The sequence below is a fragment of the Kogia breviceps genome, chromosome 19 (assembly GCF_026419965.1).
Source record: "Kogia breviceps isolate mKogBre1 chromosome 19, mKogBre1 haplotype 1, whole genome shotgun sequence".
NCBI classification, from domain to species: domain Eukaryota; kingdom Metazoa; phylum Chordata; class Mammalia; order Artiodactyla; family Physeteridae; genus Kogia; species Kogia breviceps.
This window is the reverse complement of record NC_081328.1, coordinates 23,518,928-23,629,091: the sequence shown is the minus strand read 5'-3', so window position 1 is coordinate 23,629,091 and position 110,164 is coordinate 23,518,928. Positions and strand designations below refer to the sequence as shown.

The window sequence follows — 110,164 nt, the reverse complement described above, 5'->3', positions numbered from 1 at the left end:
GCGGTCCAGTGGTTAAGACTCTGCCCTTCCTTTGCCGGGGGCACGGGTTCAATCCCTGGCTGGGGAACTAAGATCCTGCATGTCGTGAGACGTGGCAAAAAAAAAAAAAAGTAACTGAATCTGGAAGGCTACATAAATTGACCTGGAGGAGGATACCCCAAGCTGGGGGAAAGGATGATAACACTGTAGAAAGTATCTGGTGTTTGGTATGCCTGAAGTACAAACTGTTAATCATTAGAAGAGTTGAGGCTGTAAAGGGCTGTTAGAGCTAAATTGTGAAAAGCTTTGAAAGGTATGCTAAGGAATTTGGTTTATCCAGTGGGTGATAAGGATCCTTCAAATGCTTTTAAACAGGGAATATCAGGGTCATATTTTTGCTTTAAAAGACTAACTCCAGATGCAACTAGAGATTATCATACTAAGTGAAGTAAGTCAGAAAGAGAAAGACAAATACCATATGATATTACTTATATGTGGAATCTAAAATATGGCACAAATGAACCTATCTACAAAACAGAAACAAGACTCAAAGACGTAGAGAACAGAGTTGTGGTTGCCAAGGGCGGTGGAGTGGGGGTGAGGGGGTGGTGGTGATGGACTGGGAGTTTGGGCTTGGGAGATGCAAACTATTACATTTAGAATGGATAAGCAACAAGATCCTAATGTATAGCACATGGAACTATATTCAATATCCTGTGATAAACCATAATGAAAAAGAATATTTTAAAAAGAATGTATATATGTGTATAACTGAATCACTGTGCTGTATAGCAGAGATTGACATAACATTGTAAATAACTATACATCAATTTAAAAAATAATAATAATTTTTAAAAAAAGACTAACTCCAGAACAGTATAGAAAATAAACTGGCAAGGAGAAGGACTGAAGGTAGGAAGATCACTGGAGGAACACTCAAACCCAAACTGAGGAACATTTTCCAAAACAACTAGCTGGAATTCTTCAAGAATATAAATATGAAGAAAGGCAAATACTTATATAAAAAGGCTGATGGGCTTCCCTGGTGGCGCAGTGGTTGAGAGTCTGCCTGCCGATGCAGGGGACCACGGGTTCGTACCCCGGTCCGGGAAGATCCCACATGCTGTGGAGCGGCTGGGCCCATGAGCCATGGCCGCTGAGCCTGCGCGTCCAGAGCCTGTGCTCCGCAACGGGAGAGGCCACAACAGTGAGAGGCCTGCATACCGGGGAAAAAAAAAAGGCTGAGGAACTGTTATAAATTAAAGGAGACTGAAGAGATACTACAGTTAAATGCAATGTGGAGAGGGACTTCCCTGGTGGAGTGGTAGATGAGAATCCACCTGCCACTGCGGGGGACATGGGTTTGATTCCTGGTCCAGGAAGATCCCACATGCTGCAGAGCAACTAAGCCCCTGTGCCACAGTTACTGATCCTGTGCTCTAGAGCACATGAGCCACAGCTACTGAAGCCCGCATGCCTAGAGCCAGTGCACCGCAACAAGAGACACCACCACAAGGAGAAGTCCACACAGTGCAACAAAGAGTAGCCCCCTGCTCACCACAATTAGAGAAAGCCCACGTGCAGCAACAAAGACCCAATGCAGCCAAAAATAAATAAAATTAAATCTTGAAAAACAAATAAATAAATAAATGCAATGTAGAGAGGGAAAGGAAGCAGCTGTAAAGGATATTGTTCAGACTATTGAATAGTAATTGAACATGGACTATATTCAAAAGTAAAATTTCCTGATTGTGGTTTTGTAGAATAATGTCCATGTTCCTATAAGGAAACTGAAGCTGAAGTATCTCGGAGTGAAGTATGATGTCTGCAACTAACTCTGCTCAGTCAAAAACTAAAAACTTTTATGCATGTCTAAGTATTTTTTATATTTATGTACGTTTATTATATATTATATTTTTTACTTTGAAAAGTTTCAAACCTTGAGAAAATTTGCAGGAAAAGTATAATAAATAGTCATATATCATGCACCTAGATTCACCAACTGTTATCTTTCTGTATAAGGGTGTGTCTGTGTAATATGATATGTAAAAGTATACAAATTACATAAATACATGGTTATATATTTTATACATTATCATGTATAATATATATTATACATTGCACACACACATATATATATATATACCCCTATGAAGAGAGATAATTAACAGATAACAATTGTTGAATCTAGGTGAATGATATATGAGTGTTAATTATACTCTTCTTATAAATTTTCTCAAGGTTTGAAATTTTTCAAAATTAAAAGAGTAGGGGAAAATAGACTATATCAAAAGACAGGGCTTCCCTGGTGGCGCACTGGTTAAGAATCCGCCTGCTGATGCAAGGGACACAGGTTCGATCCCTGGTCCAGATCCCACATGCGGCAGAGCAACTAAGCCCGTGTGCCACAACTACTGAGCCTGCGCTCTAGAGCCCTCAAGTCACAACTACTGAGCCCACATGCCACAACTACTGAAGCCTGCATGCTTAGAGCCCGTGTTCTGCAACAAGAGAAGCCACTGCAATGAGAAGCCCGTGCACCGCAAGGAAGAATAGCCCCCGCTCTCTGCAACTAGAGAAAGCCCATGCACAGCAATGAAGACCCAATGCAGCCAAAAATTTAAAAATTTTAAAAAGATGGAAAACAAGGGAGAGCCCAGGGAAAGATGGTGAAGGCAACTGAAGATACAGGACAGAAAGGGGAGGGATGGTAAGGAGAAGGGACAGGATGAATTAATCAGAGAAATATTTCTGATTCATGTTTATGAATGATATATAATTTTAATATAGTCTGTTCTATAATGGAGTATTCTAATTTCCTCACTTTTTCTTTTTTTTAATGTGTGGCACAGGTTTTTTTTAATTGGCCTTAGATTCTTTTCAAAACAAGGCAAGTTAAAAGAAAAGAAGTATATTTTTCAATTTAAAAAAATAGAAAAAATGCTCTGAGTAATCATGAAAGAATGAGCTTCTCTCTAGTGTTAGCAATTGGAGTCCCACCTAATCTAGCAAAAAGAATCTGTATGTCTCATTACTCTTTTGGAAAGGGGACTTTACATGTCTCATCTAGATAAAGATTGCTATATACTCTTTTTTAATTGGACAGTTATCCTCTGCAGAGTATCTAAAGCTTTTAGTAAAGCAGTGATAATAAAACAAACCTTAGCTTGCTGTGTCCTCTGTCCTGTTTGAGGTAGGAATTCATTATCTTTCACTTTTGGAAGAGCTATGATTATTTTTTAATATAACGTTAATCTAGGAATTATCTCAGACTGTGTCTTTCTATCCTGACAGATTTGACATATTCTCTTAATTCTCTGCATGTGTCAATTACTGTATTTAATTAGAAGGTCATTAAATAGTAATAATGACCCAGGGCCCAGGACACCCCCCACACACACAGAAGAGAGAGGAGAAAATATGATTTAGTTCCTAGATTTTTTTTTCACTTAAGAAATAATTTCTGGACTTCCCTAGTGGTCCAATGGTTAAGAATCCACCTGCCAGTGCAGGGAACATGGGTTCGATCCCTGGTCCAGGAAATCCCACATGCCACGGGGCATCTAAGCCTGTGCGCCACAACTACTGAGCCCGTGCTCTAGAGCCCATGAGCTGCAACTACTGAGCCCACACGCCACAAATACTGAAGCCCACGTGCCTAGAGCCCAAGTTCCAAAACAAGAGAAAAACCACCTCAGTGAGAAGCCCATGCACTGCAATGAAGAGTAGCCCCCGCTCGTCACAACTAGAGAAAGCCCGCATGCAGCAACGAAGACCCAACACAACCAAAAGATTAAAAAATTATAAATAAATTTATTTTTAAAAGAAAAAAAAAAGAAAAAGCCTGCACGGAGCAATGAAGACCCAGGGCAGCCAAAAAAATAATGATGATAATAATCATAATAATTTCCAAAATGACATACATTGACTTATGTAGAACTCTTTAGAAATTTGAAGGCATGCGTGCTGGAACAACCACCAGGAAAGGGCTAGAAAAGGATGGCCTAGTTTCAGAATGGTGGTACTCTTATTTTTCCAGCTAATAGTACATACCAAAGGTTAACTGTCCAATACTACCGGAAGGCTTATTATACTTAGAAAGAAACAAACAAGAAACGATAGTCCTCTGAATCCTCTCTCTATAATCCTGACTCCCACTTGCCAAAGGCAACCCTATCCACTTTTGTAACTGTTTCTGGTGTTTACCTCCATGTTTCTAAGTAACATGTTTATAATACTCTTCCTTTTTTCTTCCCCCCAATGGGTTAAACATTATATAAATTTAGACAACTTCTGATTTACACTTTCTTTCCTTCTGTCTTCCCAATATATCATAATTTTTAGTTAAATAAACATTTGGTGTTTATACTGTTAAATATTGTGTAACAGCTGAACATATAGTGTTACTATGATTTCACTTCTTTTCTCGTAGAACTTTTTTCCGAGACTTTTTTTTTTTTTTTTTTTGCCACTCCCTGCAGCTTGTGGGCTCTTAGTTCCCCAGCCAGAGATCAAACCCAGGCTATGGCAGTGAAAGCACCAGGTCCTAACCACTGGACCTCCAGGCAGTTCCCCCTCCTAGACTTTTTTTTTTTTTTAATACTTTATTTATTTAATTATTTTTAAACAGAAAATTTTTAAAATATTTATTTGTCTGCATCGGGTCTCAGTTGTGGCACACAGAATCTTTCATTGCAGCACACAGGCTTCTCTCTAGTTGTGGCATGGACTCAGTAGTTGCGACAGGCAGGCTCTCTAGTGGTGCGTAGGCTTAGTTGCCCCGCGGCATGTAGGATCTTAGTTCCCTGACCAGGGATCGAACCCTCATCCCCTGCATTGGAAGGCGGATTCTTCACCACTGGACCACCAGGGAAGTCCCACCCACTCCTAGACATTTTTAATATGCTTATTTTTTCAAGCTCTTATCAGTAACTTGGCCCTAACTTTACAGAAAAACAGTAAATTCTGCTCAGAATGATCAAACACACTAGGTAATTTATCCATTTCTTTTTTTTTTTTCCCCTACTGAAGCCCTCTGTTACACTTGCTCACTTTGCTGGCTGTGCACTGAGTGAGGGGTCAGGAAATTACTGTTTTTATAGGTCTCATGAGCTAAGAATGGTTTTTACAATTTGTAATAGCTGGAAAAAATCAAAAGAATAATATTTTGTGACACATGAAAATTCTGTGAAATTCAAATTTGGATGGCCATAAATAAAAGTTATTGGAATACAGCCACAATCATTTAAGTATTATCTGTGGCTGTTTTAGTGCTGTAGTGGTAGAGCTGAGTGGTTGTAACAGAGACCAGATGGCTTGCAAAGCCTAAAATATTTATTATCTGGTCCTTCACAGAGAAAGGTTTGCTGACCCTTCCTCTAGGCCTGCCGCAAAGTTGTCTTCCGAGGACTTGTGATCACCATTATCCTGGAAATTCCCATTGTTTCTCTTCTGTTCTCACACTTGACTGAAATTTTGGCCAGGTATAGGACTATGGAATCCCCTCAGAACTGCAGAGTAGCTGTTGAAATCCGGTGTCATTCTCTTCTCAGTCCTCTATATCTAGACTGTATTTTCTCTCTGGAAACTTTTAGAATCTCCTGTTTATTTTTGGTGTTCTAAATGATGGCATGCCTCAATGTGAATCTTTTATTCATTACATTGAATGGACCGTTTTTTTGTTGTTGTTTTTGTGTGTGTGTGTGTGTGTGTGTGTGTGATACGCGGGCCTCTCACTGTTGTGGCCTCTCCCATTGCGGAGCACAGGCTCCGGACGCGCAGGCTCAGCGGCCATGGCTCACGGGCCCAGCCGCTCCACAGCATGTGGGATCTTCCCGGACCGGGGCACGAACCTGCGTCCCCTGCATCAGCAGGCGGACTCTCAACCACTGCGCCACCAGGGAAGCCCTGAATGGACCATTTTAATCTGGAAATTCAAGTCCTTCAGTTCTGGGGAGTATTTTTGTACTGTTTATTTGATAAAATTCTCTCCATTTTCTCTGTTCTCATCTAAAACTTTAATCTTCCAACTGTTCTATTATAGTTTTAAAATTTCTCCTATTTTAAATTTAAAAATTATTTCTTACCCTATTTCATGAATGCAGTATCTCATTTTCTGAAGATATTTTCTTTTCTTTTTTAAATTTTTCTTCTGCTTCCTACATTCTTTCCCTTTCCTTTGATTTGGATTATTTTTTTTCTCTCTCCCTGTTTACTTTGGTCTCTGCTCTTCATGGTAAAGACTTTTCCTAAAATGACTGATGATCTTTGGCTGTTATTTGTCAAAGGAATACACAAAAAAGATAATTGATTGGCAGCTCAAAGTAGTGGAAGTAGATATTGTCAACCTGTGGGCACCACAGTGGGTAATTGATCATCAAGGACTTGGCCATTTTGGGTAGAACCCCAAATGTCAGTATCTGTAGGTCTTTTTTCTTGGGCCAATTTCCCTGGAGAATCTTCTAGTCTCCTCCAGGAGGCATAAGAGATGTGGGGGTTTGAGGCTGGGAATTAAGCTTGGTGGCCTATAGGACTTACCTGGTGGCGCAGTGGTTAAGAATCCACCTGCCAATGCAGGGGACACGGGTTCAAACCCTGGTCTGGTAGGATACCACATGCCACGGAGCAACTAAGCCCCTGCGCCACAACTACTGAGCCTGCACCCTAGAGCCCGTGAGCCACAACTACTGAAGCCTGCATGGCTAGAGCCTATGCTCCGCAACAAAGAGAAGCCACTAATAAGAAGTCCGCGCACCACAACAAAGTATAGCCCCCGCTCACCACAACTAGAGAAAGCCTGCGTGCAGCAACGAAGACCCAATGCAGCCAAAAAATAAATAAATAAATAAAAACGTGGTGGCCTGTATTTTGGGAGTGGAGCTGAGGAAGGGGATTGAAAGTCCCACTTTTTGGTTAGGATCATCCCCCATCTTCTGTATAGTGACAGAGACATGACATATGCTTGGTGACCCAAATTCAGCACCTCTAGGTTCAACTTCTCCAGAGAATAAACCTGTCCATAAAATGAAAGCCAGGACACTGCCTGGCCGTAAGGATGGGAGGACAGAAGTCAAAGGCCTATCCAATTCTTATAAAGACTTTTAATCAATCCAATTTAAGCCCTACCCCAAACCTTCAAAGGAACTAGGTGCTTTCAAGTCCCGAATCTTCTCAGAGTTCTGGGAATGGTCTTGCTTCCTGTTGGCTTCCCTACCAGGCAGGCAAGCCTCAGCTTTCCTCTGCTCTGCCAAATCAGTTACTACTACTTTTAGATGATTTAGTTCACATCTATCATCTATTATAGGGTCTACTCCCATTCTTCGTCCTGTGGGTTTATGCCTTTTTTATTCCTTTACTGCCTTTTTCATGATGCTCCACCAGTAGTGTGCTAATAAATATTTATAAATATATATACATAATTTTACTATAAATTTACTGATATTATATACTGTTATGGTATATAACATAATTATTATAAGCAATGATGAAATATATAATACTCTTTCTTATAAATTTCATAGCCAATTGATTCTCACAAAATACTATTATTGATTTTTATAGACTTCTTTTATTTGTAACCAACCTGTGGTTGCAATTTATGAACAAGCTTAGTCCTGATATGAATGTTGGTTGATATTTTCATTTACTCTGTGAAGTAAGACAAAAGCAAAACACAAAGATTTATTTTGGAGCTTCACTTCAGTAAGCAACCTCTGATGAATCAGATAATCGTTTTCTTTTTTTTTTTGCGCTACGCGGGCCTCTCACTGTTGTGGCCTCTCCCTTCGCGGAGCACAGGCTCCGGACGCACAGGCCCAGCGGCCACGGCTCACGTGCCCAGCTGCTCCGCGGCATGTGGGATCTTCCCGGACCGGCGCACGAACCCGCATCCCCTGCATCGGCAGTCGGACTCGCAACCACTGCACCACCAGGGAAACCCTCATTTTCAAATACTGGAATAATACTCCTCAATTTTTTTGTGCTATTCACAATGTAACCACAGACAAGATACACTTTTAAGTTTAATCTGCACTATTAACATTCTTTTCATCACTTTCTTAGCAATCAACAAAATAATAAACCAAGCCTTAATTTGTAGTGTTTTATAGTAGTGTAAATTCTCCCATCATGGGCAATTTCAAGTTTCCAATGTGAAGTCATTGAAGGTGCAGAGGGGAAAAAATGAGCAATAATACACCATTCTAAAGCATTTTCACTGTATATATACAATCAGGTAAACACAAAAAACAAAAACCTCAAGAGCATACATAATAGTAAAGTCATTAGGGAGTGGTGAATTTTGTGTATTGATTATCTTTTAAAATATAAATTACCTAATTGTAAGTTTATGTAACTTAATTTAAATGGTAGATTTGTTTAACAACTGGCTCACAGACTTCCTAAAAATGTAAAAGTCAGGGCTAATCCCAACACACCACTGGAGTGGAAGTTAAGGTATAGAGTCAACCCACTGAGTTTAACCAGAACATCCAGCTCCTTTCTAAAGTCTGTTTTCATAACTGAGGGATTGATTGGTGAATATAGGAAAAAGGGAGGCCGGAGGCCAGTTCTCCATGTCAGTTTGCTCTCTAACAAAAGACGTCAAGGCAGGTGAGAGAGGGAACAGGAACAGGATGGGGGAGGGTTGTGAAGGGGCAGAGGGAAGACAGTAAGGGGAGGTTACTGGGGAAATCTCAGATTCTGGGGATCCCAACCAGTGAACTCTGGGCCTTGGATAGAGGTTTCCGGGGACATTTCTTCACAGATAGTCTTGGCCATGGATTTGATAAGGTTTAACTTCTTTCCAGGCAACCGTAAGTTTTTTGTTGCTTCCTGAGGCTTTCCTAAATATCTTCATTCAGAATATTTTTGTTTTGTGGGGTTTATTTTTAATCCTGTAGATATTCCTTGTGTTTAATAATCCCCGCTTAGCCTTTATTCATTATTTTAGTAGAAAGGAAAAGTGATACAATAAAGGTGAAATCAGGTATCTTGGGCTATGTCTCCCAAGCCTGTAAGAACAGTTAAGAAATACGCTGTTAATTTGAGGTCTGGCAATTTGTTAAATAAGATGCTATCAAGAAACTTTACTCCTAGACCAGTTGTTGATATATGTTCTGTCACCCATTGCCGTGGAGGGTGCCCTCTGTGAGTCCAATGCTCTTGGAACTAAAACATTTCTTAGTTTTTACTACCCACATTGGAGCTGGGGGAGGTTCTTCAGCCCTTGGAATCTGAGAGCTGAGCAAGCATAGAGCTGCATACCAAGTGCTGGAGGGTTACAGGGTGAACAAAAGTGGAATGAATGTATTTTAAAGACCAATTGTTCCTATTCAAATGTAAGTTTGAAGAGAAGGAGGCCCAGCCCTTGAGACCATTTTTAGTTCTGCTACTTGAATAAGGACATCTTTGTTCCTCAGGTAGCAAAAACTGAAACTGGCAAAGCACTTCTTCACATCAAACCAGCTCTGACTTAATTTTCTTCAGAAAAGGATTCTGGGTTAAAATCTAAATATACTAGTTAGTGTTTAAAAGTGCTTTAAAATAAACGTTTTGAAACACCCATGTCTTAGATTTGGGTTAATTGTTATTATGTTGTATATCACCTATTCTACTATTGCATCACTGTGTATTAGGAAGAATGTGGTCTTTGAAGACTTACGAATCTGGACTTAATGCTTTATTGCATTACACTGGATAAATCATCATCCTTCTAAGCCTCAATTTATTCTTATGTAAAAATGGGAATAAAAATCCTCTTCCTCAGGAAACATACCTTGCATGGTAATGAAGATTCACTGAAAAAATGTATGTGAAGTTGTCTAAAAGTAAATGGGCATTATATAAATGGTTAGTTTTGTTTTTCTTTCACTACCAACTCAACCTTGTATATTGGAATCTCAGTAAATGTTACCAGCAAAGAAATTTACTTCCTTTTAATAACTGACATAACCCAACTGTAGCCATCTTCTCCGTTATTGTTACCAAACCAAACTCAGGTCCACTTGCCCAACTCAGAGCAAAGCTGATCAACTGACACCAGGTTATGGTGAAGGAAAGTACAGTGTTTATTGCAGGGCACCAAACAAGGAGAAAGGGCAGCTAGTGCTCAAAAGCACCAAACTCCTCGATGGCTTTCAGGCAAGGATTTTTTTGGGGGGAGGGCGGGGGTGCTCCGCACAGCATGCGGCAGTTCCCAGAACAGGGATCGAACCCACACCCCCTGCAGTGGAAGCATGGACTCTTAACCACTGAGCCACCAGGGAAGCCCAGGCAAGGATTTTTAAATGCAGCTTTAGGGATGGGGGTAATAGGATACCTGATCAGCTGGTGGACTTTCAACTTTTTGGTTGGTGGTAAAGTAACAGGGTGATGTCTAGGGAATCTTAATCATCAACATTTATGGTTCTAACCAGTCTGGGGTCTAAGTGCTGGTGGTCAGCATGTAGTCACCATCTTTCACTTGGGGGGTGTGGTCTTAGATCCTGCAGGACAACACAAAGATAGGCGAGGAAGAGCTAGGAGTCCTGTGACTCTGTTTTATCTCTGAACTATTGTTTAACCTATCATTGTTTCTGCATTCCCTCACTTCTCTAATTAGTAACTGCTTGAGTCTGCTCTTTGGAACTTGAGGAAGGCTTAGGAGACTGAAGTCTTTTTTCTACAAACAAGAGAAAGGGAACAAAAACGGCTTTTGTACTGGGAAGGCCCTGAAAGGTCCTGCTTGATTTCATTATAAAGAAAGGGAAATTCACCTAACTTAATGAAGAAAAGCAAAACAAGCAAAACAAAGCAAAATTAGAGAGTAATATAATGCCAAAGCCAAGGTATCTCTAGAGATAGTTTAAATCTGGGTTTAAATTTTCCTCCAGTTCAGGGTGATCTTGGGTGGCTATGAGGTGGCTGCAGCCTGTGGTGGCTTGAAGTGGGACCTCATTTCCCTGAGCAGGGATTGAACGCGGGCTGCAGCGCTGCCCTGGTGCTTGTCTGCTTTGAAGAAAGAATTTGGCAAAGAGACAAAAAGTAGTGAGGCAAGTAACATGCTTATTAGGAGAGAAGATATGTGCAGAGAAAGCACGGTCGGACTCAGAGAGTGAGAGAGAGAGAGAGCAGCACACACTTTTGGGGTGGATTATGTTACTTGTATGGGGCAGTTCTGGGTTACCTCTGGCCAATCATCTTGCTTTGTCTGACTTTGAGTCCATATTTGGTCTGGCACAGGGCCCTCCCCTGTGTGCATGCACATCTTTTAGCCAAGATGGATTCCAGAGCAAGGGTCTCTGAGGAGTTAGTAGAACATATTATGATCTGGCTCCCCCTCCCCAAGGATCCTTTTTGCACATGTGTCGCTTGGAGGTCTCCTTGACCTCAAGAATGAGAAATATGTGGTCTCTGTAGCTTTTTCTCCAAACAGGACTCAGCTCCTTGCTCCTGCCATTATCTTCATCTTGAAATATCTGTCTACAGGGGACAGATTCCAGCTGCTCAGCCTGGGGCCCATCTATCTCCTGCCTCAAGGGGACTCTGGGTTGCTGGTATGACCTATTTCCTAACCAAGGTGGCAGTTACAAGGATGTGTTCACTTTGTGATAATTCATTGAACTGTAGTTAAAATTTGTGTATTTTCTATGATATGTATTATTCCTCAATAAAAAAATGTAAAAACAAATCTTCTCTACAGAAACCATGCCCAAGTTCAAGCAACGAAGAAGAAAGCTAAAAGCCAAAGCAAAAAGATTTTTCAAAAGAAAAGAAGCCTCTCACTTTCAGTCTAAGCTAGTTACACCTCCCCCTCCACCACCCTCACCAGAAAGGTAAGGCGTAATATGGAACAGAGAAAATATTAAAAATCTGATCATTTTAGGAACAAGTTACCAGATTTAGCAAATAAAGATACAGAACACCCAGTTAAATTTGAATTTCAGATGAACAATGAATGATTTTTTGTATTGTCCCATGCAACATTTCTAATATACTTATACTAAAAAATTATTCACCCTTTATCTGAAATTAAATTTTAACTGAGCATCCTGATTTTATGTGGCAGCCATAGCTTAAGAGTTCAAATGAAGTAAAAATCACAAGGAATTGTGTTTGAGGTGCACAGTAACTATTTTCTACTTTCCTAGTCAATTTAATTGTATAAACTTGGTAACTAAGTGATGAAAGAGAGGTATATGACTAGAACTTAAATCTTTATTTTGGTAAAATTTGATCATTTATTCTCTGGGACTCAGGGCTTAAATGTGTTATTAAAAGAGACTCTAAAATCTAAGAACTCTAAGGCAGTAGGTTTCATAATAACATATTTATACATTTTTTGTTAAAGCTCTCTTTACAAAAAAATTTTAAAACAAACAGACCCTCAAAAAGCAGTAACCATGATACCATCCTTGACTCCTTTCTCTCCCGAATGTTGCAGAAGCCTTCTAACTGGTCTTCCTGCTCTGCCCTTGCTGCCTCTGTAGTGTATTTCAACACAACAGCCAGAGTGAGCCTGTTAAAATCATTTCATATTGCTCCTCTGCTTAAATTCTCCAAGGTCTTCCTCAGAGTAAAAATGAAAATCCTTTGTATGACCAACAAGACCTTTATGGTCTGACTCACATTATCTGTTAATCCTCTTCCTTCAGTCTTTCCACCCTAGTCATCTGGCCTCCTTGCTATCCCTCAAACACCTCAGACAAACTCCTGTCTCAGGGCCTTTGCACTTACTATTGCTCTTGCCAGGAACGCTCTTCTCCCAAATATTTGCTTTCCTAGTTTCTTCACTTCCTTGACATTTGTTCTCAAAAGTTACCTTCTCAGTGAGACATTCCCTGGCTACCCTATCTAAATTTTCACCTCCACACAATGTTTCACATTCCCTCTCTTGCTTTATCTTTTTCTCCTTAGCATTTGTTCACTACCTAACAACCCACATATATTATTCACTTAGTTATTTTTACCTTTCTTCCATGAAACTGTAAATTCTATGAGGGCAGGATTTTTATCTATTTTGTTCATTACTAAATCTCTGATACCTATTTGTTTACTATGTTATTTTATTTATTACTATTTATTTACTCAATAAATATTTGTTGCATAAGTTAATCTGGGAATTCTAGAAGTAAATGAAGAATTTGGCTTTAGATAGTCTCTGCTCCTGAGTCATACTATAAAACTAGCTTGTTGGGCTTCCCTGGTGGCGCAGTGGTTGGGAGTCCACCTGCCGATGCAGGGGACGCGGGTTCGTGCCCCGGTCTGGGAGGATCCCACATGCCGCAGAGCGGCTGGGCCCATGAGCCATGGCCGCTGGGCCTGTGCGTCCGGAGCCTGTGCTCCGCAACAGGAGAGGCCACAACAGTGAGGCCCGCATACCACACACACAAAAAAAAAGCAACTAGCTTGTTATTTAATTAGAGGCTGTTAATTCCAACTTAGAAGTTTTTGCTTTGTTTGGTTTTGTTTTTCCTACAGAGTGGTTATTGCTTCAACAGATACACCCCTTAGCAGAAGCTGGCTAAGACCGTCCTGGATCTTCAAATTTCCCAATTTTAAAGATGCAATAAAGCTTTGGACAAATAGAGTATGGTCTATATACAACTGGTTTCAGAACTGCATGGCCTGGGTATGGGTTTGACATACATGTTTTCAGCATTATGGGTTTTTTACATACTTGGTGTGTGTGTTCATGTGTGTGTGTGCTCAGGTCAGCAGACCCTCAAGCTAAACTCAGATGAGATGAAATTGTGTGGTCATGTCTGCCCTCAATTTTTTTTTTCAATAAAAATAATTTTTTTTTAATTGAAATATAGTTGATTTACAATGTGTTATTTTCAGGTGTACTGCAAAGTGATTCAGTTACACACACATACACACATATTCTTTTTCATATTATTTTCCATTATAGATTATTATAAGATATTGAACATAGTTTCCTGTGCTATACAGTAGGTCCTTGTTATTGCCTTCACTTCTATAAAACATACATCAAGCCACTTTCTTGTCCTTATCATATTGCTCATTGGATTCAGGCTTGATTATTTTTTAATTTCAGAGTTTGGAAGTATTGAAAGACACCATCTTTCCATCCCGTTTCTGCCACCAAGAACTTCATAGTCTAAAACAACGGTTTCGCATTTTGGAAAGTGAATTATGCAAGCTCCGGGAAGAATTGAAGGTTAGTATTATCAAACGAAAAACAAATCCAGAATTAGGTAAGGAGGGAAGGGGTTGTCCCCCATTGGAACCCCAGTGTGCTTTTACTAGAAGGAGGAGTGGCTACAGGCTAGTGCTAGTTCTGGGCAGATCTGCTCTCAGGTCTAGTGTTAAACTTCAGAGGCTCTGCTCTGTATTGGAGGGGGGCTGACCCCTGCAGGCTACATTTCCCAAGCTCCATGTCATCTGGCTCCTGGTGTGCTGGACTAATGGGAGACACTGATGAGAGATTAGAAGGAGAGAGAGGATGGGGTCTTTTTCCCCTTTGTTCTCTGTGTTGGGCAATTTCTCCAGCAATGGTTGTTGTTGCCTCCCTAACTCCAGCTCCCACTAGGTAAGTCAACCATGTTTCTAGATTCTCTGGGTTAACCCAGCTCCAGAGATCTGGTTATACTGTCCTTCTCTTTGGCCATGCAGTGTCAGGGTGTTCATGGCTTTTTGCTGTTGCTAATCTCTGGGATGCCTCACTGTCCCCTGCGTGCTTCTCAGCTCTTCCATCAGCAGTATAACCAACTCACTATATTACATGTCCCCTCTTCTAAATACTCAAGGTGGTTTCTATTTTCTTGTCTGATATAGGCAGGAAAAAACTATAAATATCCACTCTCTCCGAACTCCCCTAAGCAGGACCCCTATTCTCAGTGTCTACAACCTCAAGAATAAACATTGTGCTCATTGGTTTGGAGAGACGCTTCTGGGATTACACCCCTACTCCCAGAATTTGTGCCTTAAGATGAGCTAACCAGAGGAGCAAAGGCAAATCACCTCATGACCTGGACTTCACAACCTGGACCTCAGTTTCTTCATCTATAAAGTGGGGAAGATACCATCTGTAGTGAGCTGAATGATGGGCCCCCAAAAGACATGTCCAAGTCCTAATCCCTGGAACCTGTAAATATTACCTTTTTTGGGAACAGGGTCTTTGCAGATATATAATTGAGTTAAGGATTTTGAGATGAGGAGATCATACTTTATTATCTGGGTGGACCCTCAATCCAGTGACAAGTTCCTTATAAAAGACACGCAGAGTAGAATAAACAGAGAAGAGGAGAAACAATGGGACCACAGAGGCAGAGACTGGAGTCATGGGGCCTCAAACCAAAGGATGCCAGTAGATTCCAGAAGCTGGAAGAGACAAGAAACAGATTCTTCCCTGGAGCCTTGATAGGGAGTGCAGTCCTACTGACATCTTGATTTCAGTCTTCTGACCTCCAGGGCTGTGAGAGAATGAATTTTGTTTTAAGCCACCAAGTTTGTGATACTTTGTTACAGCAGCCTGTAGTATGCCCCCTTACTTCATAGGGTCGTTGTATTCATTTGCTAGGGCTGCCATGACAAAGTAACACAGACGGGGTGACTTATACAACAAAAATTTATTTTCTCACAATTCTGGAGGCCAGAAGTATAGGCTCAAGGTGTTGGTAAGGTTGGGTACTTCTAATGCCTCTCCCCTCAACTTGCCTTCTATGTCCTCAGATTGTCTTCTCTCTGTGCATGTGCATCCCCGGTGTCTCCTGTTTGTTCAAGTTTCGTCTTTATATAAGGACACCAGTCACATTGGATTAGAGCCCACCCTAATGGCTCCTTTGAATTTAATCACTTCTTTAAAGGCCCTATCTCCAAATACAATCACATTCTGAGGTACTGGGGGTTGAGGGTTCAATATATGAGTTGCAATGGGGGAGGGGACAATTCAGCCCATAACAGTCATGTTCCAGGCTCTTGACCTTTTTTATCAGTTCCTTGAATATACTATATTCTGGGTTGCATTAAGTGTTTTTCCCTCTGCCAGGAACTCTTCCCCCAGTTTTTATCTCCCTTCTTCACCTGGTAAGGCTAAACTCATCTTTGAGATCATGGCTAATAAATATCACTCCCCAGACCTCTGACTATTCATGCTCACAGCACACTTCATGGCTCTTATTGAAGTATTATTTTGGTTTGTTTTGAATGTGTTTTGTGTATGTTTAATGTCTTGTCTTCCTCACCAGACTGTCAGCTCAATGAGGTGACAGACAGGGCTCATATTGTACCCACAGTTCCTGGCATATAGCACACACAAAACAAATATATGAATGAATGAATGAGCTTGTGATAAATGAGAATATATTACGGAGCATATGGTATACTGAGAAAGCATTCGGTACGTGGTAGGTATGGTTTTGATGACTCTCAGCCATAAGAACCAAATAAATCTGTTCTTCAGTTGCCAACTGTAACGTTTTCTTCCAGGCCGTCTCAGAAAATTCTTCCTGTCCAAGCTGTGGTCAGATGTGTCACATGCATGGTAAACTTACGAACGTGCCTGCATGTGCTCTAACCACCCCTGGAGACTCCGAGGCTGTACTTCCCTCCGCGCTGCCACAGCCAGCCAGTCGTCTTCCTCCGCCCCCACCTCCGCCTCCGCCCCCTCCGCCTCCGCCCCCGCCCCCTCCGCCTCCACCACTGACAGCACCTTTGCTGTTCAGAAAATCTGATCTCACTAAAGCACATCAGGTAAAAAACAATCCAGTAAAGGTGTGTTTTGGTCAGTGTGTAATGAAGGAGTACAGCCAGGTGTCCTTTTAAGGCTGGGCTAAGGGCTTTGACAGGAAGGGCTGCATTTTGTTCTGTTTCCATATCTTATTATGTCAATTATTGTTTTTAAAGACACAGTCCTCTGGGAGATCACGAAAGTGGGATTTAGAAATGAAAGTGATTTTTTTTCAAGGATAAATGAATGAAACCCAGCAAGGTGGGACATTCCTGTAGGGTTCTTTACAAAAAGGGAAATCTCTCTGGGAAACCAAATTAAAAACAAAGATAGCTTAGTGAGTGAAGTCAGAATAAAAAGAATTTGTGGATCCTAAAGTATAATGCCATTAGGCTGGAGAACCAGTCTCCATTAGAGTTACTTATCTTCCAAGGGAACCAGAGTATTTGTGAATCACTAAGACAGGCATGGCCCTATTAAAAAATCTGCTGAATTTTCACTACAGATATATTTGGTTTAAAATGGCTGAATTAAATGTAGAGCCTACTGTTATATTTGCCCTAATATATACCTTTTTGAGTATACGTCCTTGCTGTATGGGAACTGAGTCATCTTTTTAGGTAGTTCAGGCAAAACTGCACTTTGTTTTTAACTTGCTCTTTAAAAAATTTTTTTTTAATTAATTAACTTATTTTTATTTTTGGCTGCGTTGGGTCTTCGTTGCTGTGCGTGGGCTCTCTCTAGTTGTGGCGAGCAGGGACTACTCTTCGTTGCGGTGCACGGGCTTCTCATTGCAGTGGCTTCTCTTGTTGTGCAGCACGGGCTCTAGGCGCACAGGCTTCAGTAGTTGTGGCGCGCGGGCTTCAGTAGTTGGGGCACACGGGTTTAGTAGTTGTGGCGAGCGGACTCTAGAGCGCAGGCTCAGTAGTTGTGGCGCGTGGGTTTCATTGCTCCATGGAATATGAGATCTTCCCGGACCAGGGCTCAAACCCATGTCCCCTGCATTGGCAGGTGGATTCTTAACCACTGAGCCACCAGGGAAGTCCCCAAAACTTCACTTTGATTTGAGGAACTCCTTCATCTCCGGTCCTATTACAGTGACTCCTAAGGAAGATGCATAGTTGCAAGGAACTAGCCCATCTCTTACTATCAAAGCCTTACATTTTGGTGAATACTTTTCAATAGCCTTAGCATCCATGGATACTGAAAACAGAATTGTTCTTGGTTGAATGGAAAGAATTTGATAGGCTCCTAGGGGAAATAAGAGTTAATTTTTAAGTTAATTTCTAAAGAGTCTTTAAAAATTAGATTTGGATTTGCATCTGACTAGATGTCCTGGTTCCAATTTGAATTCTATCCTCTCCATGTATTTTAAGGCTGGACCAGTAAAAAAAAGTGGACCCATGCATATAACAGTTAAAGATCTACTGACTGTGAAATTAAAGAAGACACAGAGTTTTGATGAAAGGAGAAAGGTAAGAGATGTCATTGACCAAACACGTGGTCTTTCGACTTATAATGTGGTTGTCCCTTAATGGAACATAAGCATAAGTCTTAAATATAGAAACCATTCTGAGGTAAGTATTTGATTTTTTTTTTTTGAGTAATTTTGGATCTCCTCAACAAAATATGTTAATCCCCAAATTATTTAATTAGTCAGTTTTATTTACCAACCATTATTTTGAAGAGGTAGAGATATACTTTGAAGCTTTGGAATAAAAATTGAATAGATATATCTTACACATATTCAGCACTCAAATATTTATTGTTTTAGTATGTTTACATTTTGAATGCTATTTTTAAATGTGTTTTTAATAGTGTCTCATTTTGTGATTAAAGCTTGTACCATCACCAAAGGCACAGAATCCACTAGTCACTGTCTCTGACCTGCGGTGCGTTTCCCTGAAACCGAAGTCCAAAGTGTTATCAACTCGAGTTACAAATGTCTTAATGTAAGGAAATCCACAGTACTACACTCTACTGCTACTTAAAATAATGATTTTTTGCTTATTTCTAACTTTAAAAGTTACATATGATCACTGAAAATTGAAATCTACAGAAACGTTTCAAGAAGAAAACAAAAATCATGCAAATAATCCTATCATTGGAGATAGCCACATACTGTTAACATACTGTTGTTTATCATTCTAGTCTTTCTCTGGACATATACTCTATTATTTCCATTTCATTATGCTGTTTATTACAAAATACACCATTGATTTAATAACAGATTTGGGGGGGAAATATTATCAGGAATTTTCAAAGCAGCACAATTTCAGAAGTAATAAAATAAGAAAACTAGTTTTCTTGGAATTAATGAAATATGTTTATGTTTTGGAATCAATGAAATATGATATGTTTACGTGTGTACCTATGTATAATCATATTATACATACAGATATGGATTTTCCCATTAATATGTCATGAACTTTCCCATGTCTCATTAAAAATTAGTTTAAACCATCATTTTGACTTCTTCAATAGATGCAGTTTTTTAATATGTGAATTTCATAGATAAAATCCTGTTTTGAGACATTTAGGTTGTTTGTGATTTTTTTTTTCTATAACTCTTCCATAAACATCCTTATCCATCATCTGTATGCATAGCTGAGTTTTGCCCTAAGATGGATTCTTACATGTGTAATTACTGAGTCAAAAACTATTACTTAGTAGAATCACTGTATCACTTTATGCTCCTATCAGCATCTACTGCTATTTTTTTTTTTGTGATACGCGGGCCTCTCACTGTTGTGGCCTCTCCCGTTGCGGAGCACAGGCTCCGGACGCGCAGGCGCAGCGGCCATGGCTCACGGGCCCAGCCGCTCCGCGGCATGTGGGATCTTCCCGGACCGGGGCACGAACCCGTGCCCCCTGCATCGGCAGGCGGATTCTCAACCACTGCGCCACCAGGGAAGCCCTCTACTGCTATTTTTAAATGTAATAAATAGTAACAAATGTAACAAACTACTTTCTAGGATATTGCCTATAGAAATGACTGCTTTGCTTTGGAAAAATTATAAAATCTGGCAAGCTCTAACTTCTGTATCTTTATTTTATCAGTACTCCTGGTAAGAGCCAGTTAGATCTGCGGAAACTACTCAGAAAAGTTGATGTAGAGAGGTAATCCACTCTCCTATCTTTATGCTTTCTAAATTCATTTGAAAATTCGGTATAAAACACAGCTCCTAATATTTTCAATACCTTTGCAGGAGCCCAGGTGGAACCCCACTTACCAATAAAGAAAATATGGAAACAGGAACTGGGCTGACCCCAGTAATGACCCAGGCCTTGAAAAGAAAGTTTCAGGTAAGCCTTTAAAAAAAAAAAAAAAAAAGACTTTGGATCCTTTTCTTCGATCCTTTTCTTCAAATGTATTTATTTAGAATCATAATCTAAAGCATCTTTCTTAATAATAGTAATTTTAAAACAGTTCCTTATGCTTTATAAAGCACTTTCATATTTAGGCTTCAAGAAATTCTATGAGATAGCTAGGATTATCATCTCCACTTTAGCAATGAATGTCTGGTTTTATTAATTTCATTAATAAGTATTTATTAAGCACTTCCTATATGCCAGGTACTGTGCTGGAGTACCAGGGGTATAGTGGTAAGCAAAAACAGATACAGATCTGCTGTCTTGGATCTTTCGGTCTAGTGGGGAAAGTAGATATTAATCATATAATCACAATTTGTATAATTTTGCACTGAAGTAACTTCTGTGAAGGAAAGGAACAAGATTCTGTAGGGGGAACTTGATTTAGCCTGGATGATCTGGGAAAGATTCCCTTAGGAAGTGATGAGGTAAGACTTGAAAGATGAATAGGCATTAACTGGAGAGGGTACCTGTGGAGTGAGCCCACCTTGGATGTCAGGGAGGAGAGCTCCAGGGAAAAAGAACAGCAGGTTCAAGGGTCTCATGGTGGGAGGGATCACAGTCTATCTGAGGAATTGAAAAGTGGCCAGTGTGACTGTAACAGAAAGATAGGAATAGATGGGGACAGGAGTCAGATCATGCAGAGCTGATAAGAAAAGGTCTTGGCAGCTTTCTTCTTTGTCACCTACATGTATGACCCATACACCAAAATCCTGTGCATCAGCTGGCCCTTGTGTGATTTCTTCCAAACCCTATTTGTCTCATCTCCCTGATCACCTCTATCAGCAGATCTGTGAGAAGGAGCCATCCTTCCACCACCCCTGCTAGAGTGCTGGGGCATAGGGCTGCTGGCCTCTTTGGCTATGAAGCTTATATTTCCATCTCCCTCTGGGCCAAGAGACACACCACAAACTCCACTGCAGACACTCTTCCCACCCCAGCACTGTCCTCCCTTCCTTCATTCCCTTGTTAAGAATCAGTGCCTTTTGCAAAAGAAATAAAAGCAAAAATAAACTAATGATAACTAATCAAACTTATAAGCTTATACACAGCAAAGGAAACCGAAACAAAACAAAAAGACAGCCTACAGGGACTTCCCTGGCAGTACAGTGGTTAATACTTCACCTACCAATGCAGGGGGTGTGGGTTCTATTCCTGGTCGGGGAGCTAAGATCCCACATGCCTCTAGGCCAAAAAACCGAAACATAAAACAGAAGCAATAATGTAACAAATTCAATAAAGACTTTAAAAATGGTCCACATCAAAAAAATCTTAAAAAAACAAAAAAGACAGCAGAATACAACCTGAATTTTTAAAAAGGATGGGGGGGGGCAACATACAGACTGGGAGAAAATATTTGCAAACAATGTGACTGAGAAGGGCTTAATTTCCAAAATATACAGACAGTTCATGCAACTCAATAACAAGAAAAACAAACAACCCAATCCAAACAAATGGGCAGAAGACCTAAATGGACATTTCTCCAAAGAAGACATACAGACGGGCAACAAGAACATGAAAAGATGCTCCACATTGCTAATTATTGGAGAAATGCACTGGTCAGAATGGCCATCATCAAAAAGTCTACAAATAATAAATGCTAGAGAGGGTGTGGGTAAAAGGGAACACTCCTACACTGTTGGTGGAAATGTAAATTGGTGTAGCCACTATGGAAAACAGGATGGAGATTACTTCAAAAACTAAAAATAGAGTTACCATATGATCCAGCAATCCCACTACTGGGCGCATATCCAGAAAAGACAAAAACTCTCATTTGAAGGGATGCATGCACACCACTGTTCATAGCAGGACTATTTATAATAGCCGAGACATGGAAGCAACCTAAATGTCCATCAACAGATGAAGGGATAAAGAAGATGTGGTACACACACACACACACACGCACACGCACACGCACACGCACACACACAATGGAATAGTACTCAGTCATAAGAAAGAATGAAATACTGCCATTTGCAGCAACACAGATGGACCTAGAGATTATCATACTAAGTGAAGTTAGGAAGAGAAAGACAAATATTATATATCACTTACATGGAATCTAAAAAAAAATACAAATGAACTTATTTACAAAACTGAAATAGACTCACAGACATAGAAAATAAACTTACAGTTACCAAAGGGGTGGGTTGGGGGGAGGGATAAATTGGGAGCATGGGATTAACAGATACTACTATAGATAAAATAGATAAACAACAAGGATGTACTGTATAGTGCAGGGAACTGTATTCACTATCTTGTAATAACCTATAGTGGAAAAGAAAAAAAGAAAAAAAATCTGAAGCTGTACACCTGAAACTAACACAACATTGTAAATCAACTACCGTTTTAAAAAGAGAGAATCAGGGCTTCCCTGGTGGTGCAGTGGTTAAGAATCCGCCTGCCAATGCAGGGGACACAGGTTCAAGCCCTGGTCCGGGAAGATCCCACATGCCACGGAGCAACTAAGCCCGTAGGCCACAACTACCGAGCCTGTGCTCTAGAGCTCGTGTGCCATAACTACTGAAGCCCGCACGCCACAACTACTGAAGCCGGCGCGCCTAGAGCCTGTGCTCCGCAAGAAGAGAAGCCACCACAATGAGAAGCCCGCGCACCGCAACTTAGAGTAGCCCCCACTCGCCGCAACTAGAGAAAGCCCATGTGCAGCAACGGAGACCCAAGGCAGCCAAAAATAAAATAAAAATAAATTTTTAAAAAAATCGTTTAAGGGCTTCCCTGGTGGCGCGGTGGTTGAGAGCCCGCCTGCCGATGCAGGGGACACGGGTTCGTGCCCCGGTCCAGGAAGATCCCACGTGCCGCGGAGCGGCTGGGCCCGTGAGCCATGGCCGCTGAGCCTGCACGTCCAGAGCCTGTGCTCCGCAACGGGAGAGGCCACAACAGTGAGAGGCCCGCGTACCACAAAAAAAAAAAAAAAAAAATCGTTTAAAAAAGAGAGAATCAGTGCCTTTTGCAGGACAGCTTTGTTTCCCTCTTGCGGATCAACTTGGTCCTCCTGGGCACTATATGGCCTTCTTTGGAGGTGTGACTGGATTCCTCTTTCCTCCTCTTGGAGCATCCAATAGGAGTCCACCCCCAGATCCTTGGTAATACCATAAATTGTGATATGCGCAGAGGGAAGAACCCTCCCTTCCTTTCTTTGTTTAGCTCTAGGATCCTTTTTTGTCCCTGCCCTACCCCATAACTACTATAGTGGGTTGGGTAATGTGGAAACAATTAAAAATATAGGGCTTCCCTGGTGGCACAGTGGTTGAGAGTCCGCCTGCCGATGCAGGGGGCACGGGTTCATGCCCCAGTCCGGGAAGATCCCACATTTTATATATATATATATATATATATATATATATATATATATATAATGAACAATAAACTCAAATATTGAGCAATGCCATCAAAAATCACACATAAGACCTATGCCATATGTTGTGCTCCTCAAAATCCACTTACTAGAGGATGTTTAGTAAAAACTGTTGTTGGACATGGAATGACTTTTCCCACTCCTTAGACTTCCTTTTTCATTTAATTCTGAAGCAACTATATTAGTTAGGCTTTGCGTTTGGCTACTCGTAACAGAAATCTGACTATAGTGACTTAACCAAATAAGGCCTTATTTTTCTTCTCTGCATATTGCCTTGGGAAATAGGCAGTGCATAACGGGTACAGCAGCTTGACCATGTAATCACCTCTTTTCCATCCTTAATATGTGGCTTTTATCCTTATGGTGCAGAATATCAACACTTCCTAAAGCCTCATGTCCACGTAGGCAAGATAAGAAGGGCAAAGGGCAAAAGGTGTGCTAGCTAAGCTGCCCTTCATCTCTTTAAACAGGGGATATCCAGGAACTTCTGATAATATCAGGGACGCTGGGAAAAAGTGGTTTTTAGAAACCGGATGCATTGCTGCCTTGCATAAAATCTGGGTTTTGTTAGTGAGGAAGAAGAAGAGCTGTGCTTGCCACAAGGACATAATTCATATTATACTTGGGACCTTTGTTTTTTTTCATAGCTGGCTCACCCTAGAAGCCCAACTCAAACTCTGCCACTTTCTACAAGCAGCTTTGATGAACAAAACTGATGCCACCTCTGCCTGACTCCATATGATGATCCATAAAATATACAGATAATATTATCCCACTCCTTTTTTTAATGTAGTATGTATAAATAATTATATTAATATATAATTCATTCAAAGAATTAGAATACGTATGGAGCCCATACATACTGTAGCGTAAAGCGAGTATTAGGCTATTTTCTAGTTTACATGATCAATAATAGAACAGATGGGACAATGCAATCCCCAAAGTGATGTTTATCCTGGAATTACCGAATTTAGGTTGGGGAGGTTATTCAAGTTTAACTAGATAACGCTAACTTTTACTCTATACGTGCAGTTATGACATTAAGAAAATAACCTGGTGCCCATTCATCTTGAGTAGTCTCAGGTAATTGAAAAGCAAAGTATTTCAGCCTATAAAGCTCATGCACTCATTAAGTGCTACAAACTTAACCATAAAAAACAGACCCTCTAGATTTTATTTCTGTTCCCTATAAGCAATTAAGAAGTAAAACCATGCCCCATTCAAACCTAACTGTTCCAAAAGAATTTGAAACCAAAACTCCAATGTGACCTTAAAAATTAAAATATCATGGGACTTCCCTGGTGGTGCAGTGGATGGGACTCCACTCTCCCAATGCAGGGGGCCCAGGTTCTATCCCTAGTCAGGGAACTAGATCCTACATTCATGCTGCAACTAAGAGTTCACATACCGCAACGAAGGAGCCCACATGCTGTAACTAAGGAGCTGGCAAGCTGTAACTAAGGAGCTCTGGAGCCACAGCTAAGGAGCCTGCCTGCTGCAACTAAGACCCGGCGTAACCAAAACAATAAATAAATGTTTTTTTTTTTAATTAGAATATCATTTCTAGCATCTTAGGTATGTAGTTATATCTGGCTTACTGAAGTCTGAGATATTCCTCACTTTGATATCTGCTATCCACATTCATGACGCTAAATATAAATTTCACGAAGACCTCAACAGCAACCTTGTGTTTTCCACAGTGCCCACCAAGGATTCTCTGAAGTCCATAGTAGGTTCACTGTGAGATTTGATTCCCTGTCCTCAACCACCTGTTGATGCAATAACAGTAATCATGCACACCTCACTGGATTTTGCTTTTTCCTGACAGTACAGGGTTGACAGATTTAGCAAATACAAACACATGACACCCCATCAAAGTCTAATTTCAGATAAACAACAAATAACTTTTAAGTATAAATATGTCCCATTAAACAATGAATAATTTTTTGAAGTTTAAATGTCTCCAATATTGCATGGGACACATTTATACTAAAAAATTATTCGTTGTTTATCTGAGATTCAAATTTAACTGAACATCCTATTTTTTATTTGGCAACCCTATCAGTCAGTCTTCTACAAAGTTGCCAATTTCTGGGAGCCCCCAGTTTGTCAGACATGTCTACTTAGCAGTAGACACTACTCTAGCTTCAGCCAGGACCCCTAATCACTAATGTGATGAATATCATGGAGTAGGAGGAACTCTCATCAGGGTAAGTGTGACTCTGAAGGCACAGGATTAGCTTTGATGCTGATAACTTCCGCTGCAGTTCTAAGAATAAGGATAGCAGCTCCTCATGGAGGGGAAAAAAGGAGTGGCAGTTTTTCACTGAACTTTCTAGCCCGACAGGAAACAGCTACATAAGATGATATCCCTGAAATATCCCCTGGTTATCTCAGGCTACAAAGATATTTTAGCAATATCCCCAAAATGCCTATATATCCTCAGATAAATATAGCTTTGAGATGCCAAATACAGTGTTGTGGAAAGTCACCAAACTGGAAGGCAGACGTGGGGACAGTTCTTTTTTTCATGAGACCCACATTTATATTTACATTTATGGATGCAAATTAAACAGATAATGGAAGTTAAGAAATATATCTGTTTCTGGGATTCCCTGGTGGCTCAGTGGTTAAGAATCCGCTTGCCAATGCAAGGGTCACCGGTTCGAGCCCTGGTCGGGGAAGATCCCACATGCCACGGAGCAACTAAGCCCATGTGCCACAACTACTGAAGCCCGCGTGCCTAGAGCCCGTGCTCCACAGCGAGAAGCCACGCAGCACAATGAAGAGTAGTCCCCGCTCGCCACAACTAGAGAAAGCCTGTGCACAGCAACGAAGATCCAATGCAGCCAAAAAAAATAATAAATTTATATATATATAAAAGAAATGTATGGGGCTTCCCTGGTGGCGCAGTGATTTAGAATCTGCCTGCTAATGCAGGGGACACGGATTCGAGCCCTGGTCCGGGAAGGATCCCACATGCCAGGGAGCAACTAGGCCCATGAGCCACAACTACTGAGCCTGTGCGTCTGGAGCCTGTGCTCCGCAACAGGAGAGGCCAGGATAGTGAGAGGCCCGCGCACCGCGATGAAGAGTGGCCCCCGCTTGCCACAACTAGACAAAGCCCACGCACAGAAATGAAGACCCAACACAGCAAAAATAAATAAATTAATAAACTCCTACCCCCAACATCTAAAAAATTTTTTTTAACCTGCTACTATGTTTATATTAAGTGAAATTAAAGGGAATAATCACTGAGAATAAAGCCAGTGAGTATTTGTAAATATTTTCTGGGACATTTATAATGTTTATAATATTAATAAACCACTGTGTACTGCATCAATTTATTTTAAATGATTTGATCATCTTGTGAGATAAAGGTTCATTTTTTTAAAAAAGCTATAGAAATCCTATAGATAAACATTTGTAAAGCTGCTATTAGCGTTGTACCAGCATTGAAGTGTGTGTTTCTGTCTTACATCTCTTACTAATTTTATGACAGGTTTTATACTGTACCCATTTGAGAATCCTGTAACTGCTATGGCCTCATTAAATTGTTGCTGATCATATGCTTCCAGTGTTTATTTTGAGACTGAGCCTTTGGTCTTTCTCTTCTTTTACATTACTTTACTAGAAATATTACACATCCAGAAAAGTGCATAAAATATAAATATATAAATTAAATAATAAAACACTCATGTAAACACCAAAAAAGGGACATTTAAGTGCCTAGAAATCCTGCCTGTGTCCCTCCCTTATCTTAATACCTTGCCTTAAGAAGTAACTGTGAAGGACTTCCCTGGTGGCGCAGTGGTTAAGAATCCACCTGCCAACTCAGGGGACATGGGTTCAAGCCCTGGCCCGGAAAGATCCCACATGCTGTGGAGCAACTAAGCTTGTGTGCCACAACTACTGAGCCTGTGCTCTAGAGCCTGCGAGCCACAACTACTGAGCTCACAACTACTGAAGCCCGCACGCCTAGAGCCCACCGCAATGAGAAGCCTGCGCACAGCAAGGAAAAGTAGCCCCCGCTCGCCGCAACTAGAGAAAGCCCGTAAGCAGCAATGAAGACCCAAAGCAGCCAAAAATTAAATAATTAATTAATTTTTTAAAAAAACCAGTAACTACTGATCTGCTTGCTTTTTTTTTTTGCTCTGTCCTCTAAATATGCACCCCTAAATGCTATGGTTTATTTTGCTCACTTTTGAACTCTGTATAAAATAGAATCATACATTATATATTCTTTTGTTTTTGGCTTCTTTCGATCTACATTTAAGATTCAACCATATTATTGTGCAATGCTGTAGATAATTTATTTTTGATGTATGAATATAGTTATTAATTGATTCTGTTGTCAATGGACATTAAGGTGGTTTCTAGATTTTGGCTATCATGAGCTATGCATGCCATTTTGAACATTCTTGAACATGTACATTTATGCAAGAGTTACTTTAGTGTGTATTTCTAGGAGTGGAACTGCTAGGTTATAAAGCGTGCCTGTTTCCTAGATACTGTCAAACTGGTTTTCCAAGTGGTTGTACCAATCAATCTATGGTCCCTTCAGCAAAGTATGAGAGTTGTTACTCTTGTTTTCTTCTAGAGAGTCTTTTTTTTTTTTTTTCCTTTTACATCTATTGGAGACACAAACGTACTAGAGAATGGACTTGAGGATACGGGGAAAGCTGGGACGAAGTGAGAGAGTAGCATTGACATATGTACACTACCAAATGTAAAATAGATAGCTAGTGGGAAGCAGCTGCATAGAGAGTCTTTTCAATTTGGGTTTTCAACATTTTGTTTACTTGGGAAATCTATACAAATGGATGTGGTTAATATACACTATTTTTCCTGGATTTGTAAGTCAAAGAATTGTTAAAATTATAGCAGCAAAGTCACATACTAAACATAGCAAATAATCTACATGGTGAGGATCACAATATAATTTATGTGGATAAACATGTACAATTTCTTATCTTAGTTGGCTTTTAGAAGAGAGATAGAATCTGGACATATAGAAGTAGAGAAGCGAACGAGTAAAAATCAAATAGACAAACAAAATTTTTAAAAATACATTTGAGGGCTTCCCTGGTGGTACAGTGGTTGAGAGTCCACCTGCCAATGCAGGGGACACGGGTTCGTGCCCCGGTCCGGGAAGATCTCACACGCCGCGGAGCGGCTGGGCCCGTGAGCCATGGCCGCTGAGCCTGCGCGTCCGGAGCCTGTGCTCCGCAACGGGAGAGGCCACAACAGTGAGAGGCCTGCGTACCGCAAAAAAAAAAAAAAACATTTGAAAGCCCACCTCTACTCCTTTCTAAATTCTTGTTAGTAAATAAGTGTTGATTGAGAAGAATTTATGGAAGCCCAACACAGCTTAATATATTAAAAACACCATTACCAGGACTTAGGGCCCCTCCCTTCCTTTGAGAATTAAATGATAATTCTTCCCCCTAACCACTTTTCTTGCGATATAATTGACATATAACGTTGTATTTGTTTAAGGTATACAACATAATGATTTGATATATGTATCTATTGCAAACTGATTTCCACAATAAATTTAGTTAACATCGGTCACCTTATATAGTTATAATTTTTTTCCTGTGGTGAGAAATTTTAAGATGTATCTTAGCAACTTTCAAATATACAATATTGTTAACTGTGTAGAGTCACGAAGTACATTACATCCCCAGCACTTATTTACCTTATAACTGGAAGTATGTACTTTTTGACCACCTTCATCCATTACCCTCCTACCCATCATACACTCCACTACCGCACCCACCTCCTCGTCTGACAACCACCAATTTGTTCTCTGTTTCTATTTTGGTGTTTTGGGGGGTTTTATTTTAGATTCCACAGATAAGTGAGATCATGCATAAATGAGATAATTCTTGGTAAGGACTTAGCACAGAGCCATACACAGAGTAACTTACCTGTTTGATTTTTGTTATGATCATTTTTTGACATCCAAGTAAGAGCTCATTAAACACAAATTAATCTCATCTCTACTTTAAAGACAGTATTTTTTTAAAGTAATAAATCTTAACTATTTGAACTTCCAGCCAGCTAAATCAAACATTGAATTAAGGCTTTCCACATTTCTTCAAGGAAGAATTTTTTTAATACTACAAATTGAAGAAAGTGTTCATTGTAGAAAAATTAGAAAAAATAGATAAAAATAAGAGTATGTCCACCCAAAAACCTGCCTACAGACGTTTATAGGAGCCTTATTCAAAATTTCCAAAACTTGGAAGCAATTAAGATGTCTTTCAGTAGGTGAACGGGTAAATAAACTGTGGTACATCCAGATAAAGGAATATTATTCAACACAAAAAAGAAATGAGCTAACAAATCAAAAGATACACGGAAGAAACTTAAATGCATATTACTAAGTGAAGGGAGCCAATCTGAAAAGGCTATGCACTGTATGTATGATTCCAACTATATGACATTCTGGTAAAGACAAAACTGTGGAGACAGTAAAAAGATCAGTTGTAGCCAGGGGTTTGGAGGAAGGGAGAAATGAATAGGTAGAACGCATAGAATTTTTAGCACAGTGAAACTATTCTATATGACACATTAATGGTGGATACATATCCAAACCCAGAATGCACAACACCAAGAATAAACCCTTATGTAAACTATGAATATGGGAGTGACAATGATTTGTCAAAGTAGGTTCAGAGATTGTAACAAATGTACCATTTTGGAGCCCAGTGTTGATAGTAAAAGGGAGCTATGACTGTGTAGGGGCAAAGGGTATATGGGAACTCTGTACTTTGTGCTCAATCTTGCTATGACCCTAAAACTGCTCTAAAAAATATCCATTTTTTTAAAAAGCAGGGAAAAAAGGAGTAAAGGAAAAAAATTAAACAAATCCTAACACGTTTTAAACATCTTGGTATATATTCTTCTGAGTTTGATAATTTTTTATTGTTGTTGTAGTTCATAAACCTTTCAAAATCTCTGCCTTTTTTTCCATTGATACGAGTCAAGAAAGAAATTTGTTCACCTTGCTTTGAAAGATTTTTTTTAGGTGCTTCTCAAACTATAAAGTGTGTACAAATCATTAGGATTTATTGAAATTCATGTTCTGATTAGTAGGTCTGGGGTGGGGACTAAGATTCTGCATTTCTAACAAGCTCCTTCTTTGGGCTGCAGACTACACCTTGTACAACAAGGTTCTGGAGCTTAAAGTGAAAGAGTTTCCTACTTTTAGAAGAGTCAGTTGACACTTTTTTGTGGATTTTTTTTATTTCTTGAACTGCAAACTAACTGCTTGCAAGATGCTCGACATTGCTAATTATTAGAGAAATGCAAACCAAAACTACAATGAGGTTATCACCTCTCACCGGTCAGAATGGCCATCATCAAAAAGTCTACAAATAATAAATGCTAGAGAGGATGTGGGGAAAAGGAAACACTCCTACACTGTTGGTAGAAATGTAAATTGGTGCAGCCATTATGGAAAACAGTATGGAGGTTCCTTAAAAAAAACTAAAAATAGAGTTACCATATGATCCAGCAATCCCACTCCTGGGCACATACCCGGAAAAGATGAAAACTCTTATTCGAAAAGATAGAAAAAAATACAAATGAACTTATTTACAAAACAGAAATAGACTCACAGACATAGAAAACAAACTTATGGTTACCAAAGGGGAAAAAGCGGAGGGTCGGGGCAAATTAGGAGTATGGGATTAACAGATACACACCACTATATATAAGATAGATAACAAGGATTTACTGTATAGCACAGAGAACTATACTCAATATCTTGTAATAACCTATTATGGAAAAGCATCAGAAAAAAATATGTGTAACTGAATCACTGATGTACACCTGAAACTAATGCAACATTGTAAATCAACTATACTTCAATAAAAATAAAATAAATCACTACTGGTAGTGAAAAAAAAGTTGGAGGTGAGATGAGTGGGTGGGTGAGTAGTTGTATGTCAGAAAGAAAATACGATGTAGAAAGGATTAAGAGGTTAAATGTGGTGAGGACAATAAACCTGTTGTAGATGCTCTATAAATATTTGACAAGAATTAAATCTAGCATAGTGTGAATATAATTCCTTTTCCAAACCACTTCTGCCTTTATCTTGCATGTAATTATTGTCATTTTAGAATTGTCACAAACACAGCTCTCCTTTTCACTGAAATGATTTTGTAACTTTTAACATTTATTAAATGTTTTGTCTATCAAGGAGAACAAACAAACAAAAAACCCTAACTGCTTCTAAATGTCTTTCTGATATTTCAATTCCTACAGTCTCCGGTTAAGGAAAATCTTAAATCAGCTGTGCTGTAGGACTACATAAAACCTTGGTGAAAAACTATGACAGGAGAAGCGAGAGGCGGAACCTAAAGCGAGAGGAAAGCAGGAACTGAAGAAGCGGAGGAGGGATTTCAAACTTGGACGAGAGCCGGTTCTGTTTACCGGAGGGACCGGAAGAACGCTAGAGTAGTCTCCGCACCATGGCGGGTCCTGTCAGCTTGAGAGAGCTTCTGATGGGCGCTTCAGCCTGGACAGGCTCTGAAAGTCCCGAGGGGTCCCCTACAGAGGGTGGTGGGAGCGCGGCTGGCGGACCGGAGCCTCCTTGGCGGGAGGATGAGATCTGCGTGGTGGGAATCTTCGGCAAGACGGCTCTGCGCCTTAATTCCGAGAAGTTTTCACTTGTGAACACGGTGTGCGACCGACAGGTTTTTCCCCTCTTTCGCCACCAAGATCCTGGAGACTCGGGGCCTGGAATCAGAACCGAGGCTGGGGTCGTCGGGGAGGCTGGTGGAGCCGGGGACCCTGGCGCCGGGTCCGGAGATCCAGTTCGGGGAGGTGTAGCTGTCGCGGAAGGGAACCGAACTGAGCCAGGTTCCCAGGACTACAGCCTTCTGCAAGCCTATTACAACCAGGAAAACAAAGTTCTGTATCTTCTTCTCACTTCCATATGTGACAATTCCCAACTTCTCCGGGCTTGTCGGGCCCTTCAGAGCGGGGAAGCTGGAGGTGGCCTCCCTTTACCTCATGCAGAAGCGCACGAGTTCTGGAAGCATCAAGAGAAACTGCAGTGCCTCAGTCTCCTTTACCTTTTCTCCGTCTGTCACATCTTGCTTCTGGTCCATCCCACTTGTTCCTTTGACATCACTTATGATCGAGTATTCAGAGCCCTGGATGGACTGAGACAGAAAGTACTGCCCCTCCTCAAAACAGCCATTAAGGATTGTCCAGTTGGCAAAGACTGGAAGCTAAACTGCAGACCTTGCCCACCTAGACTCCTTTTCCTCTTTCAACTCAATGGAGCACTCAAGGTGGAACCCCCTCGGAACCAAGACCCAGCTCATCCAGAGAAGCCCAAGAAGCATTCTCCCAAAAGGAGACTGCAGCATGCCCTGGAAGACCAGATTTATAGAATCTTCCGGAAGAGTCGTGTCTTGACTAATCAGAGTATCAACTGCCTCTTTACTGTGCCTGCCAATCAGGCGTTTGTGTACATAGTTCCTGGAAGCCAGGAGGAGGACCCAGTAGGCATGTTGCTGGACCAACTTAGGAGTCATTGTACTGTGAAAGACCCCGAATCTTTGCTGGTCCCTGCACCCCTTTCTGGGTCCAGGCGATACCAGGTGATGAGGCAGCACAGCCGACAACAGCTTTCTTTCCACACTGACACTAGCTGTTCCAGTTCTTCCGGGCAGCTAGTGGATTTCACTCTTCGGGAATTCCTATGGCAGCATGTAGAGCTAGTACTAAGCAAGAAAGGTTTTGATGACAGTGTGGGCAGGAACCCACAACCTTCCCATTTTGAACTTCCTACTTATCAGAAGTGGATCTCAGCAGCTTCAAAACTGTATGAAGTAGCTATCGATGGGAAAGAGGAGGACCCGGGCTCTCCCACTGGGGAGCTAACATCTAAGATTTTAAGCAGTATTAAAGTCTTGGAAGGGTTTTTGGATATTGACACAAAATTCTCAGAGAACCGGTGCCAAAAAGCTTTACCCATGGCCCATAGTGCTTACCAGTCAAATTTGCCTCATAATTACACAATGACTGTCCATAAGAATCAGCTTGCCCAGGCTCTTCGAGTGTACAGTCAACATGCTAGGGGTCCAGCCTTTCACAAATATGCCATGCAGTTACATGAGGACTGCTACAAGTTTTGGAGCAATGGCCATCAGCTCTGTGAGGAGAGGAGTTTAACTGATCAACACTGTGTACATAAATTTCACTCCTTACCTAAATCAGGTGGCTAAAATTTTCTCAGTATTTTGAAGTCAAAACTTTGAGCTGTGTTTTTATTCTTGTTTTAAGAGAGTTTGTTCATTATGTATTGACATTTTAAAAAGAGGGCCCTGCAGATATTTAGGTACTTCAGACTTAAGTTTTTTCTCCTGCTGTAAAAAGAAAAATCAGCTATGACTACTAATTATGTTCTTGTATTTAAAGAATGAACCCTAGGGGATTAGTAAATGAGAACTATTAAATAATACAAAATTTTAGGAATTTCATAGTAACATTTTTACCTTTTGTTTAACTGAAATGAATATATTGAAATGTATGGGCACTATGATGATGATAAAATTTACTTAGAGACCCTAAAAGTTTAGATTAAAAATATGTATTATGTCATGTATTTTCACTTGCTTCTTCTGTTAGGTGTATTTAGTCAAGTTTTTGTGTTTTGGGTGGTTTTTTCCCTTCTCATTTCCAAAGAACTGGTTGGAGAAATTTGGGGGTTAAGGTGCAGTTGAATGCAAAATAAATCTGGGTCTGCATTGTGTGTAAAATTAATAGTGACTTATATTTTCCAGGAGAAAAACCAGAGCCTGATAGAAATCCTCCTGTGCTGTATCACAATAGCCGAGCTCGATCCACTGGTGCCTGTAACTGTGGAAGGAAACAGGCACCTCGAGATGATCCCTTTGATATCAAGGCAGCTAACTATGACTTTTATCAGGTAGACTCTACATTTTTTCTTCCTCTTCTTTCTCTCTCCTTTTTTTTTTTTTTTTTTTTTTTGCTAACGACCATCTGAGTAAAAATATATTTTTTCAGAAGCAAAATATCTAGATTAATAAATGTGACTTGCAGTGTGATGTGTAACAAGGGAAATTTCTTTATATATACTTATTTGCTTACCCATTAACTGTTGATCTTGCTTTTTAATGTGAAGCATGTGTTGTTTTCAGTGAAAGGTTCACGGGATTAGTTTGTTTGTTTTTTTCCTTCCTCCATAGCTTCTGGAAGAAAAATGCTGTGGAAAATTGGATCACATCAATTTCCCAGTATTTGAACCAAGTACTCCAGATCCTGCTCCTGCCAAAAATGAATCATCTCCTGCCCCTCCAGATGCAGATGCTGATAAACTTAAAGAAAAAGAACCTCAAACCCAAGGAGAGAGCACAAGCCTGAGTTTAGCTTTGAGTTTAGGCCAATCCACGGATAGTTTAGGTACCTATCCAGCTGATCCACAAGCAGGAGGAGATAATCCAGAAGTTCATGGTCAAGGAGAAGTAAAAACTGAGAAGAGACCAAACTTGGTTGATCGGCAGGCATCCACAGTTGAATATCTCCCAGGCATGCTACATTCAAATTGCCCCAAAGGTCTGCTACCCAAATTCTCCAGCTGGTCTTTGATTAAACTAGGCCCTGCTAAGTCTTACAACTTTCATACTGGTTTGGACCAGCAGGGCTTCATTCCAGGAACAAACTATCTTATGCCGTGGGACATTGTCATCAGGACTAGGGCTGAAGATGAAGGAGACTTAGACACAAATTCTTGGCCTGCTCCAAATAAAGCTATTCCTGGAAAGAGAAGTGCAGTTGTAATGGGAAGAGGAAGACGGCGAGATGACATAGCGCGAGCATTTGTGGGCTTTGAATATGAAGACTCTCGAGGACGAAGATTTATGTGCTCAGGACCTGACAAAGTAATGAAAGTAATGGGAAGTGGGCCCAAGGAATCAGCTTTAAAAGCTCTGAATAGTGATATGCCCTTATATATTCTGTCATCATCTCAGGGTAGAGGGCTAAAACCACATTATGCTCAACTTATGAGGCTTTTTGTTGTGGTTCCTGATGCTCCTTTGCAGATAATACTGATGCCTCAGGTAAGAAATATAACCCTTTTTGTCCTCAGACAAACAAAAAATGCCGATGCTTGTTTTGATTGTATGAAAAAAGTACAGGGTATCAAACTAATTAAACAGGTCTTAATTTTAAATACCTCTTATACCTAATATTCTGTTTCTTGAAAAATAGATTGTAGGTGTGTTAATCAGTTCACACCATCAATTCACGTCATCTGGTTAGAGGCAGAACTTGAAGTTAAAAATCGGTAGAAAAGCAGGATAATGTTTGAGATTATTTAATGTAGTATCAGATATGATTGGAGTTAAGAATGTACACATTACCTGCTTAATCTTATATGCTCTGTGAACTTATCCTTTGTTTAGGCACTTATCTTTCAGATGTTTCTTATTGAAATATGTTAAAGTAATCATATAACCTGTGTTTTTCAGGTTCAGCCAGGCCCACCACCATGTCCAGTATTCTACCCAGAAAAACAAGAAATCACTCTCCCACCTGATGGCCTCTGGGTTTTGAGATTTCCATATGCCTATGTGACTGAGAGAGGACCTTGTTTCCCTACGAAGGAAAATGTGCAGTTGATGAGTTACAAGGTGCTCCGTGGGGTTCTTAAAGCAGTAACACAATAAGTGTTTTCCAGCCTGTACAGTCCTAAACGGGAGCTGATTTTTTGTTTTGGTGTGTATGGGGTGTTTTTTGGTGTGTGATACTGTGTTTTCTTGAACACAAAATGTGTTTTGGTTACAGGAGTTCAGTATTTGGACAGTAATTGTTCCACTGTTTCATGATATTGTTGATAGTTATTGTAAAGGGGGTACAACTTCCTAATAAACATTGTTTATTCTAGAAAAGGACATGAAATACATGGTTGATACCTCTATTTTCTCTTTGTTTCTGTTTCACTGTCCATAATAAAACATATTTCTATTATAACTGAATGTTGCATTATCATGTTGAGCCAAAGCTTTGTTATTGCTAAAATGTTTTAGCTGGGATTTTCCTTAAAATGCTGCTCCTGCAATTATCTTCAAAACAAGATGATCCAGGGCTTCCCTGGTGGCACAGTGGTTAAGAATCCGCCTGCCAATGCAGGGGACACAGGTTTGAGCCCTGGTCCGGAAAGATCCCACATGCTGCAGAGCAACTAAGCCCGTGCGCCACAACTACTGAGCCTGAGCTCTAGAGCTCGCAAGCCACAACTACTGAAACCCGCGTGCCTAGAGCCCGTGCTCTGCAACAAAAGAAGCCACCGCAATGAGAAGCCCATGCACCACAATGAAGAGTAACCCCCGCTCACCGCAACTAGAGAAAGCCCGCGCACAGCAACGAAGACCCAATGCAGCCAAAAAACAAATAAATTTTTAAAAAAAGAAAAGGGAGAGAGAGAGAGAGAGGCAGAAACCACAGTATCTTTAAAAAAAAAAAGATGATGCAGTAGGTTATCTGGTAATTGTATGAGGACTTAATTGCAAAAAAATGTCCTACTGTTTGGCTCACAGTTCTGGTACCTGAGTTACATTGTTTTGTTCTCACCATTTTATTCTTGGACTGATGAGATACCATATTTTAAATGAATGCTCTCTGAACTAAAACTTATTTATCCAGGATATTAGTACACACTTTATTCTTTGAAAATTGCTGTACTATGAAACAATTTGCTAAGTGATACAAATTTTATCAATTCATATCGATGTTAACGTTCACCAGCATCAACATGGTGACACTGATATATCACTAATTAGCTAAGTGTGCAAAATAAGTTAATATGCCAGAATTCTAGTGTAACTGATTATATTTTCCTGGACACATTGATTTTGAAATGCTGAGCAAATAGAATTGGAGATTTTAGTTGCAATATATATGAAATGTAGTATTTTATTTATTTATGGCTGCATTGGGTCTTTGTTGCTACACGCAGGCTTTCTCTAGTTGCAGCGAGCAGGGGCTACTCTTCATTGTGGTGTGCGGACCTCTCATTGCAATGGCTTCTCTTGTTCGGAGCACAGGCTTTAGGCACGTGGGCTCAGTAGTTGTGGCGCACGGGCTTAGTTGCTCTGCGGCACGTGGGATCTTCCCGGACCAGGGCTCGAACCTGTGTCCCCTGCATTGGCAGGTGGATTCTTAACCACTGCGCCAACAGGGAAGTCCCATGAAATGTATTTGTTTAACACATCTTGCTACCAGCTTAAAATAGTTACTTAGGGGCTTCCCTGGTGGCGCAGTGGTTGAGAATCCGCCTGCCGACGCAGGGGACACGGGTTCGTGCCCCGGTCTGGGAAGATCCCACGTGCCGCAGAGCGGCTGGGCCCGTGAGCCATGGCCGCTGAGCCTGCGCGTCCGGAGCCTGTGCTCCGCAACGGGAGAGGCCACAACAGTGAGAGGCCTGTGTACCAGAAAAAAAAAAAAAAAAAAAAAAAAAAAAAAAGTTACATAGGTTTTGATTTTTAAATCTATATAGAGAAACACATAACTGGCAGCCAATTTAAAACTAATTTAATTAGGTGTATTTTATGCCTATTTTACTGTAGTTTAATTAGGAAGAGAATCTGACCCAATATGAAAATTAGTCTATATTATTCTTTCATCTCAGCCTGATTTTTCATCCTTTTCTTTTATATCTTTCATTCCTTTTATATCAGTTATTTGTTGGTGGTTTTTTTTGTGTGTGTGTGTGGTACGCGAGCCTCTCACTGTTGTGGCCTCTCCCGTTGCGGAGCACAGGCTCTGGACATGCAGGCTCTGGACACGCAGGCTCAGTGGTCATGGCTCACGGGCCCAGCCGCTCTGCTGCATGTGGGATCTTCCCGGACCGGGGCACGGACCCATGTTCCCTGCATCGGCAGGCGGACTCTCAACCACTGCACCACCAGGGAAGCCCTATATCAGTTTTAAAAATCACAATTACTTTTGTATTAAGCATAGCCGTTGGTAGTTGCATTTGGGAAGTATAGCTATATGGTTCTATAGGACATATACTAATAGTTGTATTGTTTTTTAATAGCCTCTAAGACTTGACTAACAGGTGTGTAAACTTGTAGGTCAAAGGAACTATAAGAAAGTAATTCATGGGGCTTCCCTGGTGGCGCAGTGGTTGAGAATCCGCCTGCCAATGCAGGGGACACGGGTTCGTGCCCCAGTCCGGGAAGATCCCACATGCCGCGGAGCGGCTGGGCCCGTGAGCCATGGCCGCTGAGCCTGCGCTCCGCAACGGGAGAGGCCACAACAGTGTGAGGCCCGCATACCGGGGGAAAAAAAAAAAAAAAAGAAAGTAATTTATGAGAAGAAATAGATTTCAGAAGAGCAAACCTGTGTCTTTTTTTCTTTATTTCCTTTTTGATATCATTCTACGTGGAACAACTTTACATTACTGCTTAAATTAGTAAGTAATTTTCCTTGATTATATTTGGTTATAGAAGCCACCTTAATTTGAATTTCTATAGCATTTTTAAGTACAAAACTTTTTTTAAAGTATTTAGAGTGTTGTGTTAGTTCCTTGCATACAGCAAAGTGATTCAGTTATACGTATATGTATATATACATATTCCTTTTATTTTAATATACCCTTGTAGCTTGTTCATTTTGTGCATAATAATTTGTTCCATTTATTTGTTTGTTTGTTTATTTATTATTTGGCTGCGCTGGGCTGTGTTGCGGTGCTCAGGCTTCAGAGTGCACAGGCTCAGTAGTTGCGGTGCACAGGCTTAGTTGCCCAGCGACATGTGGGATCTTAGTTCCCGGACCGGGGTCAAATCCGCGTCCCCTGCATTGGAAGGTGGATTCTTAACCACTGGACCACCAGGAAAGTCCCTATATATACATATTCTTTTTCACATTCTTTTCCATTATGGTTTATTATAGGATATTGAATATAGTTTCCGGTGCTATACAGTAGGACCTTGTTTATCTTTTTTTTTATTGGCCATGACATGCGGCTTGTGGGATCTTACTTAGTTCCTCAACTAGGGGTGGAACCTGGGCCCTCAGCAGTGAAAGCGCAGAGTCCTAACCACTGGACTGCCAAGGAAGTCCCTATCATTTTATATATAATAGTTTGTATCTGCTAATACCAAATTCCTAATTTATTCCTCCCCCACCCCCTTTCCCTTTTGTTGGCCATGTTTGTTTTATATGTCTGTGAGTCTGTTTCTGTTTTGTAAGTAAGTTCATTTGTGTCATATGTTGGATTTTACATGTAAGATATCATATGGATTTGTCTTTCTCTTTCTGACTTACTTCACTTAGTAAATACAAAATTTGTATGCTATTTGTACTTATAACTTGCTTAAGACACAATTGCAGCACTTCTTCATGCTTGTTTTTATCCATAAATAAGTTTACAGGGTGTCACATTAGAGAAATGTGGACTATGCAGTCTGTATTGCTTACTACATTTCTCTTTAGTCCTACAAACCTTATTTCAGCAAACTTCAAAAGTGATGGTTTTTTTAAAGAAATTATATTTCTTCTGTAGCAGCATTTGCATTGTCCTTTGCTTAGTAGATTTTTGTTTTGAGATATAAGCAGATGTTTCAAATTGATTCTTTTTTAAGAATCACTAGGACAGAAGGGCATCCTTTGGCCTACTGGTAACTCTTTTGATGTGTCCTTGAAGAGTTGTATAGAATAAAAATTTTTAGGAAGTAAATCATATTTTATTCAAGAGCACTAACTATTTAAAGGACTACTATGATAAACCTTATAAGGTGAATTACATTAATCTAATTTTTTAAATGGTTTCATACGTTGGTTTACTTAAAATTAAGGCTCCCCTGCACTACTTGAACAGTGAGTTTGTTTCTTAGTTTAAATTAAAAATTAAAAAAGACTTTAAAGGAACAGGAAAAAGAATTAGAAAAATGGAACTAGAGAAGCCTGTTTTATAAAAATAACAATAGCTACTGTGTACTGAATGGCACACAATAATAATAGCTATTTCTTGAATATCCTCTTGTTAGGTAATTTAGTAAGCATTTTGCATACATTGCCTCTAATCCTCAAAGCACTGCAAGATAGATATCGTCCATGTTATCAGGAAATTAAAGCTTGAAGTGATTAAATAATTTGTCCCAGGTCACATAGCTAGGAAGTAGCAAAGTCAGAATTTAAATTGAGGACTCTGATTTCAAAGCTGTACTCTTCCTATGTTCTGCCTTCTTAGAAAATATAAAAATAAAACCTGCGTGTCAGTTTCTCCAACTGAATATTTTGATTCTGGTCTTAAGACTTGTGAATGGGTGAGTTTTGGGGGTTTTTTTTAAAGATTTATTTTTTACTTATTTATTTACTTAATTTATTTCTTTTTGGCTGTGTTGGATCTTAGTTGTGGCATGCGGGATCTTCGTTGAGACACGTGGGATCTTTTGTTGCAGCGTGCGGGTATTTTCTCTCTCTGTAGTTGTGGTGTGTGCGTTCCAGAGCCCAGGGGCTCTGTAGTTTGCGGCACGTGGGCTCTAGTTGAGGCGCATGAAGTCAGTAGTTGTGGCACACGGGCTTAGTTGCCCCGCGTGGGATCTTAGTTCCCTGACCAGGGGTCAAACCCACGTCCCCTGCATTGTAAGGTGGATTCTTCACCACTGGACCACCAGGGAAGTCCCCTGGGTGAGTTTTTAATGTCAGAAAAATGAGGTATGGTACCCTTCAGACATCTTAATTTCTTTTAAGAGTGTAAATCTTGATTCTCTCTAAAACTGTTGAGTATTATTTTCTCTAGAATGGTAATAATTGTTATTTATCACAAAGGGTGGTTATGAGGATTGAAGGAGTATATATAAAGCACCTAATTAATAAATTCTTGATAATAATATAATTTATCTTAAGTTTACTTTTCAAAAGTATCCCATAATTCTAATAGTTTGGGAGTCTTGGTTAGTTTTAGGCCTACCTTTTATAATCAGGTAAACAGTGCCTAGTACATGTACTTGTGGTAAGCACCATGACATACAGCAGTTTTGTAGACTTGGCTTGCACCTTTCCTCTTGTATCTTTCTGTGGTCTTTTTAAAACTAGGTTTAGTTTTTGCTAGTTAGTCTGTTTATGCTTTCTATAAAGCAGCCTCTCAAATCCTTGGCCATTTAATTGCCCCTTTTCTGTTCTGTCTCCCACAACTTTGTGCCTGTCTTAAGATGTGGCAAATAGGACTGCACTCAGTTTTTGGAGCACTGCATAGTTTTGCACAAATGCCAGCTAATAGTTTACTTTGTTTAATTTTTAATACTCTTTTTAAAAATATTAATTTATTTATTTTTGGCTGCTTTGGGTCTTTGTTGCTGCATGTGGGCTTTCTCTAGTTGTGGTGAGTGGGGGCTACTCTTTGTTGTGGTGCCAGGCTTCTCATTGCGGTGGCTTCTCTTGTTGCGGAACTCGGGCTCTAGGCATGCGGGCTTCAGTAGTTGTGGCACGCAGGCTCAGTAGTTGTGGCTCGTGGGCTCAGTAGTTGTGGCTCGCGGGCTCTAGAGCACAGGCTCAGTAGTTGTGGCACATGGGCTTAGTTGCTCTGCGGCATGTGGGATCTTCCCAGACCAGGGCTCGAACCTGTGTCCCCTGCACTGGCAGGCAGATTCTTAACCACTGCGCCACCATGGAAGTCCCTTTAATACTCTTAATAATGTTTATTGGCCTAAGTTGGCACGGCAGCTCATTGTGTTGGTGTCTTGAGATAATTTACTGCATCTCCTAACATTGGAGCCCATCTAAAGCTTCAGTGTGTTGATTTGTAAAATGGAGGTATTAACTCCCTCATCTACCTCGAAGGATAACTGTGGTTCAAACACTTAAAGAATGCATTAATTGAAATCCTTTACAAACTCTAAACTGTTTTATAAATATAAGGGAGAGTTATTATTCCTTGTTTGTAGCTGACAGCTTTGATCCAATCATCTTTTAAATACAGTTTAAGTATTTTTCCAAAATACTTTCCATACTGAAAATAATCCTGCCCATAGGTACAGCAATGGTAATAATTTTCAGTTTGACTAGGTATAAGAAAAATTTCTAAAGTGTGAATTATATCTTGTGGTTCCTTTTTTTTTTTGTTTTTTTTTTTTGAGGGGGGGGTGGTTTGCGGTACTCGGACCTCTCACTGTTGTGGCCTCTCCCGTTGCAGAGCACAGACTCCGGACGCACAGGCTCCGGACGCGCAGGCCCAGCGGCCATGGCTCACGGGCCCAGCCGCTCCACGGCATGTGGCATCTTCCCAGACCGGGGCACGAACCCACGTCCCCTGCATCGGCAGGCGGACTCTCAACCACTGTGCCACCAGGGAAGCCCTGTGGTTCCTTTTTATTCCAGACACTCTTAGAGGACTGTATGACCACAGTTGCTTATTACTTCCTTTCTCCTACGAAGTTACATGTACTTGAGGATCAAGTGACTTATTTATTTGGCTGCCGTGTCTTAGTTGCGGCACGAGGGATCTTCGTTGAGGCCTGCAAACTCTTAGTTGCTGCATGTGCGATCTAGTTCCCTGACCAGGGATCAAACCCGGGCTCCCTGCATTGGGAACATGGAGTCTTAGCCACTCGACCACCAGGGAAGTCTCGAGTATTGCGTGACTTTTATCCTTTATATTATCCTGGCTATTTTCTCAATATAAAAGCAAGACTCCTTAGTTTACAATCCCATGTAAAACAATTTTTGTTTTTGAACATATACCTTTGTTGTTTTTGTAAAACGAATATGTAGTCATTGTATGTTATTGTTTCATAGTTTTTTTTTAAACAAAGATAAGAATAAGTTACCTGAAGTTCCACTGCTTTGCTGATGCTCTGCTAACCAGTGGCAACATTTTAGTGAATATCCTTCTAAACATCTCATGCAGACAGTCACATGTGCATATGTATTCAATTTTACATAACTGCAGTCATAGAATACATCTTGTTCTGTAATCTACTTTTTTTCACTCTACAGAATATGGTAGACATTTTCTTCTGTCAATAAATGAATGTATTATTAATAGCTGCAGTTTTCCCTTATCATGATTTAGATAATCTGTCCTTTATTGTTTGATATTTAGGTTCTTTTAAATGTAGGGCTTCTATGAACGATAGAATACCAGGGTGCATACATCTTTTATTAATACTTGTGAAATTTTCTTTGCAGAATAAACTGTTAGGCCTGGGATTGATGGGTCAAGGGATATACACATTTTACGTTTTGATATATTTTGCTAAATTGCCCTGAAGAAAGTCGAACCATGCTCTTACCTAGTATCAGATTCCCACCGTTGGAGTTGAGAATCCTAATGGCAGTCTGCCAATCTGTCTGCACACTAGCTGTTTATTACAGCAATTTTCTTATTTAGAATAGTATCACACTTTAATTTAGAACTCTTGGGTAAATGCCTTCTGGTCCCAGTGATCTATTTTCCTAGTCAATTGCATCTGCTATCTAGAACCCTAATACTTTGGGCAATACAGTTGTAGATGGGGTTGAAATGACAGGTTAAGGAAATATTTGACTAGCATGAATGTTCTTTTCACTATACTGCATCCTGGATCTGCTACCTCTGATATGCTTCCAAGGACACTTTTTAAGTGGGAATTTCCTTAATGCTATCTTCTATGAAGAGCAAGATTATTTTTCAAATCTTTTATTTTTCGTAAGATCAGTACTATCTTCTCCAACCCCTTGAACTGAGTTAAGATTGATGACCTTGTTATATCAGCCACTAGCTGTATAGTCTTGGGCAAACTACTTAACCTCTCCAGATATCGGTTTTCTCTTCTCAATGAAACAGGCCAGTGATTTCTTGTTTTTAAAAGTTTTTATTTTTCCTTATTTTTAACATTTTTTTGGCCATGCTGCACAGCATGCAGGATCTTACTTTCCTGACCAGGGATGGAACCCATGCCCCCTGCAGTGGAAGCCTAGAGTCTTAACCCCTGGACTATCAGGGAAGTCCCAGGCCAGTGATTTCTGATACTCTTTCTTTTTCAACATTTTCCCCCTATGATAATTGATTGCCTATGCTAATTGCCTTTCTTTGCTTAAATAATGTCTTATTAACTTTGGAGCCTCATAAATTTCCTGCAAAATATGGCCTTCATCTTGGAAGATACCTCTCGTCATGTAAGTGCAATATTTTTAAAGATGCTTTTCTACTATTATACTTCATCTGTTCTTTCATTGGTGTTAAATTTCTTGGGCCTGCACTAAGACATGTGTGCTCCTGCTTGGTTACTTATTTTGAATAATTCTGTATACTTTCCCCAACTTTGTTGCCAAATCCTAACCACTAGGCCACCAGGGAATTCCCTAGGATACTTTCAGTGCTTTCATTTTACTTCCTTAGATCCTCAAAACACTGCTCTGAGGTTAGATACTATTATCCCCCATTTTACAGACGTGAAACTGAGGCTTAAACTGATATGCCCAGAGTCACTCAGTTTGTAAATGGCATAGCTATATCTATGGGTTCTAGGGACTTCCCTGGCAGCCCAGTGGTTAAGACTCCGTGCTTCCAGTGCGGGAGGTGTGGGTTCCATCCCTGTTTGGGGAACAAAGATCCCACATGCTGTGCAGTGTGGCCAAAAAGTAAATAAATAAATCTATGGGTTCTACATTTAGAGCTCTGTCTGCTCTGCCACTGGTGCCTCTATAGTTGAAGGTTAAATATTCTTAGTTACATTTTTTTTCCTGGTAATATTTATTATATACACATGTCTATACTAATCATAAAGTAGTCATCAAATTTAAAGTTGCTGTCAAGAGAGATTTTGGAAAAGGGAAACAGAACCATGAGCGCAGCTAATCTATAGGATATAATTTGACAGCCCTAAACAGATACTTTCCTTAATTCCTAACAAGGCAGTATTTTTCAACTTGTGAGTTCCCTTTAAATGTTTTTAATTTTAAGTTTGGTTGTATGTGGAAATTTTTTTTTTTTTTTTTTTTTTTTTTTTTTTGCGGTACGCAAAAAAAGGCCTCACGGTTGTGGCCTCTCCCGTTGCGGAGCACAGGTTCCGGATGCGCAGGCTCAGCGGCCATGGCTCACGGGCCCAGCCGCTCCGCGGCGTGTGGGATCCTCCCGGAGGAGGGCACGAACCCGCGTCCCCTGCATCGGCAGGAGGACTCTCAACCACTGCGCCACCAGGGAAGCCCTGTATGTGGATATTTTTATACTTAGTTCTCTTTCTTCTACAAAGGCTTTATCATTTCTTTGCGTTTATTGGTGTTAGACCAAGAAATAAGACTACTGTGATGGTAAGCGGATGCAAAAGTCTTTCTCTGCAGCTTTTTAAAATCTAATGAAGGCCCTTGTTTTCAAGAATCCTCTAAATTTTATTTACTCTTCTTAAAGGAAGCTAGAATCTTTGGGAAGTCATTATGAACAGAATGTGTGAGTTGAAAGTTAGCATTTAGTAAAAAAATTCCTCATTTTACAGCTAAGAAAACAAGAAAGAAATTTGCTTAAGGCCGGAGTCAAGAATCACATGATTTTAAATAATCACTCTGCATTCTACTTCTTTGAGAGACCTGTTCTAAAGGCCAAAGTTTCTCCCTCAGCCCTGGGTTAATTCTTTTGCACTTAAATGTGGCTCTTAGAATTCGTAGTTTGTATGGGATGAAAGGAAATTCAGTTTCCAGTCTTCCCAAGACTTTTAAATTATAACCTATAACCTTGTCAACGTTTCCTTATTTTAAACGGACTTCTAAGTCAACAAACATTTGACTGCCTATCGCGTACAAGGCATGAGGTTTGCATTTTAACAGTAAAATGCGAGATGAGAGGAGCCATCCCTCAAATACTTTACTGATAAACTAGTACCTTTTATGGTATGTGTGACAAAAGGGAAAATTCTCTCTTGGCTGGACAAATGGGTGTGTTTATTATTTGTTTTCAGTAAGCTTTTAACTCCTCCATGGGTAAGAGTTCTTTGCATTTCTTCGACTAGAGCTAAAGACGCGCCCTGGAATCATCCCCTTTTGATGTGAACTTACTCATTATGTCAGGCCTTCCTGAAGGCTATCCTTGAATAGCCTTTTCGGTCCGAGTGATGGCGAAGGCACTGGCGGGTTTCCAAGCATTCGCCTCAATTTGCGCTGCGAGTCAGACCACAAAGCTAGGTGACAAAAGCCGGCTCCGGGACCTTCGTCGGCTCCTACCCTGCACCCTGAGCGCGCCTGCGTGCCGGAGACCCTTTGTTGCTTGGCTGCCAGAGTCCGGCTGCGCCTGCGTGGTGGGCCGGCGCCGGCAAGTGCGCTGCACCGCTGGCACCGGCTGGGGGCGAGCAGACCTCCCCAGCAGCTGGCGGCAGCCGTTGCGACCGTCTCAGCGGAGTTCAGAGGGCCAGGCGGTGGGAGACTTCCCGCAGGGTGGCTGAGATGTCGTCCACCGCGGCTTTTTATCTTCTCTCCACCCTGGGAGGGTACTTGGTGACTTCCTTCTTGTTGCTCAAATACCCGACCTTGCTGCACCAGAGAAAGAAGCAACGATTCCTCAGTAAACACATCTCTCACCGCGGAGGTGAGAGGGGTCCCCAGAACCAGGTGGCGGAGGTGGGGGAGGCTCCCCGCCCTTGCCCCACCACGACTAGAGCTGAGGGTCCTCCGCAAAAGGCAGGCGGGTGGAAATACGTGAGAGTTTGAGGAAGGATGGGCGTGTGTGGATAGAGGGCTCCCCCGGAGGTGAAGGCAGTGTGGAGGGGAGGTCGCCTGAAGGAAGGAAAGGGGTCTTGAGACAGAGCCAAGGTGGGGACCTCTCGAGTGCAGCGATGTCAGGGGTTCTCAGAAGGAGGAAGGACCAGGGTGAGAATGAAGGGTATATGGAGGTTTCTCGGAGGAGGGAAGGATGATCGCAAGGTACCTTCCTAGCAGCGAGGCACAAGTGGGGAGCACCGGGCCGAGCCGGGGGTACCCCGCAGGGGGGAACCGGTAACAGACTTGTTCCGAGACAGCCAGTGGCTGAGCTTGTGGGAAGATGGGGCAAACTGCTTCCAGGGCTGAGGAACTGCGTGAACCTGGAGCGTGGTGCAGCCTGGGCATCTGCAGTCCCTGGGGGCCGGTCCCAATTCACCCCTCCATCTCCCCATTCTAAGCATGATAATTGAGAAGAGGGGGAAAACGAGTCTCTGAGCCGGGGACACGTCCCAAGGTCACAGTTATAGCTTGGGCTGGACTGGGACAGAAACTGGAGCGTCCTGGTTCCTAAGGCTGCAAACCTCGCACCTGTTTTTTTTTCCAACCCCACCTTGCACCCCAGCAGTGACCGGTGGATTTCCAAAGACAAAAAGATGATTTAGTTAATGACAGGACTGTACTGTTTGACGAAAACAAAGAAGTTTCTTTTGGAACAGTGTCTTGCCAAAAGGAACCTAGACGAACCCTCTCATTTCCCAGACAGCAGGCCAAATCTTTGCCTCTTCATTATTGTGCAATAATGTCTTTATTTCATTCCAAGCATGATGTATAAAATGTTGTGAGATTGGATTATTTCAATCAATTTTAGCTTGTTCTTTAGAGATGAATGTTAAACTAGGTTAAAATTGCTTGGAATTTACAGTCTAATGCTTGAAATGGTAAAATTCTAGGAGTTTACAGTCTAAAATTTGATTTAGTACCATGACTCCTTTGCTAACAAGAATTGGCCAGGAATAAGGTTTTTTTTGTTTTTTTAAATTTAATGAATTTATTTATTGGCTGCGTTGGGTCTTTGTTGCTGCCCACGGGCTTTCTCTAGTTGCGGCAAGCAGGGAGCTACGCTTCATCGCGGTGCACGGGCTTCTCATTGCGGTGGCTTCTCTTGTTGCGGACCACGGGCTCTAGGCGCTCGGGCTTCAGTGGTTGTGGCACGTGGGCTCAGTAGTTGTGGCACACGAGCTCTAGAGAGCAGGCTCAGTAGTTGTGGCACACAGGCTTAGTTGCTCCGCAGCATGTGTTATCTTCCCAGACCAGGGCTCGAACCCGTGTTCCCTTCGTTGGCAGACGGATTCTTAACCACTGCACCACGAGGGAAGTCCCAGGAATAAACTTTTAAATATCACAGAAGTACATTAGCATGCTTCTGTAAAATCTGTATAATTTTATCAGTTACACATAGTACTAAAGAGTGACTTCAATGGTTATGCTAGTCTCCTACTCATGAAAAGTGTGAAAGGTTTTAAGGGATCTATCACCAGCTAAATGCCAAGTTATTTCTTATTTGGTTTACCTGTATTTTAATAGATACTAAGTTAAATTGTAGGATAACATATGACTACTAACGTGCCTTCAACCACTACAGCCAAAAAAACAACTTTTAGTGTTTGAGTTGTTGCCATAGAAGTATTTTCGATGGTAGTAGTCCTACTGTGGAGATAGTCAGTACCTTCTGCAGTTGTGTTTACTGATTTAAAAAAAAACGAAAAGTGTGCTTACTAAAAACCCAAAACAAAACTAGGTCCTCTAAAAAGCTATCTAAATGGTCGTTATGGGTGATCTAGATTTTATTTTAGAAGAGATAATCTTAACTCTGTAGGCTTGAAATATGATTACAGTCCTAAGTCACTGTAGTAAATTCCTGTGTGTTAGTGCTTAATATGCTTTTGTTGAGTATGTAGGCCAAATAATACAGTTGAATCCAGGGTGATAGAGGATATATTTACTAAAAAAAACACTTTGTAATTCAAGATACTAAGTTTCTGGAAAATAATAGACTAGGAAGCAGTCAGCTTCTGCTTGCTTTTTATTTTTGTCTTGGACACTGATAACAGCAATCAGTGTTATCTGTGCAAACTTTTCCATGCATTTCACTAACATTGGGCTAATTCTCTATTGCCCTGACTGCAAATACCTGATATTTCATGAAAACCAGATGATCATTCCAAGACTGAAACATTGATCATTATATATGTATAAAGTATATACATCTGAATTGCTTTAATTTAAAACTCTTAATGTGTACTATATTATGTCTGCTATGAAAACACTGTCACCTGAGTCAGATTCTGGACCTGTCACTAGTTAACCTTGGGAATAAGCCTTGGTTTTAGTTTCCTTATCTAGAAATGGAGACCATTTACCTTGCTTCTCTTTGGGTTGTTATGAGGATTAGGTGTACAGAAAGCACTTTGAACACCGTAAAATTGTTTAGAAATATAAGCATGGATACAGGGGGTCACATTTGTATTTTGCAGTAGGACTTTGAGTGAGAAAAAATGAGATCACCCTATACTTATAGTTTTTTTTTTTTTTTTTTTGGCGGTACGCGGGCCTCTCACTGTTGTGGTCTCTCCCGTTGTGGAGCACAGGCTCCAGACGCGCAGGCTCAGCGGCCATGGCTCACGGGCCCAGTCGCTCCAGGCTCCAGACGCGCAGGCTCAGCGGCCATGGCTCACGGGCCCAGTCGCTTCGCGGTATGTGGGATCTTCCCGGACCGGGGCACGAACCCGCATTCTCTGCATCGGCAGGCGGACTCTCAACCACTGCGGCACCAGGGAAGCCCTAATGCTTTAGTTTCAATGAACACTTTTGCCTTTTACTGATTGATTGTCCTTGAAAGTAGAAAATACTCTAATGTTTTAAAATTTAAGTGGTGTAGGCCTGCTCTGTTCTTACCTCATTAAAGCATACATTGTATTACATTATATTGTAATAGGATATCTGCTTCCCTTATTAGACTATGAGTTGCTCAAGGGCAGATTTTAGATTTTATTAATGCTTGGGTCTCTAGCCTCTAGTACAGATCCTAACATACACTTAAAATTATAGCTTACTGTCTGCTAATTATCTATTGTGTGCTAGATACTTCCCATGTCTTTCCTTATCTATTTGACCAAAGAACATTTTTTGTAACTACAATGTATTGATGAAATACCAATAGGACCAAAGATGTGCCCTTTGGGTTAAATCGAGAGCAAGTCATACTCTCAAAGGCTATTTTTATAATTTCTCTATGAAATTATGAATTTTATTAATATTTTTACAATTGTATAAGTAACTCATATTCATTGTAGAAAATTTGGGAAATATAGAAATGAAAAAAGAAAAAATAGTTCCTAAAACTCACCATCCAGACATAATCTCTGTTAACGTTTTGAAGTATGTCTCTTTTTTAAAAATATTTATTTTTATTTATTTATTTGGCTGTCAGGTCTTAGCTGCCATACGTGGGATCTTCGTTGCCGTGTGTGGCATCTTTTAGATGTGGCATGCAAACTCTTAGTTGTGGCATGGGGGATCTAGTCCCCTGACCAGGGGTTGAACCCGGGCACACTGCACTGGGAGCATGGAGTCTTAGCTACTGTACCACTAGGGCAGTCCCCTGAAGTGTATCCTTTAAGTACGTATTTTACTACATTTGGAATCATACCATATATACACATATTTCAGATGCCCACTGAGTTAATTAGAGTTAAGATAGCAGGGAAATAACTTTTTCATACTCCCTAAGCTATCTCTATGGGCCAATTGAATTAAGCAACAGGCTTTAAAAAAAGAGATTCATTTATTAGGGTTCGGTGGCCAAAGAATTTTTTTAAAAAATCATCAACTGATAAAATCCTCACCTTACCTTTTAATCTCTCACCCTTGGTTGCAAGGCAAAGTATTGCCACAATCTGGGCATTTTGCCAGATTGATTTTGGAAGTGATAAGTTTGAGGGTAAATATTGCTCAAGAACACTGGCTGCTTCTGAGTCCTAAACTTTGTTTGCTCAAGGAGGAAATTGAGGCATCAGTTTGAGTCTCAGAGTGTCACTGGAAGTATTTTGGTTTGGGTTTTGTATGAGTGTGTAAATGGAGGGTAAAAGCAGGGGTTATCTATATTTCCCTGTATTTAAAAAATAAATTATACATATTACAAAATTAAATATCGTTATAGAAAAAGTTGAAAGTATGACAAGATAGCAAAAACCACTTATTGAAAAGAGCACACATATGGTGGTTAGTTGGTAAATGCTGCCGCTGTATTAATATACACTTTGAATATCATCCTTCTATGCTATTGATGTGTTTAATTTTTTTCTTATATCTACAAATATATACTTCACTAATATTTTCCCCTTGAAATATAGAAACAATTCCACAGTGTTCCAGGGATTGCATATTGAGAAATGCTCTTTTGTATATACCACCTCTAGTCCACAAGCTCTTCAGAAATCATATATAGTTTCCAAGGTGCACTATAAATGTTGAATGAACAAGTGAATTTAGAAGTGGAGAAGGAGCTTACTTTGTTGCTTGATTTACTAAATAACAACTCCATTTTAAGTTGATATAAGATTATGTCTTCAAACATTAAAATATGTTTTATTTGCACTAAGCTGTCTTTTCCAGTATCAGAAAATATTTAATTTGGAAGTTGTTCTTTTATGGCTGGTGCACATTGTCGTATTTGTCATTGGTTTTATAAACATCACACACACACATATAGCATGTATACAAAAGATGTTAATGATAGTGGTGGTTGGAGGATAACTGTAAAACAAGTCTACAATGTTTGTTGAATGTTTATTGGTATATAAAACATTTGGGAGGTAAAAAGGAAACTGACCAGACATTTCTTTCCTTTACAGCATTTAAATCTAATTAAAGATACAAAAGAGAATGTTTCCTTTACTTTTCCTATCCTAACAAAAATTAACCAGTCACAAAGTAATTATGAGGCACTATATAATAGAGGAAAGTTAACATAGAATGAAAAGTTGGGAAATATAGCTTTGTATAGTATTAGGAAGTGAAGCTTTCTCAAAGAAGTGAAAAATGAGAACTGGCGGAGAGGGAGGCAGGGGAACATAAGCAGAGAAATTATGAACAAATTATAGTAGGACAGCATGTAAAATCTATGATACTCATTCTCATCCACATTTCATAATTAATTTCATAACTAATTAACAAACTTTTGTTTACATGTTGAATGGTTATTTGCAAAGCCAGGCATATTAAGCTCCTTATTGAGGAAAAAGAAAAATTAACGGCAGGTGTGCTCTATGAATGATATGATGATTGAAAAGAGAAGGAGTTCAAACCATTTCATGAGAGAAGAGCTATTACCAAATAATTCCTTGGAGAGGAATGGCATACTTTTAAATTAGTCTACTTTTAAATTAGTCCCTTAGTTACTCTCGGGGCTTTCACCGTATGTATCTTAACAAGTAATTTGTGGGTATTATCATTGTGGGATTTATCTTCAAGCTTTACAAACAAGTATAAGAATATGGAAATAAGGACCAATATGAGTAACTTATCTGTAAAACTGAAATAAGGAAATATATGAATGGCAGCATAGAAACTGCAGCATAGTTAGTGGTAAAAAGGGTGGGATCTGAAGTCATACTGCTTATGTTTGAAATTCAGTTCCCCTTGTTGGCTATGTGATCTTACCCAGTTTTATTTCCGGAGATGCCAGAAACCTTGCCATGGCTGTGGGCATTTTTTTTTTTTTTTTTTTTTTGCGGTACGCGGGCCTCTCACTGTTGTGGCCTCTCCCGTTGCGGAGCACAGGCTCCGGACGCGCAGGCTCAGCGGCCATGGCTCACGGGCCCAGCCGCTCCGCGGCATGTGGGATCTTCCTGGACCGGAGCACGAACCCGTGTCCCCTGCATCGGCAGGCGGACTCTCAACCACTGCGCCACCAGGGAAGCCCGGTTGTGGGCATTTTAATGAAATAATATATAGAGTGCTAAGCACAGTATCTAGCTTCTATTAATTATTAATATCTTGACCACCTTTTCAATATTTCATTTTATTTAGTACTGGCTATTTCATAAACTTATAAAGTAGATCAAAGGTCTTAAGTAATAATGTTTGCATGCTTAAGCTCTTAGGTTTAAATGAATTACAAATAAAATTAATATGGAAAGGAGACAAAAGACAAACAGGTAGACTTTGAATATAAATATTAGTAGTAAAAATTATATTAACTGTGGGGAAATTTATTACAGATTTCTGAATCTCTATTTTATATTTTTCCTAACTCCTTTCCCTCAAAGCAAAAAGAGCAAACTATAAGTATCTTTTGAACTTTTTATTATGGCACATTTTAATCATATACAAAAGTAGTAAGACTCTATCACTCAGATACAAACAATTATCAACTCATGTCCAGTGTTGTTTCATCTGCATCCCTGCCCATTCTTCTCACCTGTATTATTTTGAAACAAATATCATATCATTTCAAACTTAATAAATATTTGTTGAACACTGTTTTGTGGAATATTCTAACACATGTATATTACAAAGCCCTTGCTATTGAAATTTGAGAAGGCTTACTTTCCCGTCCCAACTTTAGAACCAACTTAGAAATAAAATGCATGCATCAGAAAGACAGAGGTATGGGACTTTCCTGGCAGTCCAGTGGTTAAGACTCTGTGCTTCCGCTGCAAGGGACGCGGGGAACTAAGATCCCGCATGCTGCGCTGAGCAGAAATTTTGTTCCTTCTGAGGGTGGGCCACTCCAAATTAAGGGGACTGTGAAGGGCTGAGTCACAGGTGGACGGACAGCTCTTTCTCCTACATCGCTTCTGCTCCCATGGGGAGGAGTATATGAGGGAATAGAGAAGGGTTAAAAGTGTTCCTTCCGGGGCTTCCCCGGTGGCGCAGTGGTTGAGAGTCCGCCTGCCGATGCAGGGAACGCGGGTTCGTGCCCCGGTCCGGGAATATCCCACATGCCGTGGAGCGGCTGGGTCCGTGAGCCATGGCCCCTGAGCCTGCGCGTCCGGAGCCTGTGCTCCGCGACGGTGAGAGGCCCGCGTACCGCAAAAAAAGAAAAAAAAACAAAAAGTGTTCCTTCCATTCTTTTCCCTCCTTGCGGACTAGAGTGGAATTTTCCTTCACTAGGTGGGAACAGGTAGCTGGGGATAGATGTTCCTCTCAATACTTGCCTTCAAAAGGCCTTCTCAGGGTTTAGGTGGTGTACCAGAATATAAAAAACATAGGACTTAGAAATAAAGGCTTTCTGAACAAACATTTAGGCATAGCATACATGTGGTAGCACTAACCTTTAAGTGTACACCTTAATATCTTTTTAAATATATGTGTACATCCAGGTAGCCATTTACTCAGATCAAGATATAGAACATTTCTAGAATCCCATAAGATTCCCTTGGTTCCCTTCCCAGTCTATCCTTCTCCATCCCCAGAGGTGACCACTCCTCTGACTTTTCTGATCATTGATTTTTTTTAAAAAAATTTATTTATTTTATTTTTGGCTGCGTTGGGTCTTTGTTGCTGCGCACGGGCTTTCTCTAGTTGCGGCGAGCGGGGGCTACTCTTCCTTGTGGTGCCAGGGCTTCTCACTGCGGTGGCTTCTCTTGTTTTGGAGCACGGGCTCTAGGCGCATAGGCTTCAGTAGTTGCGGCACACGGGCTCTAGTGCGCACGCTCAGTAGTTGTGGTGCACGGGCTTAGTTGCTCCGTGGCATGTGGGATCTTCCCAGACCAGGGCTCGAACCTGTGTCCCCTGCATTGGCAAGAGGATTGTTAACCCCTGCACCACCAGGGAAGCCCTGATCATTGATTATTTAAGACAGTGGTTTTCAAAGTATGGTCTGTGGACGCCTGGGAGTCCTCAAGACCTTTCATGGGTCTGCAAGGTCAAAATTATTTTCATAAGACATTACTTACCTTTTTCACCTTGTTGACATTTGCACTGATGGTGCAAAAGCAGTAGTCGGTAAAACTGCTGTTGCTTTAGCACAAATGAAAATACTGGTACCAAATGTACTAGTAGCCATTGTATTCCTCACCATCATGCACTCACATTTTTTTTTAAAAAAGGCAGTTTCATTTAAGAATATCTTTGATGTATTAGAAAAATTATTAATTTTATTAAAGTTCAATCACTGAGTACACATAAGTTTTAATATTCTGTGTGACAAAATTGGGAGTACACAAAAAACATTTTTGCTGCATACCAAAGTAGGAAGATGATTGTCTTGAGGAAAAGCACTTGTGCAATTGCTTGAATTCTGAGCTGAATTAGCCTTTATTGTTTTCCACAGAACACCATTTTTACTTAAAAAACTGACTGATGAACTGGTTATTCAGCCTTGAGTATTCAGCAGATATGTTCTTGAAAATTAATAAAGTGAGTCTGTCATTAGAAGAAAAATAATCTAGCTGCCTTCTATTAAAGCAATGCCAATGATTAAATTTGAGCTTTCAAGCAAAAATTAGACTTCTGAAAAACTTGTATCATCCACTGTGAGCTTGGTAGCTTTCCAATTTTTAAAGATTTTCCTGATGATATCAGGTATTAACAAATGTGATTTTTAAAAAATATTGTCTCATGAAATGTGTCAGTATTTAGAAGATCAGCATAATTCAGTGAATCAGTTTTTTTTGTTGTTTGTTTATGTTTTTGGTTTTTTGCGGTACGCGGGCCTCTCACTGTTGTGGCCTCTCCCGTTGTGGAGCACAGGCTCCGGACGTGCAGGCTCAGCGGCCATGGCTCACGGGCCCAGCTGCTCCGCGGCATGTGGGATCTTCCCGGACCGGTGCACGAACCCATCTCCCCTGCATCGGCAGGCGGACTCTCAACCACTGAGCCACCAGGGAAGCCCTAATATGTAATTATTAATGGATATAACCCACATAATCAACAGCTCTTTGAGAGACTTCCCTGGTGGTGCAGTGGTTAAGAATCCTCCTGCCAATGCTGGGGACACGGGTTCGAGCCCTGGTCCGGGAAGATCCCACATGCCACAGAGCAACTAAGCCCCTGCACCATAACTACTGAGCCTGCATGCCACAACCACCGAAGCCCGCGGGCCTAGAGCCCATGCTCCGCAATAAGACAAGCCACCGCAATGAGAAGCCCGCACATCGCAAAGAAGAGTAGCCCCTGCTCGCCACACCTAGAGAAAGCCCGCGTGCAGCAACGAAGACCCATCACAGCCAAAAGTTAATTAATTAATTAATTTAAAAATACATGCTTAAAAAATAAAAAAGCTCTTTGAGGTACTCAGTAAGAGTCCTGAGACCAAAATGGTTAGGAACTGCTAGTTTAAGGCATTAACTCTTGACTGTAATAAGAATCATAGTAATCTGAAGTAATTTTTTTTTTAAGTGCTTCACAGAGGAGTTGAGAAGTGAATCCCCCCCTCCGCCCCCACTGCACGCGGCTTGCAAGATCTTAGTTCCGTGCCCTCAGCAGTGAAAACACGAAGTCTTAACCACTGGACTGCCAGGGAATTCCCAAACGGATTGTTTATTGTACCAAAAAGCAAGGAAATTAAAAGGACACAGAAGTCAGCTTGAAGGAGCAAATGATGTTGACTTTGATTACTTGGTGAAAGTGGTGTCTGCCAGACTTTTCCGTTGTGAAGTTACTCTTTTTCTCTTTGTAGTTAGTATTGTTGTAGGAAAGTACTTTGAAACCACATAAATATTCCATTCCTTATCAAACTTTTGGTCCATTTATTAAAATGGATTCAGAATATCCTATTTTGTTTAATAGTTTAAAGTTTGTTACTATCGTTATTTTGATGCTAACATTGTCTCAGGTTTGGCCAATGAGAGCTCCTTCAAACTGGCTTCTGTGTTCTGTTAACTTCCTTGCTTTTTGGTACAACAGTCAGTAGTTTAACCTAATCTACAAGTAACCATTTTAGCACTCTTTTCTTTTTGGTAGTATTCTAGAGTGCTTTCTTTGTTCTTGAATATTGATTATCTGTTTATAACATATTTCCTTAATTTTTGACTAAAACAAGCACTGACTGGACTTTTAAAAGTCATTTAATGTCAAAAGAGCACTTACTTTTGAAAAAACTTTAATCTCCGCATTTGCTTCATCTGTTTTCTATTGTGCATTAACTCTAGTAATTAAAGTGAACCTAAAGTCAAAGTAGTAGCTTTTAAAAAAATATATTTATTTATTTATTTTGGCTCCACCAGCTCTTAGTTGCGGCACGTGGGATCTTTAGTTGCAGCATACAAACTTCTTAGTTGTGGCATGTGGACTTCATAGTTGCAGCATGTGGACTCTTAGTTGCAGCATGCATGCGGGATCTAGTTCCCTGACCAGGGATCAAACCTGGGCCCCCCGCATTGGGAGTACAGAGTTTTACCCACTGGACCACAAGGGAAGTCCCCAAAGTAGCTTGTTTCACATAGGTATCCCTTTCTCTCTGCTAAACTGATGGAACTTTTAGAACATTAGGTTAATATATTCATTTCTTCATACCTTGTGTTTCTATTGATTATTAATTAGGTTGCCATAAAAATGCAATATAACAGTATAAAGAAGAAAACTTTAATACTCTTGCAAATATGTTCAGATGTTATTGTATGTAAGACATTTTAATTCTATTATTTGAACAGTACCTTAAACTTGAATTGCCTCTTTTGTGAAGAATAAATTGTCGGGCTTCCCTGGTGGCGCAGTGGTTGAGAGTATGCCTGCCAATGCAGGGAACACGGGTTCGAGCCCTGGTCTGGGAGGATCCCACATGCCGCGGAGCAACTAAGCCCGTGAGCCACAACTACTGAGCCTGCACGTCTAGAGCCTGTGCTCCACAACAAGATAAGCCACGACAATGAGAAGCCCACACACCGCGATGAGGCGTAGCCCCTGCTCGCCGCAACTGGAGAAAGCCTGCGCACAGAAAGGAAGACCCAACCCAGCCAAAAATAAATAAATAAATTTATTTTTTAAGAAGAAGAAGAAATTGTTTTTCCAAGTATTTAGAAAAGTATTTTTCCTGTGCATTCCATTAATTATTGGGTTGGCTAAAAAGTTCGTTTGGGTTTTTCTTCTCTTTTGTTTTTTAAAAAAATATTTATTTAGGTTGCTCCAGGTCTTGGTTGCATCATGTTAGCTCTTAGTTGTGACATGCATGTGGGATCTAGTTCCCTGACCAGAGATTGAACCCAGGCCCCCTGCATTGGGATTATGGAGTCTTAGCCACTGGACCACCAGGGAAGTCCCTCCTCATTCTTACAGGTCGGGAAGCTCAGCCATAGAAAGGTGAGGTAATTTTCCCAAGGTCACAGAAGTATCAAACAGACTTGAGAGCAGAGATCCTAACTCCAGAGCCCCACCCTCAACTACTACACTATACTACCCTCAGCCAAGATGACTAAAACAGTCACTTCTTTTAAGTAATTAATGGGAAAGGGAGGAAAGAGATGGGTAAACACTTTATGCTATAAATATGATAAATGCCTTAGTAGAGAGATGCATGAGAGGCTGTGGGGACCCAGAGGAGAGACATTTTAACCCTGAGGAGGTGTATTTGTGCAAGTCCTCCTCTGTCTTTTCTATTATAGCTTAAAAATCATGTTTAGGTTCTTGTAACCCACCTGCGTTGCTGAGGCTGTGTTTTGATCTTTGATTCTTCTTGGTGCAGCTCAAAACAATTCAAAATACCGCTACATTCTTTAAAACACTTGTAATGTCTACATAGTATACAAACATCATGATTCATTTGATGTATTTTTTTAGGTGAATTTCTGGGAAAATAAAATGTTCAAATTAGCTTCACTTTAATGTTTTCACAGGTGCTGGAGAAAATTTGGAGAATACAATGGCAGCCTTTCAGCAGTAAGTATATAAAAAGGTATTCTTTTCTTTTACAGTTTATCCTTAAAGTGATGATGATTCAACAAGTGAGGATAGTACACATGTAGCATCCACTTGTGATAGTTGTTTCTATTTTATTAAAATGGCTTTTTTTTTTTTTTTAAGTCAGTCTGAAGTGTTACAAAGAGTGTTTGGCTCCTGCATAACTGAAAAACTAGATCAGAGTTTTGGGTAATCAAAAGATACTATAGTTCCAAAGCTGAAAGAAGACATTTGTAACAAGGCACATACTGTGTGTGATGCTAATTAGCCTCAGAGAGAAAGAGAAAAGGAGAAAATGAAAACACTGTTACATTGGCTGTTATTTATGAGTAGGATTTTGTGTCTCCTCAGTAATTCTTCCACGGATCAGGTCAAGCCGTCACCTGGTCTTTCTTCTTTGAAGCCTTAGGAGTGTTGATCTTATTTTTTTAAATAAGGTAAATTTTTTTTTTCAGTTTTTAAATTATTCATGTTTCATAGAGATGTCTTTTAGAGCACCTCACAGAGAAGCAGCAGGAGACACAGGAGTGGAAGCTGATTGATACCTTCTTCTTTGTCTTAGAGTGAATGACTATCATCAGTCTGTGGTAATGGTGCGAACACTGTTTTCTGTTCCCTGAAAAATAAGACGGGGAACGTGATAAGTTAACTCCCATGAAAAACATTACTATCCATATTTAGTAAGAAAAATAGTTTCTTATGTAATTTTGGAGCCATTTTTATGTATGTAATTGGGGCCAATAAATCAGGATAATTTGACTTAAGTTTTTGTTCTGCTTCTCATCATTCAAAGACACTTTAGAGATAATTGTTCCTGTTATCAGGTCCCAAAGGTACTGCTTTTCCATAGTCTAGTTTTGTCTAAATCCTATCCTCCTATATTTGTCATTACTTACTCTTTTTGTTCTATAATACGATGCCTTTTGACTGTAATCTCAAGTCTCTTACAGCTCTGAAATGCAAAATCTTTCCTCCCGTCACTGACTGTGAAACAGAATAATTTAATTTAAATTACCTTGTTATCTTCTCTACTGAGATTATGTAGCTAGCTCCTATAGCAAAATATATTTAATTTTATGTGAACAATTTTCACTGTGATATACACACACATACGCATACCCAACGGACACCCTCATTCACTATCATTTATCCAATATTTGTTGCCTGTGATGTAGTAATATATATTACTTGGGGAAAAACTGCTCATAACTGAGTGGTTTTTAGCGTTCCTTTATGTAAAAGTATATTATTTTGTAAGTTTTTCTCCATATATTTTTTTTTGCTAAATCTTTACGAAACACCCTTATTTATGAAATTAAGCTATTTCTAACAATGGTACATTTGTCTAATGCATTATTTCTAAGGATGGTACCTAAATGTTTTTTATCTTTGAAGACTTTGATCCTCTGAAAAAGTTTTTGATATTCAAAGAATAATTTAGATGGTTTTTACTTGCTAGATACAAAATTTCATTTCCTGTCTTCAAGAAGTTTGTTTTTATATTTTTTTGTTCAAGCAGTAACTATTGAAGAGTACTACAGTCTTCTCTATCATGTGGTAGCTTTCTATAACTTTAGTTTTTCGGAAGTTTTTCTGGTACTTTAAAAGAAGAAAGCAACTCTTCCTTATGTTATTATTAGTGTTTATTAGATATATTTATTTGTAAGGCTGTTTGCTAATTGACTTTGAAATTTATAGAAAACCTAAATCAAATAGGCTTTAATTTTAAACTTAAATTTTGTTGTTGGTGGTGGTGGTGGTGATGATTTTGTTTTTTGTTTTGTCTTATGCATCAGTGCTCTTACTTTCAATAAGTAGTTTTTTGGGGGTTTTTTTTGTGGTATGAGGGCCTCTCACTGTTGTGGCCTCTCCCGTTGCAGAGCACAGGCTCCGGATGCGCAGGCCCAGCGGCCATGGCTCATGGGCCCAGCCGCTCCGCAGCATGTGGGATCTTCCCGGACCGGGGCATGAACCCGTGTCCCCTGCATCGGCAGGCAGACTCTCAACCACTGCGCCACCAGGGAAGCCCCTATGAAAGTTCTTTAATGTGCTTTATAAAATAATTTCACAGACACATTAAGTGATGAGTGTGGCTCTTCTGGGATTCCTTGGGAGCCAGAATCTTTCCTTATTGATTTCTCAATCCCTAACATTTAGCTCTGGTGCTAATAGGTTCTCACTAATAACTTCCTGAATGATATATGGAATGTGGCACTCAAGAACAAAGCAGAATATTGGGTGGTAGGATAAATTGGAAGATTGAGATTGACATATATACACTATTGATACTATGTATAAAATAGATAACTAATGAGAACCTACTGTATAGCACAGGGAACTCTACTCCATGCTCTGTGGTGACCTAAATGAGAAGCAAATCCAAAAAAGAGGGGACATGTGTATACGTATAGCTGATTCACTTTGCTGTACAGTATAAACTAACACAATATTGTGAAGCAACTAACTCCAATAAAAAAAAAAGCAGAATTTTAACAGAAGACAGAGACAGAATCCCGTTCATAATAAACATGGAACCAAAAACTAAGGAATTGTACTACCAAGATACACACACACACACACACACACACACACACACACACACACTCACAGAGTCACTAAGCCCCTGAGTATGTAAAATCTGGTTCTTAAGAGCTAATAAAACTAGGTTATTAAACCAGGCTGCCTTTGTAAATACCCATAGGACAATTTGATCCCTGTGGTATTACCATGAATGCTTAGAGAAAGAAACAAATTGTATTAGCAATAGCTGCAAGTGTAAGTTGGCAGAGTAATTAATCAGTGACCTGATTCTCATGATAAAATTCTTTAGAATGTCTAATTAATGCAATACTAATTATCTCATCTCTGAAATGGGAATAATAATACAACCTCAATGTTTTGAGGAATAAATGAGATTCAAATAAATTCTTTAACATAGAGTCTGTTTTAAGGTATGATGCATTGTTTTTGTGAAGTTTGAAGTAATTTCACTTCTTCTTTTAGAGCTAGAGTTTTTATTTCTTTTTCTGGAAATGTTGAAGCCTTGGCTTCCCTAGCTTTTTTCTGTGTTTGTCATCAGCTTATCAGAAATGCAACTATACAATGTTTGGTGTTTCAATTGAAGTAGATGCATATTGTTATTTATGGAAAAATTTGAAGGCCAAAGTGATAAAAAAAAAGTTTTCTTGCCCAGTTCTAGCTATTTGTGTATCAAATTTGAGATAATTTTATTAGAATAATTTATAAATTGTCCTAGATACACTTACTATTGTTCTAAATTTTTACTTATTAGCTTGTTAATAAGAGATAAACATACAATAAATAGAAAAATTTTAAAATAATTCCTAAACATTTCTAAAAATATCCAACATTTCAGCTAAAGGCAAACTTCATACTTAGAAAGATTCTAGGTAATATGTATAATTTTTTTAAATACAGGAAAATATAGATAACCCCTGCTCTTACCCTCCTTTACACACTCATACAAAACCAAAACAAAAATAAAAGACCGATGTGACCAAAAATCAGCAGTACCAACAGTACCAATTTTTTTAAAGCTATATAAAGAATCTTAGAATTTTATTTTAAAACTGTTTGCTGGCTCTATATGTCGCTTACAGTGTCTACATTTTTATTTCTTTCTTTTTTTTTTTTTTTTTTTTTTTTTGTGGCCTCTCCAGTTGCGGAGCACAGGCTCCGGACACGCAGGCCCAGCGGCCATGGCTCACAGGCTTAGTTGCTCCGCGGCATGTGGGATTTTCCCGGACCAGGGCACGAACCCCTGTCTCCTGCATCGGCAGGCGGATTCTCAACCACTGCGCCACCAGGGAAGCCCTTTAATTCTTTTTTTAAAAAAACTAAACACAGTTTAACAATATTCAAGGAAATTTTAAAATACAGAAAAATAATTCTATCAACTTAAAACCTATTTTTATTTGCCTATTTGTGTGGTTTTTTAACATTTTATATTTATTTATTATTTATTTTGGCTGTGCTGGGTCTTAGTTGCAGCATGCAGACTCTTGGTTGCTGCATGCATGTGGGATCTAGTTCCCTGACCGGAGATCGAACCCCGGCTCCTTGCATTGTGAGCACGGAGTCGTACCCACTGGGCCACCAGGGAAGTCCTTATTTGCCTATTTTTGGATTTTATTTTTACACATTTGTGGTTCTAGCAAACACACAATTGGCAAACAATCTCTTTTAAAGGTGGATGTCCTTTAGAAGAGGACATGTACAGTTAACAGTTATTTACATCTTAGTGAGAATTACATTAAGGAGGCAAGTTTGTTTGTTTTCCTCTAACAACTGGTGATAATCAGAACAGTGAAAGGGAAGATAATTTAAGGAGAAGTAGGGGAGCAGTATGGGACTTTGGCACAAGGCAGCAAGTAGCCATTGGGTCTTTTGGAGTGGGATTCTGATGGGTTTGGATCATCAGAAGAGACCAAGTATGAGAAAATTCCGAAGTGGTTGGCTCCAAAGATAAATTTTCTCAGGCATATATATATATACGTATATGTGTACACACACACACACACAGAGACACTTTATCAATGGGATCATACCATACCTACTTTTTTTTTTCATTTAGATTCAACAAAGACATTCCATTGTTGGAATAACAACTTCATTGAATAAAGTGAATACTTGATTCTTTGAAGTATGGTACTTAACTATGGCTATGTATTATCGTTGATGAACATTTAGGTGCTAGCTGGATGATAATTAATTAAAATTTAAAATGTCCATCGACATTGATAACCAAAATATGGCTTCATTCTGCTCATTTATTTTTAATCAATTAATTTTTGGCTGCATTGGGTCTTCTTTTCTGCACGCGGGCTTTCTCTAGTTGCCGCGAGCAGGCGCTGCTCTTCGTTGTGGTGCGCGGGCTTCTCACTGCAGTGGCTTCTCTTGTTGCCGAGCACGGGCTCTAGGTGCACAGGCTTCAGTAGTCGTGGCTCGCGGGCTCTAGAGCACAGGCTCACTAGTTGTGAGCTCACGGGCTTAGTTGCTCCGCGGCATGTGGGATTTTCCCGGACCAGGGCTCGAACCCCTGCCCCCTGCATTGGCAGGCGGATTCTTAACCACTGTGCCACCAGGGCAGCCCCTCTGCTCATTTAGAAATGTGTGAATACCTGCAATATGCCCAACATCGTGAACGTTGGAAAATATGGAACAGAGGGCTTCCCTGGTGGCGCAGTGGTTGAGAGTCCGCCTGCCGATGCAGGGGACGCGGGTTCGTGCCCTGGTCCGGGAGGATCCCGCGTGCCGCGGAGCGGCTGGGCCCGTGAGCCATGGCCGCTGGGCCTGTGCGTCCGGAGCCTGTGCTCCGCAACGGGAGAGGCCGCGACGGTGAGAGGCCCGCGTACCGCAAAAAAAAAAAAAAAGAAAATATGGAACAGACAGATACCTTCCTCATTTGGAATTTAGTATCTAGTTGTAGAGACATGACCTTATATGAAGTCATTTCCATTTCAAATTCTTTCCACCTTATAGGAAACAATTTGAACGTATAGGAATATATTACACAAACTGTAATTTATCTACTTTTACATTTTCTCATTCCTGCTTTCTCACTCTACTCACCCCAGCTCTTATTCTTTACATTCCTGAATTTTAAAAAAGTAAAAGTTTCTTTCTAAAACTCTCTCCCTGCCACACCCATGTTTACTTTTTTTTTCTTGAAATGTCATTGGTGGTAATTGATACATAAAGTGCTTACAAAAACAAACAAACAAACAAACAAGGGACTTCCCTGGAGGTCCAGTGTTTAAGACTCCTCTCTTCCACTGCAGGGGGCACGGGTTTGATCCCAGGTCAGGAAACTAAGATCCTGCATGCGGCGCAGCCAAAAAACAAAAACAACAACAAAACAAACATAAAGTGCTGTGTAGGCATTTTACATATACAGAGAGCTATCTCTTTTCATTCATTAATTCAATATTTAACAAATACATGGGACTTCCCTAGTGGAACAGTGGTTAAGAAATCCGCCTTCCGATGCAGTGGACTGGGTTTGATCCCTGGTCGGGGAACTAAGATCCCACATGCCGTGGGGCAAGTAAGCCCTCGCGCCACAACTACTGAGCCTGCATGCCTCAACTAGAGAGCCCACATGCCACAAACTACAGAGCCCACGTGCTCTGGAGCCCATGTACGACAACCAGAGAGAGAAAACCCGCATGCCACAACTAGAGAGAAGCCCACGTGCTTCAATGAAAAGCCCACAAGCTGCAAAAAAAAAAAAAAAAAAAAAAAAAAAAAAAAAAAAAAAGGATCCCACATGACTCAGCAAAGACCTGATGCAGCCAAAAATAATAATTAAAAAAATATTTTAAAAAAGTAAAAAAAAAAAAAAAAAATTACGGAGTACCTGCTATGCCCAGCCCCATGTGTAGGCACTTGTTTACAGTAGTAAACAAGCCATAGTCCACAAACCCTTTCATCAAAGAGCACCTGTCTAATTGCACAAGTAGGGGAAGATAAATAGATGTATTCAAAACAGTGTGGTAAGTACTGTGACACAGTAAACACAGGTGCTACAGGAAGTCCTGGCAGTTTGGCAAATAACTGGTAGATAGGCTACAAAATCCAGTCTGGGGTCAGGGGATTAGGGAAGGTATCCTGAAGTGGTAGTTTTTTGTTTTGTTTTGTTTTGTTTTCTGTTTGCAGTACATGGGCCTCTCACTGTTGTGGCCTCTCACTGTTGTGGCCTCTCCCGTTGCGGGGACACGCAGGCTCAGCGGCCATGGCTCACGGGCCCAGCCACTCTGCGGCATGTGGGATCTTCCCGGACCGGGGCACGAACCTGCGTCCCCTGCATTGGCAGGCGGACTCTCAACCACTGCGCCACCAGGGAAGCCTGAAATGGTAGTTTTTAAGCTTACACCTGAAATAAGAGTTAGCAGATAAGGAGAAGAAAGACTTTTTAAAAAACTGCTGTTGTAGTATGTATAATATACATTCAGTAATATGCACAAATCTTAAATGCACAGCCCAAAGAATTTTAATATATGTATACACCTTTGTGACCACCCTCAGATAAAAATATAGAACATTTCTAGTACCCCTGAAGGCACCCTTGTGACCTTTCCCAGCCTGTACTCCTTTCCCCTAGATAACCATTATTTTAGTTTCTATTACAATAGATTGATTTTGTCTGTTCCTGATAACATAAATATCATCATACTGTATTTACCTTTTGTCTCTGGCTTTTCTTTCTTTCAATTTATATCTGTAAGATTCATCCATGATGTGTGAAATAATCTTGTACATGTTTTTGAATGGTCAAATGCATTCATCTCTCTCAGGTATATACTTAGCAGAAGTTGAATTGCTGTGTCATAGGGTAGGTAGATATTTATACTTTTCAAAGGATTGTACCAACTTACACTCCCACCAGCAATATATGAGAGTTCCATTTGCTTCACTGTCTTGCTAACTTACTGTCAGTCCTTTTAATTTTAGACATTCTGATGGTGTATAGTGCTGTCTCATTGCATTGTAGTTTTAATATCCATTTCCCTGTTGAATTTTTTTTTTGGGGGGGAGGCTGCGTTGTGTCTTCGTTGCTGCACGCGGGCTTTCTCTAGTTAGGATGAATGGGGGCTACTCTTCGTTGCGGTGCGTGGACTTCTCATTGTGGTGGCTTCTCTTGTTGCGGAGCACGGGCTCTAGGGCGTCTGGGCTTCAGTAGTTGTGGCGCACAGGCTCTAGAGCGCAGGCTCAGTAGTTGTGGTGCATGGGCTTAGTTGCTCCGAGGCATGTGGGAATCTTCCTGGACCAGGGCTCGAACCCATGTCCACTGCATTGGCATGTGGATTCTTAACCACTGCACCACCAAGGAAGTCCTTCCTCCCTGTTGAATTTTGATGTTGAACTTCTGTTCATATGTTTATTCGTCACTTGGAAATTCTCATTTGTGAAGTGAGAAAACAATTATATTGTTTTTCTGTGAAAGACATTTCAGACAGAGGAAGTATTTAGAGAGCATGGGGCTGCTTGGAGTGTAGGTTTAAGGTGGGGAGGAGGTGAAGAGAACTAATATTATCATCACTGTTTTGCAAATAAGGAAACAAGTGTAAAGAACTTGCCCAAGTAGGTGGCGGAGCCAGGATTTGAATGCAGGCTCCAATGTCTGTGCTTCTTTTTTTTTTTTTTTCAGCTTTATTGAGGTATAATTGACAACATTATAATATATTTAAAGTGTACAATGTGATAAATGATAATGTGTGTATACATTGTGAATACACATCCCTCACCTCACATATTTACCTTTTTTTTCAGTGTTTGTGCTCTTAACCACTGGTATACCCTCTCTAAAAGTCGTAAGATCTTAGAGGTGAAAGGAACCTTAGAGATTATCTTTTCAATTTTCTTCTTTTTTTTAAACAATTTTTAAATTGTTAAATTTTAAATTTTTGTTTTATCATGGCAAAATTTGCATAACAAAATTTGCCATTTTAACCATTTGTAAGTGTGCAGTACAGTGGCATTATGTATATCACACTGTTACGCAGCCATCACTACTATACATCTCTACAACTTTTTTTTCACCTTCTATTTTTTTCAGTTTTATTGAGAAATAATTGACATGCATCACTGTATAAGAGTAAGGCATACAGCCTGATGGTTTAATTTACATATATTGTGAAATGACTACCACAGTAGGTTCAGCTAACATCCATCCCCTCATAAGGATACAATAAAAAGAATAAAGGAAAAAAATTCTCCTGTGAAAAGAACTCTTAGGATTTATTCTGTTAACAATTTTCCTATGTATCATAACAACAGTTAGCTATAGTCATCATGTTGTACATTACATCCTTAGTACTTATTTATCTTATAACTAGAAGTTTGTACCTTTCATCTCCAGAACTTTTTAATCATCTCATACTAAAACTCTGCACCCATTAAATAATAACTACCCAAGCTCCTTGTCCCACAGCCCTGGTAACCACCATTATACTTTGTCTCTGTTAATTAACCTGTTCTAGGTACCTAGTATAAGTAGAATCATAAATATTGGTACTTTTGTTTTTGTTTTCACCATAATGTCTACAAGGTTCATCCATATTGTCATATATATCAGAATTTCCTTTCTTTTTTAAGACTGAATACTATTTCATTGTATGTATATGCCACATTTTGTTTATCCATTCATCAGTTGATGGACATTGGGTTGTTTCTACTTTTGGCTATTATGTATAACGCTTCTATGAACGTGGGTATACAATATCTCTCAGGTCCCTGCTTTCAATTCTTTTCTATATATAACCAGAGTGGAATTACTGTATCATATGGTAAACCTATGTTCGGTTTTTTTAGGAACTACCATACTGTTTTCCATAGTGGCGGCACCATTTTACATTCCCACCAACAATGTATAAGGGTTCCAATTTCCTCACATCTTGGCCAATACTTGGTGTTGGTTTTTAAATATTTATTTATTTATTTATTTATTTTTGGCTGCATCGGGTCTTAGTTGTGGCAGATGGGATCTTTCGTTGCGGTGCATGGTCTCTTCCTTGTGGCGCGTGGGCTTCTCTGTAGTTGTGGCGCATGGGCTCAGTAGTTGTGGTGCATGGGCTCCAGAGCTTGTGGGCTCAGTAGTTGTAGCACGTGGGCTTAGATGCCCTGCAGCATGTGGGATCTTAGTTCCCTGACCAAGGATTGAACCCGCATCCCCTGCATCAGAAGGTGGATTTTTAACCACTGGAACACCAGGGAAATCCCAATACTTGTTTTTTTGTTTTTCTTTTCCTCCCTTCCTTCCTTCCCTCTTTTCTTTCTTTCTTTTTTATAATAGACATTTGAATGAGAGTGAAATATCTCATTGTGGTTTTGATTACATTTCTCTAATGATTAATGATGTTGAGCATCTTTTCATGTGTGCTGCACATCTTCTTTGCAAAATGTCTATTCATTTTTTAGTCTGATTGTCTTGTTGTCATTGCATTTTAGGAGTTCTTTATGTATTGTGGATGTTAATTCTTTATCAGATAGGTGATTTGCAAATACATTTTCCCATTCTATGGGTTGCCTTTTTAGTCTGTGCTTTTGCTGTCATATGCAAGAAATCATTGCCAAATCCAATGTCATGAAGATTTTTCTGTATGTTTTCTTCTGAGATTTTTTCATTTGAGTTCTTACAGTTAGATCTTTGATCCATTTTGAGTTTATTTTTGGATATTGTTTTAGTTAAGAATTCAAATCCATTCTTTCACATGTGAATATCCAGTTTTCCCAATACCATTTGTTGAAAGGACTGCCCTTTCTCTAATGTCTTTGCATCCTTGTCAAAAATCATTTGGCCATACTTGTGAAGGTTTACTTCTGGACTCTCTCTTCTATTGGTCTATATGTTGTCTTTATGGCAGTACCACATTGTTTTGATACTGTAGCTTTGTAGTAAGTTTGAAATTAGGAAGTGTGAGTCTTCCAACTTTCTTACTCTTTTTCAGGATTGTTTCGGCTATTCAAGGTTCCTTGAGATTCCATATGAATTTTAGGATGGATTTTCCATTTCTGCAAAAAACATCATTGGGATTTTGATACGAGTTGCATTAAACCTTTAGATCAATGTAGTATTTACATATTAACAATATTAAGTGTTCCAATCCATGAACATGGGGTGTCTTTCCATTTATTTATATCTTTAATTTCTTTCAACAATGTTTTGTAGTTTTCATTGTACAAGTCTTTCACCTCTTTAGTTAATTCCTAAGTTTGTATTCTTTTTGATGCAATTGTAAATGGAATTATTTCATGATTTCCTTTTCAGATTTTCATTATTAGTGTATAGAAATAAAACTGACTTTTATATGTTTGTTTTGTATTCCAGAACTTTACTGAGTTTGTTTATTAGTTCTGACAGTGGTGTATATGGAACCTTTATTTCTACATATAAGATTATGTCATCTGCAAATAGAAAAAATTTTACTTCTTATTTTCCAATTTGGATGCTTTTTTCTTTTTCTTATTCATTTGCCCTTCTAGAACTTATAATTCTATGCAGAATTTAAGTGGCAAAAGTGCGCATCCTTTTCTTGTTCTTTACACTTTCATTTTATAGATGTGGAAATATGGGCCCAGAGAGAGGCAGTTACTAACCCAAAGTTACCCAGCAAGTTCATAGCAAAGCAGGAACTGATGCCCAAATCTCAACTTCTGGTCTAGTGTTCTTTCCTTTATACTGGGTTGCCAGAATTAAGGATTGCTAGTTATGGAAAGGAGGCAACATGAGTCTCTTATTCTAAGTTCAGTTAGAATATTTTTATATCCATTATTCATAATAGATAACAGTCTTGAGGAGAAATTTTAGTATTATGGGATTTTCTACTATTTTGACTTGTAACTATGAACTTTTTCATCTAATGTATGTAACCTAAATGTTTGCTTATGTTTCATAATGTCATTATTCTTTGTATTTCTTCAGTGCAGTTACGGTTGGAACTGATATGTTGGAATTGGACTGCCATATCACAAAAGATGAAGAAGTTGTAGTGTCACATGATGAGAATCTAAAGAGATCAACTGGAGTCAATGTAAACATCTCTGATCTCAAGTACTGTGTAAGTGAAAATGCATGATAAACTAATAATTAATAGATATTAGGGCCTGTAGGATTTTTAAAAACAGTGAGTGCCAGATAGCATGACAATAAATAATAGTAAAAAAAGATAATGTTTAAATAATGAATGTCAAAGGAAAGTTAAAAAACTATTCTGACTTACAGTGAGGATTTGTATTCATTACGCACATCTGTGGAGACTTATTTTGATAACTATTTCAACAAAATTACCAAAGTCCTCAAATGTAAAACTACTGGAGTTCAACTTGTTGGACGTATTCTACAATTTATTTGATTCAGATTAAATATATGAATTAGTTTTAGTCTTCAGGTATAGGAAAGAACCCTTTAAAAATCTGATTTTAGTAGTTTACATGCTCATTATAGTAAATACTGATAAATGGAAGGAAAAATAATGCCTAATTCTACCACCTAAAAATCTTATGTTAACAGGATACTATCTGTATATATACCCTGAATGCTTTTTACATAGTTATGTTCTCATTGTATATTATTTATATTGTATTTTTAAACACTAACATCATGGCATGATATACATTTTTTCTTTTTTTTAGTAGACTTTTATTTTTTAGAACAGCTATAGATTCACAACAAAATTGATCAGAAAATATAGATTTCCCACATACTTTTTGACCTCACATAGGTACAGCCTCCCCCCACTATCAACATCCTGCACCAGAGTGGTACATTTGTTACAATTGATGAACGTACACTAATACATCATCATCACCCAAAATTCATAGATTACATTAGGATTTATTCTCGGTGTTGTACATTCTATGGGTTTTGACATGACATTCATGAAAATGACATGTATACACTAATATAATGTCATACAACATAGTTTCACTGCCCTAAAAATCCTGTGTTCTGCCTATTCATCCTTCCTGCCCCCAGCCCCTGACAATCACTAATCTTTTTACTGTCTCCATAGTTTTGCTTTTTCCAAAATGTCATATAGTTGGAATCACACAGTATTTAGCCTTTTCAGATTCTATGCGTATTTTTCATAAACATTTCAAATAACTGAAGTTATTCCATTGAGTGGATATATAGTTGTCTTTAACCATTCCTCTGTTGTTGGGCATTTGAATTAGTTCTCAGTTTTCACCATTATAAATAACACTGCACTGAACATCTATATGTGTAAAGATAAAGTTTTCTGTATATTTAAAATTATTTCCCTATATTAACTCTCAGCAGGGAAATTATTGGGTAAAAGATTAGGAATAGGAACATTATAATTTCTTGATATATATTGAAAGTTGCTATTGCCTGCTTGCTCTTTTAAAGTGTTTAAAAGACTTTTTATATCTGATATTCAAAGAATTCCAAGTTTGCCACACCCTTACCATCTAGGGGCATTATAATTATACCAAGAATTTCCTAATTTGCTAGATTAAATTTTAATTAGCATTTGCTTATTAGTGAGTTTAAAGATTCTTCTTTATGATTTTTTTCCCCTTTGAATTGTCTATTCCTGACATTTGTCTACCAAGATCTTTGTGTATTTATTATTGACAAATGGTCCATATTAGACAGTACAGATTTCTTGTAGGTCATGAAAGTAAGTAATTATATGGTCAGTTTGCTGTTGGGGATGTTCTACTAATAAGTTCTCTATATAAACATTTGTAGTGTTTCATTTTTGTATTTTTCAAGAAGCACGTCTTTATGTCTTAATGTAAGACACTAAAATACTTTTATTTTTTGAGAGCTAACTTTTTTCAGTCATATCTTTTAAAGGAACTCCCACCTTACCTTGGAAAACTGGATGTCTCATTTCAAAAAGGTAATAATTTACATTTGCAGATTAAACATTTACACTAAAGTGTATTCATTTATGCTGAGAATTAGAAATACATGTGCATTATCTTGTGATAAGAAGTTCCAACTAAAAGTATTACCCTCAAAGCTTGTTTGCTCAGGCCTACAAATCTGAAATCTTGATAGTCATCTGACCCTGAGATTATGATGCCCAAAGCTTTAACTGACACATTCTATCTAAATTTATATACAGTTCATTTAAGCCTGAATATTAATTATGAGAAACCCAGATTTTATTAGGGGTACTGCATACTTCTAAAGCTTCAAATTCTAGAATATTACTATAACTTGTAGTAAATAATACATCATAAATAAGAAGAATAAATGAAAAGAAATTGAAGCAACTGACCCCTTTCAGATCCTTACTGATTCTATAATTTTTTCATTCTATGTTATTTAGCTACTCCATATTTTAAATTATTAAGAGTATTCCATTACTCAAATAAACCATCCATTTCTTAGTCATCTTCACTTTTTAATCACCAGCATAGCAGTTTGTTTTTTTCTTTTGAGGGAACATTTCCCACAAAGAGATATGTCCCTTGGCCCAATGTGTTAGTTACGTTAGGATGGAACATACACAACCTCAAGATACAGGTGCTGAGCTATCTCACCTTCACAATTCAGCCTCGTGTTTTGAATGATTTACATGTAACTCAGGAAAAGTGCAAAATGCACATGTTATGGTCCTTGGTATGGCTTGCATAGAGTTGAAACCTTGGTTAAGCCAAGGATATATTGATATTAATTTTCAAAAGAACTGTAACTGCTCTGTGAGCTAAATTTAAAATTGGCTGGTATAACTTCTCCTTGACTGAGAAACCTTAGAAAGCCAAATAAAAATCAGAAAACTGCTTGCATCAGTTATCTCTACGGGACATTTCGATCTGATGTTTGTTTGACTTTGCCTTCTAGATAAGTATCATTAAGCTTTTATTGATTTGAGGAAACACCTTTTATTCTTATAATTAGTAGGATTATACTTGCAAAGCTATTCAATATTAGTGTCAGTTGTGGACTTGGGAAGGTTAAGAAAATTTCATAAGTGAAGTTTTTCCTAGTTTTCCCTTTGTAGAGAGCAAAGCCAAAGCCTCACAAAGATTATAAGATGCTTTGAGAAAAAATATATTTTAATTTTTTTCCTGGTTTTATATCTACCACATAAAGTCATAAAACTTTTGAACTTGAAGAGACCTTTGAAACCATCTAATCCTGTCTCCTCCTGTTACAGAAAAGAAACAGAGTCCTAAAGATGTAAATGAACTTGATTAAGGTTGTACAACAAATAAATGACAGAGCTGGGATTTGAAACTAGGTCTTCTCCTTACCAGGCCAGTGTTCAGCTATCTGTACTGCCTCTCTATCTGCAGAATCTCTTCAAATCCCATATTAGTGGCAATGCCACATACTCTCAAATTTAATAATTAACTTTTATTCATATTGTTTTCAACTCATATCATAATTAACTTAAAGACTATACCTCCAATGTGAAGTTTACTGCATCTGAAACAGACTAATACATAGTACTATAAAAACTTGACTCAGATTAAGCAGAAAGTTGTTCATTTTTTTTCTCTTCTATTCCCCTGCTTGGAATTCTTCTTTTCTTTAAATACTGGAGGGAGGAGGAGGAGAGAGAGAGAGAGAGAGAGAGAGAGAATCAACTCTCAGAGGAATACAAATTTCAGGCCTCTTGCTTTCTTTGTGGTTCACAACTTAACTGGAGAAGAATTAAGTGTTTTCTTTTAAAAGATGCTTCGATGCGCCACAGGCTACATTAAAAAGTAAACTTAAAGAAGGAACATAAAAATGTGTTAACCAAAGGGTTTGTTATTATCTATCCTGCTTACTTGAAAGCAACCTCTTTTTCATGGAAAATACATAATTTGGATAAGCAGAGTTGACTATGGTGATAAGTTTTAAAGTTCTAGCATGTTCCAGAGCTACTTCACTTGTTCAATCACCCAGCACATCCTATGGCATACTCCTAGTCTAGCGTTCTTGTTTTCCCATTATTTTCCTCTTTCCCTTTTGGTAGTATTTCCCAGCTGGTTATTCTCTGCCCCAAACAATACTGGGACAACTTCTTCCTCCAACTCTTTTTCTATATTTTCTGCTGGCCAAGTCATCTAATTTAAATACCTTTACATCACTTTAGCACACATTTTTCTCTTAGCACATTTTTATTTCCTTGTTTCCCCCACTGTTTGATGTAATGTTATTCTTATTGTGTAATGTATCATTTTGCTGTTCCAAAGTTAGTTTTGTCTGTTTGACCTCTTTCTAGGTTGATCCTTGCATACATCTTACTTGGGTGTGAATAGCTGTTGCCCATGGTAATTCTTTTGACTGCAAAATTAATTTTTCCACACTTAATAAGCTGACAAAATTTTTATTTAACTAGAATAGCATCTTCTAAATAGAGCTCTCTATAGTGATAGAAATGTTCTACATTTGCACTGTCTGATACAAGAGTCAATAGCCACATGTGAGTGACTATTGAGCACTTGAAATGTGGCTAGTGCACCTGAGTAACTGAATTTTAAATTTTATTTCATTTTAATTTAAATAGCCCTATGTGGCTGGTGGCTACCCCATTGGACTGTGCAGATAGAACATCATGTTCAGACTTTTTAGGTTATAAGTAACAGAAACCAGTTTACACTAGCTTAAGGAGAAAAAAGACATTTATTTTATCATTAACTCTCTAAGATGTGGTGGATATGATATTAAACATTTTTGGATCCTTGGGTACAAAAAAGGACTCTTCTGGCTTTATTCCATTGTTCTGCTCTCTTGGATCTTATCCTCTTTTACTGTAGATGGATTTTGGCCATGTGGCAGGAACGTGATCACTGATAACTGTAAATTCACATCCTGTCTGTACTTTGATCCCAGGGAAAGGAAAAGTTCTAGAGAAAGACATTGATTGGCCCAACTTGGATCATGTGTCCATCTTGAACTATTCACTGTGGACAAAGAGATAGGCTATTATGATTGGCCAGACCTAGGTCATATGCCTACTGTGAGAGTAAGTGGGGAGTGAGTCATGTTTTTGACAGCCCAACCAGAACAATTTGGAATGAAGGAGATGCAGTTTTCCAAGGGAAGGAAGGATGCTAGGTAGGTAAAAACAATAGCTAATTTTTTTTTTAATATATAAATTTATTTATTTATTTACTTTTGGCTGCATGGGTCTTCGTTGCTGTGTGGGGGCTTTCTCTAGTTTTGGTGAGCGGGAGCTACTCTTCATTACAGTGTTCAGGCTTCTCATTGCGGTGGCTTCTCTTGTTATGGATCACAGGCTCTAGGTGCACTGTCTTCAGTAGTTGTGGCACTCGGGCTCAGTAGTTGTGGCTTGTGGATCTAGAGCGCAGCCTCAGTAGTTGTGGTACAACGGCTTAGTTGCTCCGTGGCATGTGGGATCTTCCCAGACCAGGGCTTGAACGCAGGCGGATTCTTAACCACTGCACCACCAGGGAAATCTCAATAGCTAAATGTTTATGTATTAACAGTAATCATTTTTATAGTTCGGGGACTTCCCTGGTGGTGCAGTGGTTAAGAATCCGCCTGCCAATGCAGGGTGACACGGCTTCGATCCCTGCTCCGGGAAGATCCCATATGCCGTGGAGCAGCTAAGCCCCTGTGCCACAACTACTGAGCCTGTGCTCTAGAGCCTGCAAGCCACAACTACTGAGCCCATGTGCCACAACTACTGAAGCCCACATGCCTAGAACCCGTGCTCTGCAACAAGAGAAGCCACTGCAATGAGAAGCCCACACACCGCAACAAAGAGTAGCCCCACTCGCAGCAACTAGAGAAACCCCGTGAGCAGCAACGAAGGCCCAATGCAGACAAAAATTAATTAATTAACTAATTAATTAATTAAAAAATTTTTAAATTAAGTTTTATAGTTCAATTCTGTAGTTTAAGTCCAAACTCTTTGAGTTTTAAGTACTTGAAATCCATCTCAAAATTGTTTGTTGTATTTTTTTTTAATCTGGATTTTTAAAAAAATTTATTTATCTTTAGCTGCATTGGGTCTTCGTTGCTGCACGTGGGCTTTCTCTAGTTGCGGTGCATGGGCTCCTCATCGCTGTGGCTTCTCTTGTTGCAGAGCACGGGTGCTAGGTGTGCGGGCTTCAGTCGTTGTGGCACATGGATTCAGTAGTTGTGGCTCATGGGCTCTAGAGCGCAGGCTCAGTAGTTGTGGCGCATGGGCTTAGTTGCTCCACTGCATGTGAGATCTTCCCAGACCAGGGATAGCACCCATGTCACCCTGCATTGGCAGGCGGATTCTTAACCACTGCTCCACCAGGGAAGCCCTCAAGATAGTTCAAGAAAAGTTTATTAAAAAGAATTTATTTCTTCTCATAACTAAAAAGTGTAGAGGTTATATGCCTTCAAACATAACTGATTCCAGTTGCTCAAGCAATAATTTGTCTCTCTTATCTCCATTTCTTGGGTCTACTTTATCGATGTTAGCTTTGTTCTCAGTCACACCTTCTCCACATAAAGATGGACCTTTGATAACATCAAAAGTACATGATCCATTCAGCTGAGGATTTCAGACAACATCACCTGTGGTCCATATTGTTATGCTTAAAAGGTCATGTGCTTGCTCTGTGGTCAGGGAGGCAAAGCCAAATGATTGACAGTCCCATCAGAATGACCCAGAGCCCTATCTGAATTACGAGGGGTAGTAAAAAGGCAATAAGAATAGAATACAGAACAGACAAAACAGTAACAGATTTTTTTCTTCCCCCCCCCATTCACATTCTGCTTTTCACATGAGTCTTTATTTAAAAAAAGATTTCTGACATGGATTTAATTTACTTTTTTTGGATATGCTTCTTTGTTTTGATTTGCCATACAATGAGGCTGAAATAAAGGATCTTTCACCATTTTGTTATTCACAGATTAGTGGAATTGACGTTTCACGTGGAAGGGGAAGTTTTATAATCGTTACATAGTATGTATAGTATATTATATAAGTGATTAGAGGCAAAAGGAACTAGGGAAAGAATAAAGAAAATGACCCTCAGGAAATAAAAAGAATGATTAAAATCGTCTTCTGATTTTTTCATGACTCAGTTTTCTTTGAATAACTTCATTGATATAATTCTTCCACCCATTACTGATTAGCATGTATTTCCCTTGCCTAAACATATTCTCAATCTCTGAAAAATTCAATGATGATGTCACAGCAAAACTTTAGAAACAACTCAGTATCCACTAGTAGGGTCAAGGGGATGAACATTTTTTTTTCTTCTATCCTTTTAGGTTCTCAGCTGGACTCTGTAACAAAAAAAGATTAACAAGAGAAAAACAGAAGTTTATTAATAAGTGTGTGTCATAGGAGAGACTCAGGGATAAATTATTCAAAGGCGTGGCTAGAACTTGAGTTTATATAGCATCTTAAACAAAAAAACAAAACAAACAAAAAAAAACCAATAAATTTTCAGAGAAGTAACAAGACAAAGGAAAAGGACTTTGAGTGTCCAGGGTGGCAAATTGTGGAAAGGTAAATATATAGGGGATTAATGGACGATAAAAGCTAGTCAGTAGTTTGCTATGTAGAGTCCTTTGGTGCTGACAAGGGTCTAGGGTTGCTGTTGATTAATTTTTGTATAATTTAAGTCTTATTTTTAGGCAGATAGGGGAAGGGCAGAGAACTTCTCTTGTATCTGCTGCTTCTCAATTGCCTTCACTTCAAAATAATCCTTATGCCAAAATGGCATATTTTGGAGTGGCAAACTATGTTCCCCTTCAAGGGGAGTGGTTAAATTTTAAAAATTAAATTGTTGTATAGCTACTCAGTGGAGTATTTTAAAACCTTTTAAAATAATAATTACAGAATAGGATCAGTGGATTATATCAATGTCAATATCATGGTTATGATTTTGTACTGTAGTTTTGCAAGAGGTTACCATTGGGGAATCTGGGTAAAGCCTGCACAGATCTCTGTATTATTTCTTACAACTGCAAGTGAATCTACAGTTATCTCAAAAATTTTAACGGAAAAAATTTTAATCATAATCATAAATACAGCATATTAACATGCAATACTTATTTTTCACTTATGTGAAAAAATCAGCTTAAAATCTGAAGGGACCCTATATTATAACTCTATTAGATTATGCATAGGAAGAAAAGAGGAGAGAAAATACACCAAATGATCACAATGGTTTTATCTAAGTTGTTGGATTTTTAGATAATTTTTCTTTTCTTCTTTATATTTTTCATCATTCTGTAAGTGTACTACTATGACTACATACTATAACTTTTCTAATCATCAAAAAACTGTAAGTTATCTTTTCAAAATACATTTAAAAATCTTGCTTTCTCAGCATGCCAATGTGAAGGAAAAGATAACCGAATTCCATTACTGAAGGAAGTTTTTGAGGCCTTTCCTGACACTCCTATTAACATCGATATCAAAGTCAACAACAATTTGCTGATTAAGAAGGTACGTAAGGCATTGTGTCCTCTGAGTGTGTTGCGTCTGATTTCATCCAAACTAAATAAGGCTAGAGTAGGTGACTGCATAGATTGATAATGTTCAAGGAAATGTGATACTCTAGGGATCAGTATTGTTTCAAATACCGCCCTGGTAGAAGACATCACTGCACTGCAGGGAAGCCTGTTTCAGAGTGACTTGTCATGTCGCAGTCATGGATAAAAGTGAGCTTCTGTGAACCCATCGCTCTGGCATTTACGTAATTAACTTCTTCTAGTTTCACTTGTTTCACTTGTACTTAGTTTATAGCAAGTTACTAAACAGTTGTATTCTATTAAATAAATCATATAATGGTAAAATGTAATTTCTTGTACTTTATAAAATAATCTGAATTTATGTATCAGTTCTTCCAAAATTTTATAGTATGCACTGGCAGATAGTCAGTTGTAATCCATTTTTTAAGCGAAATCATGTAAGTGGATTTACAAATAGGCACATGCATAAAATTTTGAATTTTCACATGTAGGTTTCAGAATTGGTGAAGCAGTACAGACGAGAACACATAACAGTGTGGGGTAATGCCAGTTATGAAATTGTAGAAAAGTGCTACAAAGAGGTAAGCTTCATAAATGGTACAGAATGATCTATTTTTGTTGCTGTTGTATATCTTTAAATGTTAAGTAAATACAGTAATTTTTCTTTTAATATCTTATTTCATAGCCTTGATGCAAAGGCAGACGGTACTGGATGGAAGCAACTAACCAGAAATTTACTAATAAAGATGATGAATTTATAGATAATGGATTTAGTAGAGATAGTGGACCTTGCAATTTAAGTTCAATGTAGTTGAACTGGCTCACAGAATTATTATTTTCACATGGTAATATTAGTTGTTTGTCAACATTTTATTAATTTTATTATGTATATTATAAAACAAAATATGATTTGTGTGTGTGTGTGTGTGTGTGTGTGTGGTACGCGGTCTCACTGTTGTGGCCTCTCCCGTTGCGGAGCACAGGCTCCGGACGCGCAGGCTCAGTGGCCATGGCTCACGGGCCCAGCCGCTTCGCGGCATGTGGCATCTTCCCGGACCAGGGCACGAACCTGTGTCCCCTGCATCGGCAGGCGGACTCTCAACCACTGCACCACCAGGGAAGCCCTATTTCTATTTTTTAGTGTCTAGTTTTTGTTAGGTAATCAGAATTTTTTGTGTAATTTTGAATTAAGGGAAGTATTTAGTCCTTCAACTCTATAGCTCAAGCTTTTCTTTACCCTACCTCCCAAATAGAATTAATCAAATTAAGCCAGGATCATGATTATCAGGTAGTATATAAAAGTAGGGTCATCCACCAACTGAAATTTTTCTGTTTGAAGAAAATATATCTATAAAAAATTAAGTTGAGGGGCTTTCCTGGTGGCTCAGTGGTTGAGAGTCTGCCTGCTAATGCGGGGGACACGGGTTCGAGCCCTGGTCTGGGAGGATCCCACATGCCGCAGAGCGACTAGGCCCGTGAGCCACAACTACTGAGCCTGTGCGTCTGGAGCCTGTGCTCCGCAACAAGAGAGGCCAGGATAGTGAAAGGCCCGTGCACCACGATGAAGAGTGGCCCCCGCTTGCCACAACTAGAGAAAGCCCTCGCACAGAAACGAAGACCCAACACAGCAAAAATTAATTAATTAATTAATAAAAACTCCTACCCCCAACACCTTCAAAAAAAAATTAAAACACTTAAAAGAAATTAAGTTGATATATTTTGAAATGGTACACTAAGCCTCTATAAGCAAATTTAGCTATATAATCAGCTAAGAGGATTTGAAATTCTAAGTGTTGAAAAACCTTAAACACTGAAGATTCTCTTTCAGAATACAAGTGATAGTGCAGAAGGAATATCATGACACAGTAGCAATTCTAAAATACAAAAAATGCTTTTGAGAAGGCATTCCTTCCTAGCAAAGAAGGCAAAAGCATAGATCCAAGAACCATTACAATTAAAAGTACAATTAAAAGTAATGAGGCTCTCATTAAGGCAGGTAAGTTTTATTTATGTGCAGCAGGCTCTGTGAGATCCCAAGGTATCTGTGTACAAACGGAGAGAACAGAATAATCAATGGGCTGAGTGGCTTTAGATCTCCAAGAATTTAGGACTAAGACTTCCATAACTAATCATTGTCTGATAGTATTTTCACATGTCATTAAAAGGGAGATAGCATACTGGAGGCTTCATGACCTGCTGATCTTTTTACATCATTCAAAATTATTTTTCAAATTAAAAAATAGTGATAATAGCAAATGCTAGAGAAGACGAGGACAAACTGGATCTCAAGGGCGTTGCTGGTGGGAATGTAAAATAGAACAGCCACTCTCATAATTAGTTGGGTAGTTTCTTACAAAACTAAGCATACACTTATCATATTAACCAGCACTCTTACTCTTGGGCATTTATCTCAGAAAAATGAAAACTATGCACACAAAAACCTATACATGAATGTTTAATGCAGATTTATTCACAATACCAAAATACTAGAAATGAGCCAAATGCCCTTCAGTGGGTACGTGGCTGAACAAACTAACACATCCATACAATGTAATACTATTCAGCAGTAACAGGGAATGAATTATTGGCACATGCAACAACCTGGATGGTCCTAGAAGGCATTTTGCTTAGTGAAAAAAATTAACCTCAAATGGTTATATGATTACAGTTAGATAACATTCTCAAGACTACAGACATGAAGAGCAGATTCGTGGCTCCCAGAGGACAGGGACTGGGTGTGGGTGCAAATACAAAGTAGTGGCAGGAGGGAGTTTCTGTGTGGTGATGGAACAATTCTGTATCTTGATTGTGGTGGAGGTTACATGAATCTATACATGGGTTAAAATTGCATCGAACTATACACATGCACAAATGAGCACAGGTTTTAAAAATGGTGAAAACCGAATAAGGTCTACAGTCTAAGTAACAGTAATATATCAATGTCAATTCCTGGTTTTGATACATCTGGCTACATCAAATTTTACCATTTGGGGCAGCTGGGTTAAGGATATACAAGACTCTACTGTATTTTTATAACTTCCTGTGACTCTATAATTATTTCAAAATAAAAAGTTCACTTTTGGACCGGAATCACAGAACCTTTCCCCTGATTCACATATTCTTCCAGAAGCCTCTGGCTTTCTGTCATTTTAGAATCTAAAAACTCCAAAATTTTCAGCAGCAATTTTCAAACACCGCAGTAAGAATGTCTCAACAATAATTGTCATTCGTATTATGAACATGCTATATAATTAAGTCATGTATCTTTTACAGTTCTTAAAGTATGATTATGAGAATTTCATATCAGCTCTTTAATTCCCAGATGCTAGAAACTAAAAATATAAAAATAAAAGAAATTGGGGGACACAGTGGTGCTGGGAAAAATATGTGGCACTTATACTCATCTAATGACTTTTTATTCACTCATACTTAATGCAGTTGTTTTTATCCTTGGCTGTATATTGGAATTACCAGAATTGTTTCAAAAAATACTAATGCCTGGGTCCCATTCCAGATACTCTAATTTAATACAGAGACAACCAGTTATTATGCCAGCGGTATGCCAGCATACCGCTCCTAGCCCTCTCCTACCAGTGACCTTGCATGGCTGTCCAGAGGTACCAGTTACTGTTTTTAGTTCTCTGGTTCCAAAGTTGCATAAGTTTTGAGGGTCAGCCCCTAGCCCTATTTCCTCCTATGAGCTCTGTTATTCTTAGTGTATGAATTTGCAGAAATCAAAGTTTTTTCAGGGACTTGTATACTGTGTTGCAGCTGGAACACCTGTACATAAATAAACTGAAAATATTACAAAGCAGCATGTGAACTTAGGAGCAAAAGAAATCCTCAAACTTATTTACTCCATTTTTAAAAAAATAAAGAAGTAGGTAATTTAGAGCTAATATTTAAAATAAATTATGTTTTTGCATGACTTTTTTCAATATATTACTTTTATTTGGAAATATTCAAATGTATTATAATCTTTATTTGTTTTAAAGACAGACATAGGAGGAGCTGGAGGAGGCGGGTATGGGGAGTTGTTTACTGGGTACAGAGTTTCAGTTTTGCAAGATGAAAAGAGTTCACATATATATGAAGCTTGCAGTTGAAGGGTTTGGGGATCTTGATGAACACAATTTTGTAATAGAAACTTAGAAGGGCGGTTAGATTCTTGGACTAGTTTACAAAGTCCTATTTACATTTGAAAATATGTATATGTAGCTGAAAGGTGACATATTTGCAACACCATTAATATATACCTACATTCATATCTGTATCATATACTGTTTAAAAATTTATTATATATATGGTTATTGAATATATAGAAGGTTACTGACTATTTCACTTCTTTATCTTGTTCCATTAAATTTGGTATGTTTAATCTCTACTGATAAGGACTAGCAGTAACTGACAGAAATGGTATTGCAAAAGCAGAGAGTAGGGAATAGAGGAACTTGAGTATCAATTAATACTATAGGCCTCCAAGATAGATCCTGACCCATTTGTCAAGGACTAGTCATTTCTAAGTGTGGTGTGTTAGAAATGGATATTGATAATTCAGGGAGTACTTTTAACAGATGTCAAGATACAGTCTTGGGAAATTTTGAAGCTTGTGAAATAAACCTCTTTATTTGAACAGTTATAAAGTAACATACAATATTGTTTGTGTCTTTTAGAATTCGGAAATTCCTATACTCTTCAGTTTACAACGTGTTCTGCTCATTCTTGGCCTGTTCTTCACTGGCCTCTTGCCCTTTGTGCCCATTCGAGAACAGTTTTTTGAAATCCCAATGCCTTCTATTATACTGAAGTAAGTGGTTACCCTGTTTTCATCAATTCTCAATTACAGGAAAACTAAGACGAAGACTTGTTGATAGGAATGATAAAGAATAGATTGCTCTAGTTATTTCCATATTTGATATAATTAAGATGCATTCTCTAAAATGAATAATAAAGGTTTTTAAGTATTTACCTGACCCATTTCAGGTAACAATGACTTTCAGTCCCTGTGTACTCAGAAGTCAGGTAAAAAGAATTGAGCTTAATCGTTGAAACATCTAATAGCAATTGCCCTCCAACTTCCCTTACTTCCTTCTGCTTGATTGACAACTATACCCGGCTGAAATTCCATTAAGCTCCAAATTCACCACTAGTATTAAATCACCAGCACCACCACCACAACAACAATGCAAAAAAACCTCTGGAGATGGGAGAAAGAAAAGGATAGAGTTCGTTTTTATAAGATAGTTCCATATTTATGTAATTTCTCTGCTGGGTATAAAGCCTTGCTTTTCACACACTAATTTGCTACAAAGATAAAAATATATAAAACACTTAGCATTGCCTGGCAAATAATAAGCAGTCAATAAATGATAACTTTTATTGTTAAATTATCTTTATCATTATTATTAGAGAGCTTCACCTCACAGTCCCCTACCCTTATAATGTCATTCCTAGCTATACATTTCTAATAATAACTGAGCCATGACAAAGGAATTCAGTGCTTCTGAGGAGATCATTTAAATGTGATTTCACCTGCATGAAAACTCTTTTCATCCCCACAGAACTTCAAAAAAAAATCAAGCTGAACATTAGTACATCAATCACTAGGAAATATCATTCAGAGAAACAAGTTGATCAGTACCCCTGTACTCAGCATCTGTGTTTCATGCTTATCTTCCAGTTTGAGTTTGTTAGTGATGAGTATGTTTATTTTATCTATTCCCAATTATATTTACTAGCAGTGTTTGTAGCTGTTTCTGAAACGAAACAGCAGAAATCATTCTTGTCTACAAACAAACCATTTTTGTTTGCTAGATTAAAATAATTCCTAACCATTTATTCCTAAAGTACTTAGCTTTCCTCTGGTCTAGAGTGTACTGTTGCGCTCTCTAGATCATCTCCATGTGTTCCTTTTAGAAGCAAATATTATTAAAAAATAGACATTGAACAAACTTCATAGAATTTTTTTCTGTAAAAAATGTTTATGGATTAAGACACTGGTAGGATATTATGTGTTTGTATGTTTTATTATTATTTAAAAAAAAATTTTTTTTGGCTGCACTGGGTCTTCGTTGCTGCGCGCAGGCTTTCTCTAGTTGCGGCGAGCGAGAGCTACTCTTCATTGCGGTGTGCGGACTTCTCATTGCGGTGTCTTCTCTCGTTGTGGAGCACAAGGCCTAGAGTGCGTGGGCTTCAGTAGTTGTGGCTCGTGGCTCTAGAGCACAGGCTCAGTAGTTGTGGCTCACGGGTTTAGTTGCTTTGCAGCATATGGGATCTTCCTGGACCAGGGATAGAACCCGTGTTCCCTGCATTGGCAGGCGGATTCTTAACCACTGCACCACCAGGGAAGTCCCTATTATTTTTATTTTTATTTTATTTTTTATTTTTTTTTTGGCGGTACGCGGGCCTCTCACTGTTGTGGCCTCTCCCGTTGCGGAGCACAGGCTCCCGACGCACAGGCTCAGCGGCCATGGCTCACGGGCCCAGCCGCTCTGCGGCATGTGGGATCTTCCCGGACCGGGGCACGAACCCGTGTCCCCTGCATTGGCAGGCGGACTCTCAACCACTGTGCCACCAGGGAAGCCCCCTATTATTTTTAATGAAAGGTGGTACTTCCTAAGACAACGTAATCATTTGTGTTTAATGAGGTGACTAGTATTTTGAGTTATTAAATTCTTGGGATTCCTGAAATTGCAATCAGGACTTTCTACCTGGGCTAGAGTTAGTGGGAAAAGAGGAGTTTATTTAGAGAGCTTCAAATAAAAACTGAATTCAGAGAAAAAGAAAAAAAGTGAATTTAGTGGGTTTCCCTGGTGGCGCAGTGGTTGAGAGTCCTCCTGCCAATGCAGGGGACATGGGTTCGATCCCTGGCCCAGGAAGATCCCACATGTCATGGAGCAACTAGGCCGGTGCACCACAGCTGCTGAGCCTGTGCTCTAGAGCCCGTAAGCTACAACTATTGAGCCCACGTGCCACAGCTACTGAAGCCTGGGCGCCTAGAGACCATGCTCTGCAACAGGAGAAGCCACGACAATGAGAGGCCGTGCACCACAACGAGCAGTAGCCCCTGCTCGCTGCAACCAGAGAAAGCCTGTGCGCAGCAACGAAGACCCAACACAGCCAAAAATAAAAACAAATAAATTTATTTTTTTTAAAAATGAATTTAGTGTAGATAGGAGGAGTTAGAAAGGAAATAAGAAATGAAGATCTGGGGCTTCCCTGGTGGCGCAGTGGTTGAAAGTCTGCTTGCCAATGCGGGGGACACGGGTTCAAGCCCTGGTCCGGGAAGATCCCACATGCTGCAGAGCAATTAAGTCCATGCGCCACAACTACTGAAGCCTGCGCGCCTGGAGCCCGTGCTCTGCAACAGGAGAGGCCACCACAACGAGAGGCCCGCGCACCGCAATGAAGAGTGGCCCCGGCTCACCACCAACTAGAGAAAGCCCACACATAGCAACGAAGACTCAGTGCAGACAAGTATAAAATAAATAAATAAAATAATTTTTAAAAAAGAAAAAGAAATGAAGATCTGGGGAGAATAAAAATCACTCTGTGCTGTTTAACTTAGAAAAAAGCTGAGGAATCTTCATAGTAGAGAGACTGACTAATCAGAGATGTCTCTGGACACAACCCAGAGTTAATGACACAGGTGCTGTTCTTGGCATCAAAGAAGTTGAAGAAGGAGCTCGGCTTCGATGTAAAAGTCATGTATACTCTTTCAGTAGGAAAGATATTTTAAAAGGACAGGGCCTAGGTCTTAAAACATTGAAAGTGAAAGAAAAAAATGCCTTTAGGGTTTTTTTAGTCTCATTTTTACCCCAAATATCTTTTAATCCATAGTAAAGTTTGGTTGTGTGTTTAAATCTACTACATACAAAATTACAGCAGACAAAGCAAAAGAAAGAGGCTTCACCAGAAAAGAGAAGAGACATGAGTTCTGGGCACCCAGGGTCTCTGGAAAGATAACTTATTAATTTTAACCTTTGAATTGTGGTAGCAAAAAATTAGCTTGAAATCAATGAAAATAGAAAACCCCAAAATGGGCTTTGTTCGAATTTATTTTTGTCCTTTTCCAAATATTTTTTAAACATATACTAAGTGCAGGCAAGGTACTCTTTTTGTTTTTGTACTTGTTTTATTTTATCACACTGATATATTCCTGTGTTTCTAATTTATGATTTAAATTTTATTTTGCCTCAGGCTAAAAGAACCACACACCATGTCCAGAAGTCAAAAGTTTCTCATCTGGCTTTCTGATATGTAAGAATTTTAGTTTCTTGATATACAAATTATTGTTTTAACTCTATTAAATACGATGCTTATAATTTAGAGCAGGCTTTCTACATGTAATTTGTAACAGGGATGTGTTGAACATCTACTATACAAATGGATGATGTATGAATCATTTAGAACTAGCTTAATTGCTAGTCACAAAACCTTAAGAAGAATTGAGAGATAATCGCATCAAACTCAGGAGAAAACTGAGCCCCCACCTACCCGAAGTTAGATGATTTACAGTACTTGGTGTTATGTAGCTGGTTAGTAGCAGAGCCGGGATATTTACCCATCCCCTCTACTTAGTCACTGTTTCCACAAGCCTGCAGTGAAAAATACAGTGAAAAGAAGTGTGTATAGCAATGCAATATATGTAAGAGTATATATTGACTAATGGCACATTTCTCAGGAAAATCTGCAGTGAGACTTAACAGCAAAAAGGAAGCCCTATCTATATGGTGGGCATCTACTTTAGATAAAATGCCTTAAATTCTAAGACATGTTGAGTTTAATGTTAGGTAAAGCCCACAAAGTTATTGTGCTATACTTTGCTTTAAAGTGGAACCTTGAATGCTTAAATAATAGTCATAAATCACAACCTTTTATTACTAGCTCCTCTTTCATAGAGTTGGAAAACTAGTTGTATCTTTTCTCTGTGCTACAGGGTTTCTTCTTTTTTGCTGTATTCCTGATTTAATTTCTAGTTTTTAAGGATGCATTTTTAATTGGTGTTAAATGCATATGATTTTTAGTTTCTGTTACTTAATCATTCTAATAGACATAAACAGAATAGAAATAGTATGTATAGCTTTTCAGTACAGTAAGTTCCCATCTTGCTCAAGTGATTTGTATTCTAAAAGTTCACTTTTAAGTTAGTTATTTGGAACTGAAAAAAAATGCTTTTTTTTCCTATATAAAGGATAGTGTAATTAATGGACATTAGGTTTCTTTTTTTTGATATACATTTATTTATTTATTTATTTATTTTTGGCTGTGTTGGGTCTTTGTTGCTGCATGGGGGCTTTCTCTAGTTGTGTTGAGCAGGGGCTACTCTTAGTTGTGGTGGGTGGGCTTCTCATTGTGGTGGCTTCTCTTGTTGTGGAGCACGGGCTCTAGGCACGCAGGCTTCAGTAGTTGTGGCACGCAGGCTCAGTAGTTGTGGTGCACGGGCTTAGTTGCTCCCCTGCATGTGGGATCTTCCCAGACCAGGGCTCGAACCCGTGTCCCCTGCATTGGCAGGCGGATTCTTAGCCACTGTGCCACCAGGGAAGTCCTGGACATTAGGTTTCTAAGATAGCTCACAAAAGACTAATTCATTTTGTAAATGGACTGTGATGTTATAGAATTTGACCCAAGTTCACTGCCTTATTTTCACTTGGAAAGTTAGGAACACTGACTTCTCAGTTATTTATCACTCTCATTATGGTGCCAGCAAGGAAAGTGAGGAAGCCCCTTTTGCACTGAGCTGCTTCAATAAGAATACATCTCCTGGGGATCTAATGGCAGCAAGGAGTAGAAAGGAGTTTCAGCAGTTAAGGTACAAATGCATCCACAGCAGCTATTATTGCTTGAGGCCGTTGGTTATATTGCCAAAACGTTGGGATTAAGTTCAACTAGGAATTAGAAACCCTAAGTTGACTAAGTTAGGACTGAGGTCTAATTTTAGTCCTTCTTTAGGGCTAAGGAGTACCTAAATCTGTTGTGCTTTTCTTTTCTAGTCTGCTAATGAGAAAAGCTTTGTTCGACCACCTCACTGCCCGAGGCATTCAGGTAAGTTTTTGGAATCATGCATTTTAGAAACAGCATAGTTTAGCAGTTTAACGCAAGTTTAAGGAGCACGAACTTTGTGTGTGTGTGTGTGTGGTACGCGGGCCTCTCACTGTTGTGGCCTCTCCCGTTGCGGAGCACAGGCTCCGGACGCGCAGGCTCCGCGGCCATGGCTCACGGGCCCAGCCGCTCCGCTGCATGTGGGATTTTCCCGGACCAGGGCACGAACCCGTGTCTCCTGCATCGGCAGGCGGATTCTCAACCACTGCGCCACCAGGAAAGCCCGAGCAGGAACTTTTAACTGACTTAATATGGTCCTGACTCTGCTTCTGCTGCTTTACTGGTTCTCATATGAAGACCTTAAGCTCTGTCTTACAGTTAACAAGAAAGTATTGGCATTTCAGCATTCACCTATGTATTGGTGAGAATAGCTGAAGCGGAGGGGTAGGACGGTCATATTTAATGAGCAAAGTGGAATTTGTTTAAAGGGCTCAACGATTTCTTAAAATTGCAGGTTATTAAAAGGTTATTTTTAAGTGTGCTGAGGTTGTAGTGGATAAATGCTACCATACAAATAATTTTCTATTTTAACATTTCTTCTCATATTTCTCATGTTTCTAATTTTCAGGTGTATGTTTGGGTATTAAATGAAGAGCAGGAATACAAAAGAGCTTTTGATTTGGGAGCAACTGGGGTGATGACAGACTATCCAACAAAACTTAAGGATTTTTTACATAATTTTTCAGAATAGAAAAGGAGGTACTCAGAAGCATTCAAAGAAAACATGAAAAGACCTAAGGAAAAAAATTGTTATTATTTCCCTAAGCCATTTCTGGAATGGTAAAAGGTTTAATCAGTTAAGTGTTTATTACCTCATTTTTAAGCCTGTCTGAGAATGTAGAAACTATATATTGTATATCTATTTTAAACAATATTGCATATTTTACATTTGTAAATAGTTTGTTTAGAAATAAAACTGGTTATGAGATGTAAGTAGAAGACTATCGATCAAGATTTCTGTATATGATGCAGTATTCTACTATTATAAGTCATTCTGAAATCAAAGACTATTGGATACATTTGACATTAGCCTTCACTGGAATAAGATCAACTAATTAGTAAGACAGAATTATTGAAGGCCATTACAGCTCTCCGAGTTGTCTTCTTATTTCTAGGTACATCTTAGTTAAAGGGGAAAAATACAGTGAAAGGAGAGCTCGGAGATCAGTGATGTAATTATCTGACAAGTTGAACATTGTTAGCAGAAAGCAGACTCAAAGAAATACCTGAAAGTTTATTACATGATCAGAAATAAAATCTGTAGACTAAATTCGAATTTCTTGGTTGCTGTTGTCAATAGGGACATCCTATTTGGAATCTTTTTCAGGTATGTAACAATGCTACTGTGTGTTTTTTTTTTTTTTTTTTTTTGGTAAACATTAAAATTGGACTTAATTGTAAATTAAGACAAGATGCAAATAGTCACATTTTTGTTTCCTCTAAAGAAATGTACATTTTCCATTGTTGGCAATGACTAAGTGTCTGGACCTACATCTAGATTTTAAATAACATCTTGAATCCTAACAATCATATGAAACTGATGAAAGTGCATATCATTGTGTCTAAAACTTATAGTATAAGCCACCTCCTCCTGATCTTTAAGAAGCTATTCTTCTGAGTATTAGTGGAAACAGAATTTCCCAAAGCATTAGGTATCCCTTTCTCAGATTTTCTGATGTGACTTCGTGTAAATCTGTTTCTAATCTTTTTGACTTATTTTCGTTATCTCTCTGGGAGGTAAATATAATCTGGAACATTTGAAGTTTACCAGCTAACAGCTACAAAGGATGATCATACTCTCCCACCTGTCCCTGGATGACATAAATGACATTTGGTTTTTTGTTTAAACTGAAATAAAATTTTCAGAAACAAAATAAGTGTTCTTCATTGGTGGTGTTTTTGTTTTGCAGTCATAATTCCAAATATGCTTTATAATTTTTTTCAGAATTTAATGAGATGGTAAATTGATAGTGTAACTAAATACACCTGAGACTTCTCTCTAGTGTAAGGAAAATAAAATATAGAAACACTTTTATGGTAAAGAAATTGCCTCTTGGTATTTGAGTAAATAACTTGGGCAGGTAATCCATTAAATCCATCATTTTCACTTTCGCTTATAGTAATTTATGATTATAGTTGCTAGAGATCTTTTTGATCATCTTTGATATAATTCTTTTTGCAATTTCCCCTTTCCAAATTTTGCTTTGTTATGATTCAGTTATGATGCAGTTCATATTATAGGGCCAGCATATATTTTGTGTCAATCAGTAGAAGATAAAGTACCCAGCATGGTAAAGATGTTTAGAAAGTCATGTTTTAAGAGTTTGATGATTTTATAGTCAAGGTGACTTCAATTCATTTAATAAAAGTATAGTATGTATAACAAGAGAGTTATCAGATACCATCTGAATATTGCTTTTCTCATTAGGGCATCACGTTTTTTGTTTGTTTGTTTTTTTGCGTTACACGGGCCTCTCACTGTTGTGGCCTCTCCCATTGCAGAGCACAGGCTCCAGACGCGCAGGCTCAGCAGCCATGGCTCACGGGCCCAGCCGCTCCACGGCATATGGGATCCTCCCGGACCGGGGCACGAACCCGTGTCCCCTGCATCAGCAGGCGGACTCTCAACCACCGCGCCACCAGGGAAGCCCAGGGCATCACGTTTTAAAAGAGGTTAGATACCCTTTCATTTCGAGAGATATTGCTAGGCATTGCATGGTAGTGAAGGCTAGAGAAGTGGTCAAAAGATGGGATTAGACCCTTTGCCTGGGATGAAGCTGGCACTAGATTTGACAGACCCAGGGACTTCCTTGGTGGTCCAGTTGTTAAGACTCTGCACTCCTAAAATGCAGGGGGCACGGGTTCAGTCCCTGGGTGGGGAACTAAGATCCCCACAAGCCATGAGGCGTGGCCTAAAAAAAAAAAAAAAGATTTGACAGACCTATAGTCCAGCATGCCAGTAGAATCCTAAATACATGGCAGTGGACAGCAGTTGACAGGTAGGTATTTCAGTAGGCAATTGGCATGAGGGAATTTTATTTTCTTACTATCATTTTTTTTTCTGGCTACTTCATGTGGCATGCAGGATCTTCCCCAACCAGGGATTGAAACTGTGTCCCCTGCATTGGGAGCATGGAGTCGTAACCACTGGACCACCCGGGAAGTCCTGCCGGAATTTGGGAATTTTAACTTGAAGTAGTAAGAGTTTCTCTATAGGACTAGGGTCCGAGGCATGTTACCAAGCCAAAACAAGACACAAGTTACAAGAACTAGGACTCAGATCTTGGAAAGAAGCTCATTTAATAGAACCAAAGAACAGTGATAACACTGGACTAATTACAGTATTAAGTTGACACTGAGTCCCAGAGCTGTTCAACCTCTCATTTCTGGCCAGGACTTGTTCTAGAAATTGGGGTGTGGCCCTGGCTACAGGTGGGCATTTAGTAGCCCAATTGTGGAGAAAGAATGGCTGCAGTGGGGTAGGAAAAGAGAACATAAAACATGAATCATCGTATGTTCTAGTATGGGAAATCATTGACACAAAATACAATGTGAACGATTCTATTTAGAGTTGTGCAACGTGGTGGGCCTGAAAAGGTTAAAAAATATATATATCAAGAGAGAATCTGCCATAGATTAAGAAAAGTTTCCTTTCCAATTAAGGAAAGCCATGAATGCCAGGTTGAAGAGTTTGTTCTGAATCAAAAGTCATGTGTCGGGCTTCCCTGGTGGCGCAGTGGTTGAGAATCCGCCTGCCGATGCAGGGGACGCGGGTTCGTGCCCCGGTCCGGGAAGATCCCACATGCCGCTGAGCGGCTGGGCCCGTGAGCCATGGCCACTGAGCCTGCGCGTCCGGAGCCTGTGCTCCACAACGGGAGAGGCCACAACAGTGAGAGGCCCGCAAAAAAAAAAAAAAAAAAAAAAAAAAAAGTCATGTGTCAAGTAGGTGGCTAAACTTGAGATGTTAAAAACAAGAACTGAAACTGCCAGACAATAATATAACATATGGGCTTCCCTGGTGGTGCAGTGGTTGAGAGTCTGCCTGCCGATGCAGGGGGACACGGGTTCGTGCCCCGGTCCAGGAAGATCCCACATGCCGTGGAGCGGCCGGGCCCGTGAGCCATGGCCGCTGAGCCTGCGCGTCCGGAGCCTGTGCTCCGCAGCGGGAGAGGCCACAACAGTGAGAGGCCCGCGTACCGCAAAAAAAAATAAATAAATAAATAATAATAATAATATAACATAATCATTTCAGTACCAAAGGGAAAATGTAAATAGCAGTCAGAGACCAGGCACCAAAACAAGATCAGGACCAAAGAGTCAAAGAGATCAGAATGCTGGTAGCATACCAAAGTAATTCATAAAGCCACTAGTGATGTTTAGCTTTTTCTGCCTTTTTTGTATAACACTGACAAACTATTGTTTGGAAAGTTGGATCATCCTATAAGCTGAAATAAAGATATAAGCCTAGACCAGAGAATAGTCCAGAAACCAGGTCAGAAGGCTATACAGATCCAATTAACATTAGATTGCATAAAAATTAACTTGGCAATAGTCTACAAGATAGAAACTCTTGCAGCAATCCAGGAATGAAGTAATAAGTGTCCAGATGAAAGCAGTGGCAAGGTAAGTAGGGAAACAATGAATCTAAGCGTCTCTGTAAAGAAATAATTAATAAGAGTTGGTGACTAGATGAGCTTAAAAGGAGAAGAGAAAGTTCACTACTAACTCCAAAGCTGCAGGAAAATGGAGAACTTGGAGAGGGGCCCAGTTTGGTGGTAAAAATAGTGTGTATAGGTACTCTTTGAAATGACAGAAAGGTGTTCGAGTTTAGGTATATTAGCCCTAGGATGAAAGGATAGGTCTGGAAGAATAGATTTAGGAGTTTTGTGTACTTTATAGGTATTGTGAAGCTAGCACTTTATTTTTTAGCATAAATTTCAGCTGTTTTTAATTTTATTTACTTTTTAATTTATTTTTTTATTTTAATTAATTTATTTTACTTTTGCTTGCGTTGGGTCTTCGTTGCTGCGTGTGGGCTTTCTCTAGTTGTGTTGAGCGGGGGCTACTCATCGTTCTGGTGAGCGGGCTTTTCATTGCGGTGGCTTCTCCCGTTGCAGAGCACGGGCTCTAGAGCGCAGGCTCAGTAGTTGTGGCACAGGGGCTTAGTTGCTCTGTGGCATGTGGGATCGTCGCGGACCAGGGGTCAAACCCGTGTCTTCTGCATTGGCAGGAGGATTCTTAACCACTGAGCCACCAGGGAAGTCCCGAAGCTAGCACTTTAAAGGTGATATTAGTTCCTTCTCAGTATTCTACTTGCAATTTGAATAGGTTTCTATGCCACCAGATGCCTATGTTGTGAATAACATGCTTCATACCACAGTGAGACTGAATGATAACGTTTTTCCCCACTCATTTATGCCCTCTTCTTTCAAAAGTAGAGAAGTCTGGGCTTCCCTGGTGGCGCAGTGGTTGAGAATCCACGTGCTGCGGAGCGGCTGGGCCCGTGAGCCATGGCCGCGGAGCCTGGGCGTCCGGAGCCTGTGCTCCACAATGGGAGAGGCCACAACAGTGAGAGGCCTGCGTACCACAAAAAAAAAAAAAAAAAAAGTAGAGAAGTCTATTTTAAAAAGGCATAATTTTAACTCATTGCTTATGAAAATAATACAAATACATTGGTCTTGTTTGCCCATAGTTTTAAATTTTAGTTCCTTGAAGCCCCAAGATGGGGCCTAGGCAGCTTCTGCTGGGTGAGTTGGGATGGTTATGCTAAGAGGGGGCTGAGCAGGTATAGCTGGCTGTTACCCTTTCCCAGCTGACAAGCGCTGCTTCACTTTTTTCTGTTTCATATGTGAGTTCCACATAAATTTCGACTTAAAAAAGGAGTTTTCTGAAAAAAAATTTTTTCTTTGTTTCTGTAATCTTTTTTTGTGGTACGCGGGCCTCTCACTGTTGTGGCCTCTCCCATTGCAGAGCGCAGGCTCCGGACGCGCAGGCTCAGCGGCCATGGCTCACGGGCCCAGCCGCTCCGCGGCATGTGGGATCTTGCCGGACCGGGGCACGAACCCGTGTCCCCTGCATCGGCAGGCGGATTCTCAACCACTGCGCCACCAGGGAAGCCCTTCTGTAATCTTTGATCTAAGACCATTTCCCCCTTCAGCCTTGAGTAGAACCTCTCTTCCTTCCTTCCTTCCTAACTCACTCTAAGCCTTTTTCATTCAGTCAGTTCCTCGAGGGTTTATGATCCTTTCTGGTCAAAAACTTTTCAAGAGCAATGAGTTGGGGATATGAACAGGTAATCCACAAATATAAAAAGTCAACAATCAAAAATTGTTTCACCTCACTTGTAATCAAAGACGTATAAATTAAAACAATGTTGAGTGAGATATCAATTTCTAACTCTTAGAAGGGCAAGAGTGAAAGCATTGGTAAGAGGCACGGGGAAACAGGCACTCATGAACTGTTGGTGGGAATATAAATTGGCAGAACACTTTGAGGATTAATTTGACAGTATCTTTTTTGTGTGTGTGTGTGTGATACGCGGGCCTCTCACTGTTGTGGCCTCTCCCGTTGCGGAGCATCAGGCTCCGGACGCGCAGGCTCAGCGGCCATGGCTCACGGACCCAGCCGCTCGGCGGCATGTGGGATCTTCCCGGACCAGGGAACGAACCCGTGTCCCCTGCATCGGCAGGCGGATTCTCAACCACTGCGCCACCAGGGAAGCCCGACAGTATCTTTAAATCTATCCTTTCACTCCGAGGTTCCAGTGCTAGGAATAATATCCTAAGAAAATAGCAGGACAAGTACCCAAAGGTACATATGCATAGTGAAAAGTTAGAAACAATCTAAATATGCAACATGAAGGAACTGGTTACATAAATTATGATAAATCCGAATAATGATATTATTAAAATGTTAATGTTCTGTGTGTACTGATGTGAGATATTATTAAGTAAAAAGACTAAGCCATAAGACCATATACTCTATAATCAAAAAATATTTATACATATTCATTTAAAAAGTGAATGATAGCTACCAAGGTGTTAGTTGTGGTTTTTATGATGATGGAATTATGAGTGACTTATTTTTACTTGTCTATGTTTTCTAATTTTTCTACAATTAATAGAGATCAATTATTTTTAAAAGAATTTAAAAATAAAAGCCTTTCTAGCTACCACAGATTTGTTAGAAGTCCAGGGCCTTAGGTGACTTTTTTCCAAATTCTTGAGAAGAGAAACCTTTAACTGCCAACTTGGAGTTAACCAAAGAATCCAGCTTTTCTGCTTAACCACTTCTTTCCAACAAATCAGGAAAGAGGGATTATGGCTTTGCTTTGGATATGATCCAGAAATTATCTGGACCTTTTTAAAAAGTTCATAATTCCAGGGACTTCCCTGGTGGTGCAGTGGTTAAGAATCCACCTGCCAATGCAGGGGACACGGGTTTGAGCCCTGGTCCGGGAAGATCCCACCTGCCACGGAGCAACTAAGCCCGTGCACCACAACTACTGAGCCTGCTCTCTAGAGCCCATGAGCCACAACTACTGAGCTTGCATGCCACAACTACTGAAGCCCACGCGCCTAGAGCCCATGCTCCACAACAAGAGAAGCCACTGCAACGAGAAGCCCGTACACTGCAACTGGAGTAGCCCCCGCTCGCCGCAGCTAGAGAAAGCCCGCATGCAGCAACAAAGACCCAATGCAGCCAAAAATAAATAAATGAAATAAATAAAATTATTTTTAAAAATTCATAACTCCACAACTCAAAGACATTTACTTTTTATTAATTTTTTGCTCTATTTTCTTCTATCTTTTTACAGTGCATAGTTTTTGGGGGTTCTACATGGTAATGATTACACTGTTATATGTACTTTTACATTTTGGGTTTTTTTCCACTTGTATTAGATGAACAGTTTTCCATGTTATAAATTCTTTTAAAAAGATAGAATGCTATTTAACTGAGTAGATGTGCCATGATTTACTGAACTATTTCCCTGTCATTGGAAATTTGTTTCCAATTATTCATTATTATAAATAATGCTGTGATGAACATTCTTATGTATACCTCACCCCCTTATACCCAAACAGTCATGAAATCCTAGATATCAAATCTATTTATTGATATTTCTTTTCAACCCCACTGCCACCATCCTAGTACAAGCTACCATCATCTATAGACTGGAACAATACAACTGCCTTCTTTTTTCTAAATTTAATGTAATTTATTTTGAATAGGTAATATACTCACTGGTTCATAGAGTACAAAAGGATATACGGTGAAATTTCTCTTTCCCATTCCTATCCTGCAATCACTGAATTCCCTCTCTGGAGGAAGTAGGAAATCAATATGATCACATATTTATGCAGTGGGTATTTATTGAGCACCTCCTGTAGGTCAGTCGCTTATTAGACCTGGAGGTATAACGTAAGCCAGATAGACATCGCATATAGACTCATGGATCTTACATTCAGTTTGAGAATACAAACAAAAAAAGTGAACAAATGTTCATTTCAAGTTGAAGCAAATATTATGGACATAAACAAGGGACTGAGATAAGGAAGAACAAAGTCAAGCTTATTCTAGGTAAAATGGTCAAGTTAGGCCTCTTTGAGGAGGTGGCATTTATACTGAGATCTAAAGCAAGAGGAATGAACCAATCAAAGAATAGGAGGAAGAGCGCTCTAAGCAGATGGAAGAGCTTATGCAAAGGCCCTGAGGCAGGAAAGAGCTTGGTGGGTACTAAGAATAAAAAGAAGAGGGGGGACTTTCCTGGTGATCCAGTGGTTAAGACTCGGCACTTCCAAAACAGGGGGCACAGGTTCGATCCCTGGTTGGGGGACTGGGATCCCACATGCCGCCGGGGTGGCGGCCAAAAAATAAAAACTAAAAAAAAAGAGGAGCGGGATGTGACATAGTGAAGAGCTTAGCTATTCATGGGAAGGACACGTCCTCCATTGTAAATGAAAAAAATCAAGGTGCAAATAAAAGCAGGGCTTTGTTCTTTGTTGGCGGGAAGATTAGAGTTTTCATCCAATGGTTTCCAATTTCTCGATGACAGGTGAGACAAGGTCTTTGCTAAAACTGGGAATGGAGAAAGGGGTGCAAAAGTTTTGAGGAAACAGGAGCCTTTCTGTCATAGTCACCTTGCGAAGTGGGAATGTGTTCCTGTTAGAGAAACATAGTGGGATTCTTGGGATGTTCTGAGCGCTAATTTGAGGCTTGAGATTCTGCATTTAAAATGAAATCAATTCAGCTGTGATTTATCAAGAGTAAAACGTGTTGATAATTTGAATTAGGAGAGTAAAAAAACTCTTGAAAAAAGTGAGTGGGGGGGGGGAGAGTGAGCAGAGAGTTAAGCCTTAGAATACGCTCAAAGGAAACAGAGAATATGTGGCCTGAGAAGCAGGGGAAGTAGAGTGTCCTCAACCGCATGAAAGAAGAGAATTTAAGAAAGTGGTTATCAGCAGTGTCCCTAATAGGACATTGAGGTCAAGGAAGGCAAGGGCTGGAAAGGATGACTGCATCTGGTTCAAAAGGAGGCCTCCTTAACTGGAGTTTATTTATCCCTATAGTTGATGGAATTGATACCAGACTGCAAGGGGGAAGAGGACTGAATGGTACTAAGTGAGGCTAGTAAAAATCAGCCACTTATTCAAAGAAACTGGAGAACCAAGACGTTTGAAAAGGCAGCAGTATCAAGTGAGTAGTGTCCTAAATGGGGAGGCTTGTAAATGTGTGAAAATGTGAAGGGGCTAGTGAAGAGAGACTGGAAATATTGGAGAAGGAAGAATGTGGGCAAAGATCCCTTTCGAGACTAAATAGGTTGTCATTTATCCAACAAATATTTATGAATGCCTGCCACGCCAGGTGCTTGGGTTACAGATGTATGTAAACCACACAGAACAAATCTTGCCCTCCTCGGTAATGTATGGCCTAGTTAGTAAGTAATCGAGAGCTGAGAGAAGAGGAGGAAGAGGTATCTTTCTTTCTTATACTCCAGGGTAGACTGGGAGTGTACACCACTGGCATGTTTTTGCACTTGAAAGAAAATAGAAGAACTAAAGGTAGTGTATTAGTCCGCTCGGGCTGCCGTAGCAAAATACCACAGATTGGGAGGCTTAAATGACAGAAATTAATTTTCTCAGTTCTGGAGGCTAGAATTCCAAGGTCAAGGTACCAGGAGGGGTGGTGTCTGGTGAGACCTTTCTTCCTGGCTTGCAGATGGCTCCTTCTTGCTATATCCCCCCATGGCCTTTTCTCTATATGCACACAGAGAGGTCTCTGGTGTCTCTTTCTCCTATAAGGCATCAGTCCTATCAGATTAGGGCCCTATTCTTATGACCTCATTTAATGTTAATTACTTCCTTAAAGGTCCGAATTCCAAATGCAGCCACACTGAGGTTTAGAGCTGCAACATAGGAACTTGGAGGGGGGACACAATTCAGTCCATAACAGGAGGGGGTGGGGGGTCAAAGTGGAAGAGCTGGAGATTGGTTACCTGTGGGAGGAGGTGGAGATAGGACGGGTCAATTGAGGAAATCTGAGACAGCTGGAGCGGGAAGCACTTGTAGCTGACCATAGAGGGGCTAAAATAGGAAATCTAGTGTGGCCTGGAATTGTCAGAGAGGAGCTGCTGTGTATTTCTTAGTTTCCTAGGATACCTACTTGGAGATTTACATAGACAGATGATACCAAAGAAGCCCATAGGTTGTTAGAGAAGGAGAAAAAACTAAAACAACCCAAACGCCTTTTCAAACGTTTAAATTCAAATTAAGCTTCAAGTATCAGTGGGTTCAAAACTTTTGGTATTGCTGAATAATGGTAATATGTTACACTTATATAGCTATTACGATTTTATTCACTTGTACATACATTCTCATGTGTTGTTCTCACAAAAACCTGGTAGAGTAGTTGACATTATCACATCCCCGTTTTTTTTTTTTTTTTTTTTTTTTTGTGGTACGCGGGCCTCTCACTGTTGTGGCCTCTCCCATTGCGGGGCACAGGCTCCGGACGCGCAGGCTCAGCGGCCATGGCTCACGGGCCCAGCCGCTCCGCGGCATATGGGATCCTCCCGGACCGGGGCACGAACCCGTATCCCCTGCAACGGCAGGCGGACTCTCAGCCACCAGGGAAGCCCCACATCCCCGTTTTTTAGATGAAACTAAAATTGGGGGAATTTATAAGGTCACCAGGCTAGAATTGGTGTGATTGGGTCTTCCTAACTTTTTTTTTTTTTTTTTTTTTGCGGTACGCGGGCCTCTCACTGCTGTGGCCTCTCCGGTTGCAGAGCACAGGCTCCGGACGCGCAGGCCCAGCGGCCACGGCTCACGGGCCCAGCCGCTCCGCAGCACGTGGGATCTTCCCGGACCGGGCCACGAACCCGCGTCCCCTGCATCGGCAGGCGGACTCTCAACCACTGCACCACCAGGGAAGCCTGACAATTTTTTTTTTTAATTGGAGTATAGTTGATTTACAATGTTGTGTTAGTTTCTGCTGTACAGCAAAGTGAATCAGTTATACATATACATATATGCACTCTTTTTTAGATTCTTTTCCCATCTAGGTCATTACAGAGTATTGAGAAGAGTTCCCTGTGCTGTACAGTAGGTCCTTGTTAGTTACCGGTTTTATATATAGTAGTGTTACTTAAACAATGTTGACAGCACCGTGGAGATGGGACTCAATGGTTGATATTCCATCACTAACCGAAACCATTAAACATGGAAGTAAATGGAAAACTACTACCACTTCTCTGAGAAATTCAGAAATCTCAGATAAAAACGAAAACTAATATTAAACATTTGTGAATCTAACACCCAGAATTGACATTATATTGTATTTTATATGCTTTCGTTTTTTCTAACAGAAGAAATACAACCTTACAGGGAAAATGCTATGTGATCCCTAACCCCAGGCAGAATCTCCTTCCGGCTGGCCAGTGAGGAGCCCTAGTATGAGTTGAGACAGAGAGAAGAGAGAGAGAATGGTATTGCTTTTCCCAGGTTCCTTTCTATAAAATCAGTTTGGGCCGACTGAGTCCTTTAACTGAAGGGCAAGATTATTTCAAGGTGGCTCTGTCTCCAGGACACTCTCCTTCCAGGTTCCAGTAACAGCTCCCAAACTTTCTCCATTCTATGGGTGGTAAGAGTACCATTACTAGTCCTTGGACATTTTATTATCCTTGTGGTTTTCTCATACCGTTGTATATTATGTCTCATTAAATAATACACAAACTAGTCTGATTTGAGTATGCATCTGCTTCCTATTTAGTCCCTGACCGATTCACTGGGGAAGCTAGCCAAAATGCAGATTTTCAAGCCTTTGCCCCCTTTCGTTTCATTAATTCACTTAGTTATTCATTAATTCAACAACTCTTTAAGTGCCCCATGTGCCTGGCACCAGGTAAGGTGTTATGGGTACAAAGGTAACAAGACACAGTTCCTGCCTTTGAGAGAAGACACACAACAAGGACGCAACTTAATCATGGCTAATGATGATGTGATAGAGGATTAAGGGAGCAGGTGGTAACTTTAGATTCAGTGACCAGGGAAGGCCTCTTTGTGGAGGTGGCATTTCAGCCTGAAACATGAGATAAAACCTGAGGGAAGGGCATTTGAGGCAGCAGAAACCACAAGTGCAAAAGGTGGGAGAGTGCTTGGTGTTTTCAAAGAGTAGAAAGGAAACCAGTGTGCTTGGAGCAAAGTAAACTGGAGATGAACCATAAGGCTGGAGAGCTAGGCAGGAATCAGACGGTGTCGGGCCTTCTGGGCAGGCCATGGTAAAGAATTTGCATTTTGTTCCAAGGGCAATGAGGAACCATTAAGTATTTTAAGCAGAGGAGGGATGTATATGTTTAAAGATTATTCTTGCTGCTGAGTAGGAATAGATTGGAAAAGGACAGGATGAAAGTAGAACCACAAATAACAAATGATGATGAGGTTGTGGAGGAAAAGGAAGCCTTGTATTACATGGTTGGTAGGAATGTAAATTGGTGCAGCCACTGTGGAAATTAGTATGGAGGTTCCTCAAAAAACTGAAAATAGAGTCTGATTGTGACTTCCCTGGGGGAGTAGTGGATAAGACTCTGTGCTCCCAATGCAGTGGGCCTGGGTTCGATCCCTGGTCAGGGAACTAGATCTCACATGCATGTCACAACTAAGAGTTCACATGCCACAACTAAGGAGTCCGTGAGCCACAACTAAGGAGCCCGCCTGCCACAACTAAGGTGTTGGTGCAACCAAATAAATAAATAAATAAATAAATAAATATTGAATAAATAAATAAATAAAAATAGAGTGTGATCCAGCAATTCCACTCCTTGGTATATATCCAAACAAAAACACTAATTTGGTGGTATATGTATATATATATATATATATATATATATATATATATATATATATATATACAATGGAATACTTCTCAGCCATAAAAAAAGAAGGAAATTTTGCCATTTACAACAACATGGATGGACTTGGAGGGCATTATGTTTAGTGAAATAAGTCAGAGAAGGATACTGAATGTTACCATTTATATGTGGAATCTAAAAACTAAACTAGTGAATATAACAAAAAAGGAAAAAAAGATGGAAATAGAGATATGGCAGTGAAAGTGAAGATGGAGAGAACTGGCTGGATTTGAGATGTATTTTGCAGGTAGAACCAGTGGACTTGGTGGAGGAAGAAAGGGGAAAAACTGTAGGCTGACTGGTAGATTTGACTTTTATAACTGGATCATTGAATGGTGGAGCCCTTTACTGAGATTGGAAAGAAACATATTTCTGGAGGGAATATTAAAAATTCTGATTCAAGTCATTCTTTGAGAAACACTATCCAGAGCCCGAGTATGCATGCTTAAAGCTCTACAAAATAACTAGACAACTCCAACCCTACTGTGGAAAAGGGAATGAAGTTAACATTTATCCAATATGTTTTGTATGCCAGGTGCCATCATAACTATCATCTTATTTAATCTTTATTATAGTCCTGTGATGTTATCTCTGGTTTACAGATGAGGAAACAGAAGCTCAGATGGGTTAAGTGACTCATAAAAGATTGCACAGCTAGTGAGGTGGTAAACTTGATATACAAGGCTGTTTCCTCAGAGACCAAGTTCAAAGCTGTTTCACCACACAACGCTGCTGTTAACAGGTGGGTTCTTTCCTCATTACTTTTGTCACTGAATTTCTTAAATATGACCATGGAAAGAGTGTGGTTAAAAGAATTAAATTAGCTCTTAATGTAATTGTTTTCCTTTCTTTTCCAAGTAAGACTTTTGATTAAACAAATTCATGTTTGATATACATCAGTGCTGGTCCTCTTTCAACTCTTGTATGATGTTACACAGGAGATTTTTTTTTCATTTCCTCATTCTAACCATTTTCACCATATTATGAAATTAAAAATTTGAGTTTTAAAAAATTCAGGAATTTCTCTCTTCTGCGATCTTTGAGGTCAAATATTAAAACTTACCAATGAAGAAACTACAGTTCTGTGTACTTAAGTAAAAGTTCAGATGAACTGTGTAACTCTTTACAAGTTTTGCCCAGTGCCTTCTCTGTAGCTGATTTATTTCCCCTTTTCTTGGTTATATTCCTGAAGTCATCATTTTTAGGTCATGTGATTCTGAAATAAGAAACATTTAGGCAGTTTTGCAAAATGTAACAGGATACACTTTGTCCTATTAACAGGATACACTTTGTCCTATTAACCACTAACAGCGATCCAAATGTGATCTAACAAAAACTTAGATAAATGATATCATCTTGGAAGAAAAATACCTCTTGGCTCAATTGGGAAATGTTGAGAAGAACTATGCCAAGTTTTTTCTCAAGAAAAAATTGTCATTTTCCAAATTCACCAGTTTTTGCAATAACTTCACCCAAACAACTTGTTTTAAAAAGTTATCATAAGAATCTGCCTGCCAATGCAGGAGACACAGGTTTGAGCCCTGTTCTGGGAAGATCCCACATGCCGTGGAGCAACTAAGCCCATGTGCCACAGCTACTGAGCCTGCATGCCACAACTACTGAGCCTGTGCTCTAGAGCCCGCGCTCTGCAACAAGAGAAGCCACCGCAATGAGAAACCCACGCACCGCAACGGAGAGTGGCCCCCACTCGCTGCAACTAGAGAAAGCCTGCGTGCAGCAATGAAGATCCAACACAGCCATAAATAAATAAATTTATTTTTTAAAAAAGTTATCAGAACCACCTCATAATCATTAGAATGACTACTATTTAAGAAAATCCAGAAAATAACAAGTAGTGAAGAGGCTGTGGAGAAATTGGAACCGTCATGCACTGTTGGGAATGCAAAATGGTGTGACTGCTGTAGAAATAGAATAGGGCAATTCCTCAAAAAATTAAAACTAGTGTTACCTATGATCAACAATTCCATTTCTGGCTAAATATACAAAAGAATTGAAAGCAGGGACTTGTCAACATATTTGTACACCCATGTTCACAGGAGCTTTATTCACATTAGTCAAGGGGTGGAGGCAACCCAAGTGGCCATCAAGAGATGAATGGATAAACAAAATGTGGTATATACATACAATGGAATATTACTCAGCCTTAAAAAGGAAGGAAATTCTGCAATATGCTACAACATGGATAAACCTTGAGGACATTATGTTAAGTGAAATAAGCTAGTCACAAAAATACAAATACTGTATGAGTCCACTTAATATGAAGTACTTAGAGTAATCAAATTCATGGAGACAGAAAGTAGAATGATGGTTGCCAGGGACTGGGGCAGAAAGGAATGAGGAGCTTTTGTTTAATGGATAGAGTTTCAGTTTTGTAAGATGAAAGAAGTTCTGGAAATAGGTGGTAGCGATGGATGTACAACAATGTGAATAGATTTAATGCCACTGAACTGTACACTTAAAAATAGTTAAGATGGATTAAATAAAAACATGGTTTTAGAAAATAAGTTAAAAATAGATTAGATAAATTTGGGGTGGTGGATAAATAGGCTTTTCCATCTACAGAGTCATCTCCAGAGGTTACAAGGGAGCCTGTAATTTGTGCTAAAGTATACTACCTCAATCATTTGAAAACAAACTGTGAAAGTTTATGTGTGTGTAACTGGCCAACTGACATTTTATTAAAACTCCATCTGAAACAAACAAAAATTAAGATAGCATATTTTATATTATGTTTATTTCATCACAATTAAAAATTAAGAACAATTTTTAAAGTTATTTAGTAGGCCTAATAAGACCTTGACAATTTGGGAAGATAAAAGTTTATTTCATCTGTCTTTTTTTAGGGGGTGGGGTGGGACATGTCTTGCGGGATCTTAGTTCCCCAGCCAGGGATTGAACCCAGGTCCTCAGCAGTGAAATCACCAAGTCCTAACCACTGGATCACCAGCAAACTCCCATTGCATCTGTCCTTAAACAAAACTGGAATAAATGGAAATATTTTAGATTTTTAATACTTTTAGAATGTTAGTATTTACTGATCATCTATTCTAAACTTACCCAAACAGAAATACTTCTATCCCTGATAGAAGGGTATTTACTCTCCAGTCATGTTCGTCCAGTGATTAAAAGCTTTCATAACTGTGGGAAGCAACCCATTTCAGCTCCTTGATGTCCACTTTGGTTTACAACTCAAATTTCTTTTGCTTTGCTGCTTTGTCCACCTCTAACCTACAAGAAAATCATTTTGTTGCACTAGAGTCTGTTCTATCCTGATACCACCATTTAAATGACTACACTTTATTTTATTTTATTTATTTATTATTTTTTTAAAGAAACTGTCTCATGACAGTCTCCTAGGGGAGATGGGGAGGTGAGTGGGAGATGGCCTCAGAAGCCATCTTTGGAAGGATCACAAAGCTAAATGACTACACTTTATTAATGAATGTGCTTTCAGGGTCTGTGTTCTAACTTACATAACTTTTTTAGCATATGTTTTTTGGCCTTCAGGAAACACAAAAGGGTAAAAATGTTATGTTTTTAAAATCCAACAATTACAGACACACATAGAGTAAAAAATGGATCTCTCATTCTTTATCTAGCTCCACATTCCAAAGATGACAATTGTCTGTCATGTGTTTGGAATATTTTCAAGTATAAACAAATCATTCCATTTTTATCACACATATCACACTATTCATATTGTTCTACAGCTTACTTTTCTCATTTTGCAATCTAGTCTGCGTTAATTATCCAAACGTATTCTATTCATGGGATATTTTGAGGCATTAGTGAAAGCATAGTGTAGGCTACAACAATGCATTGGGAAGGAGTTTCATGATACTGCTCTGTCTTACCTCTTCTTTATTCGGACGTGAAAATTTTCTCACAAAACAAGACTGATTTGAATACTATCTAAACCTGAGCTCTGGTAAAACAAATTTAAAATCTGGCAAATTGCTTTTGAAGAGCTCCTATAGGAAACCATCAAAGTTAATGTGTTTTACTGTATTCTGAATTTCTGGTGTCTTTCTTTTGAGTTCTTTTTCAAAAAAATATTTATTTATTTGGCTGCCTTGGGTCTTAGTTGCAGCATGCAGGATCTTCGTTCTGATGCATGGCTTCTCTCTAGCTGTGGTGCTCAGGCTCTAGAGCACACAGGCTCAGTAGCTGCTGTACATGGGCTTAGTTGCCCCGCGACATGTGGGATCTTAGTTCCCCGGCCAGGAATCGAACTCAAGACCCCTGCATTAGAAGCCGAATTCTTAACCACCAGGCCACTAGGGAAGTCCCTCTTCTGAGTTCTTGAAACTATTAGCACCAATTCTTGAAAAATCCCTGACCAACAGAGAAATCCTGTAGCCTCACTAGTACCCTATTTTCTTCTGAGGATATTAATTGCTTCTTCCTGCAGGATCAGGTAGAGGTCACTTCTTTGCTCCATGTTCTTCCTCTACATTCTCTTTGAAATGGTCCTTAACATCTACGTTCCTATGCAACTGGTATTTATTTTAGGGTCAAGTCAAAGATTCTTCCAGGCTTGGTAGAAACATCTATGACACTCCTGACATATAATGATTCAAACTGTAGGTGGAAACATCATTATGTACTCCAGGAACAAACTCTCAAGGACTGGGGGAGGATCCCCAGAGACTATACTGTACCAGTAAAGATCTGCACTGTGCTTCTACTTCATCAAGTTTAAGACCCTTATGGGATATAACACCCAGATGTGTGGCTCTGGATTAAATCTCGTTTTTTGTTTGTTTGTTTTTTACATAAATGTATGTAGGTATTTATTTGTTTATTTATTGGCTGTATTGGGTCTTCATCGCTCTCAAGGGCTTTCTCTGGTTGTGGTGAGCGGGGGCTACTCTTTGTTGCAGTGCGCGGGCTTCTCATTGCAGTGGCTTCTCTTGTTGCGGAGCACGGGCTCTAGGTGTGTGGGCTTCAGTAGCTGTGGCTTGCGGGCTCAATACTTGTGGCTCATGGGCTTAGTTGCTCCACGGCATGTGGGATCCTCCCAGACCGGGGATTGAACCCGTGTCCCCTGCATTAGCAGGTGGATTCCCAAACACTGTGTCACCAGGGAAGTCCCTAAATCCTATTGATAAACCAGCTGTAAAGGCCATTTTGAGGTTGGTAAAATTTGTATACGGGTATTAAATGAGGTGAAGAATTATTGAAATGAATAGGTAGAGGTTAATAAATTGAAGGTCATAAAGCAACATGTATATAATCCCATTTGGTAAAAATGCATATATCTATATATCTTTCCATAGAAAAATATCTCAATAGGATGTACAGGACTTCCCTGGTGATCCAGTGGTTAAGACTCCGTGTTTCCACTGCAGGGGCCGTGGGTTCAATCTCTGGTCAGGGAAGTTCTGCATGCTTGTATGGTGTAGCCAAAAAAAAAAGAATATACACTAAAGTAATCTTTGGTTGTGTTAGTATAATGTTTTTATATTTTCTACAATGCTCATAAACTGAATTTGTAGAGTAAAACCTTATTTTTTATTAAAATTAAAAATAACTATATGTTCTAGAAAAAATATAAATGTGAATTAAGTTCATGATAAAGATAATATTTCAAACCAGTGAGAAAATGTGGAATATTATATTTATGGTATTGTGACATCTGCTAATTACATGGGAAATAAAAAATAATCCCTGTCACGTATCTTATTACAAAATAAATTCTAAATTTATTTTAAATGTCATAAAATGAAACCATAAGAATTCTTTTTTAAAAAAAATAGGCTGAATTTATATACTACCTCATATTTTTAAAGTCTTTTTAAAAAATAAAATCCAGGGGACTTCCCTGGTGGTCCAGTGGTAAGACTCCACACTTCCAATGCAGGCGACCCAGGTTTGATTCCTGGTTGGGGAAATAGATCCTGCAGGCATGCCACAACTAAGAGTTCGCATGCTGCAACTAAGAGTCCGCATGCCTGGCGAGGATCCTGTGTGCCGCAACTAAGACCCAGCACAACCAAAATAAATAAACAAATAAATAAATAAAATAAAAATAAAATCCAGAGGCTTGGGCCAAGAAGGTGGAGTAGGAAGACCCTGAGCTCACCTCCTCCTTTGCGCACTTCAAAGTTACAAGTATTTACAGAGCAACTACTGGTGAGAAAGACCTGAAGATTGGCAGAAAACATCTTCAACAACTAAAGATATGAAGAAGGAACTACAACAAGGTGGGCAGAGGAGCAGAGATTTGTATAGTCAAGACCCGTACCCGTAAGGTGATGACCCACAAATGGGAGGATGATTACAATTGCAGAGGTTCTCTGCAAGGAGTGAGAGGTCCAAGCCACAAATTAGGCTCCCCAGCCCAGGGGTCCTGCACTGGGAAGATGAGCCCCAGAACATTTGGCTTTGAAGGCCAGTAGGGCTTACTTTTGGGAGAGCCAGAGGGCTGTAGGAAATAGAAACTCCCCTCTTAAAGAACTCACTCAAAGTCTCACATGCTCCGAAACCCAGGACAGAAGCAGTAACTTGAAAGAAGCCCAAGTCAGACCCACCTGCTGATCTTGGAGAGCCTCCTATAGAGGCAGGAGGCAACTGGAGCTCACCCTGGGGACATAGATGCTGGTGGCAGCCATTTTGGGAGCTCACTCTATCACTGGTGCTGACAAGCCCCATTCTGGAATCTTCCTCTGGCTTATTAGTGCTGTGACCCGGCCCCACCCACCAGCCTGTTGGCACCATAACTGGGACACCTCAGGCCAAGCATCTAGCCAGGTGGGGACATAGCCACACCCACCAGCAGGCTGGCTGCCATAGGACCCTGTCACTATTTGCAGATGACATGACACTATACATAGAAAATTCTAAGGGAAGCCTGGTGATGCAGTGGTTAAGAATCTGCCTGCCAATGTAGGGGACACGGGTTCGAGCCCTGGTCTGGGAAGATCCCACATGCCATGGAGCAACTAAGCCCGTGTGCCACAACTACTGAGCCCGCATGCCACAACTACTGAAGCCCGTGCACCTAGAGCCCATGCTCCGCACCGAGAGAAGCCACCGCAACAAAGAGTAGCTTCTGCTCGCTGCAACCAGAGAAAAGACCATGCACAACAACAAAGACCCAATACAGCCAAAAATAAAATAAATAAATAAGAAAAAATAATGGAGATCAGATGTGTGGTTACCTGAGATGGCGAGGGTTGGGGGGAACTGGATGAAGGTGGTCAAATGGTACAAACTTCCAGTTATAAGATAAATAAGTACTAAGGATGTAATGTACCACATGATAAACACAACTTAACACTGCTATATGTTATATATAGAAGTTGTTAAGAGTGTAAATCCTAAGAGTTCTCATCACACGGAAATTTTTTTTCTATTTTTAAAAATTTTTATCTATATGAGATGATGAATGTTCACCAAACTTACTATGATAATCATTTCATGATGTATATAAGTCAAATCATTGCTGTATACCTTAAACATATATAGTGCTGTATGTCAATTATACCTCAATAAAACTGGAAGAAAATAAATAAAATCAAAAAGCAAAGAACATTTATACTTTTGACTATATAAAAATCAAATCTTCTGGAATTGTATGATACATGAGTTATATCCCAATGAAGTATTAAAAATTTAAATTTCCTTTGTGTCCAAAAATACCCTCAAGTCAAACTGTGAAAAATATTTGCAGCACATATGGTAGTTGAAGGATTAAGTTCTTTAGTGTACACAGAGCTCATACAAATGGTGAAAAAAAACACCAA

General features: G+C 39.6%; 3 protein-coding genes across 3 annotated transcripts; all 3 read left to right on the top strand.

Moving 5' to 3' along the window:
* The first annotated feature begins 11,664 nt into the window (after nucleotides 1-11,664).
* On the top strand, nucleotides 11,665-26,250 carry PRR11 (proline rich 11). The gene is made up of 9 exons (XM_059047809.2): nucleotides 11,665-11,792; nucleotides 13,438-13,588; nucleotides 14,018-14,140; nucleotides 16,411-16,674; nucleotides 18,028-18,126; nucleotides 18,491-18,603; nucleotides 19,712-19,771; nucleotides 19,861-19,957; nucleotides 24,047-26,250. The coding sequence occupies exons 1-9, from the start codon at nucleotides 11,665-11,667 to the stop codon at nucleotides 24,113-24,115; spliced, it is 1,104 nt and encodes a 367-aa protein (XP_058903792.1). The 3' UTR covers nucleotides 24,116-26,250.
* Nucleotides 26,251-31,840: 5,590 nt separating this feature from the next.
* Nucleotides 31,841-36,435, top strand: SMG8 (SMG8 nonsense mediated mRNA decay factor). The gene is made up of 4 exons (XM_059047702.2): nucleotides 31,841-33,642; nucleotides 34,209-34,354; nucleotides 34,635-35,507; nucleotides 35,919-36,435. The coding sequence occupies exons 1-4, from the start codon at nucleotides 31,884-31,886 to the stop codon at nucleotides 36,114-36,116; spliced, it is 2,976 nt and encodes a 991-aa protein (XP_058903685.1). The 5' UTR covers nucleotides 31,841-31,883; the 3' UTR covers nucleotides 36,117-36,435.
* A 10,084-nt stretch (nucleotides 36,436-46,519) lies between these two features.
* On the top strand, nucleotides 46,520-90,857 carry GDPD1 (glycerophosphodiester phosphodiesterase domain containing 1). The gene is made up of 10 exons (XM_059047777.2): nucleotides 46,520-46,951; nucleotides 58,902-58,944; nucleotides 70,409-70,544; nucleotides 72,311-72,356; nucleotides 78,742-78,860; nucleotides 79,378-79,467; nucleotides 83,560-83,693; nucleotides 87,086-87,145; nucleotides 88,879-88,930; nucleotides 89,556-90,857. The coding sequence occupies exons 1-10, from the start codon at nucleotides 46,810-46,812 to the stop codon at nucleotides 89,676-89,678; spliced, it is 945 nt and encodes a 314-aa protein (XP_058903760.1). The 5' UTR covers nucleotides 46,520-46,809; the 3' UTR covers nucleotides 89,679-90,857.
* Nucleotides 90,858-110,164: the final 19,307 nt, after the last annotated feature.

Bases quoted from the DNA above. Each gene is read 5' to 3' on its own strand.
- PRR11 (XM_059047809.2), top strand. From the start codon at position 11,665: ATGCCCAAGTTCAAGCAACGAAGAAGAAAGCTAAAAGCCAAAGCAAAA. The intron at 13,589-14,017 runs GTATGGGTTTGA...TTTTAATTTCAG, and splicing joins TTCAGAACTGCATGGCCTGG to AGTTTGGAAGTATTGAAAGA. The intron at 16,675-18,027 runs GTAAAAAACAAT...ATGTATTTTAAG, and splicing joins ATCTCACTAAAGCACATCAG to GCTGGACCAGTAAAAAAAAG.
- SMG8 (XM_059047702.2), top strand. From the start codon at position 31,884: ATGGCGGGTCCTGTCAGCTTGAGAGAGCTTCTGATGGGCGCTTCAGCC. The intron at 33,643-34,208 runs GTGGCTAAAATT...TATATTTTCCAG, and splicing joins TCACTCCTTACCTAAATCAG to GAGAAAAACCAGAGCCTGAT. The intron at 35,508-35,918 runs GTAAGAAATATA...TGTGTTTTTCAG, and splicing joins AGATAATACTGATGCCTCAG to GTTCAGCCAGGCCCACCACC.
- GDPD1 (XM_059047777.2), top strand. From the start codon at position 46,810: ATGTCGTCCACCGCGGCTTTTTATCTTCTCTCCACCCTGGGAGGGTAC. The intron at 46,952-58,901 runs GTGAGAGGGGTC...ATGTTTTCACAG, and splicing joins ACACATCTCTCACCGCGGAG to GTGCTGGAGAAAATTTGGAG. The intron at 87,146-88,878 runs GTAAGAATTTTA...TTTCTTTTCTAG, and splicing joins CTCATCTGGCTTTCTGATAT to TCTGCTAATGAGAAAAGCTT.